A 130,578-nucleotide genomic window follows, 5' to 3' on the forward strand; every position below is an offset into this window, starting at 1 on the left:
AAGCAATAATATCCGGGCTGTGGTACCAATATAGATCCAATTTGACCATGATACTCCACCCGATTTGACCACTTCTTGCAGTACTTTGATATTGAAAATTGCTAAAATTAAATGCGCCGCGTCATGACAAAACCAACATAATGGGTTTGATCAGGATCAGGATCCATGCTGTTCGCTATCAGTTTCTCTACTTGTTAAAGGGTTTGTAAGCGAACAGCATGGATCCTGATCAGATTGCGCGGATGCGCAGGCTGGTCTGGATCTATGCTGGTCGCAAACCCATTATGTTGGTTTTGTCATAGCGCAGCTGAAATATAATTAATAAGAAGACGTCCATTGTTATGATTCAGAGATGTGGGGCAGCAATTGACAAGAAAGGATAGTAGTTCACCTCCAATGGAAAAATAGATAAGCTGGAGGCCAAAGGATAGTTCTAAAAATTTACTTCTACGGCAGGTCATTTCGTGTACAAATTCAAGTACGTTGTAAAGTGTTTAAGACAAAAAGCTAACCGAATCCTTTGGAAAAAAGGACAAGCATGCATTTGGGTGAAACAAAAAGACTAGACATATGAAACAAGACAATGTTGACTAAGTCACTGAAAAACGGTCTTTATAAAAACAAAAAACAAAAGCATGTACATGTCATTGGTTTTTTGGACAAGGTTAGTGTTTAATTATAGCTCGCAATTTCTTCATTTGTCTACATCACTACGCATGTTTTGGAATTTTGAACAGTATTATTTCCGCCACGTGCAGCACGGGTTTCAGCATCCTTTAATTGTTCTCTAGTGGTATCTAATTCACCTTCTAAACTATGGATTCGTCGATCTTTTTCTTCCTGTTCACTTGCCATTCTAATCAGTTTCTCTTGCATGTCTTTAACGTTTTCATCACCCCCTTGTGTTTCCCTCAATACTTTTACTTCTGACTCTAGCTTCGTGATTGTCTCCCTTTGTTCTCCAGTGACCTTCCTTAGTGTTTCGACTTCCGCCACAAGAAGCACGTGACCTCCCTCCATTTCTTCGAATTTTTCTTTCATGTCGTCATGGTGTTTCTGAAGTCTCGCATTCTCTTCTGTGAGTTTCTACAAAATAAATGATGCTCAAGATACAACGAAAGTGTCAGGTATATGAGTAAATTAAATCTACCTATTAATAAGATGATCGCCCCAGATTCAGTAACCTCTTTTTTACCGTCTTATGTCTATTACAGATTACGTGTAGACCATAGATCATATTTCATTCGTAGGTATTTAGGTAAATGAATGGGACATAGCTATGGAAATATTCTACAAAAAATACTTTATGACGTAACAAAATATACTAAGATTTTAAGAAAAGTAAAAATGTTTCAAGATTCAAGTAAAAGTTTACATTTTATGCGCGATTAATGACTGGTTTTGCATTATTGATTACCGTATTTTTACTGCGTGACTAAAGCAGTAAGGACATAAGTTTGCAATATTACCTTTTGGAGGTAATTATAACGGTGGATTGAAGTGCTGGACTACTTCTTTGTTCACTTCACAAATTGTAGTACTTTTAAATAATTTTCAATTGGAAAAAATGGCAATTGCATAAAAAGATCATTTCAAAGTTATAATCCAATATATCAAATTTTCTCGCAAAGACATGCCTTCGAAATGCTGGAAGATTTATCTTAATAATGCAAATTCATTAACGGTTCAATCTACACCTTATTTACCGTCTTTCCATAATACTCCGCGATAACTGAATAGCGCATTCACGGAAGGTGTGCGGGTTAAGCTATGAGGGTATGGAAATACGACAAAATTCTAATCGCAAACGTGTGTTGGTTACAAATGAAGATTTAACAATACAAATTGCACAATTGTGAAATCCATAAATAAGGAAAATTGCTTCAGATTTAGCTACCTCTATTTTTTACCGTCTGCAAATACCCGGATACTGATTAGTGATTACGTAGAACACATTTGACTTAAGTACATGAACATAAAAATAGGTTAACGAACCGGAACTTGGTATCGATATAGGCTAAATGATATCTTTGAGAGTTCTCATATTTATAAACTTGAGATAGGTGCAACTGAAATATAAACTCTATGCACCATGAACATGAAAGACATATTCACGAAATATAATGATACCCCTGTGTCACACACGGTCTCACATTTCATGATTCTTTATATGGATCTATATTCGTCAATGACAAAAAGGGATGAAACTGTCCTGATTTCGGGTAATACCGGTAGATCCTTCTTGTATGCGGATGAATTTGTGGGGAAAAAATAATCAGCTCATGTTGCGGTTATGCGGTTTTGATTGTCTTCTGAGAAATAAACAACTCTGTCTCACCTGGTAGGCGGTTCTTTCCGCTTCCTGGTTGCTTAGTGTAGATTCTAATTTCAGTGAGAGGTCCTCGTTCTCTTGGATTTTAGAATTCAGCTCTTCTTTGTCTATCGGGTCACCTGAAACGTGTTATAGTTTTTATAGCAAATTTATATACCTATATATGATTGATTAAAAAATGTTATTGTTAATGATAAAGACGATAGTGTGAATGATAATGATATAAATTGTAACATTGGAGAAAAGTTTAGTGATAAATATGAAGATTGTGATGATCCTGATAATCCATTGTTCTATGCAGTTATTGTCTATTTTCAGTTTATATCTTGGTTGAATATCTTTTTCAATCATAACATTATTGGTAATAAATGTATATAGTGTTAAACACTCACGTTTCAGTTTGGTTAACCTCATTTTAAAACTATTATATTTCCCTTGTATAGAAGAAATCAACTTAGAAGTTAATAAATTTATTTATGTTTACTTTATAAGTCCGTGTTAGTACATGTTTTATATCTTATTTACATTTAAATCGTATAAATTGTAAAACAATTAACTGGTGTGTGGCTTAATTACACGGTGGAGTAAAGCCAATAATTTTTATTGTGTATAAATCTACCTTAATGAGTCCTTCAAAGGTCAAAGTTCAACCCTTGAACTGTCGAGAATACGGCTCAGTCTAACCTTAACCTACTGAAACCGTTGTTTTTGATGTTTTAACTTTGTTGTTATTATTATTACTATTATTATTATTATTATTATTATTATTATTATTATTATCATCATCATCATCATCATCATCATCATCATCATCATCATTATAATTATTATTATTATTATTATTATTATTATTATTATTATTATTATAATTATTAAGTGGGTTTTACGTCGCACGAAACATGGTATTGATCATATTGGGACTATCCAGCTTTACTGGTGGAAGAAGACCTCAGGTGCCGCTTTGTACAGTATATCAGGCGCAAGTGGCACCTGAGTAGAACCACCGACGTTACGTAACTTAGCTGGATAGTTTTCTCACACGAAGAATCCGAAGACGCTAGTGCGACTCGAATTTACAGAGGTGAAGGTTTTATTTTTTATTTTTATTTTTTTTTATTTAGATATATTTTTTTTTTTTTTGCAGTATGATAATTTTTTATAAACTGATCCAATTCAAAATTGCACACATTCTGCTGGTGAAGGAATGACTTTCTGCGTAAATATACTCGTATATGTCAGCATTTAAATCTAAGCGCTTAAAAGAATCAATTTCAATCAAAGAGATGTTGGTAAAAATACACACACATACACACACGCAGAAAGAATGTCTTATTCTTGGAGGAAAATGTTAAAATATTCCCGAAGGAGAGTCCTAGGAAAAGGTTTCTTTTTTTGAATGTTGGTACATGTACGTTTTTCGTTTCTTTTACTGAACTATTAAAGTACAATTCAAATTAAATTTTCTAAAACTGATACATAAATATGGTAACGTTAGTCTAGTTTAGTGAGTTAGTATTGATCAAACAATCCTAGTTATATAGAAACTAACCTGATTCAACTGGGGCTTTATCATTATCGTTCTTTTCGCTTTCGGCTGTAACAGTTTCTGTTTTTTCGTCCTCTGCTTTGGCTTCATTAGCCTCGTTTTCGGGTTCCTTCTCTGACGAAGCCTGTTCTTGAGATTCGCTATTTTGATTTGTCGGTTCAGCATCAGCCTCGTTCTGAGCTGTGCCGACATCTTCTTGCTCTGCCTTTGCGTCGTCTGGTTGGTCAACTGGCTGCGCATCTTCCGTGGGCTCTTCTGTTTTTGTTTCAGGTTCGGACATTTCTGTATTTTGTTCAGTTTCTGTATTTATTGGCACTGCTTCAGCATTCTCTGAAAATAAATGAAATAACATTTATCTATACTAGATTCTAATACCCGCTCGTTCCTGAAACAATACACGGAGGAGTGGCTGAAGTCATCCTCCACCAGTATGAAAAGTCGCCATATTACTTAAAACCCAACAGAAAAAGTCTGCAATATTTTATTTGAATATGAAAAAAGCAATATAATTCCAATCACTGTATCCAATGACATATGCTCTTTACTTGTGACAGATTCTCTAAGACGCTTCTAATCATCAAAATCTTAAAAGTCGAATTACCTATTTTTTTTGCAAGTCAACTTGACGTCCAGTCTACGAGTAATGCCATATAATTTAAAGGTATCGCAGTTGTGGTTACGTATCTAAGATACATAGACATGTACATGTATACTAGTGTTTGTTTATAACGATTACGTTTTGTTATATTCATTAAATGGCATTAATCTATGTGCTTTAAACTCTCATTTATTACTGTTTATAACAGACCATTGTATTTCAAACCGGGCAATACTGAACTTTATATGTCTATATACACTGTACTATTATAAACAAAACAATTAAAGGTCGAAAATCGGGGGTCTTTTTAAAGTACGAAGCTGTTCGAATTTTCAAATAAGATGAGATTTTAGACTGATGGTCGGTCTAGTTGGAATAAGTTTTAAAAAAAACTTAGAAATAACATATAATAAAACTAGACATAAGAAACAAAGGGTAAACTTTCATGGATAAGCCTTGTTAACCGTCGGATCGCTTTTGTACATTCAAAAGAAGTCAGTACTAATTTTTAAAATCTGAAACAAATATCTTTTTTTACAAGATTGATCCGGTACTTGTAACCTTAAGCCAACTGGCGGCGGCCATTCAACCAGTACTGGTGACCAGTGAAAGTAGCTAGCCAAGTGAAAGTTTCCCTAAAAATTATGACTGTTTCCATAGATTGAAATATGTAAATATTTTGATTTTTTCCCCTAAAATGACGAATGATTTCATCTAGATTGAAAAATTGACGAGTCCATTTTATATATTTAGGGTGGTAAGGGTCAATAAATAGTACAATCGTGATTCAGCGTCTTCCTAGAATAGTGCATTGATTTTCATATTTATTTAACTTAATATGGCTTTATATCTTGATTCTTAACTATATTTTTCTTATAATTAAGATTTTTCTTCCTTAATCATAGTCATTTATTTCCTGCAAATTTATTTTTTAACTTTAATGGGCATGAAATATTAAGATATTACTTGTTTTATGACAATTGTTAAAGTCATGCGCTTTCATACATATGAGTAACATAATACTTCAGTTAATCAAACATCGGAAAAAAATGATAGAGGATATTCAAGTGTTTTCTATAAATACAGTATTTATTTTTATCGAGTGGTATGAAAATTAATATTAAATGACTGGCTTTTTGACACTAAAATTTGAAATTTCCCTTAAATTTTGTATATTGGCTGAATTTAGAAGAAAGCAGTCCGGCAGGAAACCAGTGAAAATACGGGAAATATGTTTCACTGCAGTGAAAAATATTTTTGCGGTTAAATACAAAAAAAATGAAAATACGCAATGTTATTTCATTAATATTTCTCAATATTTTATTTCAAAACATACAATAATGTAATAATAATCTTGGTAACTAGTAATTTATTCACGTGACATTTTAAATATATTTAGGTTTGATCTGGCTGATTTAAAGGTCCATTATGCTTCAAAAATGAACATTTTTATTTCTTAAAAACATTTTTATTTTAGTTATCCTGTTACAGTTTCAAAAAAACTCATTTTTGCCATAAATGTACATAAACTATCTTTTGCTGATAGTGTTATGTTGGCGTTCGGTATAATTATAGTGAATTAGGATTTTGTATGGAAGTCAAAATACTACTTAGTTTACATTGTGTTGCCTTTAAAAACAAATTACTGCATGTTCAGTGTTATTTCTTCGTTTGTTAAACATCCAGCATGGTCTGAATCCATTATCAAAACATTACATAAGCATGACCTTTCTAATGAAATAAAAAATATGGATTTCTGAGGCATAATGTGTCTTTAACTACATGTATTGAATTGCAATAGTTCTATCCCGTTACTAACGGAATACCGGCTATTTTTGTATATTTCACACATTATATGTAATTTTTAGTAAAAATTTGTAGACTGACAATACCTTAAGAATTCTAGCATGAATATTTGAGCGTACCGCTTTAAGATTTCAAAATAGTGTATGAAAATACAAAACAAGATTTATCAGAAGGACAGCGTGTTTATTTGTGACGTATAACTGTGTTTAGATTTATCAATAGTATGAATGGGTTGTTTATTGAACAAACAAAATTCCACATAAAATAAATTCAACTACTTGTCAATATGTCAACACAAGGTTTGATCACATACTTTAAGAAACCATGAATGGACTTTAAATTAATTTGTTTATTTATTAATTCTTTTTTAATTTCATTTTTAATCAGATTAACTTAGTAAAGTACATGTACATGTATAGATATTTCTCATAAAGAATCGGTTTCAATTAAAATATCACACTTACACGTTTGTGGTTATTCGTGAAATTAAGATGGCCCAGTAACCCATTTAAAAAGATCACTTTGACAATCAATTGATTTGTCTTGTACAACATATCTATATCATTATATCAAAGCATGCGAACCCGGAAGCGGTGATCGTTGATAAAAAATCTTTAACAAATTTTGTAAGCTGAAAAAAGAATCAGGTGTATATATGTCTAGTTTATACGCTACAAATTTGGTATTTTCTGTCAAAAAAATGACGGTATTTAAGCAAAATATATACAAAAATCAATAGAACACAGAATGTTTTAAAGTTTTATAAAGTATTTATTTAACATACATCAAAGGAAGTGTCTATAACCCCTTCATGCCCGTTATAAATTATGTTTGTGCTCGACTTCAAAGCAAATACAGGTTACAAATTATTCATAAACGAAAGAAATATACATGTATAATGAAACGTGGAGTATATACATATACAACAGGTAAAAATTTGTCTAGGAATATACCTTGTAATTCCTGAACTCTATGTCCACCTTTTTCCTGCGACATTTTATCCAAACTATCGTATTCACATGCAGCGGTCAAAGTTTAATTTTTATAGCTTTAATGAATTTATCAACCCAGCCCTTCATTGGTCATTCATGAAAATTCATGAGAGATTAATTGAGAAAATGCTTAAAGTAATTCCATTATCACTAATATATCACCATTGCAAACACTAGAGCAACATCGGTAAATATGACCGACACAATTAAAATAACGACTCTTCTGCTTGTCAAATTTAATGGCATTAATAAAAATCGCTTTAACAATTCTGGTTTAAATCGGAACAACCAATTATCAGGTAAGAAAGAATGTACATGGCAGTGATACACCGATAGTACATTGTACATATATACATGTATATCCGATATTTTCCATTGATCGAAATCAATGGGAAACTTTAGAAACTCGTATAGTAGATACCACCGTAAAAGGGATTGTCATAATTAGCAACAAAATTATTGAAGATTTCTGAACGTGTTCTTTCGAAGTCCGAATATGATCTATGTAACGAGTATCAGCATTTATTAAATTTTCAAACTATTTCATTCAAACATTAGAAATATCTTTAGATTTGGTACAAAATATATGGTAGTGGTAGTGGTGGTGGTGGTGGTGGTTTTAGTGTTTGTTTTTCTTGTTAAAAAACGTAAATTATTGTTTAAGAGGCGTAAATACATATATTATTGGACTTTATTTAGAACCTGTTGTTCACAGGTTGTTATTTGACCCATTCTAAACGATTGAACGATTATATAACCACAGCCGTTATCCAGTGGTAATATATTGAATAACCGTTTGCGCATGGCCATATAACCCGCCATTTTAAAAGTCTTTACAACCAATTTAAAAACATTGTACTGTTCAATTATTTACTTTGATTTAAAATAGATAATATTTGTAAAACAATGCAGGAGAATAATATGATCGTCACAATCACCAAATGAAAATTGATTTTGCAAATGTGCTGTATTTTAAACACATATATGTAATAGCTCTCACTTTCGAATTCACGAAGAACAGCTTTCTTTAAGGTGACTGAGATTTGCATAGAAATAATCGGTTAAAGTTATAGTATTCCTTGATCCTTCATAAAACTTACTTAATGTTACGTATGTATATTTAAATGAGCCATTCAAAATTGCCAGACGATTAACTTTAAAACATGGGAATGTTATGAAGTATTAATTGTATAAAGCGCCGGTCACACAGAATGGTTCGCAAAAAATAAATGTAACCTCAGTTAATCCTAAACACTAAAAGGATTTAACAAATCTTATATAAAAACAAGTGTTATTACACTGCTTAAGTATCAACAAAAGTTCAATTGTTCGGTTATTGATATTGTCCGAATACGTGTAACATATTGCGGTTACGTTTCTTTAACCGTATCAGGGAAACGACATATTGAGGAACAATTTCTTTAAGAATTGCCAATGCGACAGATGTACGCTCTGTGTTCAATAGATCCGAGAGCTTTCAAAAAAGGCGAGCGTTTCTTTTTAGTCCAAATGTTTATCTAAAAAAAGAAACAAACAAATGCGTGAGTGAGCGATCGAGCAACGATTAATCGAATGAACGGACGGACGGACGAACGAACAATAGACGTCAACAAGAGCTGTAACAGGTGCTGCCCGCTTCACTTAGCAGAAAACAGAACAGCTTCTACATAAAAAGCAGGTCACATTGACCTTTGACTGTTTGACCTGAGAATGGTTGTAACAGGTAAAAATCATCAATTCCTATATAGGTTAAACCACTTTGACTTAATGGGCATCTTCTCGGCTCTTTTCGTCAAACTTCGGATAAATTATGGTGAATAAAAGCCGAGATGTTCCAAATGGGCCAGTTTTATGTTTGTTTACCTATGTTCTTGACTTTTGGCATTTTTTACCTAAATATAACTTATCAAGGTACATCTACATACAAAGTTTGAAGTTTCTATGTTGGTGCACTCTTATTCAATGGCCGGTTTTATGTTTTGTTATAACAGGCTTTAGTGCATGACCTTGACCTTCTGGTTTGAAAATAGGTGTGACAGATATATACCGCTACAGTCAGAATCTGAAATTCCAAGATCAATATTGTGTGATTTTATGTAAAAAATTATTACATGCCCAAGTAATATTGATCTTTGATCTGATAATGGGAGACGCAGGTGGGACTCATCAAGGTACAAATACATATAAAAGTTGAAGTTCTTAACTCGATGAACTTTTGCTGAAATGGCCAGTTTCATCTTTTATTATTACATTTCCATAATTAAATGACCTTGACATTTGACCTGAAAAACGAAAATGTTTAAAACACTCAAACAATTTCCAAGAAACGTGAATATTTCCTTCTTTCTAAAGAAAACGTAACATTGAATATATAAATATATATTCTCTTATTGGTATATTTTCTTTTGATGCAGAAAAAACGTATATGAATCGACTGTCTTATATTTTTTCAGCAGATCCTTCTTATATTTTAATAATGCATGGATTAAGTCTAAAAACTAAGAAAAATGTCATTCTTCAAACTCACCTTCATCTTTTGAGTCAGTTCCAAGTTTTTCATCGTCGGTCTTCACTTCCACATCTTCCTTCCCGCCAGACTCCTCTGTGTTTTTCTCTGCACATTTTTCCTCGTCCGTCTTCGCTACTTCAGCATCTGCATCAGGCTCGAAATCATCCAAGTCGTATTTGGTTTCGCCGTTTTCCTCTGGACTGGCCTCTGATTTAGCGTCGTCGGTTTTCGGTTCTTCTGTATTGGGTACTTCGTTTTCATTGTCAGCCATTGCTTGAGTTTATTCTTTATTAGCGTGTTTAATAACCTTGTTATGTATCTTAAAATAGATCTCTTTACCCAATTACTTTCTCATTAACATTGATATTTTCTATAACCATACGCACGTATGTCCTTCAAATTGAACACACTTTCATAATTTTGTTTTCTTTGTATCTATCCAAATAATTCTCTATATTTTTCTGTATTGCTTATAAAAGGTTCATTTTAAAAGTATGTATGATTGAATCATTAAAATTTAATATTGAAGTTTTAATTATCCCGGATATATGTATATAAAATTGAAATGTATATTTCCTAATTCAATTCAAATTTACTTATATCACTTGGTCAGCGGATTGATACTTAAATCAAATTGCCAGTGGTGAAAATATACAAACATAAGGCATACCTTTTCTACGTTTGTTAATATGACTTTTAGATATACTCTCTCTTGCTAGGCTGGATGGGGATTAATAAAGATTAATGTTACCCAAATATAAGCATATTAGAGGTTACCGGGAGTGAAGTAATAACAAGATTGTCAGATTTTAAATGAGTTGCGTCATGACAAAACCAACATAATGGGTTTGCGACCAGCATGGATCCAGACCAGCCTGCGCTTCCGCGCAGTCTGATCAGGATCCATGCTGTTCGCTTCCCAACCCTATTACAAGTAGAGTAACTGATAGCGAACAGCATGGATCCTGATCAGACTGCGCGGATGCGCAGGCTGGTCTGGATCCATGCTGGTCGCAGACCCATTATGTTGGTTTTGTCGTGACGAGGCTCAAATATTTTATTGTATTTCACATTAAACAATGAAAATATTATACAAATTGGTCAATATATATCTTAAACTATTAATCTGATTATGAAACTTTCTCGTGAATTGACCCTTTGAATGACTTAGAGTAGAGAAAATACATTATGCGCATGAATACATAACTCTGAAATTTATACGTTATTCGCACAGATTTAAAGGAATTCCATTAAGGTCCAAAATCTTAAAAACATAAAAATTGAATTTCTTACATAGATCAGCTGGGGCACTTAAAAAGATATGCAAACGATAATTAAGAAAAACACGCAGACATATATTGGAAATCGTACATGTATTTTTTTTTTCTATTCTTAGCCCGATCTAAGTGAAAAGCGTTGCAACGCTTTTGAATTTCGGGTCATTTTTATTAATTAGAATAATTATTTAGGGAAAACGGAGTGAGCGAATGATCTGAAATTGGTCTTGATCTACATGAAATGGAAAATTAATCTCGAAAAAAATAGTTTCAGTCCCGCCATGTCAAAAAAATTCAGTGGGGCCTTTAAAGATGTTTAGGTCCATTTGTGGTCAAATTTTGGACTGTTTTAAAAACAAAACTAATTGTATATGATTGTAAAACTCACTGATTAAAAAATGTGATATAGTCATAATTACCCCGAGAGTTACTTTCGTATACCCAAACTACGATATGGAAAATCATATTTTATGAGTCATTCAACATAAAATTTTGAAAAAGTCGGCGGTTTTGACTTCCTTCATAGCATGGTCGAAACAAAGAATCAAGTCCAACTTTGTCGTCCCTTCGTGTTTTCGCATTATGAGGCGAAGAAGCGAAAATACGACATGGCGAAAATCAGCCACCATAGAATCATGACACTAAAGTGCAAGCACTACGTCAAGTCTTTGTCAATTGATTTAGCATACAAGTTTTTCTTTCAGATTTGTGATGGTTAAGTTGTTGAACAATTGTTAAAATAAAGTTCAATCATCCACTTTGCGCATTGCTAAAGTATGCAAAACAACTCCTGCTTTTTTGAAAAAGACAAATGTCCCAGAAACTTGGTATAACGGTAAATTTTAGGTTAGGGTGTCTGGGGGGGAGGCTTCAGCCCTTTAAGCCCCCCCCCCCCCCCCCGTGGATCCGGGCTTGTAATAATAAACATTTGCCTTATAAAAATGCATGGTTGATATAAAATGATTGTTAAAAGAATAAAGAAACAGATTCAATTTTAGATTATCGGTATACCCAAACATTTCTTAAAAGCATCCATGAAGGAATGACAAAGATATGACCATGCATAACTCTCAATGTACTATTTTAACATCAAATAGGTCTATAACATTTATCTTCTATCTGTCGACCTGGTATTTCCACGTGTCAATGTCCGACAAAATTAATTATGCCTAGATATTTCAAAGTTCATCTATGAATGATATAATTAATGGCCGATCACGGTCGTCAATGCACTATAACAACGTTATGGACCTGACAAAATGTTAACAGATGGACAGACGGACAAATGGGCGGACAATAAAAAAACTGCCTTAGGGACATAACAATTTTCCCTTTTTTATTTCCAAGATTGAACAGCGGTGCGTTTTATAGAAGAAGAAGAAGAAGAAGAATCTTTATTTTGCAAATTAACTCTCAAAAGAGTCATGTACAAGCATTCATAATATATACAATAACATGTATGCATAAGTAAATAACTAATTACATAGCAAGATGACGTGACTGCAAGTATTTCTTTTCTTTCATTTTTATAATGGTTACCATTGATTATATATTTAATTTACAAGTTATTTACTTTTTGAGAGATTCTACATTCAAATATATAATAATAAGAAATACTTCGTGTATGTATTAGGCTTGCAATCACGGGAGAGACATTGTCAGCATCTATTACATAGTATACTTTTAATTCTCTTCCGTACACTGGTCTTTGTATTACATTTACTAATCTAAGCTATATGGTTTTGATTTATTGCAATAGTAATATGGCACAAAATATTGAAATTATACAAACAAAACAAAACAAATGTTACTTCTAAACTATACTTTGAACACATATAATGCTTCAAACTTGATACAAGTAAGACCAGTGTATGATTTGAAACTTACAAATTTATAGCCTTTATAATCATCGTGTTACTTAACCTATTATACATATAATACACAAAGAATTGCAATGTATCAATAATACATCTATATACAATTACATGACTGCTAATATTCGTACGTTACTCACATAGAAGTACAATACAATGTGTCAATAAACTTCTATGTACGTTTGCATGGGACTAGATATTCGGTTCTCATAAAACATATATATAGAACTTTAAATTAAACATTTTTCTACCTTTACACGAGAATTGTTTGTAACTGTTGTCTAATATGGAAGGCATGGTATATAAACATAGCTAAATTTCTAATATCATGTACATTATCGCTTGTAACCAACTGAACAAATTTAAACATGCTAGGAAACCTCCAGTAATATTTCTTTAAAAATCTTATTCGGAGTTCCTGATAAATAGGACATATAATGACAAAATGGAACTCGTCCTCTAATTGATTACATGCTACACAGACTCTATCAGTTAAAGGTACACTGTGGGGTTTTCTCCATCTACCAACCTCTATTTCTAGACGATGAGAAGACATTCTTAAACGTGACATGCTATTCTATACTTTTTATATCAACAATATCTAAATATCTACTAAAACTGAAATCATTGAAAGTGTGGTAAAATAGTGCTCTGGAAGAATAACTGATTCGGGCATTTAAATCCTGTTTCCATGTGTCTCTAACTCTCTGGTTAAAAACATTAAGAAAAATTTTAACATGTGGAACTCCTTGGTTTTGCCATACATTGTTAAAACCTAATCTAGACAATAATGATCGTACATTCGAAACCCAATTTATTTTCCTACTATTATTTTCACAATCTGCTTTTAATAGTAAATATGCATGTTTAGTATACTTGTTGTCTTCTAACATACACAATTTCAACCAATATTTGATGATTGAACATAATCTGTAAACTTCTAGATTAAATCTGCCCAGTTCACTATATACAAAATCATTTTGAGTAGGTATCTTAACACCAATTAACGTTTTACAGAAATGCAAAAATGTTCGTTCTACCTGTATACCTTTGAAAAAGCCCCAGACTTCTGAGGAATAACACAAAATTGGTAAAATCAACTTATCAAAAAGTTCTAAATGGTGTTTTACAGAAAGATCTGTAAATTTATATACATATTAATTCATTTTGTATATTGCTTTTAAATAATTGTAATATTGCAGCTTGTAATAATAAACATTTGCCTTATAAAAATGCATGGTTGATATAAAATGATTGTTAAAAGAATAAAGAAACAGATTCAATTTTAGATTATCGGTATACCCAAACATTTCTTAAAAGCATCCATGAAGGAATGACAAAGATATGACCATGCATAACTCTCAATGTACTATTTTAACATAAAATAGGTCTTAAGTATAACTTTTATCTTCTATCTGTACCTGTTTTTCCCAGTGTCAAGCCCGACAAAATTAAATTTACCCTTAAATTTTCAAAGTTCTTTTAGGGAATGATTAATTAAGGGCCGATCACGGTGTCAATGCACTAAAACAACGTTATGGACCTGACAAAATGTTAACAGATGGACAGACGGACAAATGGGCGGACAATAAAAAAAACTGCCTTAGGGACATAACAATTTTCCCTTTTTTGTTTCCAAGATTGAACAGCGGTGCGTTTTATATAACATCTCTAATATGCTCGTCCAACGATCATGTACCTTCGAGTTAAGACAAGGGCGTTTATCCTATTACGATTGTCTGCAGTTATGCCAATCTCCTACGCAGTGATCTCCCCTTAACAGTACAGAGATTCTGCCAAGGGAGGTAATCACTGTGAAGAGTTTGCAGTTATGCCTGCAAACTCCCAAACTCCTCACAGTGATTACCTCCCTTGGCAGAATTGTAATCACTGCCTTCAAAGACGTCACATGATGATGAAAGTCACATGACGTAACGTCGAAATTCAAATGTAAATATCGACCGTTACAAAGAAAATCTAACGTTATTTTTCTCTTTCTGTTTTATTTTTAATATTCATTATTATTTATTTATTTATTCATAAACATTGTTAAATAAATGAGAGAAAACTTATCTGATAAATAAAAGCAGTAGATAAAACAAATTTTGAAAAAATATAGTATATCAGAAATTCTGATATATCGGGACCTTGGTGGCAGAGATCTACGCCGAAGAATTAAGGGGAGATCACTGTGTGGAGATTGTTATGCCTGTACAAGTTTCTGCCCTTTGACTTTTATCATCATTTCGGCGTCTTTAAAAATAGTCATAATTTCATCTGCAACATAAATATACTCTGCAGAATACATTTAGTTATTATTTCATGTGCATAAAAGGCGTCATTTATGGAGGCTGATTTGTACCGTTCTTTATTTGTTATTTTATAAACGTCAGTTTTTATTCTGAAGAAGACAAAACGTTCGAAAGCTAAAGAAAAGCGTTTGTTTTAATAAATTGAACTGATTTGAGCTATATATGTGCATTTATAAATTATTTAAAATCTAGCTGTACATAATCAATACATGAATATATTAAAACACAGGTCGGAAAAAAGGGTCAAAAATGACGTCATTGCCGCGCGCCTTTCACGAATGAATTGCGTTCTTAGGGTGACGTCATTTTAGCGTTACGAATAATACTCTACGTTTCTTAAAAGTGCGTTATGAATTTTCTAAATAACATATATTCTTCATTCATGCAAGTAAATTAGCAAGGCTTGAAAGTTTCCAGGGTACAAATTCATATTTTAGCAGTCTACAACCTATAAATAAAAATATTACAAAAGTTACTTCTCCTGACGAACATAGCAAATCACGTGACAGCAATTATTTACATAAATTAAAAATGGAGGACAGAACGTGAGTCAACGTCAAAATTACTTCCATCCGTACTGGATTTTCTTGATTTTCGTACTGTTTCGAAAGATTCCTGCCACAATGTCCAAACCGGACGCTAGTTCGAATTCCGTTGAGGAGCTTCAAATAGAACTCGCTCGTTTGCAGCAGGAACTAACGGAGACAAACCAAGAAAAAATCCGAGCGGCAGAATACGGATTGGCCGTCCTTGAGGAAAAACATCAACTCGAGAGCCATATAGAGGAGCTAGAAGCTGAAAGAGATCAAATTAAAACTGAGTTAGAACATGCTAAAGAGGTATTTTTATTTAAGATAATATAGATAATAATTTTACGATTTTTTTTATTTTGAAACCTGCGTCTAAGGGGTCATCTCAAAACAATATGTGGTAATTTTTTTGACGTTTAGAATATACATGTGACATGTGTGTATTTTTTTAACCATAAAATTTCAACATATTTTTCTAAAAATTAAAGTCAAGAGGCTAAGGCCTCATCCATTTAAAGAGAGAAACCCTTGTCAACATTTTAGAAGTTCTAATTTCCCCATTTCTGGATGCTTAATAAGTTAATATGAATACAGTACTGGACACGCGAAACCCGCACAATTCGCGTATTCGCGGCGAACTCTCATGCTTTATAACGTGAGCGAAGTGGTGGCAACTTGAGACAATTGCCGCGAATTCAACTCGCGGCGATTATGCCGTGAACATTTGCCGTGATTCGCGGGGAATAATACATGTTCATTTGTATAATAAATGTAGATCTATTTATAATTGTACTCTGTGAACTTGAAACCAGATATACATGTACAAGTACGAAAATTGATTAGTAGATCTACATGAAGTTGTATCAAGAAAATCTTGTAATTTGCTTAAATGCCCTTTCTCTATTTATCTTTGATGCCAACAGCAAATATAAATAACCACGGCGAAATCAAAAGCACCGTTAAAAACTTTCCGTGAATGGCAGAATCATGACCACAATGTAATGCGACGCAGTACAAGTATGCGGCTCCATCGGCAGGTAAATAGTGTACATGTACACGTGTAAAAATATTTTTTAGGGGGGGGGATACATATTGAGTTTAAAGTACAGATATAAATATAATATACAGGGTTCTCGGGGACGCTTATTTCGGCGTCCCGGTACGCATGTTTATTACAGCTGGACGCAAATATTTCAGAGCAAGGATTCCACGTACGCTTAATTTTGCCTGGGGACGCATAAACATTACCGATTGTTTACAACCAGAAATACACAAATGCGTTAGCGCGTGTCAGTCTATAGGTAGGGGGTCCTATGCACATCGACCCATGAAGCGATTAGCCAATCAGCGATAACGCTTCCTATCATTATCACGCTATAGTGATCAGACTAATTAAATGTGTACACGCGCTGTACAGTTCATGTAATTCAGATATAACACAAGGTGATAGATCAACAGTTGATTGGAAATTAGCAAATTTTACCGACAAAAGGATAAAATTATCGACTATTTACGCCGCAAGTTTAAAGACTGTTTTCTCAATTACAAATGAGTGTAATTTGAATGATTGTCGAATATGTTCGCATAATAATGATTGTCGATTATTTTCGGCATTTTCTAGGCACAATTTTGCTTTAGTTTCATTCTTGCAAAATCGTTCTATAAGGGTATTAAGAATTTAAGATATTGTGCCGAAATGCCAGGTTCACATACGCTTTTCTTTGATATTTAGATTCTATCCGAAAATTGATCCAAACATCGGCGATTTCACGTTCGCCAGAAACCCTAAAATTTCGCAAAAATTCTCGGTTTCCACGCCAAACATGCGAATGAATTGTTCCTTTATTATTTAATAAACATTAAATCTTTAAAAATCAATCTTCAATTTGCCCCCTTTTGAAGATATTTGCTAAAATAATTGTCGATCGGATGAATCTCTTACACACTGTGTGAAGCTGTACACGATTTTCCTATTCATTCCGCTAAACGCTGCCTATATACATTTACGTTTTTCTTTTACAAATACAAACTTTTTGTCTTTAGAGTGGACTTATTTAACCAGAATAAAATTTGATTTGGTATAAAAGTGAAAAAAAAGACGATTTCCATGTGTTGATGCATTATAATGAAATAATTTCATAATAAATATTAACAACAAAACGATAATTATACTATGGAGTTTCTTTTGAATAACTATAAACTTTGGAAGTCTGTTGAAGATTCAAAATATCAGCAATGCTATTGTGAGCATTGAATGACTAATCTGTAAACATATTAATTGCGATGCGCTTTTGGACTCCAACTTTTTCAGGGTTGGGAGTCCATGGACTCCATGTTTTAAAGTCCTAGTGAGAACCCTGATATATGTGTAAAAAGATATTTAGTTACATAAAAAGATACATAATTGATACGACATTAACTTGTTCATTTCAAATGTATCCCCATATTCACGAATTCGAAAACCTGGCTAAACGCCGTTTTCCGGTACCTTCTGAAGTTCTGTACATAGCTCTGGGGAATTCATCTAGTGGAGTGTAATAGTGAACTCGATGTTTTCGGCCTTTTTTAAATTAAATTGAAATAAAACAATTATTTCTTTATAAGAAAATAATTAAATATCATTGTATGAATAATTCCATACAAAAAATAAAGTAAATACACAAGTTTACGCAGAAAATAACCTTATTTATTACGGAAGATTCCACTACGTCTGTTTAAATTTTATTGATTTTCATTATAAACAATTTATTTTTTGAAAAATTTGCAATAGATATTAAAAGAACATTGATCATTTTCAAATACATCAAGTTTTTCCACCTTAAACGGTAAAATAATGATAGAAAAACAAAAATTTATGTTAGAGTGTTATGTACTTCATTATGTGTAATTCCCCAGAGCTAAATCGGTAACGTACCGGAAAACAGAGTTTAGCTAGGTTTTCGAAAAGGTCAATTGAAAACGTTACATAAGACATAAATTCAAGCATGGTCAAATTACCGATGTGATAAACTAATCCTGCGTAAATATTCCCGTACGACCTGGAAGAGTTATAGTGGATCACCGGGACATTTCGTTCTCTCAGGTGATCATTACTCAATTTATTACACGTCTGTAAAAAATAACACACGCAAGATTTGTCTCCTATAATTTCTGAATGGCGGATATTTGCACCCCTGTTTTAAAAATGTTAAAATATTTAATTGTTAGTTACCGAAAATTATCGCCGATTGTTGAAATTCCATAGCACTAAAAGACACAAAAACACTTGCGCAAAAAGAAGCATCCATAAATAAAAGGAATATAATGTTTCCATTGTTAAATAATAAATACAAAATTTACACACGAAATGACCACTGACAAATGACTGGTCGGCTCTTCTGAAGAATCTGTGAATCTTTGATGTTTACACACCTGTAGTTGTTGCCGAATCATCAAAGAAATGCCAACACTCGATTGACTTCCACCTCTTTTTTATATATCAGAAAAAAACAGTCATTTCTTTTTGTCAAGGAATGATTACACATGTTTAATTATTGCTCAAGTAAAAAAAAATGTTGGATATTGATTGTGTCAATTATTGACATATTATTAATCGTAAGTGCATTTTGATTGTGATATTTTATTTACATTTTTATGATCTTGAAGATATTGTGCAATACTTGTGTCTGCTATCAAAACAATAATGCATATGAAAGGACCACAGCTTCCAAAAATTTATTTTTTCGGTCAATTTTATGACAGAATCCCCGCTGCTACCAGAAATGTTTTATTATTATTTATGTAAATACTTTAAATAGTAACACCCTAATTTTATGCACAGAATGCCCTCATGAATGATCACTCGTTACTTTACATATTAAATGTGTGATTTAACTCCGATTTTATTTTTGTTTTCGAGGGAATTTTTTGGGTCGAATGCCCTGGCTGATTTGGCGGAAATAAAAAAAAAATCTGATTTGCATCTTGCTACTCATCACCTACTCATGCACCTGGCATTTTTTACTCGTGAAATTGAAGGTAAAGAATGTCTCAATTTAAGTGATAAAACTTCTACAATTTTCAACAATCATAATTAGCGTATTAGACGTAATAATTAGTTACACCTGTGAATCGGTGCTAAATGTCGCTTTGCATTGTTCTAAAAATAGAATATGTGCGAAATCAACAATGGATTTTAATTACATTTGTATTATTATCAAAATAACAATTGGACAATTTGTTATCGTGCGTTCTTTGATGTAGTACCAATTACCTTTTGTAATTTCAATCTCGTTTTATTGTTAACTAATTTTCACCAGCACCTGATTGCTTTGTTTTAGTATACAAAATGTATACGCTGTACATGTTCAAATGCTAAATATTTATAAATATACATGACATTTACAAGATTTTTTTTAAAGTTTTCAAAATTAAAGACCACGGGAATGCCCAAGTAGTACTTTCTAATACAATTATTGTAAATTACGGCGATACATCGCAGCGATTTTTCGTGAACCGCCATGAAATTCGGCGAACTTGCACGCGGCGATGTTTTATCGCGTAGTGTCCCGTCGCTACATAGACTACACTCGCGGCATAACGCGACTTTTGCGGGTTTCGCGTGTCCAGTACTGTATTAATAGTTAAATATGAATGTTATATATATAATATATAGAGAGGGAACAAGACACTCCCCCTCTGACACTTCACGCCTCAAATTTTGAGATGTGTAGTCTAGATAATAGAATTTATTGATAATATATTGGCCTGTAAAGGCAATAATATTAATAATTTAAAAATGTGAATGTTTTTAACCCCAACAGTTTTACCAGGTCACGGATTACAGTCTGCAATTTTAGGATCATTCATAAATATTTTGAGTTTGTAAAAAAATATCAATTACAAACTTCATGACCACTGTATATTTTGTAAAAGTGGGTGCAGTACCCTTAATAAGTAACTTGCTTTAGTTTTGAAAAAAAAATCTGTTAAATTCCAATGTAGGTACATAAGTGCCAAATATGAAAAAAAATTACCATGACACATAAAGTGATAAACTGGATTCAATGTCAGTAGCATTCAACAATGTTTTATACATACATGTTCGGTAATTAAGGTTTTTATACTGATGTGGTTGATATTTTAGCTGATTGTGTTAGAACTTGAATGAAATAAGTATTCAGGATATGTCGAAGATCATATATTAAAAGAATGAAATGTATTTATTATTGTAAACAATATGTAATTTTGTAATTATTTAGACCCTAGAAAAATTCATTGAGGCCTGTGATGTACAAAGATAATATTCTTCATTGGAATTAAAAGCCTAAGTTTAATTTTTATCAAAGGCAAATATTTATATGTTCATAAATTGCATACTGTGATAGTTTTTTACATTGTGCAATTGTTGTTGATTTTCTAGACATTACCTGCTCTAATGTTGTTAAAATCAGCTGAAAAGAAATGTATATTACTATATTGCTGTTAATGTTGCAATTATTTACCTATTTTGCTAACTTGAAGACATTTTACATTTACAGACCCTCAGTACACATCAAGGGATTTTTAAAAAACAGAATGAAAGTGGAATCAATCTCGAGGACAGTATTATACGTGAGTCAGTGTCGCGTGAGCAGGGATTCCAGGAGAATATTCAGGGTCTTGAAACTGAGCTTAAAACCTGCAAACAGAATCATGAGAGACTCTCTTCTGAGCACACTGTCATGGCAAACCTGGTTTCTGAGCTACAGACCAAATGTGATCAGCTGGAGGACCAGAGAAGGCAGTTAAAGAGTGAACTGAAAGAGTATAAGATAAGAGAGAATAGGAACATTGTGGACTATTCTGAATTGGAGGAAGAAAACATATCTCTACAAAAGCAAGTGTCTGTGTTAAAACAAAGTCAGGTTGAATATGAAGGGTTAAAACACGAGAAGAAAAGATTGGAAGAAGAGCTAGATGATTTGAACATGCAGTTAGATGAAAGTGTTTCTTTGAAAAAGATTGTTGATAAAAATCTTGAAGAGGCATTGAATGCATTGCAAGTTGAAAGAGAGCAGAAGCATGCCTTAAAGAAAGAACTTGATGCTAGACTAACACAAGAATCTATGTTTAATTTGAGTAATTTAGCTCAGCTTGGTGGTCTCAGTGATGGTTTAAGATTAAACAATCATGAAGGTGATGTAGATGAGGAAGATGGACATCCTGCACTGAAAAGAGTTGAAGCAGACTATGAACACAAAGATGAAAATCAGCCTGCTAGAAAAGGCCCTGGTAAAGTCAATGATATTCTTAGTGAAATTCAACAAAATGAAGTGAAAAAATTGGAACAAATGCTTGAACAGAGTGAAGAAGAAAAAATTGAATTGCAAAGGGCATTGGATGAAGCAAAGAAATTAATTGAAGATACACAATCTGATCTTATTGAACAAAAAGATAGAGCAAATCAGTTGAAAACACAGATAAGTGCAGCTTTGGCAAATGGTAGTCTTGATTCCTCACCAGACAGTGATATGACAGATTATTTAGATGAACAGATTGAAAACGAATCTGATCAAGGAAAGAAAGCCTTGTTAGAGATGAAGAAAAATTTACTTATGAATGAAAAGAAATATTCCTCTGCACTAAAGCAAATCAATGATCTTCAGTCTGAAATAAGTAATTTGATGGATAAAAACAAACAAGGAAATCTAAAAGAAGGTGATCCTGCCATTACTGAAATTCTTAACCAGCTTCAAGCTAAGGTGAAACAATATGAGGATGTTGTTAAAGACATGAACAAAGACTTGAAATCAATGACCAAGATTGCTGGTGAATCACAAGGCTCTTTGAACATGACACAGGAGGAAATGTTGAAAGTAACTGAGGAACTTGCCCAACTTTATCATCTTGTGTGTGAAGTAAGTGGAGAAACACCAAGCCGTGTTATGCTTCAGCATGCTAAAGCTATTGACAAACTGTCCAAACAAGACTCAAGGGAAGGAGCTGAAGACCAAGGGGAAAAAGAAGAAGGTGGTACTGAAAAGGAAAGTGGTAAAAAGAAAAGGTCCAAATCTAAAAAGAGTAGATCTGAAAGTTACGAGGACTCTGTAAAAGCTGATGCTAACTCCTGTCAAAAATTAACAGAAACAATTCTTGACCAGACAAAACATCTGAAGAAGTCTGTTGAACATCTGATGGAAGTTTCTAGAAATAGAACTGATGATAATGAACAGTCAGATGCTCAAGAATTACAGGAACAGATCGTCAAGCTGAAGGCAATGTTGTCAACTAAGAGAGAGCAGATTGCAACATTAAGAAGTGTTCTTAAAGCCAATAAATCAACAGCTGAATTTGCTTTGGCAAACTTGAAACAAAAGTATGAAAATGAAAAAGTTATAGTAACAGAAACAATGTTGAAGCTAAGAAATGAACTCAAAGCATTAAAAGAAGATGCTGCCACTTTCGCTTCCTTAAGAGCTATGTTTGCCCAACGTTGTGATGAATATGTCACCCAGCTTGATGAATACCAACGTCAACTTGCTGCCGCAGAAGAAGAGAAGAAGACCCTGAATTCCCTCCTACGAATGGCTATCCAGCAGAAACTCGTGTTGACACAGAGACTAGAGGATTTGGAATTCGACCGAGAGAGACGGAACATGCGTAGACCGCAAGGAGGCGGCGGTAGAAACAAGTCTGGCGCTTCCAAAGTAAGTCACTACAATGATGAACAGTCATATAGTGGTCGCTATGGGGGAGGCAGACACCATAACTATCAAAATCATCATAGCCATTCAAATCCAAGACGCGACTATTAGAACTTGAATCCTCCATCCCTGCAACTACCAGTTTATTTTAGGGTAAGTCCTGCAGTCCGCTTTCCCAAAAACACTCATATCCTATAACGTATACATACTCTGTAGAGCGCTGAGGTTTTGTTTTTCTCTGTCGGTTATACTCACATCTTCTCTCATTGGTAAACGGCACATTCCTCCCACTTTGCTTGCTTGGGCATTAGGTTCACAACCCATTCTAAAAATAACCCAGACAATATCAATGAATTATAGAAATATAGATCTTTTAGTCAGGCAGTAGGTGCGTGAAAAGAAAAACTAAGTAATGTTAACAGAGGTGTCTTTTGGCTTGTAACTAAATTTACTGAGAATTTTTTTTTTAAGAATATAAGATATTTGAATGGCTTTATCAACTTAAGTTCCAACATATATATAGAGGTTTTAATAATTTTATAATAGACTACCAATTTATTCAATGTAATGGGATATTCACTACATGTCACAAAATGATTTTTTCGTCCAACAACAGTCAATTTCGTTTATAAATTACTATCTAGCAACTTTACAGTATGAAATTTTCCTAGGTATTTGGGAGCATGCTTGATAGACTTAACTCACAATAAAAACAGGTATGTATTCATTTTAAAGGCTTGTTATATAAGGGTGCTTGCATATCTTGACTCATATATCCACCTAACCAGCCACCCTTAGAAATTTCTTGCTTTGGAAGTGAAGAGCCAACAAAATATATATCTACCTGGCTTATTAATACGCAGATTGCTCTTGTGGCAGAAATACAGTCTTGCTAGTTTTATCCATACCTGCTTTAAACAGTCGAAAACACTACTGCCCAGAGGGATTGTTAAGTAAAACAAGTTGAATAAATCTATGATTTTAGTTACTTGAAGAAAGTCTCAAGATTGTCCCCAAAGAATAATTTTTCTAGTTTCTAAGTCTTTCCAATAGAAATTCATTACGTTTGAATTAATCAACTTCAAATTTTGCAGACTGATTAAACAGCATATTCTGTGTTAAAAGTTTTCAGGCGTGTTTGCTGGAAAAATTTTACAAGTTTGAGATGCCCCCCCAAGCAGCAACCAGCTTTTTTCGCCTTTTGACTGATAAGTTGGAAATATTTACTAGGGTATAATGAATTAATGGATAGAATACTTGAACATTACCATGCATACTCAATGAAACTTAGTCAACTTCTCTCTGATATATCGGGAGAACATTTGAAATTTATTATACACAGCAAAAGTTTTTGCCTGAATCGCCCTCTGGATTCAAAATCAAATGTACGTCACCCCAAAATAGAATATAAAAACCAAATCTCTATGGGTGGTATTAGACACAGTTAACACATAAAAGCTCCTTCATTGATCCACATCATACATATATTTGAGCCCCGCCATGACAAAACCAACATAGTGCGTTTGCGACCAGCATGGATCCAGACCAGTCTGCGCATCCGCGCAGTCTGATCAGGATCCATGCTGTTCGCTATCTGAATTTCTGTACTTGTAATAGAATTGGTAAGCGAACAGCATGGATCCTGATCAGACTGTGCAGATGCGCAGGCTAGTCTGGATCCATGCTGGTCGCAAACATGCAATGTTGGTTTTGTCATGTATTTATTAAGATATAAACAATCATATACATTGTTTTTTGTGTAAGTCAAGAGTAAGTGGTCATTTCTGATATAAATAAGATAGATTATACTTTCCTTAAAAAGGAATTTTTTTTTTTTTTAATTTCTTGCATGAATAATTGATACTAACAGAATACATTATAATTAACAATATTACTTTATTAACATCACATTTTAATTTCAATTTATGGTATTGGTCTAACACTTTTAGCACTGTTTCTTTCTGTTTTTAGCTCACCTGTCACAAAGTGACAGGGTGAGCTTTTGTGATCGCTTTTCGTCCGGCGTCCGTCCGTCCGTCGTCCGTCCGTCCGTAAACTTTTACTTTAAATGACATCTCCTCATAAACCACTAAGCCAATTTCATCCAAACTTCACAGGAATGATCCTTTGGTGGTCACCTTTAAAAATTGTTCAAAGAATTTAATTCCATGCATAACTCTGGTTGCCATGGCGACCGAAAGAAAAAACTTTAAATATCTTCTTTTAAAAAACCATAAGAGCTAGAGCTTAGATATTTGGCATGAAACATCTTCTAGTGAGTGTCTACCAAGTTTGTTCAAATAAAAGCCCTGGGGTCAAAATTGGCCCTGCCCCGGGGGGTCATTGATTTTCCCTATATGCATATAGTAAAAACTTAAAAAATCTTCTTTTAAAGAACCCAAAGAGCTAGAGCTAAGATATTTAGCATGAAACATGTTCTAATGGGTGTCTACCAAGTTTGTTCAAATAAAAGCCCTGGGGTCAAAATTGGCCCCGCCCCATGGGGGAGTCATTGATTTTCCCTATATGCATATAGTAAAAACTTAAAAATCTTCTTTTAAAGAACTCAAAGAGTTAGAGCTTAGATATTTGGCATGAAACATCTTCTAGTGAGTGTCTACCAAGTTTGTTCAAATAAAAGTCCTGGGGTCAAAATTGGCCCCGCCCCGGGGGGTCATTGATTTTCCATATATGCATATAGTAAAAACTTAAAAAATCTTCTTTTAAAGAACCCAAAGAGCTAGAGCTAAGATATTTATAATGAAACATGTTCTAATGGGTGTCTATCAAGTTTGTTCAAATAAAAGCCCTGGGGTCAAAATTGGCCCCGCCCCGGCGGGGTCATTGATTTTCCCTATATGCATATAGTAAAAACTTAAAAAATCTTCTTTTAAAGAACTCAAAGAGCTATGGCTAAGATATTGAGCATCAAACATGTTCTAATAGATGTCTACCAAGTTTGTTCAAATAAAAGCCCTGGGGTCAAAATTGGCACTGCCCCGGGGGTCATTGATTTTCCTTATATGTGTATAGCAAAAACCTTAAAAAATCTTCTTTGAAAAAACCCAAATAGCCAGAGTTAAGATATTAAGCATGAAACATCTTTTAGTGAGTGTCTACAAAGTTTGTTCAAATAAAACACCTGGGGTCAAAATTGGCCCCGCCCTGGGGGTCATTGATTTTCTTTATATGTGTTTAGCAAAAACTTTAAAAAAATCTTCTTTTAAAAAGCCCAATGAGCTAGAGCTTTAGATGTTTAGCATGAAACATCTTCTTATGGGTGTCTACCAAGTTTGTGCAAATAAAAGCCCTTGGGTTAAATTGGCCCTGCAACGTTGGGGGGGGGGGTGGGGGTTGGGGGGCCTATATACAGGTGAGGCGACCTCAGGGCCATCATGGCCCTCTTGTTTTAACATTTGACTGAAAAGTCGAAATTTTGGACAGACCGAAATAATTCTGACCTAAAGGCAAGATTTAGTGTTACATAATGTGTGCCTCATCCTATTTCATGTCAAATCGATTGGAAAATATGATTTACGGTTAGGTTACATCATTATGTACATAAGATAGTAAAGGGCAAAAAGAATGCAGAGCAAGTATTGGCATGTGTATTTACATGTATGACCAGAAGTGTATGTAGATATAAGCAACTTATTAATGAGATAAGAATTTAGGAGTGCTAAATAATTTATACTGGTAAACATTTTACCAGTACAGGCCAAGGGATTGTGCAAATACCATATTTACAACACAGTTTCATAATTATATATATATAAGATCAGCTTAAGGGGGGAAGGAAAGTTTGGCCTCTTATCAAGAAATACCATAAATACTTTTAAACACAGTTTTGATTAAGGTGTTAAATTTCTTTAAATTTCTTAACGTTTTGTTAAATTTTGTAAGTTACAGCTCTTGTTCATTCAATGAATTTTTATTGTATTTTAATTAGGTTCAATTACAGTGTACAATTAAGTTTTGAGTACCTCACAACCTGGCAAGTTGCCTCAAAAATTATTTTAATCACCAACATTTCACCCTCCACCAATGTGGGTATGACTGCTTTAAGTAATCTCATTTGTTGATGTCTTGATTTTGAATAATAAAACCCATTTGTTTTGATTTTGAATAGTAAAACCCCTTTGTCTTGATTTTGAATAATAAAACCCCTTTGTGCCCTCCACTCCCCACCTCCTAGTTAGACTATTAGCTCAGTAATCCACAGTAAAGAAAGGGGTGCTTTAAATCTTAATTCAAATCCCCCAAAAAAATGTTTGGGATAAAAATAAGTGTTTCAGGTAATATTCCAATCTTTAGAAACCAATGACTGAGGTCAAAGAACAGGAAAAAGCAGATTTTGAAATTACATGCCCTTTTGCTTTTAGTAGACAGTTTTATATATACATGGTAAAAGATTTAGTTTGGTACAGATATGAGCACAACTTATTACTAGTATTGTTCTACTTTTATTGAAATGTACATGTGACACTGTCAAGTACAACCTTTGTTGTTAGTGTAACTATTACTTGGTGGTAATAAACTCAATCAAACAAGCAACAAACTTCCTGAAGATGAGTCTAATAAAATATATACTTCTGTTTCATATATAGACAATTTGTAGGGTGTATCATAAAATGTCATGCAGGGAATCTTATCATCATATCAGCTGACTCATTCAACACAGCTTGATGCAAATAAGCTTCAACAACAACAACAACAGCAATTCAAGTTTTTCTTGATATTTCACAGTGTAGGTTTTTGTTCAGAGTTTTAGAAGCATGAAGAATAGGGTGATTTAAACGTTAATAAACCTCGTTTTTTAACAATTTATCACATTCAAATCTCAAATTACTGTCTCAAAATTGAGTTCACCTCAATACTGAATTTCGGGAGCTGGCAATTCATGGATGAATTATCAAAAATGTTGACTTAAAATTGATATTTTAAGTGATTAAATTTTTTTCCATATGTCCCAAATTTTAAAGATAATTTTGAATTAGAACAAATTTCTAACATAATTGGTATGGGACAAAATCAAATGTAATCAAAAAAAGCAACCAGAAAATATATTGAAATGTGTGAGGCATTTAGATAATTGACTTTGCCTACACAGTTGAAATGAATTTTAAATGCAAAATTCATCCTTTATTTGCATTAGATGTATATAAAATTTAAAAAATATTGCCACAATATACAAAATAACCCATTCAAGCTGTAAAAAGGGAAAAATAGAGAAAAAAGCAAAATGCAGAATTGATGAGGAAATAAAAGGTTTTTATTATGCTATACATATTTCAATGGATTTGTATTTCATGAATAGAAAGTTCCATCAGTTGATTGTACAATTATTGATTATCAGTAAATTCTTGAAAAAAAGGATAGTCCCTGTGCAGTTGCCGATCTCATCATCTCAATGTAGGACGCGATTGATTGATAAATTAAAGCTGTACTGTTTAAAAACTCCTCTATAAATGGTGATTGATTATGATTAGATTTATGGGAAAGTTCTCACTAAAAGTTCATTTCTTTAAAGGAAGGGTTTGCTGCCACAGAAAACCACAGTTACAAAGCTATATACATGTGTATAGACTATAGTGATACAAAACCATTACAAATTAACCACCTTTAAACTTGTCACCTGTGATGTTTTGACATGACAGTAAATCAGAGGTCATTGATCAAGCTCAAGTGAAAAAAAAAACCTACCATCTACATAAAGAATGACAAGCATAAATTAACAGAAGATGCATTAGCTATTAGGTAAATTTTAAGGTTTAATGAATGTACGTTATCCAACAATTCATCATTTGAAATTTAAACAAGAAACTGAAGTTTCAATCTTGTTAACCAATTATAATTCTTGTTGCATTTAGAAGTTGCCCACAGGTGCTTTTGTCATTGAACAACTTCCCTACTGGTGTTTGTGGCATTGAACAACTTCACCACAGGTGCTTGTGGCATTAAACAACTTCCCCACAGGTGCTAGTGGCAATTAAACAACTTCTCCACAGGTGCTTGTTGCAATTAAACAACTTCCCTACAGGTGCTTGTGGCATTGAACAACTTCACCACAGGTGCTTGTGGGAATTAAACAACTTGCTTCTAGGTCACTGAGGTAACACAGTATTTAGTACAGTCACAGTCAGGTCAGCCTCACCATAATTCAAGTTAACAATGAACTGTTCTGAAATTCAGCGCAGGAAGAGTCCATTTTACAAGTATGGCAGTTCAAGTGTAAAAATATTACTGCAGGTGTTTGTTTCTTCTACACAGAACATTTTTAGTACATGTATAATTTGAATATGTCTTGCGATGTACAAACTTGAAAATGCGTAGTAACATATTTTCTAGTCTATCATGCACATTTTACAGACAATTAAGTTTCCTCCGTTGCTCTCAGGAGGAGAATATTTACTTTCACAAGCTTACTATGTCATGCAGCATGAATATGCAGAAAATACAAGATACAGTCATCTGCCAAGAATGTTCGATTATTGGACAGATATCTCCTTTCTCTCTCTTTCCCTTCAACAGTATAATGTCTATTAGTAACTGTATCACAGGCACACAAACACACAATTCCCAACTAAATGTATTGACATTCTTCAATTCTACAGGTTTTTTTTAGAATTCTTTCACATTTTTTGTGATGAGAAATTTTTATTGGTAAAAAAACATGGACAGTGTTAATTTATAGATTAGTTGATATTTGACAAGGGTGGTCCTGGTATTTGAAGGTAGTTATTGATTTGTACATGTATGCAATTCAGTGCATATGTACTTAGAAATTCTAAATTTTTCTGGCTTACTTAATTCTGCAATGACATCATATGCTATTTTAACATCACATTCAAATATCTCAATTTCATTGTGAATAAGGTGGTTTTTAGTGTCTCTCTTAAGAGATGTATGGTATATATTTAACAAACCTAGAATGAAATAAATCATGTCAGTTATTTCATTGATAGATTCAACCCCAATTTAACACAATGATGCATTTAAAACTTATGCAAAGCTGTCTGGTAGGTATACCAATTAAAAGAGTTTATATCCAATTAAAATAGTTTCTCACACTGATCGTTGAATAAAGTGTGCTGATGATAAAATACCCCACCTGTTGATCCTTTTATGACAGTAAATCTTAGTTAGTTGGTTTAAACGAGGGTTATTAAGTTGTGTTTTCTGACAACGTAAAATGGAGGTGGATGGCCAGTGATTACTTTAAAAAAACAAAATTCTTTGACCTATGGCCTGTTTGCTGTTTGACAGCCGACTGGTATGGTAGTTTTGGTAGGGTGTCGTACATCTTGGAAGGGTGGGTAGAGGATTAGGACCGCAATCTTGGGTCACAGGTTGAGGGAGGGCGTCTTGCATATGAGTCAGCAAGGGTTGGACTCTTTAATTACAATTCATGCTTAAACTTTTACAGGATCATGCAAAGAGGAGCTTAAGTTTGTAGATATTATTGATCTTATTGGGCAAGGGTCCACGGACAGCTCTTTAAATTTGTTCACAAGTAAAGGGTACTGGTACTTTATTTAGAGAACTCTTTATTCTCTTCTTTGATTTTACTTTTCTTTTTCTTTCAACCTTTTTCAGGGCCGCTTCTGTCCAGTTTTGAGCAGTAAAAAGAGCGATATTCCTTAGTGGACACAAAAAAAAGCGACATTTACTTATATTCTTGTTGTGTTTTGAATTATGAATGTGCCTTGTAAAATTGAAAAGAATATCATTCAAATTGTGATATAACACTTTTTAAAAGTGTAAAAATGTTCAGACATTAAGTGTTCATCATTGCCTCATGTTAGATTTCTTCATGTGTCATCATATCACTTGTTAACCTCAAAGGTCACTGTCTAAAAAAATGATTGATTATTTGATGAAATTAGCATAACAGAAGAAATCTTTATCAAATAGTCAGAATTTATCCTTTTTTTTTCATACAAGTTAAGTTTGAAAAAGCTAATAGCATTTAACTATACATGTGACGGAATATAATATATCTATGTGATTGATAGAATAACTATGGTATATGCTGAAAAAAATCATGAAATTTTTTTTATGAGTAAAAATTCTGACTGAAAAATGGATTGGTCACAAATGATTTCCATTATTAATAAACTATTAATTTTCCATGGAATTTTTTTTTATTTCCAACAGAAGTCTCTTAATGTGATAATGAAAAACCTTTGATAAAAAATATTTTACACTAGAATTCACTTGCTATGAAATTTTGGTGCTTATTAGATAGGATATTTTCACTACTTCATACAGGCGCCAGATGTATAACATGTTACATGGTGCTTTAATTTTTGCTCCTGTTGTAAAGGAGGAAAAGGCAATAATTTCTATAAATATTGTTTTGTGTAAAATGAAAACTAAGCATGTAATTGTTGGGTATGAGGTGTCAATTTACTTTTAGGAACAATGCTTTTCATTCCCGGGAAGTTGCTCAAGTTCCAGAGCAAACAGTATGTATCCTGTACTTTTATAGCGTTTCTCCTGTACCTCTATAGTACTTTCCTGTACTTCTGTAGTACTTCTGTAGTACATGTGTATAGTTATATACTTCTTGTTGTTTTAATTCTTCACTCATCATACATTTTGTTTTACTTTTTGTTGTACATTTCTCTTGCAGTAAAGTTATCTATATGTAAGTTTATTTTAGCTTTTGATTTAATTTGGATATATTTTTAGTTTTCCTGTGTAGTTCATCTTTTATATTTCCCTCTTTTGTTTTACTTTTGTTGTACATTTCTCTTGCAGTAAAGTTATCTAAATGTTAGTTTATTTTAGCTTTTGATTTAATTTGGATATGTTTTTAGTTTTCATGTGTAGTTATGCTTTATCTTTCAAGCAATTTGTTTGTTTTTTTGGTGCTTTTCACATTTTTTTGCACAGTGACATTATCTGACGGGTGTTGTCATTTTATCTGAAAGTTGTATAAATTGCTTTTTAAATTCTTTTAGTTTTATCTGGAAATTGTGTGAAGCACTTTTTATGTGGTAGATTAAAAACTTGAAGAGTCTAAGAAAGTGTATTTAAGAAATGTATGTTTCAAGTTTTATAACAGTAATTCATGTGCCTTAGGTAAGAAATTCGTAATTTCCTTCTAATGTAGCAAATGTGACATTTTGATAATCTTGGTATTCTTTAGAATCCATGTAGACTAGTCAGTAAAACCATCAATACTTTTGAAAGTAATTTTGTAGACTGTACTGTCTGAATTATAATTTGATTTATTGTGTTCATCATATTGCCAGTCATTTACATTTGTATATTCATCATGTCTATCCCCATCATTGTTTTTTGGCCAAAACTTTAAAACACCTTGATCTCTTGCTTTAACAATTAACTTTTATAGGCTTAACTATACATGTATGTATTTAAGTATAATTAGGAAAACTTTGTATAGTGTGAAATAGAAAAATGTCATGGAGGGGGTGGGGTGGCAAACAAGAGAAAATGTGTTGGTTCTTGCAAAACTGAACAGTTTGTTCATAATACTGGCGGCCTGCCTAATTTATGAACATGAACTTGCCCAGAATTTGGAACAGTCAAGTTAAGTGATTTCAATGTCAATTGAAATACAAAAACTAAGGTACCAACAGTATAAGTCAGGCTACATGGTCATACAGGCTGGCCTGACAAAGGCTAATAATCAATTTTGGTTGCAGCAGACTTAAAAGTTTAAACATATTTAGTTAACACTTGTCTTGCATCAAACCACATAAGTGTGAATAATTTCCATTTTATGGTCATGTTATTTTATCCTGATGTAATGTTTTGGCTACTAACAGGATTAATTTACCTTGTTACTGCTAGAATAGATAAAACACATGTTGACTGCTTATTAGCATAATATACATATATACACTTCTTATTGCAGAAGAACATAATAATATATTCTACTAGGTTATTGTACATCTTATTCTCGTGGGATACAGATATCTATATTGTTTATCTGTTACATCATTTGATTGCTGTCTGGTATGCAATTTGTATTTGTTCTATTCAGAGCAGCTGAAGAATGCTTTGAAATTGTGTCATTTGAAAGTATACTTGTGTATTAATTAGCAGTTCGTACAGAGTAGTGTTTCACCTTGCTGAATTCTGTTCTGATCATGTTGTCCACTTTGATTATTGTAAAATACTGGTTCATTGTAATTAAGTTAAGTTAGACTTGTTTATTTTAGCGCTAATGTTTGGATATCACTCTGGGGGCATGGTCCTGCATTATTGTAGCTAAGTTGCTAGCATAGAGGTTGACTGCTTGTGTTCTTGGTTGATTTATTAAATTTACAGTATTCTGGTTTGTTGGATTGATTTGTCATTACAATACATTTGTAATGGATTTTTTATTTGCTTAGTTCATTTGGCTTTCAATGTTCTAATATTTTACTTTTACTGCTTACTGATTGAATAAATAGAATATAGAAAGATAATTGATTAACTGTTTACAAAATTCACTTATTTATATAAACTGTTAACAGATACAAATTTGTGGTCATGCTTTCAGTTCTTAAAGAAAATAATGATCATATTGTAAAATATCCTCATACATGTCATAATGAACATTGGCAGAAACGTATCTTATCTAGTGATAGAATCAACAATAATTATCTGATGTTAAAACTGAAGTGAAACATGTGCTCTAATGTAATTCTATTTATAAAAATGTCAATTGTGCCCTTAGGGATATACCAAAAAAATTTAATTAATTTAATCAAAAGTAACAAAAAACATGCATGTTTGTAACAATGTGCTACTGTAGGGGGTTGTCTCAAGATTACTCTATTTTGGTCCATATCAATAAATCAATTGCATAGAAGCTTGTTCAGTCAAGTTGAAGCATCTATATTATATCGATCAGGAAAGTCTGTTTTAACTCTTACATAAGCAAAAGAGATTTATTTTCAATATTATGTTTGAACATTCATTCATTGGCCTGTTCGATATCATAGATGCTAGAAGTTAGAACCAAATGATGTTCACGTCTAATTTGATGACTTGTGTCTGAATATCCACTGTTTGACAAAAGAAAGTTTACCGTAACATTTTGCATGATAAATGATTGTCAGGATATAATTATTAAATCTTTTTGAGTCAAGTGTTGAAAATTAGCAGTAGTCTGATAGCCTGTGACTACCTAAATTTCTCTTCGGGCTACCAATACAAATGTACTTTTCAGTTACAAGCCCGACTTTAAACAACTGTTTTGAACAAATGAATCGTGCTAGTGAAATATCTTTATGGCTACAGTAGTGAATATTGTAATCTGGTAGTGCGACCAGCCTACTGATTTAAATCCGAATTTTGTACACAATGTGAGCCTAAATTTTATATCTACTGATTTTACTCATTTATTTGATAAAGATATATACATATACAATGTATAATTATATGAAACTGTGACAGGTTTCTAAAAATATGATTGCATAATATTAAGATGATATTATATCTTAAATTGCTCAGACCATCTCACAAAAAGACGCCAAAAGTAAATGCATGTTTGTTGTTATAAAGTTATAATGTACGTTGTTTAGTTTCTTTTATTTCCTTTATAGCGTATAATCTAACCCTTGGTCTGCTAGAGCCACTAGTATAAAGCCAGGCCAGCCTGCACATCTGTGCCCTCTTGCCTGAGGCTGTAGTGTGACTTGAAATTTTCATCTTGATATCAACAGAATTGATAATGGGCAGTTCCAAAAAAGAAAGTTGGGCAAGTCCATTTAAGAAATACAACATTTCATGGGTTAAAATCTTTAATTTGTTTTGATTATGATAAACATTGGTAAAAAGTTTCTCTAATCGTATTCAGATTGCTGCTTTTTGTTTGTTAAAGTATTGGTTATGATATATAATAAGCTATGTAAATGATAGTGTAGTTTTTTTGGTGCTTTTATAGTTGTCTCCATACACATTATATCCATATAAAAAGTAGAATAGAAAAATTACTATTACAAGCATATCAATTAATAAAACATGGCCACAAGCTGTAATGGTATATATATATGATATCAAGTTTTGTTTTGTTTCTATTTTGAAAGTTTGATGTTGACTATGACTTTTACCATGCAATTATTTGTATAATGATACAAGTAAGAAAGTTGAATATTGTATTTCATGCAACAAGTGTCTGCATGTAGTCTCATCCATGTAAGATGGTTGAAGATCTTATATCATAGCATTTTTAGACAATAATTGTATCTAATTGTATCTAAGTCTCATGCAGCCATTTCTGTTTGCCTTTGGCAAATAATCTGTCAATGTAATACAAAATTATCTCATTTAGTTACTATGGTCAGTTCCCTTTTCCTCAGGTCCTAAATTTGATCCAGTCTCAGAAATGGTTCATTGATAATTCTGTCAATTTGGAGATGACTGACTGATTAGCTTGAAAGGGAAAGAAATAAGTCTGTACATCTCAGATCCTCAGTAAGTTCTGAGCTGGCAATTTGATTAAAGATAATATGTCATGTTTAGACATAAATCTATTTCAGGAGAAAATGGCAAAACTGGTAAATACACATACAAAAATGAAGCAAAAAAACCCCAAAAAACTTGCTTATAGTCTCTTTCAGGCAGATTAAGTTCAGTTTTAAAACTGGTACATTTCAAAACATACCAATTCTATTAACAAATATTTGTTTAGAAAAATAATCTCTTTAATTAAAACTGAATGATCTTTGATTTTAGATTGAAATCTATATGTAAACCAGTGATCATGTTACAATTATTGTCATATTGATGAAATCTGTTCTTTTTATGAATAAAATATCAACTTTGGTGACCCTGGTCTGATGAAAATGTCAAATTTTAGCAGAGGTTTGGATACCTAAATACTTAAGTGTTTGATAACTTTCAAAAGTTTTATCTGTTTTGATAATACAAACGCAAATTTTAAGGTATTGTAGATAAAATTTCAATCGATCATACATACATTTGTATTTGACAGTTTTAACAAAATATTTGTGAAATATTTGTAAAATGTTTTGACTATCGCAATTGATATTCAATCGTGGAATATTTAGAGTATGTCAATCATAGACAATACTTCCTAAACTCGTAAAAGTTATAAGTCGCCATATGGCATTTATTTTACTGACAATGTCATACTTCTTCCAGAGTTATGAAAATCTCCAAAATGTTATCTCACACTGAAATCCCAATATCTTCATAAAGAAAATCCATATGTGTGCAGAATCTTGTTCAAAGCATTTTGCTTGAAACAGTACAAATTAATACTGACAATGGGAACAGTTTTCTGTGAACTCGGTCTGATAAATGATACTTGTATGTTAGCTGTTCATATAGGCAAAAACAATGTCATACCTGTGAAATTTGCTTGTAATTTCTATGCTAACATCAGACTAACAGTTGTTGTAACGTCTTGTGAACAAACAAAAAATGGCTTTAACATGAAAAAACAAGGTGATAATGTAGTTCAGTAAGAGAAGAAAAAAGTGATTTCTCGTTCAGTAAATTAATTTACACCTGTTCTCTTTCTGCATGATATGTTGTCTGGCACTGGTGTAGCAGTACAACAAATAGCGTTTTGTGTGTCTGCATTTTTTACGTGCAGGAACATTTTTGTTGCTAATTTAGTTCTACCTGTTATTTTTTAGAAAGTTTTATGTACTTCAAAAAACCAGTTTTGATACTTATCCTTCATAAAATTAGTATAGTTGAAGTTTTTAGAAATAGTTGGCAGTCGGTATTGGTGTAAAATTTGAGTTGTTTGTTTTAGTCATTTTAAATGAGTTTTATTCATTATACATTTATTTGATGATTTCATCGGGTTTTCGTTGGTACTCCTGAATTTTATACAGCACTTTATATATTATTGGTTCAAACCAGGTTGTGGGTTTCGAAATACCGGCTTGGACTTCGGATTCTTTCATGTGAGGAAGTATCGCAGGTTGTACTCAGTTGTCTGAAATAATGCTTGTTAGGGCAAGGTCCTCCACAAGTAAAGCTGGAAAGTCATCATATGACCTTATACTGTGTTGGTGTGACATAGAACCGAACCAAAAAAAAAATACTGGTGCATTTAGATAGTTCATTTTCATGTCATTATAGCAAGTTGTATTTCTCTTGACCCCAATGAGGACAGGGTAATGATGTCCTTTGTAGAATTATTGACACCAGCTATAACCTCAGAATATTATTGTTTTCTTGAAGATGTTGATGCTTATGTGAGTAAGAAAAACACATCAAACTTCATTTGATTTCAAATTCTCAATGTATATTTCATTAGTTATCATCGTGTTTATAAATGGTATTAGAATTGTAAATCATACATCATAATTTATAATGCTCTGTTACAAAAACAAATGACCAGTCAATTTTATTTGAAATTATTTCAATTTTTTTTTTTTTTTTTTTTATATTTATTATATTATGTTTTCATTTTTGTCTAAAGTTAACTCTTTACTATTTGCTTTTGATGTTTGATGTTCTCTTTTATTAAAATTTTTATCTCAACACATTTTGAACAAGATATCATGAATTCATTTTAGATTGCTAAGGATTCACTATTTATATAAATATAAGCTTTAGTAAACATACACTGTAATTAATACTTACATTTATTTGATCTAGAAAATCAGATTATTAGATATTCGTATTGTAAATTTCAATGATATTATTAATCAATACATTACAAGAAAGCCTTGTAGTGATCAGTTTCTTCACTGTAAATGTTTATTATATAGTTTCACCAGGGTTAAAAAATTTTGCTATGTCCTATAAAATACTGTTCACTAATACAGCATGGTAATTTGACTTATTATCCAAAAAGGATCAATTAATTAACACTGTTTTATATCTCATGTAATGCTATTGTTTTTCTCTTTCCTTACTGCTTACTAAATCAGTAATGACCACAAGTATGGAATCAACTAACGGAACTTTGTAATGTAAGTCTATAATTTCATATGTATGAGTAATTTGTTGAACCAGGTTTTGCCTGAGTCAGACTTGTAACTGTGGAATAAACATGGATACATAACCAATGCCATTGATCAATATGGCCACGTTCTCCTTCAACCAACCAGTTTATGCCATTTTGATAAAATAATTTACCTATTAGTGGCCTTGGACTTTTTTTGTATGGTTAAATAAAAGGGGTCATGTGCCAGGAAGGGTCAAGACTAATTGTAAATGGTAGTGGTAAATAAAAATAATATGTCCTGTTAATTTAAATAAAAGAAATGGAAAATGGATATCGGCTTGAAAATTGTTTACAGTTTGAATTTAGAAGTTTCGGTCCTATAACAACCATGTAAAATTAAGCAAATAGGTGACTAGGTGGGCAGATACTGGACGAAAAGAGACATAATTATGTGGTTTCTTGTATTTAATGGCTAACCATAGGAAAAGGGTATATATTTTGAGGTAAAGAAAAAATATTTGGTACTTTTAATTCAAAGGAGATATTCAGAGACCTTTTATAGTTATAATTTTGTCTGGATGAAATTCAGGTACCAGTTAGTACTGGTCTTAACTGTATTATTAATTTTTAAGCAGCAGATTATTTTAAGTGCATTCCATGCATACCACAGAGTGTGACAGGTTGCAAGAGGATGTTTTGTTTTTTTTGTTTTCATATGAACAATATAATGTATAATATTGGTTGTCCTCTCCTCCTTATCCTGGGTTTAACGGCCACTTTGACGTATATAGCAATAAAAAGCAAGATTTACAGCATTTAATATCACTTGCAAATATATATACATTATATATACACGATTACTGCCATATTTTATCACCCCTAACACACTTATATATAATTATGATTTCAGAATTTATATTTAACCCTTAACCTGCTGGAAATATTAACATGAGTATAGCCCTTGCCACTAGTATAGAGCCAGGCCCGAGCCTGCATATCTGTACAGTCTGACCAGGCTCTACACTGTTGACTGGCAAACTTCAATGTATCATCTTGATATCTCCAAAATTGATAATGGACAGTTCCATAAATAGAAGCTGGACAAGTCCATTTTAAAAAATTCAGTGGGTTAAGGGTTGACATTTTAGTGATTAAATGAAAAGATTATGTTAAAAGTAATATAGCAATAGTTGTAAAATTTAAAACTTGAATTTGAGTGTTGTAATTTATTAAAATGTTTTGATAAATGAAATGTTTTAGATAAATTTGAGCAGTGTCTAGCAATTTTCGTTGGTGTAGTGTACTATGAAATGATGTCATAGAAATGATGTTATCACAGTCATGACATCATTGTCCTTTGTTGTTTTGTTATGGCAGGTATTGTGTCAGTCCGTAACCTACTGGAACTCAAGTGATTAGGCTTAACCTTTGTCATCAGAATAGGTTGCCAGGCAGGCCTGCATTTCAGTGCAGTTTGACCAGGCTCTATACTCAGGGTAGCTGTGAATTTCTTTGCTTAAATCCTTTTAACCATGAATGGACTCTTCATACGGTAATTCAAAACAGGGCAAATCCATTACACAAATTCAGTAGGAAAAGGGGGGGGGGTAAACGAACTAGCTGTTCTCTGTGCTGTTATTTAAAATCACAAGATTACTATCGGTTGCTGGTTATTTTGTCAAACAAGAGGGTTTTGCTAAGAAAAGAAAAAACACGTTTTTATGAAAAATGAATTTTAAGACTACAATTGACCAAAATTGCTAGATGCTGCCTATTACTAGTATTAAGTTATACTTGAAACAGCTTTGTAATTAGGTTTTTCATAAAGATCTGCTTGGTTGTTTTTAAACAAGATTAAACGTAATTTTGATATGAGATATATAGATATACATGTTTTATATATTTGCATACAAAATTTATATGTGTAGCATATTTATATTTATAAAGTTATTTTTTATTATTTTCAGTGCTGAACAGACAGATATATTGCATTTTAAGTTTCGTCCAGAAATTCGTGCTGATGTGACAGGGTTAACCAAAGAATTTGATTGGCTCTCGAGTATTCTCATTGTCTCACATTGTATCCAAAGATTTCATCCGCCATAATGATATTAATTAGACTGCAAACTCTTTATTACTTGTGGTCAGGACATTTCATTGTTGCTACCTTTATTACAGTGAACTTGTGCTTCAAATGTTGATCACACTTTCCCATAAGTTAGGGAAGCCGTCCCGCAGAGCGAGAAAGCAATGTGAAGGGAGAAGTTATTTCGAGGGATATAATTTGATGAACTCTGACCTTAAGATATGAAAGATAAAGGTCATGGAACTAAAGGTGAAGGTTACAGTTGTCATGGAAGCACAGTTCAGACTGGGGGTAGCAACAGAACAGAGCCAGTGCATTTTGTAGTCATGTCACCATGTTTTATTTAAACAGCTGTTTCGGTATACCGAAAAAACTGTTTGATTTTATAAATATATATCATTAAACTGTTTTGTGTTGTGAAAGAGTAATCAGAAAATGTACCAACATTTTGGGGGTAATAGAGCTAATGGTAACCGAGTTAATATAAGTGCACCATTCAGAAAGTTTCCTTTTATTTCGTATTTTAACACTTATTCATTTTGTAAAGGGCTTATAAGTAAATTGCTTTTGAATATAGCATTTTCTGTAGAAATAACAGAATGGTGTAATGTTTAATATCATCTGAAAACTTGGATCTTGAGTCAAAGTTTATAGATAAAACGATAAAATGGTGTGTAAAAATTATATATAATATAAACTTTTGAGGAGGATGGATGATTAAAGTTGAACCTTTTATTTGAGATTACTTTAAAGTGTATGAGAATTGTCATTTCTTATTCCCATTGTTGTATATATAAACATTTTTAAAACATGTTATTTTATAGAACTGCAGGTCTGTGATGTAACTATATATATCTATAGCAAATGTTTTTAGTTAATGGAACCCTGAATTTTATGAAAATATTTAAAAGATAATGACATTTTTAACTAAAAGTTTAACACCTTTTATTTTAATTCTTATAGACATTGACAGAAATAATTTAAAGTTTAAAAGGGATTTGATTTTTTTTTAAAGGGAATTTTTAGAATAATCAGTAAGTTGTTATTATGTTTTTTGTTACAAATAAGCGGGTTTTTAATTAATTGGTGCAATTATATGAAAAATAAGGTTCAACCCTTAAAGTGTTAAGATTTTTGGTCAATTCTCTTATATTGCATATCTAAATTTTTAATTTCTTCCTTTTTCTTTTGTTTTGAAAATAAAATCATTAGATGATTTCATAAAGGTGCTTTTCATGTTTTAAGTTGCATGTATTTATCAAAGCTTTTATTTATCTACTCTGACATTTTGAAAATAAGATATTTGAATTATTTATTCTGTATTATGATAATAGCTTTTAAAACACACAATTCAAAACATATTTTACTATAAGCCAAAATAATGCATTATCAATGAAGTTAGGAAACCTTCAACTACTGGTATGAAATTTCATCTTGGCTTTTTAAAACTTGTTCTAATGGTAATATAATGATATATAAAAATATATAAAAGGAATTGTTAATGAATTTTTACTGTACTTTAATGGATGTTTTATGCAAAACCATGGCTTTTGGAATATTTTTTCTGTGATAAATATATTTAAAGTTCCACCAACCTTTACCTATTATAGTCTCATCATATGAGAAACCTTTTATCTTATTTATATTATAAAAAATACTGTGTAACAGTTGCTTTTTAACTACTGACAAATATGTCCTTAAAAAATCAACAACCAAAATTACACATTTATTATGACTTCAATTTCTTTTTTATTTCTATATTTTTTTTGTAAATTTTTTAAAATTACATTCGAATTTTTATGCTCTGATATTACAAAACTGGTGTTCAGTTGTATGTGTTCTTGAAATCTTTATCTGCTGGTATCTTGCATCTGATTGGTTATTAGATTATTTTGCTGAATTCTGATTGGTCAAGTGATTTTGAATTGCTGAAATTTGATTGGTTATCTGAAATTTGAGTTCTGTAGCTTATTTCTGATTGGTTTAAATGATTTGAAAATATGATAATGAGTTAATGTTGCTATATAAGGCTACCTCAAGATGTATATATTGAATTTTGATGTCATAACACTAAATTTTTGAAAGAAGGAAAATTAAGACAAATACATTACAACAAACAGCTTAAAGGATGAATAGGATTTAATAAAGAATTATTTAGTTTACAATTAACAATTTTTGACTGTCAAAGAAACTTTCTGTAACAAAAGGAGTAAAAAAGACAACAAAAATTAAAGCCAAATCAGTTGACCATTGGATTATTTTTTGTACATTGACATGTGTTTTGAATTATTATTTTGACCTAATTTATTAAAGATTGAGGACTTGTACAAAGATGTCTGTTACTTATGCTACAATTGTATATCTATAGTTAAATATCTTAGAGTATAACATTTTATGGTGGAGAGTTGGAGCTTCGTTTATGGGAAATTATTAAATTATATGATAATTTTCCTAAAAAAAAAATTGTGCTGATTATATCTTTTATGCTTTAGTTTTGTTTAAGTTCTATATTTTATTTTCAGTTGAGGGTTTATGATTTTAAAAGTGGAAGAAAAAAATTCTTATGTTACTATTTTAATTGCAGTGGTAGCAAATGTAAATATATATATGCAATGTTTTTTTTATACATTATGAAATTTCTATTTTAGCATTTGTATGAAATTGATTTTCCTCTACTTTTTCTCTTAACTTTTTAAAAAGTCTTCAATGGAAATTGTTTATTTTAATTTTTATTCTAAAAAGTTATTTTCCTTTAGGCTTTGAATTGCAAAAATTGCATCAATTGTCAAAAGTAAAAATCCGATGGCATTGTTTAAGTGTATGTTGAATGTATGTAACTATGTAAGCCTGCATGTTGCTACTTATTATCATATTTCTATGCCGTGTCAAAGATTACAGAAAAATAGATGAAAATGAACTTTTTGTTTCGTTGTAATTTATTTATTCTACCTTTTGGATATGTAGGAACCCTGGCCTGTTTTAATGATGAAGGTCGAGGTTACAGCTTGACCGACTTCCAATATAAATTATGTTCTAAACATAAGAGCTGATTATATGATATGAACAAGGGCACCAAATGTTACAAAATGTGACTATCACAGAAGCTGTTGGTGATGATATGGGCATAAATGGTAAAATGTGGGAAGCAAGTTTGCCTATTCCTAGTGCTAGATACTGAAACAAACCTTTTTATGCCCCCAAAGGGAGGCATAATATAATCGCACCGTCTGTCCATCCGTCTGTGCGTTCCCACTTAATTTGTGTCCCGACTGTAACTTTGTCATACATAGAGGGATTTTGAAATTACTTGGCACAAATGTCTACCACATCAAGATGATGTGTCACGTTCAAGAACCACGTCCCTACCTCAAAGGTCAAGGTCACACTATCATTTTGAAGTTTCACATATTCGCAATTAGAGTAAATAGGTTCACACATTTGTACCCGGACTGTAACTTTGTTATGCATTGAATGATTTTAAAATAACTAGGCATAAATGTCTACCACATTAAGACGATGTGTGGTATCCAAGAATTACGTCCCTACCTCAAAGGTCAAGGTCACATTATCATTTTGAAGTTTCACATTATCACAATTAGAGAAAATAGGTACACACATTCGTGTCCGGACTGTAACTTTGTCATGCATTGAATGATTTTAAAATAATTTGGCATAAATGTCTACCACATCAAAACCATGTGTCGCGTCCAAGAATTACGTCTCTACCTCAAAGGTCAAGGGCACACTAACAATTTGAAAATAATAGGTACACACAATCGTGTCCGGACTGTAACTTTGTCATGCATGGAAGGATTTTAAAATAACTTTGCACAAATGTCTACCACATCAAGCTAAGGCTCATGTCTGTGTGTCCCCACTTACACAACAATCTTGTCCAGACTAACTTTGAATCCCTTTTACCAGCTTCATACAGGCAACTCTTATCGCAATGGAATAATTGTATCAAGTGATACTAAAACCATTTTAAGCATGTAGAGAATATACTTCAGACAAAACAGGTGTGTCCTAAATAGAAACTGTTTCAAATTGGAATTAAAGAAATATGTGTGGCATGTTATTTCAAGTCAATAATGCTGCGCATGATATATGGATTTTGATCACAAAGGAACGTTATCATTACTGGAACTGTACAATTCATGTTAGTCATTTGAATTCCCTTGTTGGCATTAACAAGTTTAAACTGTTTTCCATTACCATTTCCTTATATTATATAAACTTAGGTTATCAACTGGACTTTCACTTGTTAATTTTCACATACATTGTATATCTGCCATACATTCAACTACCAGAAGCTCCCAAATCGAGACTTGGCAATCTGAAGCATCCATTCTTACCCTTATTTTGCTTGCAACTAAACGATATTGATATATCCCTAACAAGAATTTGTACCAATGTCCACCGCCTAAAGAAGTTTTACACAAAGCACAAATTTTGTTTACACAAAGTACAAATTTTGTTCTATTTCAAAAGACTGAGGTACTATTTCAAAAGACTGAGGTATGGATTTGGACTTCAAGTGCAAAATTTTGATCAATGCTAGATCTGCACTGATCTAAATTCATAAAAGAAATAGAATGAAATAACTTATGTGTATGTGTTATCACCATTTCAAAACTATAAAATGTGACAATTATACAAATCAATAAAGGGTATGGTCACAGGGTATATTTCATGTCTGGTCCATAACCTTTTCATTGATTAAGGTATGTGGGCGATTTACCAATGACATTTTATTTGCTTGGGACTGACTTGGCATCATACTCTGTAACAGATCACGTTAGGCTTTGACCTCCTAGTGTGACCTTGACCTTAGAGATTTGGGTCTGGGTGTTGCGCATAACACATCATCTTATTCCATTGTGAACATTTGTGCCAAGTAGTTTTAAAATCCTTTTAGAATCTATGTAAAAGTTATGGACTGGAAACAAACTGTACCCTATAACAGACCATGTTAAGCTTTGACCTCCAAGTGTGACTTTGACCTTGGAGGTAAGGGTCACATTGTCTAATTGTGAACATTTGTGCCAAGGAATGTCAAAATCCCTTGATCTATGAAAGTTATGGAACAGACACAAAGCATACCCTATCACAGACCATGTTAAGCTTTGACCTTCAAGTGACCTTGAGGCAAAGGTCTGGGTGCTGTGCATGACACATTGTCTTATTATAACAAATATTTGTGCCAAGTTCTTTGATAAATGGCTTAGTTATGAACTGAACAGACAGACAGACGGAGATCATTTTTATAAAGCATATTTTCCAACATCTCGGCAACAGATTAAATATTGCTACAAAAATCACAGAAAAGCAAACACAATTTTCTTTTTATTAAAAAACTTTTATTTCTGAAGTCCTTGTAAAGTAGAAAAATGGAAATCAAAGTTAATTTTCAGTTTTGAAGCATATTTTTCCAAACTTCAAATATTTTCAGGATTTTTTATGAACAAATAATATAAAACTGCCCAAAACCCTCCTATAGTACAGAAAAAACATTTTCATTGATTTGAAAGGCAAATAATTATACCTATCTTGTATAATATAAATATGAATATAAATACATGTACATGTACTTTGTCTTGACAATCAAATGACAGTTTTGAAAAATGTATTATAGAACAAAATGCAATCATAAATATTTCAAGAAATTTTGATAATCTCAAGCTCCTGCTGAATACATAAAAAAAAATATTTCATTTTATGTTTTATACAAAGGCATTTACTAATCTGGCAATGTGAATCATCTGTTACAAATATTGCCTATTAATTTCTATCATATGAACATAGTTTAAAGTCACATAAGAAAAAAGATAAATTTTGCTGACAATATTGTTTAAATTAAGAAATAACATTTTACACTATAAACACTAGTAACATCAAGCATAGATCCAGGAACTTTTAACAGAAGAAGGATGTAAAAAAATGGGTAATGCACATTTCAAAGGGGGTTTGATATTTTACTGAGAGCGTGTCTTGCTGATTTTCGTTCAATTTTGTGTGATTTTCAATAAATAATCTTAAGTCGAGAACCAAATCTTTGTTTCCACAAACTAGCCAATATTTTTTGGCATATTTGTGATTTTTTTTTCAAAATCAAAGATATTTATAAAATTTAGCCCATTAATTTTAGAAATGTCAATGTTGCAATTCTCCAAGCACTGCAACATTTTGCAGTATAAAAGGTGCAATTTTCTATTAACATAAATATCTAAAATTTTAGTCACATTTCTTTGAAATAATGTTGATAGCAATGAATAATTGTCACAATTCTCCAAACACTGAAACATTTTGTTGCATCAGACAAAAATTTTTTTTCTTACAAAATTGTCTTAAAATTAAGTCATTTTCTTCAAGCCGATGTTTACAGTATATTTGTAATTAAAATCTGTCCTATCACAAGTTTACATGCTATCAGGAGACTGTCACTTTCTCTAGATTAGATGCTACAGTTGATATTTCAGCTTTCCTTGCTTGCTCCATAGCCATAGCACATGTCTCTTTCTCCTTTTCCTGAAATAAGATAATAATATTGCAAGCTATACGAGCCGTGTCAAAAACCAACATAGTGGGTTTGCGATCAGCATGGATCCAGACCAGTCTGCGCATCCGCGCAGTCTGATCAGAATCCATGCTGTTCGCTTACCAACTCTATTACAAGTGGAGAAACTGACAGCAAACAGCATAGATCCTGATCAGACTGCGCGTATGCGCAGGCTGGTCTGGATCCATGCTGGTCGCAAATGTGGTTTATGTTGGTTTTGTCATGACACGGCTCATTTATAATTCAATAAGCTACTCATTGTCTATTGATTAAGTTACACAGGATCCATTTTATAATATTTTAATTACATAATTAACAAATTTATTTACGAAAATTTATTTTGGAAACTTTCCAGCTTCATTATTTGATTAAAACCTGCTTATTATGGCAACTTAGGAGGAAAACAGCCTCATATGGCAACTTTTCAGGTTTACTGGTAGAGGAAGATCTGTAAGCCTGATGAAAAGCTTGCTTGAAAACTTCTGTTCATGAAGAATTCAGAGAAATTTAATGGCAAATAGCAAGGAAGGCTCAGTAAGTGAGCTAAGCCCTCAGCGATTTAGGCACTCATTTTATTCCTGACTGAAAAATTGAATCTGGAACAGGCATTTCAATGTTTTAGTATTTAGTATTATTTCAAGGTTTTCAGTATTTAAAGTGACATGCCCATCCAAAGGTATATAGTGAGTGAACATGTGAATGTATAAATAAGTTTTCATTTTGCAATAATTCTTTTTGATTTAATTTTAAATTGACTTTGCAAAAACAATAAATAAAGCACGGATCCTAAGGAATTTTCTGTCAATATCCATTAAAATTTAAGTGTACCGTTCAGTTTATAAAAAGAGTGGGACAGTCTTTTTATATTAAAGGCAGATTTATAATTTTATCCTAAACATTTTCAAATATCACATGTTGGTCAAATACCATTTTAACAGTCAATCTTTTGAAATAATTATAAAGTCAATTCAGCTCAACTTGACTATGAAAATATGAGCATAATGTCACTTTAAATACAACGAATGATCTACCGACTGTACGCAGCCAGGTCAGAATGCTAGGATTTGCAGACTGGCCTTGCTTTATACTGGTGGCAAAGGCATGTCACTTTCAGTTCCAGGTTAAGGATTTAATAAAAACACACAAATTCTTACGAAACAAAAGCTCTGAGCAATAGAAATACGTGTAATGTAAAGCTTTAAATTAACTCGGAGGTTTTGCATATCCTACAAATATGTTATGGTGTCTTAATGTTTTGTAAACTTTAAACAAAACATAATTTCCAGCATATTTCCTGAGTTTTGTATTAGAATAAGTTTCTGAAATTCATTAAGATTACTGTGGACTATATTCCAAGCTCTTTTTCATCACTTAATGTCTAAGAGCTTTGGAGCTGGAGCCATCATTATAGCACAGTGATTCCTTAAATCAGACTTTTTAAAACAGTTAAGGTGCAGGACCACTGATCATTATATTCAGTATCTACCATATAGTTCTCAGACTAAGGGAGACAACTCTCAATTTTCTTTTCTTGCATAATATATTATAGTTACCTATTTATCTAAGCAGGTTTAACCATCAATCTGAACAATACAAAACTTTTTCTCAGAGTTAATATGAATTAAAAGTATTCACCATGTGACTTCAGAAAAAAACTGAGGGTGTTATCTTTGTATAAAGAGTAACAACCAATGTATTTATTGACATCACATGAAAAATTAAAGTAATAATTCATTTTGGTAAAATTAAGATTGAAAAATATGTCTATCAGATACAATTTAAGAACGCCAATTGATGCACACTTGTAACAAAATCTGAAATACAGTCAACAGGTTAATATCTGTACTTCCTTTTTCTACATACATAATTATATGTATAACCACGATGTACAATTTACTTTTATATCTATACATTTTCTTAGTTTAGGTGGACTTTTACATGATATAATGGAATAATCTAAGTCAACCAATCCAAGCATCTAAAACAATATTTTTTACATGTTTATTTAGCGTAGGTTAGACTGAAACTCTGTATTCATTTTGTGTATTCATACAACTCTCATTGAGTTTGAGGTCCTTCAACAAAGACTGATGGAAAAGAGCCAAAAAGTTGAGAATGTTTAAACCACAACAGCCAACTGAACTAATATCTGGGACAGAAAGATACACATATTCAGTCCTAGCCAATAAGAATAATCTTATGAAAAAGCTCAAAATTTTGAAAATGTATTTAAAAGTAAAATATTGTGAGGTGAACAAAGAAAGTAATTTACACATCAAAAATGGCACTTAAAATCCATGTAAATTACCAAAATGAGTCAAAATATGCAAAAAAATGGCCCATACTGCATTAGTCATGCAGAACTAATAGGGTGATGAATACTGGGTCATAAATTGCAAATAACATGTAAATTATTACTTGATTCATAAATCTTTTACCCCTCTTGAAATCTTTTTACAATTTCTCAAGTCTTATTTTCTTGAAATATCTCACGGCATGCAGCTTTAAGGATCAAACTTAAATATATTTAAATAGTTTGAAAACAAATATACTGCTACATAAAACACTTGGTATTGTTATTTACTTCAAAACAAAACTTACAGTAACTTTAAATTCTGCTAGATCTCTTCTCATGGCATAGGCATCTTCACCATCTGCGTAATACTTCGGCTCAATTTCACTTATTCTGTACACAAATAGAAAGAGATTTTAAGAATTTCACTGACATTTTAGTAAAACAATTTAAACTTTCAGTGGCAAAAAAACTAGCGTGCAAAAGATTAAGTCAATTAACTTAATATTTACATTGGTAAGTTTGTTTTATTGAATAAAGTACAAAAAATTTACATGATGTGCAAATTGGAACTTCGCTTTCAAGTGTTTCTAAATTCTTTACCTTTCTAAATTCTTTACCGTTACTTTCTTACTTTCTGAATGTAACATGAATCAGTAGAGCAGGATGAAATCATAATGTGCTTGTTTTATCAGAGACAACAATACTGTTCTTTGTCCAAGAACTGAAATCACGAGATCAGAAGACCAAGCAATATCCCTACTTAACTAACAAGACAGGATACCTTGTGTTTGTTTGTTTGAACAAATGTTTTTGGGTCATATTTCGGTGGCAGATCAACCTCATCAGCTTTCCTGGATAACTAACCAGTAATTACCTCTTCCTACACAAGAAACCGAATACTTATCCCACAAAATCTCAGATTCAGCTGTTGTGTACAAATGACCATCTCAATGTCCGAAATCAATTACGCCTAGCCTAAGGGTCTAACAAGCCACCCCTGGATTACTTATCAAATGCTCTTCTTATTGAGCTAAGCAGGAGAGTATTTAGAAACAACTTTGTATTTGAAACCGACTAATGAACCATGACAGTATATCATCACATTAAGTAAAGGACATGTTTCACCTTCTTGCCTTAATCGAAATGCCTACAGAGGTTTAAACATTGCTCTACTGTTCAACATTTATCAATCAGAATACTTAAAATGTTACCACAATGCGGATTTGAATTGTAGTAGTCATTAAAGTTTTTAAACATTTCACTGGAATTAATAACGATCAGGTAAAGTTCAAGATAGGCGATGTAAACTTCAGACTAGTTTGACTGGGTAAGTGATTTAAAAGTTTATGTCTAACATGTCAGTGGACCAAATGTTTTACATACAATACATACTGAAATCTCAATGTTTCTGTATATAGATGTAACGCTGCTCTGTTACTTTTCCGCACGTGCAATGAGACATATCTCGCATCAAAACATTCCACCATGGCTCGAGACGCCTGATCCATCAACTTTTTAGCTAAACCAAGCCTTCTGTATGACCTTTTCACAGCCTATTAATGGAAAATATATATTTTTAGATGCACAAGTCTCACCCTGGTCTAAATACAAAATAAATTATTTTAGTGAAAACATAATTATCAAGTTCAGGTTTTGATGCAATTATTTTAAATAATTGCATCAAAACCTAAAATTTATATTTTTCACTAAAAGGGCCACAACTCTGTCAAAATGAAAGGCAGAGTTGTCAAATTTGGTGGAAAAAAAAACAAACATATTGAAGTCATGCATGAGTCAACAGCTTGAGATATGAGAGTGCATCTTTAACAAAACCCAAGACTTTATATCAATTTTGACAAATTGCAAATCAGAGTTAGGAACATGTATGATATTTCTCAAATATGAATGCAAAAGCTTTTGTAAAGCATAATGCAAGTTTCTTACATGTTTTTTTTTTTGTTTTGTATTTTTTCAGAAATAGACAAATAAGTGAAACAGACATACTTTTACATGAAAGAATTGTGTTACCTGCACATTAGGGGAATAATAAATAAAACTTAAAAAACACACGAAAAGTTATGAATTGCTATTTACCAAATATCCAAGCTCATGGTATTGCAGTTTTACAAAAGAAGACTTAAATATATTTTCCTATATAATTCAGTGACCCAAGGGGCTGGGCCATCTTGACTCCAGTCGCATGGTGTATATAATTTTTGTAGAGGACTAAAAGGTGAGGCTACATGTACATGCCAAATATTTAAGCTCTGAGCATTATAGTTACAGAGCAGAAGACTAAAGATTTCAATTTTAAAGTCTACAATGTTTTTTTTAGCTCCTGTGACCTACTTATGCATTGATCAGACAAAGAAAGACAAAATGACCAACACAAATAGGTGTAGTCTTGCATTTTTAACAGTTTTAACAACAAAATACTCAGAATACCAGCGAGGTTATGTGGCCATGTGGAACAGAATCTTCTGGATCTTCCTCCCTATAATGAAAAACAAAAATATTCATTAACACTAAAGTTATGTTAATACCATGGTGTGATCAAATATCTAACTTGTAAAGTTGACTCTTTTATAGCTTAAAAATATTTAGATTTTAACTTGAGCTTTTATTAACCACTCATAAAACAGCTTTCTGAAACCAACTACTACTAGTGCTATGAGGAACCATGGTCATAACAAAAAGACTCTAACCCACAAGCACTTGAATGACAGGCAGACACCTTAACCACACGGCCATGTCTACCCTTCCTCATTTCAAAAATATCTAAATTATTTGGATTGTATCGCATGTTGGTATTATCTTAAGTATTTTAAAATAGGTTTAGATTTAAGAATATAAATGCAGCAACCAACAATATACAACATGGTCAGACCATGTCAATGTGCAGACAGGCCTGACTCTATACAGATGATTTAGACATGTATTTAGCATACATGTGTATGGCAAGCATTCAAATGGTTAATGAATATTTCATACACATAACTTACATTTTAGCTAATACATATCCAACAATTTTCCCACACTCGTCCTCAGCAACATATGAAAGCTAGAAAAAAAGATTTACTTTGTTTAAAAATAATTCTAAAGAATTACTATTTCAAACAACTATCCCACACATACAGACATGGCTGAAATAACTTATTTGAAAGAAAATGTCAGCAAAAGGTACTTTACAGGAGATTTTCATGAATAAGATGATTAATATAAATCTTGCTCCAGACATTTCAGGTTATTAGATTTGGCACTTAATGACTTATAATGTATTTTAAGTCATGCTAAAATTTAAACTGTTGCAATAGTATGTTAGTGTGTGGGTAAGTAGATTTTATAGATGTTGAGTTAAATCAAAGTTGTTATGTACAACAATTAAATACTTTACTTCACATGAAACTAACAAACAAAATATAAACAACATCCATATAGCTTTTTTAATACTTATATGTGAAATAAGGATCGTGTAACACTAATTAATAGAATAATCACAACTTTCAGGAAATCAAATTATTAATTAATGTTCTATTTTATTATAACTTTAAATTAAATTATATTTTGTGTAGTTTACCTGTGGCCAGGATAAGCCATGATAGAAGTAGTATTTCATCTGATAATTTTCAGGTAGACACAGTAAATTACAATGCTGCATATTCATCAGATCTTCGGGCTAAAAAAAGTATTAACAGTTTATTATTTTACAAGTAATATTTACATTCTTCAACAGTTACAGTTCATATGACAATCTTTCACCTCTAAAACAGTTAAACAATTACAAAAAACAGTAGGATAATTAAGTCTTACATACAATTACAACGGTCCTACTAAACACTGCTAAAGACTGCTAAGGACCGCTAAGGACTGCTAAGGAGCCACAAAGGAGCCACAAAGGACTACTAAAGCGGCACAAAGGACCTTAAAATAGCTCCTAGGCCATTCTTATATTACATGGTATTATTTTTAGTGAAAAAAAAATTATAATTTTAAGAAAAAATATGATTTTGGTGAAAATTTTATGAGTTGTCGGACCGCTAAGGACTGCTCAGATACACAAAAGACTGCTAGGGAGGCACAAAGGACCTTAAAATACCTCCTAGGGCATTCTTATAATACAAGGTAGTATGTTTAGTGACAAAAAATGTATAATTTTAAGGAAAAATATCATTTTAGTGATAAAATTTATGTTTTTGAAGAGTTGTCGGACCGCTAAGGACTGCTCAGGTGCACTAACAACTGCTAGGGAGGCACAAAGGACCTTCAAATCCCTCCTAGAACATTCTTATAATATATGGTAGTAAGTTAATAGACAAAAATGTATTATTGTAAGAAAAAAATATAATTTTGGTGATAGAATTTATGCTTTCGATGAGTTGCCGGACCGCTAAGGACTGCTCAGGTGCGAAAAGGACTGCTAGGGACCTTAAAATATTTCCTAAGGAGGCACAAAGGACCTTAAAATACCTGTAAGGGCATTCTTATAATACATGGTAGTATGTTTAGTGATAAAAAATGTATAATTTTAAGGAAAAATATCATTATAGTGATAAAATTCATGTTTTTGAAGAGTTGTCGGACAGCTAAGGACTGCTCAGGTGCACTAACAACTGCTAGGGAGGCACAAAGGACCTTCAAATCCCTCCTAGAACATTATTATAATATATGATAGTAAGTTAATAGACAAAAAGAAAAAAATATAATTTTGGTGATAGAATTTATGTTTTTGATGAGTTGCAGGACTGCTAGGGAAGTACAAAGAATCTTAAAATACCTCCTAGGGGCACAAAGGACTGCTAGGGAGGCACAAAGGACATTTAAATACCTCCTAGGGCATTCTTATAATATATGGTAGTATGTTTAGTGAGAAAAAATGTATAATTTTAAAAAAAATATAATTTTGGTGATAGAATTTATGCTTTCAATGAGTTGCCGGACCGCTAAGGACTGCTCAGGTGCACTAACAACTGCTAGGGAGGCACAAAGGACCTTAAATTACTTCCTAGGGCATTTTTATATTATATTGTAGTAAGTTAATAGATAAAAAATGTATTTTTTAAAGAAAAAATATAATTTTAGTGATAGAATTTATGTTTTCGATGAATTGGAGGACCGCTAAGGACTGCTAGGGAGGTACAAAGAATCTCAAAATACCTCCTAGGGGCACAAAGGACTGCTCAAATGGTGTCTCAAATGGTGAAAAATGCATTATTTAGGCCCTTAACACTTGTTTTTGTTTGAGAAATGTTGTTAAAAAAAGTGACCACTTTTTCGGCGCAGCCCCCAACCAAAAGATACATCAGGGGGTTGCCAGAAGGGGGATGTGCCCCCTTCTGTTTGGGGGGGTTTGAAGGGGGGCGGAGTCCCCCTCATCGCCAAGAAAATTTTGGACTTGTGAGAGGCTATAAATGACCCCAGATTGATCATAAGGTAACGTGTAACCAACGCTGAAAAGCATTTGACTCTATCTCAATCCATTGAGAAGTTGCAGCACTTTGAAATCAATTATGATGGAAAAAATCAACGCAAAATAGTGATTTTTGGCAATTTTGAGATGCCCCCTCGTTGCCATGGTAACAGAAAATTAAAGCCTGAGCATGTTGTTGCAAGGGCAATGGTCCAGTCAACATTTGTGCCAAGTTTGATTAGTGTTGAAGCAGTTTTTATAGTATTATAGCAATTTGAACTTGTAACGGGAGACTTTTCAATGAAAACAGCCATTTTTCACAAAATGCTCATGAAGTAATGGGTTAATGAAAAAAATAAAAAAATCTACAAAACAACAATTTTTCTTCAAATTTATATGACAGGCCATGTTTAAACATGGAAAAACGCAATTTAGAGTAATTTCAAGTATTTTCATCATTTTCTGTTAACCCATTACTTCATATACACGCCTTTTAACGCCTTTTTCACCCCCCCCTTTTTGTTGTCTCAAATGGTGAAAAATGCATTATTTAGGCCCTTAACACTTGTTTTTGTTTGAGAAATGTTGTTAAAAAAAAGTGACCACTTTTTCGGCGCGGCCCCCCAACCAAAAGATACATCAGGGGGTTGCCAGAAGGGGGATGTGCCCCCTTCTGTTTGGGGGGTTTGAAGGGGGGCGGAGTCCCCCTCATCGCCAAGAAAATTTTGGACTTGTGAGAGGCTATAAATGACCCCAGATTGATCATAAGGTAACGTGTAACCAACGCTGAAAAGCATTTGACACTATCTCAATCCATTGAGAAGTTGCAGCACTTTGAAATCAATTATGATGGAAAAAATCAACGCAAAATAGTGATTTTGGGCAATTTTGAGATGCCCCCTCGTTGCCATGGTAACAGAAAATTAAAGCCTGAGCATGTTGTTGCAAGGGCAATGGTCCAGTCAACATTTGTGCCAAGTTTGATTAGTGTTCAAGCAGTTTTTATAGTATTATAGCAATTTGAACTTGTAACGGGAGACTTTTCAATGAAAACAGCCATTTTTCACAAAATGCTCATGAAGTAATGGGTTAAATATCTCCTAGGGCATTCTTATAATATATGGTAGTATGTTTAGTGAGAAAAAATGTATAATTTTAAGAAAAAATATAATTTTGGTGATAGAATTTATGTTTTCGATGAGTTGCCAGACCGCTAAGGACTGCTCAGGTACACAAAAGACTATAAGCGAGGCCCAAAGGACCTTAAAATCACTCCTAGAACATTCTTATAATATATGGTAGTATGCTTAGTGACAAAAAATGTATTATTTTAAGAAAAAATATAATTTTCGTGATAGAATTTATGTTTTTGATGAGTTGCTGGACTGCTAAGGAGAGCTCAGGTGCGCAAAGGACTGCTAGGGAGGCACAAAGGACCTTAACTTACTTCCTAGGGCATTTTTATATTATATTGTAGTAAGTTAATAGATAAAAAAATGTATTATTTTAAGGAAAAATATAATTTTGGTGATAGAATTTATGTTTTCGATGAATTGCAGGACCGCTAAGGACTGCTAGGGAGGTACAAAGAATCTTAAAATACCTCCTAGGGGCACAAAGGACTGCTAGGGAGACACAAAGGACCTTAAATTACTTCCTAGGGCATTCTTATATTATATGGTAGTATGTTTAGTGAGAAAAAAGGTATAATTTTAAGAAAAAATATAATTGTGGTGATAGAATTTATGTTTTCGATGAGTTGCCAGACCGCTAAGGACTGCTCATGTGCGCAAAGAACTGCTAGGGAGGCACAAAGGACCTTAAATTACTTCCTAGGGCATTCTTATAATATATGGTAGTATGTTTAGTGAGAAAAAAGGTATAATTTTAAGAAAAAAAATAATTGTGGTGATAGATTTTATGTTTTCGATGAGTTGCCAGACCGCTAAGGACTGCTCATGTGCGCAAAGAACTGCTGGGGAGGCACAAAGGACCTTAAATTACTTCCTAGGGCATTCTTATAATATATGGTAGTATGTTTAGTGAGAAAAAATGTATAATTTGAAGAAAAAATATAATTGTGGTGATAGATTTTATGTTTTCGATGAGTTGCCAGACCGCTAAGGTCACTGCTCATGTGCGCAAAGAACTGCTAGGGAGGCACAAAGGACCTTAAATTACTTCCTAGGGCATTTTTATAATATATGGTAGTATGTTTAGTGAGAAAAAATGTATAATGTTAAGAAAAAATATAATTGTGGTGATAGAATTTATGTTTTCGATGAGTTGCTGGACCGCTAAGGACTGCTCAGGTGCGCAAAGAACTGCTAGGGAGGCACAAAGGACCTTAAATTACTTCCTAGGGCATTCTTATAATATATGGTAGTATGTTTAGTGAGAAAAAAGGTATAATTTTAAGAAAAAAAATAATTGTGGTGATAGATTTTATGTTTTCGATGAGTTGCCAGACCGCTAAGGACTGCTCATGTGCGCAAAGAACTGCTGGGGAGGCACAAAGGACCTTAAATTACTTCCTAGGGCATTCTTATAATATATGGTAGTATGTTTAGTGAGAAAAAAGGTATAATTTTAAGAAAAAATATAATTGTGGTGATAGAATTTATGTTTTCGATGAGTTGCCAGACCGCTAAGGACTGCTCATGTGCGCAAAGAACTGCTAGGGAGGCACATTAAGGACCTTTAGTTACTTCCTAGGGCATTATTATAATATATTGTAGTAGGTTTATAGATAAAAAATGTAATATTTTAAGATAAAAAATAATTTTGGTGATAGAATTTATGTTTTCGATGAATTGGAAGACCGCTAAGGGGCACAAAAGACCTTAAATTAACAAGCATTTGATAGTATTGCGGGCAATACAGTAGTCCCCTACCGGTCCCTCAAAAAGTTCTTTAATTGTCATACACTCCTGTGTTTTGCCATTTATAATGAATTTGAGGATGAAGTCTGTATTTGAAAATATCGACCACAAAACATAATAAAATAAGTTTGTCTATATCACAGTAATGTGTTAAGTTTCCATGCTTAGTAAGGAAATTATGTTTATACAACCTTGTCATATTATTACGATGTGGGATTTTAAAGTAAATCCTATAAGGAATGAAGAAGTTGGAGTGAAAATACCAGTTTCTCGAAAAAAATCAAAAAAAAAATCAAAAAAAGTTCAAGGGGGACATAATTCTGGAAATAGTCTTGCTAGAGTATTTAACCTTCTCAAAAATGTCGAGTGATAATAAGAAACATATATATGAAGTTTGAAGTAGATACATTAGGAAATAAAGAAGTTACTTAAAAAAGACAACATTTTTTCCCCTGAAAAATCTAAGTTCAAGGGAGGTAATACTGATATTTTTGTGCTAGAGTTATAAACCTTGTCACATATGATGTGGTTGATGACCAGAAACTTGTATTTAAAGTTTGAAGTAAACACCTTAAGAAATAAAGAACATATAGTGAAAAAGCTGAAAAATTTAAATCAGAAATCTTGAAATTCAGGCTATTTGTTGCCATAGCAACCAGAATTTTCAACATAGGAAGAAAAGAAAAAGATGTGCATAATCTCCAGACTGCCATCTACCCATATTTCAAGTTTCATAAAAATATTTTCAGTACTTTTTGAGTTATCACTGGATCCAGTTTATGTGTTAAATTTGCCATATTTTCAGACTATTTGTTGCCATAGCAACCAGAATTTTCAACATAGGAAGAAAAAAAAAAGACATGCATAATCTCCATACTGCCATCTATCCATATATCAAGTTTCATAAAAATATTTTCAGTACTTTTTGCGTTATCGCGGGATCCAGTTTTGTGGACGGACGGACTGACAGACAGACGGACAGACGGACGGAGGGTAAACCTAAAGTCCCCTCCGGTTAAACCAGTAGGGGACTAATAATTATTAGAGTATAGTAATTCTATTTAATTTTGTTTAGTGATCTTTCTATTTTTATGTATTTTGGTGTTGATTATTATGTTTTGGATGAGTAACAGGACTGCATAGGATGTGAAAATTGACTAGGTCTTTAAGTAAATGCTCTTATGTTAAGTGGTAGGATACATATATAGAGGATATTGAATGAGTGTAGTTTAATACTAAATTTATTGAAAGAGTTGAATAAAATCATATTATGCGAGCTGTGGCGAGCATAATACTGTTTTATTCAATGAGTTCAATATTAATTTAGAATTGAATCTACACAAATATAATATTCTATTTATCACATATACAAAATAAGAACAGTGAACTGTTAAAATGAGTAATTCTACAATGACGCGCCCATAGTGTAATGCTATGTTTATATATATAGCGCAAATGACGTCCTGTCAAAGTTTCTTACACTAGTGTAATATCGTTTTTATTTGTTTGGGTCGTCAGACCAAACAAATAATGGTAGCGAAATTTCAGAGTCTAATGTTGTTAATTGCAAATGCCGAAAGTAGTCCACTTTTTTGAAGCGGTTACTTCCCTTTTGTATGTATACTAAAGCCGAAAAATTCAGGGGAGATCACTGCGTAAAGATGGTCAAAGACAGGCGCATCAATTTTCAAGCAAAGTAATTCCCGAATGGTCGAAGATTTCTAATATTGTTTTATTGTATTTTCTGATCGAAAATAACTAAATACAAAGCGGACATTCAATCTCTGACACAGAAGTTTACGACAAACCTAACAACAAGTAGTTCTCAAAACAGCTTAAAACTAGCGATTTAAAAGAAAGAAATATTTTATTTTGTTACAAGTATCCATCAAATTACAACGCATTCAAAGTTAAACAATAGCGTTGGCTTATAGAATTGTCAATAAATGCACAATCACAAATTACCCGGATGAATATGTTTTTATCAATGAAAATAGAATTTATTACCGAATACTACACAAACCGGGTAGTGGAATATATAGATTCTACATGTCGGACTGTTTGGGCGAGAGGATTTTCGCTAAAATATTTACTTCAATTTTAAACAACAGGTTTACCCTGAACAAAATCCTCGAAATTAATAAGGATTACAAACCCGAAATGCAATGGAAGTTCTAAATTTAGAATCACTTGATATTATTCAGATTTCATGTGTATAACTTCTCCGTGGTACAGTGGTAACGCGCTCGCTTAGTGAGTGAGAGGTCTCGAGTTCGAATCCCAGTCGAGGAAACTTTTTTTTTTTGTTAAATTCTTTTTTAAGTGTTTTTGTTAAGGAAGTAGCCATGATATACAAGGATAAAGTGTGACTGTCGTAAAAAATGAACATAAATGATTTTTTGATGCAACTCTAGTTATGCAGAATTCCGTATGTATCAAACTCTGGTGCCTTGCAAAATGAATTATAATACATAAAAATAAACCTATACAGGAAAATGCATACAGATATACAGTACGATTTAGATTGCAAAGATCAGAAAATACCACAGAACTTGCAGCCCTTTGATTCTTTATAAATATAAATGCTTATAGTAAGCTCCAGGATTATTTACATCTGTGTTAAACAACAGTTAAAGTCGTTACAAGCCCTAATTTAGAATAATATGGTTTTCTTCAGCCCGTTCACATATAAATTCACCGTGGCTGAAGGGTTTTCGGGCTCGCTTAGGAAGTGAGAGGTCTGGAGTTCAAATCCCAGTAAAGGTAACTCATTTTTTTTCAAATTGTTAAAGTCAAATAAACATTGGATTGAATATCAGTGTTGCAATTAGTCTTATAGCCAATTTACTACAATTAAAACGCTGGAAAGCATTGGTGGCACTATACATATAATCTCACAACCTGCACCTTTCTTACATTTCTGAGACCCAAACAAATTCAGCGCCTTCTGTGCTTTGATTATTAAATGGCTTTATTACTCTCCTGCGCCGGGGTTTATGTGATAAAAATATATATATATAAATATTTTTTTTTTAAGGAACTGAAGTGGACAGATGTAACAGAAATGAGCAAATGATTCTTTTTACAATAACACTAAACTTATCTTGTTCTTATGTTGTATGATATGGAAGTAGTTAGCTTTGCAACTGTACATAGAAATATTTCACACTAAAATTAAATAGAATAATCATAACAGAATGATAAATCTTATCAGGCTATATATTCACAGAAAACTATTAAAGTAGGATATATAGAATGTTGAAGTGACATTGTGGTTAAAATTAATCAATGGTTAAAAACATAGATTCTTTAAGATCATTCTTTTTACTTCAATAAAAAACAAAACATCTATCCCAGCCCCTCATAAAACAGTGGGATAAGGATCCTAACTATATACATACATGTACAGATGGGGCTGGCACATTATTGGAAGTTAACAAGCTGTATATTGGGAGCTGTGTATTGTATATTGGGATGTGTGATATATTACAAACCAGTGGGGGTGCCAATATAGGGTGGTATACTTCAAAACAGTGGGAGGGACTTTCTGTTAGAGAATGCCTATTAAGTAGGCTGTAGATCAATTTAGTCTAAGGATCTATTGAACATCATTTTTTTATTGGCCAAATATATAGTCAATGAAAAAAAAACCCCAAAAAACAAATATATTTCACCACCCTGAATAAAGTATTTGTCTCCATATTCCAGCACATTGTCATATCACTTGACCAATATAATTATTATAAGAAATGGAAGAAGATCATAAGAAAAAGGATTTTAATATATGGTTATGACCCCAGTAATGAAAAAGTGATAATAATTAAAATTTGTTTGTAAACAAAGTCCTAAACAAATATTTTGACTATAAATTTTAATGAATGATCAGCTGTCCATTTATACTGAAACATTAACATAGAGAACTATCAATACTGGGAAATAATGAACTTATAACACTGAATCATAATAACATCTTCATATAATAATGTTACTGACATTTCACATAAATAAAAATAAAATTTCATCAATTGGTAGTAATAAATTACAACAATTTAAAAGCAGATCTGTAAATTTTTTAATGAAAATTTTTATTTGTTGGTATTTACTATTTTAGTAAATAGAAATTCAAGCTTATGACAACTTATAATTTACTTCAGCCTGTATAATATCTATTAAAAACATAAATCTGATTATATCACTGTATATTGTTTTGTAAATATATATAGAAAGTTACTGTCTGTATGATAATTTTCTTTAACACAATGGTAATACATTATCTGGAAATAAAGAATCTTCCTTTCATTATCAATGTTCTTATTTAATTCAGAACAGTTCATTCAAATGTCTATGAAATACAAAAAGAAAGGAACTCGTTGATCAAGGAGCTTGATTTTATGTATTTTTGCTGAAATTTGTTCTATTTGTTTACATTAATTGAACATTATGTACTATTTAAAGCAAATAAAGCTATTATCATTAATATAAAATCCCAGGGACTATGAGATTTGAACATCTAGTGTAACATTTCCCCCAAAAATGTAACAAACGCCTCCCTGCGGCGTGTAATTTCTGGGTTTTCGAACAAAAAAGGATTAGAAAGTCATATAATTTTTGATGTTTTTTTTTAAGGAAATGTGTTTGCATATTTGATTTAAGAATGATTTGGTGTTTGTATCTTGTTTTAAGATTGACAATTTGCAGAATATTCATCCAAATAGTTATCCTTTCTGTGATATTTAAATAACTTTATTATTTGACATAGATAGTCCATGTGCAGAAGGGACAATTTGTTCAGCCAATATACACATTTTCAACATACATGTATATGAAAAAATGCGATCGATTCATAATGATATGTGTTTGTATATATATTCTTTTTATATGTGCTTGTACATTTATATGTAAAGTCAAGATCTGTGTTCATGTATATAGATGTTTTGATATGTGTTTAAGACTGGATTTATTATTGATATGTGCTTAAACATTAATATGTGTACCTGCATTATTGTCAGGGTATGTCTTTGTATATAGTAGTTATGGTATTTTAAGGTCCTTTGTGCCTCCTTAGGAAATATTTTAAGGTCTTTAGCAGTCCTTTCGCACCTGAGCAGTCCTTAGCGGTCCTGCAACTCATCGAAAGCATAAATTCTATCACCAAAATTATATTTTTTTCTTACAATAATACATTTTTGTCTATTAACTTACTACCATATATTATAAGAATGTTTTAGGAGGGATTTGAAGGTCCTTTGTGCCTCCCTAGCAGTTGTTAGTGCACCTGAGCAGTCCTTAGTGGTCCGACAACTCTTCAAAAACATGAATTTTATCACTATAATGATATTTTTCCTTAAAATTATACATTTTTTATCACTAAACATACTACCTTGTATTATAAGAATGCCCTTACAGGTATTTTAAGGTCCTTTGTGCCTCCTTAGGAAATATTATAAGGTCCCTAGCAATCCTTTTCGCACCTGAGCAGTCCTTAGCGGTCCGGCAACTCATCGAAAGCATAAATTCTATCACCAAAATTATATTTTTTTCTTACAATAATACATTTTTGTCTATTAACTTACTACCATATATTATAAGAATGTTCTAGGAGGGATTTGAAGGTCCTTTGTGCCTCCCTAACAGTTGTTAGTGCACCTGAGCAGTCCTTAGCTGTCCGACAACTCTTCAAAAACATGAATTTTATCACTATAATGATATTTTTCCTTAAAATTATACATTTTTTATCACTAAACATACTACCTTGTATTATAAGAATGCCCTTACAGGTATTTTAAGGTCCTTTGTGCCTCCTTAGGAAATATTTTAAGGTCCCTAGCAGTCCTTTTCGCACCTGAGCAGTCCTTAGCAGTCCTGCAACTCATCGAAAGCATAAATTCTATCACCAATATTATATTTTTTTCTAAAAATAATACATTTTTATCTATTAACTTACTACCATATATTATAAGAATGTTCTAGGAGGGATTTGAAGGTCCTTTGTGCCTCCCTAGCAGTTGTTAGTGCACCTGAGCAGTCCTTAGCGGTCCGACAACTCTTCAAAAACATAAATTTTATCACTAAAATGATATTTTTCCTTAAAATTATACATTTTTTGTCACTAAACATACTACCTTGTATTATAAGAATGCCCTAGGAGGTATTTTAAGGTCCTTTGTGTCTCCCTAGCAATCTTTTGTGTATCTGAGCAGTGCTTAGCGGTCCGACAACTCATAAAATTTTCACCAAAATCATATTTTTTCTTAAAATTATAATTTTTTTTTCACTAAAAATAATACCATGTAATATAAGAATGGCCTAGGAGCTATTTTAAGGTCCTTTGTGCCTCTTTAGTAGTCCTTTGTGGCTCCTTAGCAGTCCTTAGAGGTCCTTAGCAGTCCTTAGCAGTGTTTAGTAGGACCCCAATTACAACATTAGCTACATCTGAGTATTTCTCATAAGCATCCGAATTAATAATTATCCGAATAAAGTTTAGTTTGCAATCAATCATACTCTACTTTTGCCAAAATACGTATAATTTGTCATTTATGGACTGAGAAAAACTGTTACCTTTCCATTACGAATATTCATTCTTGTAATTGGTAGCGAGGGATGCTGTAAAGCTGGGAAAACTTGTTTTTGTTTTTCACGTTTTCTCGCAACAAGTCTGAACTTCAATAGCCTAATTATGCTAAGTAGCATGGGACTCCGTATTATCGGCGTACTTAAGTTTTCCTATATGCCTGCATTGAATTTCATTCATGAATTTAATAATCAATATTCTGTGTAAAGCAGTACAAATTCAACTAATCATTACATTTTTTATTGAATGAGGTCAAAGATTTTTAATTTCAATGTATACATGACCGCACATGACAAAATACTGAGAGTACGTCGATAATAGAGTTGCGCCGATAATACCGAGTCAGAGTACAGGTAACAGGTCAGGAAAGTGAGATTTCTTGCTCTGATATCATTTTTAAAAGCAATTACTCAAAAGTTCAGCAAGCAACATCTCATATGATGTCCATTTTATGTTTGAAAGTTATCCTGAAATAAAATTTGCTGAAATTATACCCACAAATTTGATTTCTTGCTTTTGATGATAAATTCATTTTCTTCCAGTTATGCCCCTATTAAGAAAAAATGACCGAACATGACAAAATACTGAGAGTGCGCCGATAATACAGAGTTTGAGTATATTGAAGCATAGTAAAATGTTAGTAGTAAATATTTTGTTTTAAACTTTACATGGATGAAAATGACTAATACTTTAATTATATGGTCAAGGCTTCATTTAAATGAGTTACCTGTTCTTGAACATTATAGTGATTATAGTATACATAAAAATTAAAAATAAAATGAAAATTTAAAAATACTTGAAATCACTACTGCAGTAGGGCCTTTAAAATAGAAAGATCCTGTTTTTCACGTGCAGATAACTTATAACATAAGAAAATAAGATGGTGACCCAATATTTCATGTAATGATGCAAATTTTAAAAATATTTAAATTTCCGCTCTGTTCAAAATTTTCCATTTATCTAAAGTCGGCAATAAAAGTAATTATTCTGGTGGTAAACGATTCAGTCACGTTCCTGTAGATCTATTGATATTTTGGGCTTATTTTATGTTTTGCTATTTAAACATTCAATGCAAATTGAATTGATCCTCACATTTGATGCAAGCATCATTTCATCGTGCTGCACGTGTACAAGTTGTTATATATACTTTGGCCATGCATGACTGAAAATGTTTTCCGATGTATTGAGCATGATAGAAATTACGCACATATGTATAACAATATACATATATATGAGAAAATACAAGTTGATAAATCTCAATGCCTATTAATCTTCTTAAAGAGACATTTTGAACAACGTTTGCAAAAACGTCCGTTCGTCACGTGAAATAATGGTATTTTTTCATAGTAAAATATAATATTGAACATGTAATTATGGCAAAATATCACGTTAAGATTTTTAATTACCTGTTTACAGTGTACGTGTCAATTATATTTATAATGAAATTTGAAATACTTTTATATTTTGCAAAATAACGGAAAAAAGTAAGTCTAAGCATCGATCTTTCTTTTTTCTCTTTCGTTTCACAGTCTGGAGAGATTGCTCAGTGGTCTGAATGCGGGTCCTTTCCGTATTTCAAATACGGAATTTAGAGAAGCTTGGCTCAAAAGTAACGTCCTTGGCTAAATATTTTAAGATATGTCAGGCGCTGCAAGGAGAGTGGTAATTTATTACTAAAGCATCTAACAACATTTTAAAAACACTTCCGTTTATGCCCATATACGATTTTGAAATAAATTACAATTTGAATTGTTTACTAATAAAGTAACTTGCATAGTACTCGGACGTCAAAGAATGTACTTGTTTCGGACAAAAAATAACAAAACAATTTCTTAGCCATGATAATATATTAATTGCTCAAAATAAATATTTATCATTATAATCTAAAACTATATGGATATGGACAAGACAAAGGATGCGTGAAGGGTTTGAAAGCATTGTACGTCTTTGTAGACTAAATTTTATAAAACTTTTACTAAAAGATCTGAGATACATGTACATTATCTTATATTGTTAATGACACAGAAAAACCTGTATTAGTACTCACCTGAAGCACAGTTTTTTTCATCGCTTAATTTCCAAAAATGTTGTTTTGCATATGCATTGGATTGCATCAAATGAAGTTCAAATTAATAATATAAATTTAATTATAGAGTGGGTGGACCAACGCTTGGCGTAAAAATACTATATTTGATTTGATAAATTCAAATCAACGTCAACAAACCTCAATGTTATATGTCCATTTTCAAGACCGATGATATTGTTTTAAATAGCCATTGTGTAAAATTCGCTAATCACATAATGATGTGCATGGCTGGAGCTATACATACTATAAACATAGTCCGGATAAACAAGAGTGGTTTGCGTGAAAGTGTACCATAGTTCGTCGTACAGTACTACATGATGCAGGATTGTTTTTCGAATAAAATCTCTTTTATCTTATGAAGAAATCATATTGAATAAATTGTAACAACCAAATTTGGTTCATACATTTACAAGTACTCAACTTTTAGTTTAAATTTTACAGCCCCAGAACTCTAGTGTTAAAAATTTTTAATAATTTATAATTATGTTGCGGATTACATGCGGTTGTTCATCTGCTATTAGCATTGTCATGTGACTTTACCAGCAGTGAACCACACCAGGGTAAAATGGTGAAAGATGTAAATAAAAGCACAGGTGACCTAAATCGGAGATAACTGAGACATTTTCAGATATTCTAAAAAATATTTTTTACGCCGAGCATTGGTATGCGCAGAGCATTGGTCCAACCACTCTAGCAATAATTGAATAAATGAAGATGGCCACGAGAAAAAATATGTAGATTTTGTGTTCAAATTTCACTTGTGATATCAAAGTTCAAACGTAGCCTCAAAGTAATAATAACTTGATTTTGATTGGTCAGTGTACATTCTACACCATTTTCCGACCAGTCAAATACCTGAGCTTAGAAAAATTCTTTATTATCTAGGACGCTTGAGTTTAGAAATTAATGTGTAAAATAACCTAGTGGATAAGTTTTCCTAGTGGACAAGTTTACCAAATTTGCTCAAAATATGCTTATTATTTAAAATAACAAGTATATCAAGTTTATATAACTTTATATTTTTCAGACTGGCCTGACGGGTCTGAAGGTTGTTGAGGAGCCACATAAGGTATGTTTTTGTTGTAATGGATTTGCCAAGAAAGACGAAATTTATTATAACCAAAATAAAAAAAATTGTTCCCTTGTCCTCAGTCAGCTTTTACTTATTCAGATACATTGTATATAAATATTTGAATTAAAACGTTAAAGACAGTTTACTGAATATATTCAATTACTTTTTTATGATATCGTTTTAATCATATATTCTCTGAACCAATCAACTTTTCTTGTTGGGGAATTTTTAATAGCAGTATTGAGTAAATTTTTCTTCTGTAACATATTTTGAGATTTAATAATAAAGGAATCGATGTCTGTTGAATTAATATTAACAGAATGTGTTAATGTAAAATAATAGTACTACATGTAATAACTTACAGATACAAGTCAGAAGTAAAAGATTGCTATTGAAAATCATATAATTACCATTGAATCATTTGTTATTTTGTTCAATTTCTCAATATATGCAAAATTTACCATATATTTTCTGTTTTTATAGAAACTTGTAAATCTGTATGAAAGGACATTACGAGTACTTGGCAAGATGCCAGCGGATGCTAGTTACAGAGTGAACACTCAGGCTATCATCAAACAACGGTTACAGCTTGTACAGTCAGTAAGTTACATTGTTGTTCATTAAAGCCTCCAAGAGGAGGAGAAATGTCATAGTGGTAAACTTAACAGTAAAACTTAGGATGTCTGCCACTTACCAGGGATTGAGGATTCCAACCTTGCTTGGATCATAACCATGTTTTCCTCAAATGTCACCAGTATTGGTTACCTCTAGGGTGTAGACGTAAAGTAGTTCAAATAATCTTCTGACTTTCATTGCAATCAAACTAAATTAAACTAAGCCTTGCAAAGTGCTTATGGTGATAACAGAAGTACTGTCAAAATATTTCACCATGATAAGGATATGCCTATATGCATAATTGCATTTCCATGCAGCCTGACAAGGGTCTATACTGCTTGCTGCTACATATTGGCATTTTTATACTGAAAGACATTAAACAACAAATGCCTAAAATGGATTATTCCCAATTCAAATGCATGCTTTTTGAACAGACTGTATACTGTTTGATGCTTAATTTTAGTATTTCTTGATACTTGAAAGTTACCATCTAACAATTTTATTGTACCTAAATGCAAAAAGATTGACAAGTTGATTCAAGTTATTTAGCATGGTAAGTGACATGAGTATATTTCTTTTGTTTCAGGAGAGTGATATAGCCACCCTAGAGAGAAAAATCAACAATGGCAGGATTGAAGAAATAATACGACAGGCAGAAAGAGAACTTCATTTAGCAAGAAATTTTGTACAGTATAAACCTTGGGAGCCATTGATTGCAGAGGCTCCAAAAGGACAATTCCAGTGGCCACCTTGTTAATGGATTGTTACATTTTAGTACATAGTAATTTGTTTTGAATTTGTGTAACACAGTGAATAAGGTAGATTTGGAAATAATACTGTATTGTAATGATAAGACAAGTAAGAAGAATTTATTGGTTATGAACAAGTGAAATAAGGGAGAGAAAAAACATTTTTCATTTGTTGTAAATGTATTAAAATATGCTAAAATTTGTTTACAAATAAATGATGAAATAAAATTTTGGTTGTTTTACATAATAGATTATTAGCCTTTGTTCAATGTTGAAGTACTTTCAAAATTTTGGGAGAATTAACTTCTGCTTCCAACAGATTTAGCTAGAAGCGAGGGACAAAAAGTAAAATCTTGCCTATTTACCCTATCAATTACATACAGTATTAAAGATTGACTAGATCTACATATTTTCTATGAGAATATATTTTCTATGAGTACAGATATCATGTACAGATACATATATTTTATAAAAGATGCATATTGAAGTATGAGAATTCAGTAAAAGGCAATTATTCCATCATGTCAAAAAAAACCTCAGTGGAGTCCCTTTAAGCTACATGTATAATGATCAAAAAAGTCATCATGAATATTTAATAATCTAAGTGTAATGTCAACAAAGGTGATTATAATCCAAGTATTAATGCCTTTGTCTTTTTCACCAGTAATGAATAATAAAGTCATTTTAATAATGTATCTTTTTTATTCATAATATATAAAAAGTCATACAAAAACACTTCAAAACATTTATGTTGTAAAACATTTTGTGCAAAAAATCCTTCAAGAATATATATACATAAAATGTGATCCCAACATCAAAGGGGGTCATCTACTCAGGCCAGACCCAATACACCTATGAAGTTTTAGGGTAATAGGCCCAGGCAATCTTAATTTATTGATTTTAAATAATGTGGGATTGACCAACAGACTGACCAACATCATGCTGCAAAACAATATATGGAAGGAAATATCCCCCAGTTCATGAATCATGCTATTCATTATTCAACATTACAATTTAATTGACTACTTTTTTTTAATCATTTTATTTTCCTTATATACATGTAAATAAGCATTCTGTTATATTATTGTGTTAATTGAAACACCACTTGTAGTTTAAAAACAGTTCTTAATGTTTTTATATTATAAATCAATTATGTAACTATACATGCAATCATCTTTGTTAGTGTTGAATATTTATTCTGCCTTATTTCTCAATAACATTGAAATGTTTAAATTACATTTCAGTAAAAATACCAGAAGGGGGACATAATGACAAAGATTTCTGGTGTATTCAAAATAAATTTCTACTGTGCAGAGATAACACAATGTATATTTTGCATTTTTTTTTTTTGTACACTACAACATGCAAAAATGTTGGAGAGTCAACCTTGGTGCCGTTAAAAACTTAAAATAATGAGTTTGGACCCCTGTGATACAGTTAAAACCTGGAAAATTAGGGTATTGAGCACAATGCAATACAGCCAATACCACTAACCTAGGACTGCTTCAACCCAAAATAAATGTTTCTATAGGCAAGCACTCATATTCACAAGCTTGCTTGTATAACATCCCCTGATCCCAGTGATAGAAATAGCTTGTAAGAACTAATTACACTGTTTCTAGTAATGAGCATAATGACTTGATCATTTATTCATTTAAATTAATGGTATGCACAAGTAAATAATTGTTTGAAATTTTTTTATGTCTTGTAGGATTGCATTATTTCAAATGAATTGTAACATATTTACTTTGGTAAATCTGCAAACTGTTAATCAGTCTAGTAAATCGACTATTTATAAAAATAATTTTAAACACTAAGCTGGTTAAAATTTATTAGTACATGTTTACAAAATTATATTGGTTGCACGGTTACACCTCATCTGACCAATTTAATTTTGTAAATACATACTAATAAACTTTAACCTATACTAAAAATTTGTTCAAAATTAGACTTCCCACTCTAGCTAAATAAGAATAGATATAAAACTCAAACTTGTTTAATGTTCCCTTGCTATTTCTCTTTCTTTTTGCTATCAGCGTGTAAAGCAGTACTTACAGTAAAGCAAAACATATTCACAAAATGCACCTGTCCGATATCACACAGTTTTGAAATCAAATGACCGGAAATGTATTTAAAAATTTCATGATATTTTACAAGCTCAAGATCAAGTAACTTTAACACTACAAATCCTGCACAGCTGAGCAAAGCACCAATGAAGGAGTTTCTACATTTAGCCTGTGGAACTTTCTTCCAAGCAAGGACAGCCCCGCCAATTGCAAAACATATGTGTACACCAAGGCTGATTTCAAATCCGTGTTTATCGTACAGAGATAGAAAATAACTTCCAATCGAAGCAGCTATAAATGTTACGTTCCAAACTGTGCTCCATCTGCTAACTGTATTCATCCCCCATAGGAATACCAGCATGAAGAATGGCAGAGTATACCACTGGTCAAGAATGGCAAATCCCTTCAGCTGGGTCACAATTCTTAATGTCTGAATGGGTCCATAGCAACAAGCTGCGACATTGAAGATATAGAATAAAAGAGCGTCAGATTTACGTATTGTGTTTTCTGTCAGTGCAATGGTAGTGGCTGCGCACCAAGCCGCTCCGACAAACACATAGCCTAAATTAACTACGGAATTAAACGGCATCTTAATCCACCTGGGTAAGAATCCTTTCATTGAAATATGGACTCTCTCAGCATAATGCTGAACTCCTATCTCTGCTGTAGCACCATCAAGACATCCTATGTATACAACGTAACTCATAAGCCCTGTGACTGACAAAACCAGCAGCAATGACTTCACCATAATCCCTGGCAGCATTTTGTTTAATTATTGATATCCACACTGCAAATAAAGTAAATTATTTTGTCAATACAATTCTTTTTTAAAGAAATGACAAATAAATGGAAAAAAGACATTAAAAGTTTACAGTCCAATACAGTCACAGGAACTTGAAATTTTATGACAGAATATTTTTTATACAGCACAAGGGCTATTTTGGATATCTTTATCAGCTTATAAATTATAAGTTTGTGTCATAGAAATCAACTACATTAAGGACGTTTTCGGGAGTTTTTATATAGACTTATTGGCAAAATTAAAACTGTTTGATAACAGAAACATTTTCAGCGAAAGAAAAATTGGGGTCACAATTCTCATTTTCGAGTTATCTGCCCTTAAATGCAAAATTTCAAGAACAAATTTAGAGTGGATAGTTTTTTTTCCTACATCTTCTCTTAACTTGTGCATTTTTTTCTTAAAAATTGGCCTATTTTTTCATGAATTTAAAGTTCCTTCATTTTCATTGAAAATAATTAACGGAACTGCATGTAATTATGTATATTTATTCAACAAGAAAAAGAAAAACATTATCCAGAAGTACAGCACATCTACCCAATGAGATCTATCTACCTCCAACGTTTCATGTTGATATCTATTATACTTTCAGAACTATGTCCTGGACAATGTTCAAAGTGTAAAAATGGACAAAGGGCAATTACTCCAAAATAAGGCGAGGCAGAGTGATGCTTATTTTGCACTGCACTTCATCCCAATGAGATCTATCTTCCTACAAAGTTTCATGTTCATATCTATTATACTTTCAGAACTATGTCCTGGACAATGTTCAAAGTGTAAAAATGGACAAAGGGCAATAACTCCAAAATTAGGCAAGGCAGAGTTATGGTTCTTTTGCACTGCACTTCTACCCAATGAGATCTATCTACCTACAAAGTTTTATGTTGATATCTCTTCTTGTTTCAGAGTTATGTCCCGGACAAAGTTCAAAGTGTTAAAATGAACAAAGGGCAATAACTCCAAAACTAAGCAAGGCAGAGTTATGGTTCTTCTGCAGTGCACTTTTACCCAAAGTGTAAAAATGGAGAAAGGGCAATAACTCCAAAATTAGGCAAGGCAGAGTTATGCTTATTTTGCACTGCACTTCTACCCAATGAGATCTATCTACCTACAAAGTTTCAAGTTGATATCTCTTGTAGTTTCAGAGTTATGTTCCAGACAAAGTTCAAAGGGTAAAAATGAACAAAGGGCAATACATTTGTAACTCCAAAACAAAGTTTAATGTTGAAATCTCTTATAGTTTCAGAGTTATGTTCCAGACAAAGTTCCAAGTGTAAAAATGAACAAAGGACAATAACTCCAAAATAAGACAAGGCAGAGTTACGGCCCTGTGCACTGTACATCTACCCAATGAGATCTAGTTTCATTTTGATACCTCTTGTTGTTACAGAGTTATGTCCTGGACAAGAAAAGCAGAAGGAAAGATATCAGGAAAGACTGAGGGACAAAGCGTAACTTTATGTTCACCCTTCAGAAACCATTAAAAGTAAAATTCATATGCAAATTAAGTTTAATAACTAAAAATGTTTCCAAACTCCACAGAACATGAATCGATGAATGCCCAAACATTCCTCCGTTTTGTCAGCCTATGGACAGGATGACGGACAGACCAGGGCAAATCTGCCCTAATAAGTGGGGCATCTTTGACATTGAAAGGTTCTTAAGCGTTACATTTACTTAAAGAAAAGGTTCATATAAATAAAATTATGCCTATCCGAATACTTTCATGTCCGAACATATAATACTGGCATAAATCTGGACAGAGAACTATTTTTTAGATGGCACATCGTGATAACAGTTGAAAGAATTGAAAAAATGCTTACAACATAAAACATACAGTTTGTCTAATGTTATTCAAAAGTAATAACTGGAAAAACAGTGATTTTTTTCCGGTAGGGAGGTTCCTATGTTTTGGTACGCCTGAATGAAATTTACGAATATATTCTACTATATCTCTGGTTCTATTGTTAATCGAATCAGTTCTATTTCGTTAAAAAATTTATAAGACGAATTTAAGATATAGAGATTTGTTTTGTATGGGTCTGTTATGTGCTTTCAGAAAAATGACAATAGTTGGCATGGAGTTTAATATAAGTTTATATATCTGTGTAGTTGGTGAAGACTAATTTTAAATATTGTAAGCATCAATTTTATTGTTAAGCCAAATTTGGGACTTCCGATAACATTATTTAAAGTAAATTCCACAGAAAACACGATTTTTGAATTTTAAGTTTTCCACAGACTAAAAGAGTCATTCAAAATATTATGTTGAGCTTAATCTATTGAAAAGCCAATCATTCTATTACTTTAAAAAATATGCTTCCCACGCGTTTTTGTCTAATATTTCATTACGATGAAAAAACTTGTCCCTTAATTGTAATGATGTTATGCTACATTGCATGACAGAGGGCCATACTTTCAGAAAAAGGTCCTTCTGTCCAATTTATCTGGGACAGGGTCTTTCAAATAGAATGGTCTGGAGCCGGAAGAATTTGACGAAAAAAAGATGTCTCGGTTGAATCATGTGATTAGGTTTTCTACTGACCGTGACCTGGCATAGTACATCACCCTTCAAAAGTCAAATTATAAGATAATAGTTTGTTAAATCGATCAAAAAATTACTGAAAACTAATCCTGGCTATATTACATGAGTATTTTTTACTTTAAAAAGTAACAATTTTATAGATTTCCAATGAAATTAGGAATTTTTCATTCCCGGTGTCAAGGTAAAAATTTACTGCTCATATTTGAAAATAGGTCCAAGTTTCATAAGCTTTTTTTCAATTTATGCATTGTTCAATGGGAAAACAGAAACTGATTTTACAGAGGAAAAATGTTATTTAATCGTATCATGTAAAAAGTTTATAATATTTTACGATATTATTGATAAATATCTGATGCTTAATTTGGTGCATTTTCAAAATGGCGCCATTTATCGTCAAATTTTCAGAACAAGCAATCTATCTTTTTCAACAGATATGGAAAACATTATTTCCTGAAATATTTTATCCTTTTTTACAAGTTTAAAGATTTTCAAAGAACATCATGTTGTTAGAATTTTCATTTTTGCTCTTTTTTATTTTTGCTTTAATTTTCACCCTTTTCTTGATTTGCGTATAGCAAACTATACCGAGTTCTGCCGAGACATGTTTAATTGTAGCGAGAAAGGTTTACATAGCGCGTTTCCGGACCATTCCATTTGAAAGACCCTGTCTTGGACTACCCTTTTTAAGTCCCAGATTATGTATGTAATGTTTTTTGTTTGGTGAGAATAACTAGTTAACCATATTGTCTCGTCAGGAATCGAGCTAACTTGCAGTTACCCTTTATTTATTTTTCTGTTTCAAGAGCGTTGTATGAATTCTAAAAAAAGAAAGAAGAAAAACAGACGACATTTAAGCAGACGAACATCTTCCCAGCATGCAAAGGGTTCGTTTTATTTTAATAGTTACTCTCCAGAATGAATAAAGTTATTAGGATATTTAAAGTGCGTGTATAGAAATGTATCATAATTTTATAAAACGAAAATAAAGGGACGTTTAATAAATAAAAATACTAATAATTATACTTATATAAGTCTACAGTATACAATCAATTTATTTAATTACTGCCTCGCTTCAGTTTAAAGGGCCGACTTGTCAAAGTATCAATATAATTTTCACCTAGTTTTGATAATTTTATTTTCTTATCTTTGTTTATTTCACATTCTTTCTTTAATATTATTTAATATCAGATAGCTTAAATGTAAACTATGAAATTATTGCCATTTTATGTTTTTGTATTTTCTCCGGACATGCGTATATAACGGACGATTCGACTATAGACGGTTTTTATCACCGACCTTGACCTATGATTAGCAGTCATGTGATTGGTGTTTTCAGCCATTGTACTACGGAAGTGAAAACACAAAAAGCAAGATGTTGTCATTCTTTCAGCGCATTTTAGATTGGTTTAAGAGTCTGTTTTGGAAGGAGGAAATGGAATTGACTCTTGTTGGTCTACAGTACTCAGGGAAAACTACATTTGTTAACGTTATTGCTGTAAGAGTATTCCTGAAATTATTACAATTGTTACCCCACCCACATTTTCCGACAGCTGTCAATTTGGGTCCATATTACATTTTACTGTAAAGATCTTTTTTAATTGGTGTGTTAGTCTGGATCCAGACATTGAATAAGAGGTATTGAGGTTTTTTATAAGAAATAAATCATGCATTAATTTAGATCAATTTAATCTAGTGTGAAAATACTAAACAGTGGAAAAAAAAGAATTATGGTGGTTTCGGCGAAGGAAGTGGCTAGCCGTACGGCTAGCCAGGACTCACTGTATTGTCAAGCCCTACGGCACTTTTCAAGATTATATGGAAGTCAAACATGCATATGTTATTTTATGACTTTAAGCCAAGAAACAGCAATTGTCTTCGTATGTTTAAATTTTTAGGTTTGAATTTTCAATATCTTGTCTTTAATTGCATGAAAATGTGTGATAAACCACGATAATTGGCGTGCTCATTATACAACAGATATTGTTTGCACTATATAAATTAAGTTCGCCGAAACCACTACCTGTTTTATTGTATATAAGATCAGTTCGCCTAACCGGTAGTTCGATGAAACCACTCTCACCCGAAAAAATAGGTATAATGAGTAAATGCAAGCAGGATGTTTCGACACCAAGCAAAATCGGCCCCTGTGCAAAAATCAGCCCCAAGAAGTTTCAGCCCTTTTCCATGAGACGTTTCGACTATTTGATGACATTAAAAAGGAAATTTTATTCTTGACTAACTATATGTTAGTTTACACCTTGTAAAAATAGTAAAAAATGTGAAAGTTTCACATTCATTTCATTCAGAGAGTGATTGATTCTCTATTTCAGTCTGGCCAGTTTAGTGAAGACATGATACCAACAGTCGGGTTCAACATGAGAAAGATAAGCAAAGGAAATGTCACAATTAAAGTAAGCATATCATCTTTAGTACCAACATTATAGATTATCTCGTTCTGGTAAATTATCTTGCTCCAGTAGATTGTTTCATTATGGTACATTATCTCATTGCGGTAGATTATCTCATTCCGGTAGATTATCTCATTGTGGTAGAATGTTTCATTGCAGTAGATTATCTTGTTAAGAACAAGGTAGATTATCTCATTAAGGTAGATTATCTCATTAAGGTAGATTATCTCATTATGGTATCTCATTAAGTACACGGGTATAACAAAGTTTTGCTGTCAAAGTTACTACGAGAATAGAAGACTCTGAGAGAATACAGATTAATTTTTATATAATGTGATTAGTAATTAATATGTAACTTGTAACATGTTTAAATATAATTCCCCTATAATAATTCAGTAGCTGACGCAATAAAAACAAGAGATGTTGCATCTTTCATTGTCTTTCATGGACAAAGTGCAGACAATCAAGCAGTCTGTGATTTACACTTTATTATCTTGAAGTAGTCTTCCTTCCTGTCATAGGATCTGTTCATTCACATAGATACATGTACATGTATATTTGTTTTGTTGGTACATCAAGTCCCGCTGGGCCAGATGATTTATATTCTAACATATATTTTAGTTATGGGATATTGGGGGCCAGCCAAGGTTCAGAAGCATGTGGGAGAGGTACTGCCGAGGGGTAAATGCTATAGTGTAAGTCTTACATACATAGTGCTTTCTATAAAGTCTGATTATGATGTATAAATTTTTAAGTAGGAAGACATAAAATACTTTGAATTGTTGTATTGAATACATCCATTAAATATTGTAAGTTGTAAGTATTGTTGATTGTATGATTTTGTATCTGCACCGAATAGGTCTTATAACAAGTGTTGTTTATATTGAAATGGGTATTAATTATACTGAAACAGATATTGTTTACATTGAAACAGATATTTATTATAGTGAAACAAGTTTTGAAATAGACATTATTTATATGGAAACAAGTGTTGTTTATATTGACACAGATACTGTTGTATTGAACCAGGTGTTGTTTATATTGAAACAGGTGTTGTTTGTATTGAAACAGGTGTTGTATATTGAAACAGGTATATGGTTGATGCTGCCGATCATGACAAAATTGAAGCATCGAGAAATGAACTACACAATTTATTAGACAAACCACAGTTACAAGGTATTCCGGTGTTAGTTCTAGGTAATAAACGGGACCTGCCAGGTGCATTAGATGAAAAACAGCTCATTGATCAAATGTAAGTACATGTATTTCTTGCATATCAGACAGGAATATTTATTGTTTACACTGGTACTAGAAAAACCTGTCTTACACCTTCCATGTTAGACAAGTCACATGCTTTAAATGACGTCAATCCCTTGAGAATTTTATGAATGAATTGCGTTCTTAGAATGACATCATTTTGCCGTTAGGAAGTTGAAAGTCCATATGCTACTTGAAGATATAAGTGCTTAATGAAAATATTACTTTTACTGTATTTTCTTTCCTAATAATGATTAATATGCCATATGCAAGGAAAAGAATCGAACACCGGCTGTCGTCACAGACACAAATATCTCGCTCTTGGGTAACTGTTTAGCTCATTAGATTTAATACGCTAGTTCAAACTCTTAAATATACATGTTCACTAATGGTTTGTATTTATTGAGAGAATGACATTTGTATTTTCTTTCAGTTTATTTTCTGTCACATTTTGTATGTCTATTTCTGTGGCACCCCTTTTAAGTTATTTTGATAGAGGAAAAAAACACCAATAGATTTTATATGTTTTGTTTGTGGGTATATACACAAGCATAACTATTTAATAAGTGCAATTTTATATCTTGTAAGTTGCAGCGTTTTCTGGAGGGGGGAGAATGTTGTATTTTCAGCTTGATTAAATTACATCATCAGATGTTATAAAGAAACTGTTTAGCCTCGAACATTAATACTATACCCAGACAGGCTGATTCTTTATTGCGCAGTATTTAATACAGTAGATTAAGATTAATTTCCACAGAAATGTCATGCTACAGAAATCTATAACATACTGTTGTAATTTGTAATAGTGAACAATAAATCAATATTTTATATATCAGCAATATTAAAAGAGCATTTGATTGATTTCAAAGGTGAAAGCTTTATTAATAGATTTAAACTACAATTATATGGCTTATACTAGGTTATGCATGACTTCTCCCTAGATTTGACAAATTCTCCCTATTTATTTTGTAGGGAGTAGTCATTACTCTTTTAAATGACAATATCAATTTAGTCAATGGAACTTTGTTAGTCTTGTTAGTTGAATTGTTTTACAAATAATTGACTTGAAACATATGAAAATATTGTTTTTAAATAATTTTTATTTGCAATTGCTTGATTTCATTATGAAATTATGGAAAATATTCCAACAAACAAGAGATTTGATTTCATTGAAAAAGTATTGAAATTTATCCAAGAATAACATTTTCAGAAATACATATGAATTTTACTTTATCTTACCAGTAAGACTCTCATAAGCTACGGCCGAAAAAGTCCCCTTGTGTCTGTTTTTAAATAATAACTGCAAAAAGTGCTAAATTAAGGATTTTCATTTTTTCCCATGTACGTCTTTATATAATGTTTAAACATTGGTATAGAATGTCATAGACAAGTTTTCTTAGACATATGTTTAAAGTGTCACAGACTAATTTTCTCAGGGCATGATTGACTTGATAAATTAGCATTTAATTCCCATAGTAGCTATTGGACATTCACTGGAATCTCAGAAATCCTTGATTAAAATAATACCAGCAATATTCTGGTCAATATTTAGATTCCTGTGTCAACATTGGTATCAAATATTGACAATTGCGACATGGGCGTGTTTGCTGGGACGAGGTAGTCATTGATTTATTCATTGTAAATGATCGAACAATATTATAAATACGGTGTGTAGTTTATAAAGACAATTGATTTCCTGATTTGATCATTTCCTGTATGGGTTCTTTAACAATGGATTTTATCAACGTCTTGAATGGATCCTGGTCATGAATTTTGTTAAATTAAAAAAAAAGAAGAAACATAGTCAAAGCCAAATTATGAATTTTTGGAAGTGTTTTGGAATTTTTATACTCAAATTTGAGGGAAAATGAATATTTTGTTGTGTTTGATTCATTTTCTGTTATGAATTCAACATTAAACAAACACACCCATATGATTTCCTAGACTTTGTTGTTCATTAAAGTAGTATCAAATGATTTATGTCTATAAAATTAGCATATTGTTGTTGTTGTTTTTTTAATTGGTTGTGCATTGTTTGTACACATTTTTTTGTATAACCTTTGTTTTCTCTTTTTTCTCCAGGAATTTATCTGCTATCCAAGATAGAGAAATTTGCTGCTATTCAATATCATGCAAAGAAAAAGAAAATATAGGTCAGTATAAAATATGGGAAGTGCCTGCTCAGATTTCCCCTCTAGAATCAACACAATATTAAATTATAAAGAAAAAGAGACGCTTCCTGCCACTCCTGATTTGTAAAATGGCCTTGCCCTGCTTTGAATTTGGAACTGTCCATTGTTATTTTAGGTGATTTTGGTATCAGAATGCTAAAACAAGTGCAGCCAGTAATGTTATAATTGAGCTGTGCCATCACAAAACCAACATAGATTGTTTGGGACCAGCATGGATCCAGATCAGCCTGCGCATCCACACAGTCTGATCAGGATCCATGCTGGTCGCAAACGCACTATGTTGGTTTGTCATGGCTCGTCTCAATTATTATGTCTGGTCACATTACACAGAATTGCAGACTGGCCAGGACATATACTGGTTGCATAGGTACATGTATATCATTAAGGTCAAAGTTGTTCAGACGGTTACCAACTACATGTATGGTTCAAGATATTAGATCTGAGAATTCAAAATAGCTCTGTGTATATTTGGATTCCAGTGTCATTTTGTAATCAAATATAAACAAATTGACAAGGGCATTTTTGCTATGACAAAGCAGCCATTGATTCAAATTATCCATTATAAATGATTGAACATAGTCTAATGTCTGTTTTTCAATACTTTCCCAGCTAGCCATTGTTTTAGATCAGTGTATTAAATTAGCCATATAAATAATAGTATGTATGTATGTCTCAGGTAAATAAAAGGTAAATTTTCTTCATTTATCCCTGAACTAAATTACTTGTTAAAACTGAAAGTATTCAGCATTTGCTACCAGTCAGGCTAGCCTACAAATCAGGCTCTATACTGTTGGTAGCTATATTTTGATAAATCAAATCAATTACTTAAATCAGTAGGTTAAAAGCTAATTACAGTTTAATTAGTGAAATTACTATTACAGTTCACTTAGTGAAATTACTATTACAGTTCACTAAGTCAATTTACTATAACAGTTCACTTAGTTAAATTACTCTTACAGCTCACTTTGTTAAATTACTCTTACAGTTCACTTAGTGAAATTACAATTTCAATTCACTTGGCGAAATTACAATTACAGTTCACTCTGTGAAATTACTATTACACTTCAGAATGTAATTGTTAAAATTTAATGTAATACAGTAACACTAATAAATATGACAAAGTACGACATTTGCTCTAGAACACTTGTTGAATATTTGTGAATGTAATAAACCTACTCAAAATATAATTCACTATTCCTCCATTTCAGACATCACATTACAGTGGTTGATACAGCATTCCAAAGGTCATTAAAGTTTGGGTACCAGTCATTTCTATACAGTCATTTCACAGCAATATTTCATCATCCATACTAAAAAAAGCTGGGATACAGTCTGCATGAAACACAAATTTGCCAAGTTAGCTCTTGAAATACTTCATTTGACAAAAACAGGGTTGAAAAGCCAACTAGAGGAAGTTTACAGAGCTGTATTACCTGATAATAAAGTTGTCTTAAAACTTGAGAAATCATTCTTGAATAGAAAATTTGCCAGAATTGTCATTTAAGAATTTTAAAAAAACACATTTTTATGATATAAAAAATCATCATTATACTAGTAATTGAATGGTGCACTTCGCTGCCATGTTTGATTTCATTGAAGACTAGTTTACTGTTGAACATTTTCCAAAGAATTAGTGTTAATTGAACGATAATTAGATTGTTTGTGTGAAGAAGTTTCCTGTATTTGTCATAAAAAGTAGATTTTTTATGATGATTTAACCTGAATGAGTTTTTTTCCAAGGTTATAATTATATGGTATAGATTTTTAGGGCCTATTCTGTAAGTTTGTGTTAGTAATTGTAAAATTACACTCTGTAATTGTTGAATTACTGTAATTGTTGAATAACATATTGTAAATGATGAATTACACTCTGTAATTTTTCCATTACACACTGTTTTCTGTCCCATGATGTTTAAACTAAGAATTACTTCATTTCCTAAGGGTCTGTGAACTTTTTAACCTTTATTTCATGGCAGATTGATAAACATCAGTATTTCTATAAAAGAAAATGTTACCATTTTTTTTTGTTATTAAAGCTTAAGAAGGTCCCTTATTAATGTGACTTCTAAACATTTTCATTTAATTCCTATTTTGCGTGGGTTCATAGAACAAAATATGTATAAATTATTGTAGATTATAATTATGAATAGATTATATTTACATATTTGGCACAATGTTAGTATGAGAGTGTTTATTGTATGAAAGAGGAGGAGTGTTATTTATTAATGAGTGAAAAAGAATGTATTATTAAAGATGAACCAATTTTTTTACTCTCTTTTTTTTCCCTTTCTTGATACAGTTATAAATTGAAATAATTTTTTTTTATCAAGATTTATTGGGTTAGTCTGTTCACTTGATGTAAATTGTTACAATGTAACAATGAATAGTGAGCGATGTATTAAAAGCAGTGTGGTTTTTGTTAAAATTTTTTTTAGTCACAAATCTTAGCCAAATAGTAATATGCCAACCAAAAGTGAGTGATTTGAATGGGACAATTTATTGGTAGAGCTCTACTTGTTAAATATTCACAAACGGAAAATGCTTCTTAATTGACTGTTATGTTCTTAAGTGGGTATTGACAAAGATTCTTACATAAAACAAGCACTCTTAATGTTAAAGGTACATTTATGTCACTGCAACATCAATTAATAACCATTTATTATTTAATGTAAATAATTTCTGGTGAAAAATGCATCCATAATGCCATAGATTTAATAATTATATGATTATTAGCCTAATACTCATTTTAATGTACGAAACATACCCAAATGTTAACAAAGCGTCAGGAACTGACTTATGAATGATACCAGTGTATTACAGAACATTTGGGATCGCTGGCTGATGAAATATGTAAACACAATCTGTATTTTGACATCTTTCTTATATACTTATTGGCTTTTTTCTGAAATTAATTTCAAGACTAAGAAGTTTTTGAAATGAGAAATAAGTAAATGAGTAAATCATTCCCTTCTTATGTTTTGTAATAAAAATATATGATGTCTTTGAGAATATATAGGACTAAAAGTACTGTACAAATACTAGTAAATACTAGTTGTTTTTTTTGTCCCTTTACCTTCCTCTTTTAAAGGTAATATATATTTGACAGATTTCATTTAAATTTAAGCTTAATTTTCAATTTTCTTCAATCTTTTTATTGCAAAAGTGCTGTTTATAATGCATTCCAGTTTTATGTTTATGCTTCATGTGTTAATGAAAGTTTTCAGTTATATCGTGGAAACTGTAGTTGGATGGAGTATCGCATTTCTATATGATTATAATGGTCAGTAATTTTTAGGCAAGTTTTCATGTAAAGATTAGTAGATATATGAATGAATATCGATTATTACGATAATTTAGAGGGTTATTCATAATAAATAGAAGTCTGATGATAATATCACATCTGTATAGCTGTTAGACTGGCCAGAACTTGTTTTGTCTTGCCCTTTTATGTTGAAATCCCACCTAGAAACATGGCACAGAGATTGCTAAATGATACCAAAGTGTCCATCTTGGCTTCACTTTCCTACACTTTTGCTACAATTGATGTCACGTTGGCTTCAGTTGATGTCACTTTGGCTTCACTTGATGTCATTTTGGTTTCACTTCTTCAATTGATGTCACATTGTTTTCAGTTGATGTCTCTATGACTTCAGTCAATGTCTATTTAGCTTCAGTTAATATTGCTTTGACTTCTGTTGATATCTCTTTGGTTTCAGTTACTGTCTGTTGTCACTTTGGTTTAACAGGCGTCACTTTGGCTCCAGTTGATGTCACTTTGGCTTCATTTGATTTATTGAAAAAAAAATTGGAATGATCTACTCTAGTTTGAGCCATTTAGTCCACATTAGATTATGCCTTCTTTAGCTATATTGGAACACATGGTGTAACCTAGAAAAAATATTTAACTAGTAAATGCCTTGAATTCCTCGCTTGCATATTTTGTTGCATTGTTGTTTATTGTCATTCGTAACTTGGTTACGTTTGATAATGATGAAATGACATTATTATAATACTCATTGCTTTTACCCTGTAGATCAACCAAATCATTTTGTATATGTTTGGGCTAGTTTGCAATCATTTCTTTATATCTAAAGTGCTAAGTTAGGAAATTATTTTTTTTAAAATCTAGTTCATGATCACTACTAAGTGGCCTAGTGGTTATAAGGTCACTGGCCTCTTTTTAACTTGTTCATCATCACTGTCAAGTTTGAATCCTGGATGGAACACATGTGATTAAAATCATCATTTGTTGCGTGTGAGATGAAATCAGGAGAATGATGGCTCTTTAAAATTGCCTGCATGTTACTAAGAATATTCGTAGATTAGCCTTGATTATAAAAATTCTAATATTAACAGGCGGGTAAACGTCATTGGCAATGACTTATTATTACTTAAAGCAAAGACCCAACCAACACTCATGAGATATGACTTGTACTTTTATATCAAGGCAAACCAAAATGTTAGCCCAATTATGTTGTAGAAATAGCATTTATTAAACGTTAAGCTAACCTGTCTGTTTGATAAGTTATGTTTGAAACCATTTTTAATTGTAAGAACAAATTTGTAGCTCAGATTTTTCATGTTTTCATATTTATAAGTAACGTTTTAAGGGGACTTATAAATGTGCATATTTTCATGTGTGGGATCAGAAACTGTTTTTTATCAATTTGAATATAAGTTAAGTTATACTTAAAAACGTTATATATACATGTATGTTATAAAAGATGTAAATGAAGATCAATTTAGTGCCATAGGCCAGGAACTTGTGACTTTTTGTTAAAATCTTTTTTCTTTTTTTTTTAAACTTTGGTGCAGTTGAGTTTATATTTATTTATCTCTTGTTTCTTTTTATTAAGAGAAGTTATGAACTTCTTTGTACAGTGCAACAATGAAATATGCTTTGAAAAGAATATAGTGTTAGTAGCTTAAAATTTTGTATTATAATATTGAAATCCCTTGAACTTTGAATGGACTGTTCTAAATTCAAAACAGGGCAAATCTATTATACAATTTCAGTGGGATATGGGTTTTAACTTAACATTAAATGAAATTTAGAGTGGAAAAATTACTAATTAAGTATCACAGAATATAGATTTTTTTTATTGCTGTTTAGTGGAATTTATTTTGTGTGCATTTTTTTTTCACGTTTATTTAACAAAATTACCGTCAGTTTGTTTTGCTTAGATCATAATTTTGCACTCATTATCAGTGTAAATGTTGTACACTCATAGAACTATATAACCAATGAAATATTTTTATTCTCAAATCCAAAGTTTATCAAATAAATGCACATTTGTATTCTAGTTTAAAGCTCTATCAATGATTATTGATAATGATTGTAGCAGGAATGTAATAACCCTTACCTCACTAAATATCTTAAATGGACTTGTCCATCTTTCAATCTGGACAAAACCATTCATCATCTTAGGGAAAATTTCAAAATACTGATAGAATAGCGGACAGTGCCTGGGGATCTTGGTTTGCAAAGGTTACATGAGTAAAATCTGTTGGCTAAGGGTAAAAAATATTAATACGGGGTAGTCAAAGGCCGGGTGACTGTGAAGCGGGTCCTGGCTTTGGCTTGCTCGGCTATAAAAACAAACAATATTAAGAATTCTATACCTATCAATAAAATTTTCAGTGTCAGTTCTAGTTTTAAATAACTTCACCGTTCATAGGGTTTGCCTTATTTCATATTTGAAATAAAGCATATTACAAAATTAGGTATTAGGTAGACATTAGTTTGTTTTGTTTTTTGCAACAGATAAATGCAAGGGAAGGAAGCAATGGAATTAATGCATTATGTATGGTTGGAATTGTCTCCCTTATGTTAAATGCCTATTATTCTCCAGAGTTATTTCTCCTCTTTTTGAATTTTCTTTTGAGATAATGCCATGAACTAAGTTTTGTAATTTGCATATTAAGCTAAATTGTATATAGATTATGTATAATAAATTCAAATTTTCCTTCACTACCCAATTCTAAGCTTGATAGAAATGAATCGTTTATTGAAAAGAAATTGTTTTGTTTATGGGTTTAGCTGTTGTTTTAAATTTTTCATTTTTGATTTGATAGTAATTGTTGTACCATTATTATTTCTTGTAAAAGCTATGTCATATTTGTGATATTAAAATTATCAATTATTGCATATTTGCTGTTGTTTTGTTTATATAAATAACTGTTATTTGATTGGTTCTTTGTTAAGAAATGCTGCTTTCTGTAGTGTAAGTTTGAATGATAAGACCATATAAGAAGGCTTATTTATTAAGCTTTAGAAATGAATATGTCTTTCGGAAAGGGGTCATATTATGTTTTGAAAGGTTTTAAAACTTTTAATAGCGTTAATAAAGATTATAGAGCATAATGGAGGCTTATCATGTCAAAAAAAAGCAACGTTGAAGTTAAAATTATGTGTCAAAATAGGAGCAAAACTTTAATTATGCACATTATGCATAAAAAATCCATCTTTATTAAATTACTTAAAAATGTTGAACATGTTTTTTAATAATGTTCTAATAATGGATTTAGAGCATGTTAGATGTTTAATAACTGAAGAAAGCAGCGCTAAATGTGTCATAAAAGTGGCAAAATGTAAACAATGTAGTATGTTGACTTCCATACGAAATACTAATTCACTATAATTATACCAAATGCAAACAAAGCAAAGATAGTTCTTGGATATATGGCAAATTAGTATTTTTTTGGAAACTGTAACAAGATACAAAAAAAATTAAAATTTAAAGATTTTTTTTGCGAAATAAAATGATAGTATAGCATTTCTGGGGCATAATGGACCAATAAACAAAGTGGTATATTGTCTTCCATACAAATAAAATTCACAATAACTACTAATCATGTCTTATAAGCAAAAGATAGTTCAGCTATACATTGTATTACCAGTGTTTATTTTCCACCAAATCCTGACAGGACACCAAAAATAAAAAGCTTTCCGCCAAAACAAAGCCACCACATTGACCTCGCAACGACGTGTGTACAGCTGCTTGGCTCATCTCCCATGCTATGCCATTAACTACCCCCCCCCCCCCCCCCCCCCCAGGGTTGCAGGAGCGTGGTTACAATAGACTGTAGCATAAATGTCATTTTATTCAGATTTATTTTATTCTCATAACCATGCAGCGGAAAAACTGTGGAGTGTACAGTTATTTTTGTTAGTTAAATAACCTGATATCAATTGCTTTATATTAAGATAGTTTTAACAAGAAAACATAGGTCAAAGATGGTATATCGGTGTTATCTATAGATCACGCGTGGTAATGGCCAGGTTTTATCAAATATCATTGCATATTATTCCAGCTGTCGCATAGATATATCATTGTACATTGTATGGTTCATTTTCTTTGTTTTATTAACTGTGCTAGTGTGTGTGTGTGGGGGGGGGGTGTCCGTGGCTGAATGGTTGATGTTAAGGTCGCTGACTTGAAACCACTTGCCCATAACCGCAGTGGGTTCGAGTCCCGACAGAAACTTTTGATTCATTTATGTAATGAAGCTATCCAGCTAACTTATGGAACGTTGGTGTTTCTTCTGAGGTGCCCGTTTGTGCCTGAAATAATGCACAGACTGACAGAGGGACACCTGAGGTCTTCCTCCACCAATAAAGCTGGAAAGTCGCCATATAACATATACTGTGTGTCGGTGCGACGTAAAACCCAACCAAAAAATGTGTTAGAAATTAAGACAATAAACCAAAACCGATTGAACATAAGACTGACATACGGACGGACATGAGAAAAACGTGCTGTGAACTTCATTACAGGCAAAGCAATTATTCAAAAAAGTAAACAATATTATTCCTTAATACGGTGTTACCAGCTAATTAACGAGAGGAAATTAATTGATGAGATTATCAGCATTTGATCTATTGAATTAAATATTAAATCCTCTAATTGGAAATATCTCTAATTGGAAATATTGCTATAGCAACGCGCGAGCCTGATTGTATGTGGAATCTTCCGTACATCGTTTAGTGAGCTTTTTTCGCAGAAACCTTAAATAACTATAACAATTGACAGTTCCTATACTACAATCAGCGAAATTAGAATTAAAGATAAATATTCGACTTCATGAATATGATTTGCTGTGCGTGGTGAAACCGGACACGTTGGCCAAACATGATCTTTCGACTTCCTGAAACAGCCGGCTCACTTGATAATAAACATGTTGGCGATATCACATTATTTGAATTGTCAATGATTTGATAGTGGCCATTTCCTTATGAACATGTTACGTTCTGGTAAAATAAACATCATTTATGATTTTATGACACAAATAACTTTCCTTGAATAATGCACGCACTTTAATTGTGTGGAAACTAAATATAAATGTAATGATAGCTATCTGTCAATAAAATACATTATTTCCTCGAAAACGCCGGCTTTATACATGTATATAGACATTAAAATTTTAGGATTGGAAGCCTGGCGTCATAATTTCAATATTGACGAAAATGAGTCACCCTAATAATTACGGGGAAAAACCTAGCGTTTAAAAATTAATAAATTATTAACTTAACTTAAAAGACAGTTAAAAGAGATACGAAATCCCCAATGAACGCATGAAAATGTTGTAGGCTCGGTCTGATGAAAAGATATACAGTATGAAATTGAATTATAACATTGTAATATATAAATATTATATAGTTGTAATATATAAAGTTTTTACTGCAATCTCATTGAAAAAAAATTAAATGTAATAGCCCGCTCGATTAACCGCAACTAATTTTAAAATAACATGCTACCATTTCGAAATATACGGTTATAATAAACACCGTACTTTCAAAATAGTACTATATTTATTTTAAACTATCTAGACATGTACACGACTTATTTTGCAAGACGTATTAATCTCGTCTGATACCCTTGCTATCTACGTAAATAGCGGTGAAGGTATTTGATGACCAACATGCGTGACAATGAGTGTATTTAAAGTACTGTAAACCTTATATATTGACGACTTACACACACATTGATTACATTTATTGAGGCTTACTTCAGATAGGAACTAGTCCGAAGTGGTACTTGTTTACTGTTTTACTTCCAAAGCTACTGTTAACTGCTAAGTACTGTTGAAGAACAAATCATTTTTTCGGATCGATTTACTGCATTTTCAGGTGAGTGACTTTTTTTCGTTGTTAATCGTTTAATTATTATAAAAAAGTCCATTAGAATGTTTTTTTTCTGTCTATTTTATTTCTGTTGGTTTCTCTGTTTATCAGGTTTATAGTACATTTGACCAGTCACGAGATCATTTAACCAGTATACAAGCTTGAATATTTTTTGCATGCTAAACAATTGGCCGTTTTCATGTATGCATGGACTTTCATTTAGTTTACGATACACAGTTTACCTGAAAATAGTGGTTTACATTACTTTATAATTTTGAAATGTTTATCAATTTTCCATTTTTTCATACATGTATATACATGTTTATTTATCACAGGCAATGACCTTTAAAGGTTATGACTAAATATCCTCAGCTTTAAAATAGATAAAAATCAGGATCAAAAGGAAATAGCAAATTGCTTAGTGTATACAAATTTATACTTGAATAAATATGCAGTGATAAATTCAACATCCTTTACATATGCAACATGTATGCATTACTGTATATATAGAATAAAAACGTATTGTAGACGAGTATATTGTTTCACTAATTTTCATATAATTTACATTTTATGTTTTTTATTATTTGTATGACGCCATACTTATTATAATGTTTCTCGATTGTTTTACGATTCAGTCTGCTTGAATTTTATATGCAAAATAATCTTCACGCTCGATAATTTCAACATTGTATTCATTAGACCTTAACCTAGATACTAAGTTAAAATTATTATTATATACTTATAAAATAAATATTGAGAAATATTCATGAAATAAAATGCGTATTTTCATTTTCCGTATTTTCACTGCAGTGAATCATATTTTCTGTATTTTCACTGGTGTCTTGGCGGACTACTTTCTGCTTAATTCAGCCAATATACAAAATTTAAGGGAAAACCTTTCAAACTGGGATGTCAAAAAAGAGAAAAATGTATACAATAAACCGAAAATTCTAGTTTTTTTTTCTATAAATACAGGATTCATTTTCATCTTGTGCTATGAAAATTATCATATTTCACTCATGGCTACTTGAATATCCTTTAATTATTAATTGGTTTGTTTTGGCTTTTTATGTTATTTGACCTTTGTTATGGTCATATGGCGACTTTATACAGGGTGACTTCATATGCCCTCTTCTGTACATTAATGTAGACAGACGCAGGTGTCCGAATTAAACTACCGGTCTTTTGTAAAGGCGTTTGCCAAGAATGGTCAAGTTATCAAAAAATAATCTCCCCTTGATTATCACGAACAAAAGATATAGTAAACGGGTGCTGGATAGTCATTTTGTTCTTGAGGATCAAGGGGAGATTGTTCTATGATGACATGACTAAGACAAATGTGCCGAACGCCAGTGAGTACTAGAGACAAAAACCAGCCTTGGTATCAAGTAGCAGTAAGCCCTCTTTTTAAATCTATGTGCATCATACAGAATATACCTGCCATTAAAATTAGCTTTTAAAATGCCTTTTTATTTTCTTATCTATAGCCTTTAATGCATTTTGTAGTATTTTTATAGACATTATGTATGTCATTTTATAAAAATATATCTTTAAAGAGCCTGTTTATACCTTTATTATGCATTCAACGTCTTTATATGACATTTCATGTTTTCATAATTATGTCCTTGTATATCTTATATAGCCTTTTGTATCTTTTAATAGCCTTTGATGCATTTAAATATCATTTCATGTTGTCATAATTATATCATTGTATATTGTATATCTTTACGTAGCCTTTTATATCTTTTCATAGCCTTTAATGCATATAAATCATTTTTGTTTTCAAACACTCTAGTATATTTTATAGCCTTTTATATCTTTTCATTGCCTTTAGGGTCTTTATAATATATTATATCATTTTGTCTTAATGTTGTATAATTATCTTTATATAGCCTTTTATATCTTTTCATAGTCTTAAATGTATCAATATATCATTTTTGTATTCTTGTACGCTTGTGTATCTTTATATAGCCTTTTATATCGTTTCATAGCCTTTTATGGATTTATGTGACATTGTCTGCTTTCATGTACTCTTGTATATCGTTATATAGCCCTTATTGTCTTTATGTAGGCCTTCGCGACCCTATAAATATTTAAATAGGGTTTCATGTTCCTATATACCCTTGTATTTTTGTATTTTCTGATCGTAAGATCAGTAAATACATAGCTAACATCCACGGTCTAACACAAAATTTCCTCACAGTCCTAACAACGCAAAGTAGTTCTCACTCAAAATTGCTTAAAAACCAGCAATTTAAAAGAAAGAATAATTTTTAATGTAGGCATTTAACGAATTACAGTGCATTAAAAGTTTAGATTAGTCAACAGAAATATCAGGTTACAATCACAAATTTCGCGGATGAATATCTTTTTTACCCAATGAAAAATGTTCGGCTATTTCCGTAAAGCTTCGGATTATCATGAATATCATTTTAATCAATGAAAATGCTATTTTAAGCTATGTCGATTACCGAATACTCCAGAGCGTAGTACACTGTCAAGTAGTGTAATATATACATTTATCACACACCCGTGCCGATTTTGCGGCTCCGTAAAAATGGTATTGCACGGCCGTGCATATATTTTGACGTGACGTCATTAGCGTTATACAAACATAGTGTAAAGACGCGCTAAATGTTAGCGTTATACTATAGGCGCGTCAATGAAAAATGACTCTTATTTCACTTTAAACGGTATTTATTTTGGGTATGTGATAAATAGAATATTAAATTCGTGTAAGTTCATTACTGAATTTATTGCACTCGTTGAATAAAATAATATTATGCTCGCCAGAGGCTCGCATAATATAATTTTATTCAACTCGTGCAATAAATTCAGTATTGAACTTACACTCATTCAATATCCTCTATTTTGTACATGCCGGACTGTTTTGGCGAGAAGATTTTCGCTAAATTATTTTCATCAGTGGTTAACAACAGGTTTATCGTGAACAAAATACCTCGAAATTAATAAGGATTACAAACACGAAATGGAAATTCTCAATTTAGAATATCATAATGTATTCGTTTTAATTCAAGGTACATATGTATTACTTCGCCATGGTGCAGAGGTAAGCGGTCTTGTTGAGGGTGTGAGAGGCCTATGGTTCAAATCCTAGTCGAGGCAATTCTATTTTTTTTTTCATGCAAAATTCCATATGTATCAATCTCAAACTGTTATAGAAGAAAATCAAAACGCTGTCGCTGCGTAAGATGAATTATAGTATATAAAAATAAACTTATACAGGAAAGTACATACAGATAGTCAGTATGATTTAGATTGCAAAAATCAGAAAATACCTTAGAGCTGCAGCCCTTTGATTTCTAAATGTTTTCGTTTCTTTTTATCAGAGAACGTTAGTGAAATGTTAACAGTAATGTTGACTTAACGATAGAGAACTACTTTTTATCTGTTATCATACATGTATGAATATCTGGGTTAACTGGAGCATAATAAAGATGAAGCTTTTTCTTCTGTTTATGACAACGCATAAATTGACGTATGTGTCAACCTACGCGAGAAACTAAAATACCGGAAGTCGACAAAGGAAGCACCAATGAGTAATGTACATGTAGGTAAAACTAGGTTGCTACAGTTTGCAATAGAAATTAAACTCGTGTCGATGAGTTATTACAGTTTTGTGAAAAACAGTTTGAACGTTGATCACAATTGGCTACTTTCATCCCCAAAACCGCGTTCAATTTATTACAGTTTGGTGCAATGTGCACCTTTTCTAGCATAAGTCCTTTATCATAAAATCCGCGTTACCTTTATTACATTTTTTTGCAATAATCATGCTATAAATGTACCCAGAACTTTAAAACACGCCATGGACACTTATGAACAGTACAAAAGTGAAGAAGAAAAACATATAATATCCTTTTTATCTCCTTTACTTAATTTTGGAAACTTCCGTGTTTAATTTAAATAGGAATCGCTGGTCACGTGATATAATCTGATATGATAGCCTGTGCGTTCCTTATTAGCAGCGCTTTCCTCGAATCCGGCTGAATTACATTCGTGGAATGTCATGTGAACCAGACCATTTTGAAATACAATAAAATTACATGTTCTGATTTTTTTAAGGAGGAAGTCATCTGAAGAAGAATAAGGAAAAGTAAAAATGGGTAATTATTTATTTTATTAATTATCATTTAAGAATCTATTGTATTTCAAATTTTTAACTGTTCAATTTATATGTTTAAAGTCACGTACCGTTTGTTCAAACTTTGAAATTTATGTTATATATATTTAGTATGAAAGAATTTGGAATTTTGCAAGAATCTATGGTATTTGAAATACCTTATCGATTATCCAAAGCTGTTAATCACGTGACTTATTGATTTACTCTCACGTTATCGGGCTATCATATTTATTTGAGCCGCGTCACGACAAAACCAACATAATGGGTTTGTAACCAGCATGGATCCAGACCAGCCTGCGTTCGCTGTCAGTTTCTCTATTTGTTATAGGGTTTGTAAGCGAACAGCATGAGTCCTGATCAGACTGCGCAGATGCGCTGGCTGGTCTGGATCCATGCTGGTCGCAAACGCGTTATGTTGGTTTTGTCGTGACGCAGCTCATTTTATTGTAGTTTGTTAATTTCCTGTCGAGGTCAGGTGAAATAACTGTTCAATAAATAGAATTGTGTCACGGTCACGTTTAAGAACAACAAAAAATGGAATGTTATAATCTTCGTATTGAAAACAGTTTTATATTGAAACTTGACAGTAGGGTTTTCATAGTAAATACATGTATATCGAAATTAGGACTCCAATGTTTTACAGGCTGCTGTATTCTTGTTTTGAAATAAAATATTTGATTACTGTATTTGATAGGTCAAGACTCTTGCGATATAAATGAAAAAAATCGTGCCATTTAGATAGAGTATGTCTCTGAAACTTCCTTTTTAGCTCGACTATTCAAAGATAGTTGTCCTTCCCTTCTCAACTGTGTGTCGTCGTTTGCGTCCGCTTAAAATTCACGTGCAACGTTTTTACGATTTTATTATCTCGTCAGCCAAGAAAATCGTTTCATGTATTTGAAATCATAATTGGAGGTGACTTTCCAAGATTCATAACTCCGGCATGTATTACTTTTTTTGAAAAATTTTGGTTAAAGTTTTGCATTTAACATATTATGACTTTTGTACCAATATTGGAGGGCACATGCAAGACATATTCAACATTAATCTTCAATGCTACTGAAGGTACCCATTTGAAACCTCATACATGTCTTCAGGATCATAATTGAAGGTCACTGTCCAAGGCCCATAACTCTTGACATGGATTTTAAATAATAATAAAAAAAATAACCCTTTGTGAGCTTACAAAATGTTTGCCCATTTTCTAAGACTCATAACTATAACATATCGTCACCTTAGTGCAGTAACGGAATAAGTTCTTCTAAATTTAATAGGAGTTAATCAGTTGTTGCGCTAAGGTGACTTGAAAGTTATATTCCTTTTTGTTAATTTCTGCTCTTGTTTTATTTTGTCATTAGATGTGTTCACTGAATGCCGCACTTCCTTGTTGATCTTTACAATTGGTTTCATATTTTTCTTTGAATCACTCGTAGTACTTAGTTACGGAATGCCGTTAGGGCCATTGCCTATGAATGTGTTGATCTGAAACGCGATAGTCGATAGTACGATGGTGAAAACGCGAAATCACGAAACTACGATGGTGAAAATGCGAAAGCACGATGATGAAAACGCGAAAGTACGATGATGAAAACGCGACAGTACGATACTACGATGATGAAAGCGCGATAAACTATCGTGTTTTCACCATCGTACTGTCGCGTTTTCACCATCGTAATTTCGTGATTTCGCGTTTTCATCATCGTACTGTCGTGTTTTCATCATCGTACTATCGCGTTTTCACCATCGTACTATCGCGTTTTCACCATCGTACTATCGCGTTTTCATCATCGTACTGTCGTGTTTTCATCATCGTACTATCGCGTTTTCACCATCGTACTGTCGTGATTTCATCATCGTACTATCGCGTTTTCATCATCGTACTATCGCGTTTTCACCATCGTAGTTTCGGGATTTCGTGTTTTCACCATCGTACTATCGACTATCGCGTTTCAGATTTACACATTCATAGGCGATGGCCCTAACGGCATTCCGGAATGCCGTTAGGGCCATCGCCTATGAATGGTTTGATCTGAAACGCGATACTCGACAGTACGATGATGAAAACGCGAAATCACGAAACTACGATGGTGAAAACGCGACAGTACGATGGTGAAAACACGATAGTTTATCGCGCTTTCATCATCGTAGTATCGTACTGTCGCGATTTCATCATCGTACTATCGCGTTTTCATCATCGTGCTTTCGCGTTTTCACCATCGTAGTTTCGTGATTTCGCGTTTTCACCATCGTACTATCGACTATCGCGTTTTAGATCAACACATTCATAGGCGATGGCCCTAACGGCATTCCGTACTTAGTCGACGGTCATGTTTATTCTCTAAGCTTGATGGTTGATTATTGTGTGTTCGCCTTTTCGCTTCTCGGAGCGAAAGTACGACAAAATGTTGACTGCGTCATATTTTCGTAATTTTTGCATTTTTGTCCAGCGCAGCGAAAGTACGAAAAAATGTTGGCCCTGTAGAGCAAAAAAAATCGTCAGGGCACAAATCAGTACCGTACTAAGGAAATATCCTATTAAAGTTAGTTATTTATTTCAAGGGTATATATCATATTATAAAGTATGTATATTGAGGAAGTAGAAAAGGGAATATTTTTTGTCTAAATAACTTTAATTTCAAATGCAAACAAAGTCGCTTCTTAAATTTCCTTCAAAACTTTATAAGTACTTCTTTGTCTGTTTTTTTTTTGTTAATTTTGCGTATTTGAAGCTATTTACCGCTATTTGAAAATGTAATGTCAAAGATTATATATAAAATTTCAATTCTTTTGAATAACAATGACTTGTATTTAAGTCCATGAAAAGTATGGCACATGACGTGCTTTTTCCAAATAGTTTTTGTCACATCCGTATTTAATTTTATATCAAAACACACCGTGAATAAATAAATACATGAAGTGAAAACAGTTAACAAAGACAAAGTCAGAAAGGTCTAATTAAGTGTTGCACTACTTAAAAAATGTGTAAGACCGACCCCTCCGCCCCCTTCCCCCAACAAGTCTCTCGATTATACCGTAATATGGCGGAATAGGCCGAAGATATGCCCGTTGATAAAGCGTGAGGAAAACAAAATGTTGGTTCTAGACAAGAAACTTTTTAGTCAGGTATGGTAGAAGACTCGTTAAAAATGTACTTCTATAGTGATACAGCCCAAACTTATTTTGTTTAAGAACATTTAGAGATGACATAAACAAATTAAGAAGTAAAATTTATATTGAAAATCAAATTCGTCGTACATGTATTAAACGTTTATTTATTACTATTTTTCTGCAGCTCTAAGAAAACAAAAGAAATATGACTGGAAAGATTCGAACCTGGCACTGTTCGGGTCGGACACTGAACGACAGGTCAAAAGTAAGTTACATTTTCAACTAACTTTGTATTTACGGAAGCAGACATGTCTTGACAATCTTTATTGGCCTATGAAGTTTTTTTATGAGTTTGATATAGCTTAATATGCTGTCCAGCTATTTCAAAGGTAATAAAACACGTTTACTATACAAAAGAATGATATTTTGTAAATTTTATATGGGTAGTTGGGGAAAATTTCTGTTTATAGTTTCATGCTATATTGTATGAATACTGATTATATAAAGATACTGATTTTCAAGAACATGTTTTACTGGTGATTGGTCATGAATTATTAACGTCTTTTTACAGTGTGGGTTGGGTAAAAATAAATAAATAAATCACAACTGGCCGATGATTTCATAATCACATTAGTTGTACCCTAGTTCGCATGGGTCATATATTCACTGTTTACAATGTCAGTCGAAATAAAAACCGACAAATGCTAGTGTCCTTTTAATTCAATGGTCAATAAATTTATCTATTTTGCTAATTTCTGGTGTAAACCTGTAACAAAAATATTTGGAAAAACTTTCATAAAGATTCTTTAAATACTGTCTTGAAAATAAATATTTTCCAGTAAGCCTATAAAATTATATATCTGCAACTGAATCTTATTAAGCATTATAATTATAACCATGACAGGGAAGTACTTAAATGCGTGTATGATAATCATGTCACTTATGATAATACACATTTTGTGAAAACATCGTGAAATTTAGACACTATTCGATAATTTCCGTGTCTTGTAGAGATCTTAGAACCATTTTTAATTTGTACGTACAACTTTTAATATGTTCAATTGGTAGCGTGATAGCATGGGGTGCACAAAGCGACCCCCACCCTCTCTTAAACGCGGAAGTTGACGAAATTTAACAACTTTTTCCCACCTGATATAAACTTAATAATAAATATTTTGTATAGATGATAAATGTACCTGATAAAGTACATTATAAAAATCGTCTTAAACACTAAACCTCGCTAAATATCTTAAATGAAGTTGTCCAAAACCATTGATCATTTTGTGTATGGCCTGACTGAATAGCGAGCAGTGCAGACGGCATATACGTGCCAGCTGGTATTGGTCTATACTGGTTGCATAGGTATATTCGGTTGCCGCCAGCAGTCAGAAGCTATTGTGACTCTGGTACATATACATGTAAAGGAAATAACTTAAATGGTCCAGTACAGATTCGATCAGCGGCAACAATGATTAAGAGGGGTGGGTATTTTCAAGCAGTCAGTCCATCTAGATTACGTTTTATTATTATTTTACAGAGGAATCAGCTCAAACCGAGCCTGCCTGGAAAAATGTGGGACAAAAATGTGGGCTTCAGATCTGGAGAATTGTGGTAGGTAGTATTTGTAAGCCAACAGTTTTTCTTAGGGACATGATTTATTTTCTTTCTGAACATGTACACTACTTTCGCTTCTCGTATTTTAGAAAAAAAATAGTTATGAGCCGTTTTTGCGTCCGTGTCAAATCAGGGAAAATATAATAATATTGCCTGTACGTAAACTGACGAAGCTGATCGAAATCAAACTCACTTTTGAAGATTGTTATATCTTTGCTGTAGAAATTGTTTTCTTTCTATTTATCTTGACGCAATAAATTCAAACGTCACTTCAGAAGCGGTTTGTATTTTATGGGAATTTGTTACCATAAATTACACATTGAAATAGAAACTTGTACAATAAATCAAAGAAATTTTGAAAAAAGGAACATTCATAAATTTCACTTTTTTTTCTTCTTCAGAAATTCAAGGTCACATCATGGCCGAAAGAGGACTATGGAAAATTCTATGACGGGGACTCGTATATTGTACTCAACGTAAGTTACTATGTTTGTTAGAAACGAAAAAATAAATTCAGCCCCAATTATTTTTAGGGCCCTTTTCTAGTTTCTCAAAAGCCACTTATGGTACTTATAGCTGAACAATCTTTGGCTTTTTTTACATTTTGACATTTAGTGCAGTTTTAGTGATTTATTATTTTGTACGGAAGCCTAAATACTATTTAGTTTAAAATTTTGTTACTTTTAAGACACGTTATTCACATTTAGTGCTACTTTCTTTTCTTTAATTATTCACATTTAATGTTACTTTCTTTACTTAAATTATTCACATTTAAAGCTACTTACTTTAAGTGTTAACAATTTAAAGTGCTGTAAACCCATTATTAAAAAAGTATAAAGTTTGATCTCTCTAAAGAAGATAATACATGTCTGAGGCTTGCTGTGCCTTTAATAAAAATATATTAATAAAACTGTCAAAAACTTAAACAATTTAAGAGTGTAGCACAATTATACATTATACTGAGAAGTATTTCTTTACTATATCAACCAAGGCAACACAATTGTCCGCCTGACATCGTTATGATTTAAAGTTCAAAATTATTCACTATGTTGCATATCACATATAAAATTATGATTTTATCATTTCATATTCATCTTCAGACATACAAAGAGGAGGGTACAGAAGTACTTCTATACGACGTCCATTTCTGGATCGGACAATACAGTACCCAGGACGAATACGGTACCGCAGCTTACAAGACCGTCGAACTCGACACATACCTTGACGATGTCCCAATACAACACCGTGAAGTCCAGAACCATGAGTCCGAGCTGTTCCGAAGTTACTTCAAAACTATCACGTGAGTCTGTCTTATTTACTCATTGGTCAGTTAAACTTTACCATTATTTTAACACTTTTGATGACCTTGGTCACCTTTATTAACTCAAAAATTTATTCTTATTTTCAAACACTTAAGAACTTTGTTTTACTTTCATAAAATAAATAAACAAAACATCAATGCAAATGACATCACATACCAATGTGATTTTTTTTCTATGGTAAGGCTAAACCATCAAAATGGCGATGGTTAACGTGTATACCTCTCCACCCAGGAATGGTGGGTACGACCCACACTTTGGTGTGTTTGGTCAACACCATATTTCCTCAGAAGACACCAGTAATTAAGCGATCTCTGGAGTTGTTAAAATTTGCTCCAACCTTTAACATTCAGCAAATAAAATGTTTAAACCAATAACAAAAAACGTTCAGAACCTCACGTCCACAATGGAAACAAAAACTTTTCGGTTTCATTAATATATAATTGTTGAAACGTTGTACTGTACACGTACTGCACTAAACTGAGTTGTAGCTGTTTTTTGCAATTGTTTAATTAGGATCTTGAAGGGTGGCGCAGACAGTGGATTTAGGCAAGTAAAACCAACAGAGTATGAACCCCGCCTTCTTCATTTCCATGGTGACCGCTATGGTGTGAAAGTATCTCAGATAGAGAGGAACAAGGGTAATTTGGACAACACAGATGTATATATACTGGACCTTGGCTTGAAACTCTATCAGTGGAATGGGTCAGGGGCAAATAAAGACGAAAAACATAAGGTAAGTAATTTTGATGCACGCTCAGCATTGTTAAATCAATCAACGTTGCTAAATAGATGTAGAACTGAAATACTTGCACTTTAATTGCTAGAAATACTGAGCTAATTTTAAAAGTGTCCATTGCTAAACAATCATGAGATGTATTTAACATTGCCAAAATATTTTGAGATGTATTCATACATGTACTATTAAATATTGCTGAAAATAACGTTGGCATCTAAGACGGTAAGACGATGCTACTTTTAGCATCGCTATAACCTTAAAATATATTTATTATTTCCAAATTACTCTCAGATATGCACAAAATTGCTGACCATATTTGATCTGCATTCAATAGAAAGTAGTACTTTGTAATTTTATCACGAATATATGTGTATAGGCATTTTTTTTAAAAATACTAAACTTAATTATACTTAAAAGCACGGATGTGATTGGTTAAGAAAACTTACATTCAACCTAAGTTTTATATTTTAGGCAATGCAGTACCTGTTAGCATTAAAAGACGAACGAGGCGGCAAATGTAAAACGGAAACATTGGATGAAGACCCTAATGACCTTGATGTAAGTATACCTATCAAAACAATACTTGTTGCAGTCTGCCATTACATTTTCCTCCCCCCCCCCTCGAATGGAACATAGACTTATTGCCCCCCCCTCCCCCAACTTGCTGTTCAAAGCGTTCAGTTTACTTCAGACCACGTTATTCTGTGACGCACTGACGTTGCAGTTGTGCACAACTTATAATTATATGACCATATATAACTTTTTGGAAAATCACTTGATTAACTTAAAGATATTGTACTGGAATGGTTTGAAATTTCTCCTTTCTTTTAAAACTCTGTTATATCACATAAAAACAACTTAAAATGTGTTATACGTTACTATTTTTAGAACGAGTTTTATGATGCTTTGACTGAAGATAAGGGTGATCTGGAGGAGGAATCCGGGCCTGCCGATAAAACCACAGAGCTTTACAGGTAAAAGAGCGCAGCGTTTTTGTGTATTTCATCTACAAATCGTATAAATTCAGGAAACATGATAATTTACCGCAGAATATATTGATTTTAACGCAGGCTATAAACTGATAGCATTGAATAATTTATAGGTGGACTAGTAACTCACTATTGTCCGATTTTATAAAGCTGGAATAACTATTGCCGATTTTATAAAGCTCGTCAGGTACATTATGATAATACGTTCATTGAACAGAATACATTAAACTTCGATAGGTCTTTGATAGTGTTGACAAAATTCGGCTATAAATAAGAAAAAATGTACATTTTCCTGCTAACTTTCAATCTCCTACGCAGTGATCTCCCCTTATCAGTACAATCTGCCAAGGGAGGTAATCACTGTGAGGAGTTAGGTGATCGTACTTAAATCTGTCCGCTGGTAATGATGTCTACTGAGAATTACTGGTGGCAGCTCTTGTTAAAGTACAGAATTGTGATCCAATGATTGTTCTTTTTTATTTAACAGATTGTCAGACGCTTCCGGAAAAATGAAAATGACCAAAGAAAAAAGTGGAAAAATTGAAAAGAAAGATTTTGACAGCAATGTATGTTGATCATTTTATAGAATTCTTTTTAGTTAGGTTTAACGTCACACCAACACAATAAAGTTCATGTGGCGACTTTCCAGCCTTACTGGTGTAGGAATCCTTCAGGTGCCCCTCCGTGCATTATTTCAGGCACAAACAGGCACCTGAATAGAACCACTGACGTTCTGTAAGGTAGCCGGATAGCTTTCTCACATGAAAGAATTAAAGTCCCTGGCGAGATTCGAACCCATAGTGGTGAGAGGCAAGTTGTTTGAAGTCAGCGACCTTAATCACTTAACCACGGATGCCTTATTCGTAGAATTAGATTGTAGGTTCGGATAACTAGCCAATTAGCCTTTGCCACTAGTATAAATACAGGCCAACCTACACAACCGCCCAGTAAACGCACGGTTAGTTTAATTGGTAGAGGAATGGACAGTGAATCATGCTTTTTACAATCATACAATCACTGTACCTCTACTCTGGCATGAACAGAAGTAATATCAGTTCCTTGCGAAAGTGAATGCAACTAGTACTGGTAAACTGCTTGACAGCCTGCCAAGGAACATGCCGTGGCTGAACTGTGATCTGGTTAATTCAATATGGCTTAATAGTGTTGACTGCTTCAAATTCAAAGCAGGGCAATTTAGTACAGTTCACAGCAGGGTTAAGGCAAAACAGTATTGTATACTTGCTTAGATGCCAGGTAGTCTTTTGACATAGGCCGATAAAAATGCCATTTTGATTTTAAATGTAACGTAAAACATGTATTTTATACTTTATTCTCATAGGAAAGAAATAACAAAAATTGGATAAGTATCAATAAAAATATTTAAAACGGAATTATATATTCAAAGTCACGACGACGTGACCGACGACGTGACCGTGTTCACGTTAAAATAGAATAAGATAATAGCAATTTATGAAATATATACAAGTATTTCGATCGTATGTGTGCTTTTATTATTTCATGCAAAGTTTTAAAACGTTGAGAAAAAATCAAATGTCATTCTTTTTCATAGGATGTATTTATTCTGGATACGAAGGAATCAGTTTTTGTTTGGATTGGACTTAAAACGTCAACAATGGAGAAAAGGAACGCCATGACATATGCACACGTAAGATTTCTTTTTTTTCAAAATACGAACGATTCTCAAAATAAGTGTACATGTATTCAATAAATATTTAGGTAAAATTATTGTAAAACCGTTTTGCAATAAAATGAGAGTAAGACTAACAACAATTGAGTTATTAGAGGTAATTGATAATGTTAGTGTTACTAAAAATACTCACTCCTTATAATCGAATGGACAATTTTTATTTTTGTTATTGACAATGTTAAAATCAAAAAGAATAAAAACCCAAAGAATACAAAAAGTAAAAAAAGAGCAAAAAATAGAAAGAAAGAAGTTAAAATATTGTTAAAATCAGCTGTCTCAAAATAAATATTTCAAAAGCAATTGTTTGTCTTTTCATGTGAGTGATTATAATAATAAGCTTAAACGTATACAAGTTGTTTCTGCTTTCGTCTCTGATCTGAATTCATTAACTGCCATATAAATATACATGTACGAAGTTTTAGGCACGAATGTTCTTATTCTACAGTTTCACTAAGAATGACACTATTTGTTTTTCAATTTCCAGAATTACCTGAAAGATACAGACCATCCTCTTGTTCCAGTTTGCTGCCTTGGAGAACAGAAAAGTTCCAGAGCATTTGACCTTGCCCTTGCTGCCTAAATACGCTAACAATTTCACTCATTTCCTTACTCAATATATTCTACACGGAAGTATGAAAGCTTGTATAAGTACGAGGAATGTTTTTGGCCATGCTTAATTAGTATTGTTGCCTAAAAACGCTGACAATTTCACTCATTTCCTCTTTTCCTTACTCAATATACTCTCTACCCGGAAGTATGAAAGCTTGTATAAGTTCGAGGAATATTTTTGGCCATGCTTGATTAGTATTGTTGTATGTTCTATGGAAGTGGCCAAAGAATGGACAAAATTGATGAAAGATGATATCTATTTTTGTTTATATGTTAAACTGCCAGAGTTTAAAGACTATTTTTTTTATTTGGAATTAATATTGTAAGTTTGTTAAAGCACTTCCTGTTGTGTAAACTCACTTCCGGAACTGCATATTATGTATAAATATCCTTTAACATGTTATTAAAATCTTTAAATACTAGATTGATTTTTGTTTTGAAGTAGTGTGACAATGCCCTTTACCCCACTGTGATTGACTTGTTTTATTTTGAAATAGGAACCGCCTCATGCTTTAAGTTATTTCAATGTCAAAATACCACCATAATCTGCAGAATTTGTGTGATGGATTTGTCCTGCTTTGTGGATCAAAGATTAAATGATCACAATACAAACATGTCACCTCTGTGACACCATACCTTTGTGCCACTGTACAGAGCTGTCGTATTTCCCTGGTCCTTGTCTTTTACTTGTTGGGGATTGAATGCTGCATAAAACGGTGCTGGCGAGCGTTAGAAATGTCGCACTTTTTCCTTATCTCTCATGAATCTACTCTCCTGCGCATCGGTCGAATGTTCCACTCTCGTCCACTTTCTGAAGTACCGCGAGTGTATTCAGTGAGCTGCGAAGGGAGCGTATCATGAACTAAACAATAAAAACAACAGAATAAGCATGTACGTCTGCATATATTCTTGAATAAAAACATTGACATCTAAGATCAATGAAAATGTCAATGTCACATAAAAGTCAAGGACATTGTTCTACTAATGTTGCACAATAACAACAGCAGCTTTTATATTGAGATCAATTAAATTGGGGGTAGAGATAAATTTTCTACAGATTTTCTGAGGTGGTCATTTTTCTGCAGAGAGAATCAGTATTTTAAATAAAGAAAAGGGTCATTATTTTGGGATATTATTCGATAGGGGTCACTTTATTTCGTTACACCGGTAATACGATGTGGCATCTATGTACGTAAAGAAAATCAGTATGGTACTCAACCAACAACCCTATCTTGCGATTACGGGCACCTGTTACTCCAGGGCACTGTACCTTTCTTGGGAGCATATATATGTCAACTTGAACCTTTTTTGCTATAGCAGGAAGTATAGTTGTTTATACACTGTGATAATGAGCACTTGTTTCACAACACTAATTAATTCGTAAGGACAAACATTGTAATCCAGAGGTCGCCGAATAAAAGACCAAGTAACACAAAATTTTAATGGTTTTGTATCATAAATATGATGCTCAAATGAAGATTTATCAATATTGTGTGTTTCAAAAAGCATTTTTGTAGATATAACCGAATTTAACATTTCATGTAAATAAAGGGAGGTAATTAGAAATTTATTAGCCAATAAAATTTTGAATGCATTAATTTTAACGTTTAATTATAATGTGTATAAAAATTTGCAGTACATATTTAACATATTCTTGGATGACATTTGTTTTAGAAGAATAATTATATACATATATAAAACATCTTTAATAACACATACAAAATCTTAGGCAGAATATCACGTGACAAATGAGCTCGGACATTGAGTCTGATTTCAGTAATTATAATCAAAGCGCTGAAAGCACTGGAGGGTCGAACTCTTTAGTTATCAAGTAAAGCTGGTTAGGTTGATCAACCGCCGAGATATGACTAAAACGTGAATTTAAATCAGCGAATAATTAGTAAATATTAAAGAAACAGTTAATTTAAGTACCATATGAATTTAATATGGAACAAATGGACTCGAAAAATGAAAACGAGGATAGATAGAGTACAATATAGATTTGGTATGGCTTTATTGGATCTGTAAAATAAAAATAAGTCTAAAATCAAATAATTTATATTGGAACATCACGTGGTACCAATGCTGGAAGTTCGTTAGTTACATTTTATGCGGCGTTAAGTATTTTCCTTTACCTGCAAAAGGAAATATTCGAAATATTTGACAATTCCCAAATGCTTTCAGAATAGATTCTGGATGCGCTTAAAATAGATTTAATTAGAAATACAATTAGACTATCCTTTGGAATTCGATCAAAACATACTGCAGTGAATGTCAATACTTAAATCGTTTGATGGTGAGCAGACGGCCAGAGGGGGTCTGTTTTTCTTGGGATAATGAATACGTTTGAAATAAGATATCACGACAAACTTTAGTAGAACATACTGGAAACGTTCTTGAAAACTTCGGATATTTCTAGTAGAATCGAACTGTAAGTAATTTTAATAATTGTTTTAAACTTACACATTGTACTTATAATATTCACTCGGCACTTTGTCGTGTTTTTTTTTTTTTTTCGAAGAAAAAAAAAGGAAAGCGCTGCGGCGGAAATGTTCGGCGGAGAGCCGGCTGATTTTTGGCCGTCTCGGTGCCCGGCAAATAAATCTTGATGTATCGGTGTAAGCGATTTTAAGAACAGCAGAGGCACTTTATACCATTATTATATGTGTCTGAGAATAGTATTATTTTATACATTCTTATACAATAAAAATAAATAAATAAATAAAATTTATATATATTTTTTAAATATTTTTATAAAAGTTATAATATAACTTTCATTTATATTTATTTTATAGAAATCCTTTGCAATCGACTTTGCAATGTTTGAAATCGACTTTAATATAACTCAAACCTCTGAATCACAGGTATTGTAACAAACTATTTTTAATGATCTATATAGGCTATATACTATAATACTAGTCTTATTATAGTATATAGCCTATATAGAATTTTAAAAATAGTTTGTTTCAAGTACATGTGCTCTGAATTTGAATACATGATTTGAAGTTATTCAAAATTAAAGAGTTTTTAATAACAATAATAACAAAAAAGGTGTGCTAGCAACAGTAAAGAGCCTGGTCGGACTGCTCGGGTATTTAGGCTCTATACTGGTGGCAAAGTCCAGTCGGTTCCAGCAGGTTGACGGTAAAAACAGGTGGAAAAATCAAAGTTTGTTTTGTCTTCTTTAATCCACAGCATACAAATAAAGAGTCCTTGTGAAAACAACAAACCAGTCACAGACATGGGTATGTTTATATTTTATATATGAGCCGCGTCACGGCAAAACAAACATAATGGGTTTGCGATAGCATGGATCCAGACCAGCCTGCGCATCCGCGCAGTCTGATCAGAATCCATGCTGTTCGCTTACATACCCTATATCAAGTAGAGAAACTGAAAGCGAACAGCATGGATCCTGATCAGACTGCGCGGACGCGCAGGCTGGTCTGGATCCATGCTGGTCGCAAACCCATTATGTTTGTTTTGTCGTCACGCGGCTCATATATTTGTTCAGTAAACTTAATAAAAAGGTAAACCTATTGGAATAAATACACGAATTTTGTAAAGAAATCATAGGCTAAAAATATAAGAATACATGTATGCATTTGTAACTCAAAAATAAATCGATTTTCATTCCTTCAAACTTTTTGTTTATTTATTTATTTATTTCTGAGGATAATCGAGCATTAACTGTCGATATTAAAGCGTGTGCATTTTGTACATTTATTTCAGTTTTTCGGAAACAGCAGCAGTATAGCTGGAAAGACTCGAACTTAGCACAGTTCGGATCGGACACTGAGAGACTGGTGAAAAGTATACTAACTTTCAGCTTAATTTATTGTTTGTTAAACAGGACTGATTTTGAGATTTTGGCTCCCTATAAGATGCTAGAGGCATTTTGTAGTACAAGTGGTGTCTTGGTGTATTCTACCTATTTAAGGTATGCTGAATCCGATAAAGGTGGACTACTAAGGCCGCCAAATTTCTTTATCATAAATGGATGATATATCAAATAAAACTTTTAAGGAAAGGAATAGGCTGAAATTTGTCACAAAGCATGTTTAGGTAAAAACAAATTAGACACCAAAACAGAATAAAAAAACCCAAAACAATCCAATATGGCCGAATAATCCAAGATGGCGGACATTTTCTATAGGCTAATATAATTGTAATATAGAAGTAATATTAAAGAAAGTACTGAAAATTTTAAGGCATTTATACATAAGAGACCTATATTTAGGGTTTACGCAGCGAACACTACACTCTTCCCTGCCCTATCTGCTAGATAGAGCTTTCATGTATTTTATCTGGCACTCTATGCAAGCATATAGAGTGGCTACTCACATTCGTACTTATATTTTCGCACAGCGTGCGTATGTGTGAGGTGGTGCATGCAAAATAAACATTAATTAAAGGCACCTTTCTCTGACTACTCTTGGGTGTTCGATTTTCTGTTATCGGTCGTCGGCTCTGTTCGCTTGTTGTCAGTTTTTATGTTATTGGTCGTGGTGTTCGTGCTTCTGTAATCGGTCTTGGTGTCAGTTCATTTGTTTTCACATGTTCCGATTTGTCGTCTCTGATTTCCTGTTATCGGGCGTCGTCTTTGTTCTTCTGTTATCGGTTCTCGTCTTCGTTCTTCTCCGTTCTTCTGTCATCGGTTCCCGTCTCTGTTATCGATCTTCGAACAATGTTATTCTGTTATCAATCCTTATCTCCTTTGTCTTGTTGTCAGTTCTTCTGTTATCGGTCCCAGTCTCTGTTCGCTGGTGGTCAGTTCTTCTGTTATCGGTCCCTGTCTCTGTTCTTTTGTATACGGTCCTCGTCTCTGTTCGCTTGTTGTCAGTTCTGCTTTTATCGGTCCCTTTCTCGTCTCTGTTCGCTTCTTGTCAGTTCTTGTCTCCATTCTTCCTTCTGTTATCGGTCGTTGTCTTCGATCTTGTACTCTCGGTACTTGTTTCCTGTTCCTTTAAGGTCTTCTCTTGTATCTATCGTTGCCGTCATTCTGTGTTGATGTCCTGGTTTTGTCAGTCTTGTAGTCATTTATTCGTTCAGTGGAGTAGCGGGGGATCGAACTCACGACCCCTTGATTTAAAGGCAGACAGTGTTACCACTGCACCATAGCGCCCGCTCTGAATAATAACCATTTTTGAAAGTCCTTTATACATTAAATACTATTTCAATGGCATTACAATTATATTTTAACACCTCTACTATGTAGCCAACCCACGTGACTTTTATATATGGTCAAAGAAAATATTACTCGATTTATTACAAGTAATATTTTTATAGATAACTTTGCTGTTACTTTAAGATATCCTGGAGATTTATTGGAGGGTACCCGGAATTCTAATGTATATCGAATGATGTGATAATCTTCTTGTAGAATTTTCTCAAAACCGTGACTGAATTTCAAAATTTTCGAGAGCTGCCATGGTATAGCAAGCACACGTAGCAATCTCCCGGTTTCAGACATTCCATGACTCGATGAAAATATGGTGTTGTTATTGTTATTTTTAACTTTAACTTTAAATTTCAAATCAAATAGTCACTTATCTTTAAACAAGATGGTATTTTGTAAGAATGTGATAAAGTATACACTTCTAAGTTTAAGATGACTTTTTAATATTATCGATTATATATAGCCGCAGTTAAGTGATTGGCTGATGTGTGAGAGGTCTATTGTTCTATTCCTACTGTTGCCTTTTTAAAGACCTACTGTTTTTTGTTGTTTTTGTTGTTGTTTTTGTTTTTTTGTTGTTGTTTTTTTGTTGGTGTTTTTTTTTTTGGAGGTGGGGGGGGGGGTGCAGTATATATTATAAAACACTTTTTGTCTCGGTTTGTGTTGTGTTAATGGCATTGAAATGACATTTTTTGACATTTCAAAAATAATTTTTAAATATTTATTTTAAACCATAAATACCATAATAAGTGCAAAATATATGAAAACAAAATGAACAACTTAAAAAAATCATAGCTACAAATAATGTTGAAAATTACGGAACACCTGAAGTGACATTTTCCACACTTTCTCCCGGAATTGAATTCGTTTTTACGAGATAATAATTCCCAATAAGAAATATTATTTCGATTTTTTACGAAATATAAAATCTTAATTAATAAATTCAGTATGAAATATTGATTCGTTATTACGAAATATTTATTCTGTGGTTATATTTATAAAGAAGGGTTTGAAACTAAGTTTATTGTTAAATATAAGTCAAGTAAACAAAACATAAAAAGTGATTTTTTCAATCTTAGTCTTATACCTTAACGCGCTAGTAAAACAGTACTGTACCTTTTGAAGGTCAAGGTCAATTTTATTTTCTTGGTATCCACCCTCATCGTCTTCAGCATACCCGTATTAGGTTAAAACACTCAAGATATTACTTGTACTATAAAATGCCTCTAGCATTCATATTTTCCTAAAACCAGTCCTGTCTATGTGACCTTTTAGCGAAATTAGTAGATACGAGTAAAGTTTTGTCAATTTTGTTCATTATTTGACTTTTAAAAAACAATATAATAATTGCTATAAATAAGCAATTTCTATTGCCGGTTGATTGAGGTCACTGGCATTAATACCCATCTCTTAGGTTCAAACCAGCCAATGATGCTTCATTCTGGCATGTGAGATATTGCGAAAGGTCAGTTAGTTCTTCTGTTATTGAAAGTTTTGACAGCGGTCCGCCTTGCGTCTTTTTATAAGTCTGAAAAATGTCCAAATCTCCGGATTTATCACTAGAAACATTGGAAATGATTATGCCATTGCTTGCCAGTCTGTATTCATAAAACGGAGAAACAGTCGATTTATGTGATTGATATTTTAATGGGATGGTAAGGCCTGTTCTTGACAGTCGGCATAATGCAAGTTAAAGAAAAGCCAGTTATATTTTGAGAAAATAGTGGTTGAAAGTATATTTTGTCCAATGAGAGATTTACATTTTTCAAATTCTTTGGTACATTTAATTTATTTAAACCATACTAAATTGTCATTAAATGCTATTCCGTTCAATCAGCGTATAATACTCGCAAGATGTTAAGATTCAAAACATAATTTTAACCACTAATTAAGTAGAGTTATGTATGTTAATTCAACATTTATTCCATAAAATCTCATTCAATTCATAAATGCTGAACAGCAAACACTAACTTATACTTGGTAATGCTAGAATTTTACTCTTTTTTTCCTGGTAAATAACAATTTAAGGAATATTATTTATAAGTATGAGGTAAATAGTTGCATATATTTTTCAGAGGATGCAGCAAAATTTGAACCTGCTTGGAGTACGGCAGGACAAACATGCGGCTTGCAAATCTGGAGAATTGTGGTAAACTCTGATTAGTTTTTGGTATAATTTTATGATTATATTTAACGATTTATTAACTGTTTATTTTTTTATGCGACAGAACTCAGCCGGTCGATGATTCTAACCAGGTGCGGAACGTCTCTATTACTGAAAATAATTTTCAGTTTGATGGAAAGCGACGAAAAGAATCATTGCTTGAAAATCGACAAATAACCTTAACGGTTTGAATGTCAAATTGATATAAAAGATTAAATTACTCAATGCCAAATTAACCTTTTAACTGAAGATGATAATTTGATTAAGTTTTCATACATGTATTGCAATTGACTGAGGCTTGAAATCTTTTTGTTTTTCTTTCAATGTTTAGAACTGGAAAGTGACAACATGGCCAAGAGAAGATTACGGGAAATTTTACGATGGAGATTCTTATATCATTCTTAATGTAGGTTTAAAAGCAGATTATGCATCAGAAACAAATATTTTTATCGGACAAAAGTGACTTTTGTACTGGGTAAATTATGGTTTTAGAGCACACCTGAAAAAAGTAGAGCTGAATGTGAAATTATTTGTCATAAAAGTAGCGAAATGTAAAGAAAGTAATATTTTGACCTCCATACAAAAACATAGATCACTCTAGCTGTGCTTATTGCCAACAATCGACAGAGGCAAAATATGTTCCAGGTAATTGGCCAATGAGTATTATTTTGGAAACGATAGCGGGACACCAAAAATAAAAAGCTTTTGAAAAATAAAAATAAAAGCTTTTCTAGAGAATATTTGGCCTTTAAAAGCAAAACATAAGAGGGATACACACCAACAAAAACAGTGTTTATAATAAGAGTCGAGACAGTTTATTAGTTTTGCATGTACAGGTATTCACTTTTTAACCGAATTTTGTAGTGTTATAACTGGACATTGGCTTCAGAATGCATGAGTGTAAGTTAGATATTTTAAAATGAAAATGACCAGTCTTTCATTTCAAAATAGTTTGCAATATTTTTATTATTCATAATTTTGCATACCACGTTATTATCACCGTTGTAAAGCATTTCATTTCATAATCAACTGATCTGAAAAAAAAGTACTTTATCCCCAGACCTACAAGAAGAGGAGATCAATGGAGTTGCTATATGACGTTCATTTCTGGATCGGTATGTACAGTACCCCGGATGAGTACGGCACGGCCGCCTATAAGACCGTCGAGCTGGATATGTACCTTGATGACATTCCAATACAACACCGAGAAGTCCAGGGTCACGAGTCCGAGCTTTTCAAAAGTTACTTCGAAAGTATCACGTGAGTGATTTTTGTCTTCAGCGACACAGTTGTTTGAATAAAACACAAAATGTTGCTTTTATTTTTGAAGTGTGTCTTAGATGTGACAATATCAGTTGAGACTTTAAGCGTGTCACAAGATTCATGCTATTTTTCATGAAAATTTTGAAAATTTATTTGAATATGTAATATTGTGAAAGTAACTAAAAGAAAGCAATTTACACATTATCAATGGCACTTACAAACCACGTAAATCACCAAAAAGTGGTCAAAATATGCATAAATAGCCTTTACTGCGTTAGTAACGCAATAGAAATATGTTGTAAATATTGAAAAATCAGTCATTAATCGTACATAGTATGTAAAATAGTACTTGAATCTTGAAACTTTTTACTTTTTCTTACATCTTAGTACAAGTTTGATTTTATTGAAATATTTAGACGTAGCTTTAACGATTGTCTCAATATAATATAGACCTCCTAATAAGCTACGAACAAGTTCAGAAACCATGAAATAAGAAGTAAAATAACAAAGTCTACTTATTTGCATCATTTATGTATTAAAGTTGATTGTCATTTTCTACAGGATTTTGAAAGGCGGAGCTGACAGTGGTTTCAGACACGTGCAGCCGGATGAATACACGCCACGCCTTCTTCATTTCCATGGCGACCGTAAAGGAGTGGTAGTAAAAGAGGTTCCAAGGTGTAAGACTCTGTTAGACAATACAGATGTCTACATACTTGACTTGGGTCTGAAACTTATCCAGTGGAATGGCTCTGGTAGCAACAAGGAGGAGAGAATAAAGGTCAACTTTATTTAATTTAAACTAGCTTGTAAAGAAACTTAGACAGCTTATAGTTTGTTTTATCCATTCTCGAGTTCTTTGCCTGGAACTTACCAGTTTTTATGTCATACAAGGGAAGTGGCCATTAACCCAGCAAAGATTGAGTCAATGATCTTTGGGTTGAGAAGCAGATACTTTCAGGTAGTCTTACTGTAATGCTTTCCCGCCAAAAAAATCGACCAATATCGTAATATTAAATCGGTCATTTCCGGAACTTTATTGTTCTCATTAATTTTTAATAGTCCATAACCAGAATTTAGAACATAGCGATAAAGGATGGGTGATTGTAAAAAATCCAATGCCCAAGATTTTGAAAAAAATAACGTTCCGGAAATAACCGATTTGCTACGATATTGGCCGATGTTAGAACTTTTTGGCGGGAAAGGGTACTGTAAGACTACCTTAAGTACTAAGTTCCCTTTATATTTTCATTTAACGGATACATTTTGTTTATTAAACAAATCGTCTTCACTCTGGATTTTTTTTATACATTTCCAGTAAATAGAGAGGCACTAACGAAATTTTGCCTTGGACGAACGGGAACCTTGGTAGAAATTGAATATTCAACTTGCATTAGATGGCGTCCTATATACATGTACATGTACGTTAAAGAGTACTTGTCTGTTTTTGTTTCATTCTTCATATGCTCAGTTTTATATATACATTTTGTCTTTTAAAAATTCTTCAGCTCCTTTCTTTCAACCAAAAACTATTTTCTGAGGAATGTCCGTTCGAATTGCCAAACACTAGTTTCAGCAAGTTTAGTTTCCTATGTCATTTCCTATTACAGGGATTGCGGTATCTTAAGAATCTACAAGATGAACGCGGAGGTAAATGCCGGACTGAAACATTAGACGAGAATCCACGAGACACTCGTGTAAGATTACAGAATATATTTAAACGTTAACTTGCTGAATTTTTGTAATTAGTATGTCTTCCTTTGATTTTAGAAGAAGTCCAGTCAAAGCTCAAGGGTCACCTTGGGTCAAAAACTAGGTCACACCGCCCAAATATGGAAAAACCTTATTAAGACTCTAGTTGTCACATTTTTTTACTTAATCATCATCAAACTTGGTCAGGATGCTTGTCTAGGTAATTGCTCGGATTGGTCAGTTGAGCAATCTAGGGCCAACATGGCCCGCTTCATTCACCTAATTTCCGCCAAAAGAAATATTTTTAACTAGTGATAATAGATTAAATAGACTGGTCACAAACCACCATTTATCTTTAACAACAAGTATTGGTTTCAGCTTACTTATTGTCAATATTAGAACTGCGATTCTATTTAACGGAACATGTTTTTTTCTGATATGTTGTTTTACCGCCTGTCCTTTTACTACTCCTTTTAACATGACACACTACTCAAATACAGGACACTACGCACACACACATGTAGAACACTACGCACACAATGACACAGACATGTAGAACACTACGCACACACTGACACAGACATGAAGAACACTACGAACACACTGACACAGACATGAAGGACACTACGAACACTGAAGGACACTACGCACACACTACGCACACACTGACACAGTGACACAGACATGAATGACACTACGCACACACTGAGACAGACATGTAGTACACTACGCACACACTGACACAGACATGAAGGACACTACGCACACTCTGACATAGACAGGTAGAACACTTCGCACATATACTGACACAGACATGTAGGACACTACTGACACAATGACACAGACATGAAGGACACTACGCACACACTGAGACAGACATGTAGTACACTACTGACACACTGACATAGACAGGAAGGACACTTCGCACATACTGACACAGACATGCAGGACACTACGCACACACTGGCACAGACATGTAGGACACTACGCACGCACTGACACAGACATGTAGGACACTACGCACACTCTGACATAGACAGGTAGAAACACTTCGCACATATACTGACACAGACATGTAGGACACTACTGACACATTGACACAGACATGAAGGACACTACGCACACACTGAGACAGACATGTAGGACACTACGCACACACTGACATAGACAGGAAGGACACTTCGCACATACTGACACAGACATGCAGGACACTACGCACACACTGGCACAGACATGTAGGACACTACGCACGCACTGACACAGACATGTAGGACACTACGCACACTCTGACATAGACAGGAAGGACACTTCGCCACATACTGACACAGACTTGCAGGACACTACGCACACACTGGCACAGACATGTAGGACACTACGCACACTCTGACATAGACAGGTAGAACACTTCGCACATATACTGACACAGACATGTAGGACACTACTGACACATTGACACAGACATGAAGGACACTACGCACACACTGAGACAGACATGTAGGACACTACGCACACACTGACATAGACAGGAAGGACACTTCGCACATACTGAGACAGACATGTAGGACACTACGCACACTCTGACATAGACAGGTAGAACACTTCGCACATATACTGACACAGACATGTAGGACACTACTGACACATTGACACAGACATGAAGGACACTACGCACACACTGAGACAGACATGTAGGACACTACGCACACACTGACATAGACAGGAAGGACACTACGCACATACTGACACAGACATGCAGGACACTACGCACACACTGGCACAGACATGTAGGACACTACGCACGCACTGACACAGACATGTAGGACACTACGCACACTCTGACATAGACAGGTAGAACACTTCGCACATATACTGACACAGACATGTAGGACACTACTGACACATTGACACAGACATGAAGGACACTACGCACACACTGAGACAGACATGTAGGACACTACGCACACACTGACATAGACAGGAAGGACACTTCGCACATACTGACACAGACATGCAGGACACTACGCACACACTGGCACAGACATGTAGGACACTACGCACGCACTGACACAGACAGGTAGAACACTTCGCACATATACTGACATGTAGGACAATACACCTAGACAGACAGGTAGAACACTTCGCACATACTGACACAGACATGTAGGACACTACGCACACACTGACATAGACAGGAAGGACACTTCGCACATACTGACACAGACATGCAGGACACTACGCACACACTGACATAGACAGGTAGAACACTTCGCACATACTGACACAGACATGTAGGACACTACGCACACACTGACATAGACAGGAAGGACACTTCGCACATACTGACACAGACATGTAGGACACTACGCACACACTGACATAGACAGGAAGGACACTTCGCACATACTGACACAGACATGCAGGACACTACGCACACACTGACACAGACAGGTAGAACACTTCGCACATATACTGACATGTAGGACAATACACCTAGACAGACAGGTAGAACACTTCGCACATACTGACACAGACATGTAGGACACAACGCACACACTGACATAGACAGGAAGACACTTCGCACATACTGACACAGACATGCAGGACACTACGCACACACTGACATAGACAGGAAGGACACTTCGCACACACTGAGACAGACATGTAGGACACTACGCACACACTGACATAGACAGGAAGGACACTTCGCACACACTGAGACAGACATGTAGGACACTACGCACACACTGACATAGACAGGAAGAACACTTCGCACATACTGAGACAGACATGTAGGACACTACGCACACACTGACATAGACAGGTAGAACACTTCGCACATACTGAGACAGACATGTAGGACACTACGCACACACTGACATAGACAGGAAGGACACTACGCACACACTGACATAGACAGGAAGGACACTTCGCACATACTGAGACAGACATGCAGGACACTACGCACACACTGACATAGACAGGAAGGACACTTCGCACACACTGAGACAGACATGTAGGACACTACGCACACACTGACATAGACAGGTAGAACACTTCGCACATACTGACACAGACATGCAGGACACTACGCACACACTGGCACAGACATGTAGGACACTACGCACGCATTGACACAGACAGGTAGAACACTTCGCACATATACTGACATGTAGGACAATACACCTAGACAGACAGGTAGAACACTTCGCACACACTGGCACAGACATGTAGGACACAACGCACACACCGACACACACATGAAGGACACTACGCACACACTGACATAGACAGGCAGGACACTTCGCACATACTGACCCAGACATGTAGGACACTACGCACACACTGACACAGACATGTATGACACTACGCACACACTGACACAGACATGAAGGACACTACGCACACACTGAGACAGACATGCAGGACACTACGCACACACTGATATAGACAGGTAGGACACTTCGCACATATACTGATGTAGGACAATACACTGACAGAGACATGTAGAAAACTACCGACACACTAACACAGACATGTAGGACACTACGTACATACTAGCACAGACATGTAGGACACTACGAACACTGAAGGACACTACGCACACATTGACACAGACATGTAGGACACTAGACACACATTGACACAGACATGTAGGACACTACGAACACTGAAGGACACTACGCACCCACTGACAAAGACATGTAGGACACTTCGCACATATACTGACATGTAGGACACTACTGACACATTGACACAGACATGTAGGACACTACAGACACATTGACACAGACAAGTAGGACACTTCGAACACTGAAGGACACTACGCACACACCGAGACAGACATGTAGGACACTAGACACACATTGACACAGACATGTAGGACACTACGAACACTGAAGGACACTACGCACACACTGACACAGACATGTAGGACACTAGACACACATTGACACAGACATGTAGGACACTAGACACACATTGACACAGACATGTAGGACACTACGAACACTGAAGGACACTACGCACACACTGACACAGACATGTAGGACACTAGACACACATTGACACAGACATGTAGGACACTACTGACACATTGACACAGACATGTAGGACACTACAGACACATTGACACAGACATGTAGGACACTACTGACACATTAACACAGACATGTAGGACACTTGACACAGACATGTAGGACACTTGACACAGACATGTAGGACACTAGACACACATTGACATAGACATGTAGGACACTACTGACACATTGACACAGACATGTAGAAAACTACAGACACATTGACACAGACATGTAGGACACTACTGACACATTAACACAGACATGTAGGACACTTGACACAGACATGTAGGACACTTGACACAGACATGTAGGACACTACCCACACACTGACACAGATAAACACTACACTGACACAGACATGTAGGACACTACAGACATATTTACACAGACATGTAGGACACAACTGACACATTAACACAGACATGTAGGACACTTGACACAGACATGTAGGACACTAGACACACATTGACATAGACATGTAGGACACTACTGACACATTAACACAGACATGTAGGACACTTGACACAGACATGTAGGACACTTGACACAGACATGTAGGACACTACCCACACACTGACACAGATATACACTACACTGACACAGACATGTAGGACACTACTGACACATTAACACAGACATGTAGGACACTTGACACAGACATGTAGGACACTTGACACAGACATGTAGGACACTAGACACACATTGACATAGAACATGTAGGACACTACTGACACATTGACACAGACATGTAGAAAACTACAGACACATTGACACAGACATGTAGGACACTACTGACACATTAACACAGACATGTAGGACACTTGACACAGACATGTAGGACACTAGACACACATTGACATAGACATGTAGGACACTACTGACACATTGACACAGACATGTAGGACACTACAGACACATTAACACAGACATGTAGGATACTTGACACAGACATGTAGGACACTAGACACACATTGACACAGACATGTAGGACACTTGACACAGACATGTAGGACACTACCCACACACTGACACAGATATACACTACACTGACACAGACATGTAGGACACTACCCACACAGCAAATATGACTCACAGGGAACTACCAATAGACCTTACAAAGTGGACATTATGTACACAGCGAACACAGAACACTATGCTAAGAGGGCGCCACTCACATGCTGGACATGACAAACATAGTGTCATCATCATTCTAAATATTGATAAAAAGAAGTTAAAAATATTTTTCTGCTTTTTGCGATGTGATTTTGAAACAAAGATAAATAATCTAATAATGAAAGTTATTTAATGGTACTAGTAATTCGAACTTAGCATGTTTATACGATGGATGACTTTTATCAAATGGTATCACCCCGTCTCCCTTCGTCGACCAGGTGACGTAGTTGGTTGGAAAAGTACTTTTTGTTTTGAGGGGTAAACATTCAAAGTTCGAATTACAAACTGGGGATTCGCGCGAACTACCAACTAGGTCCCCTCCTTTAATGTATGATATGTTCCAACATTGTATGCTGGTGATTGAATTACCAAGTACCAGCTGTGAAATAGTTGGGAATTACGAATAACCAACTGTCAGCTAACTAGCTAGTCGGTAGTTGATTATTCGAATATCCAACTACCAACTACACTCATTTCTTTTCGAGATGTTTAAATATACAGAAATCTGCGAAACTGTGTTCTAGATTATCTTATGGCAGGCTAGACCCTCAAGTTTCTATTTCAATCATGTCCCTTGCAAAAAAACAACAAAAAAAACACGCACACATACACACAAAAACACACACAAAAACACTGATGTCAGTACTCGGCCCTCTATTTATAGAAGGCCGACTTCCTCTACTTTGAAGACCTACCAGAATTGTTAGATGATGTGTTTATTTTTTCATATAATTATGAAATAAAGGCATGTGAATATATAAATATCTTGAGTTGAAATAACACGTTGGAGCTATATTGATATTCTTAATGTTTGTATATGTAAAAAAATTATTATTTTTAAAGAACGAGTTTTATGCCGCTCTAACTGAGGACGGCGATGCAGACGACAACACTGTAACTGTTGACAAGACTAAAGAACTGTACAGGTGAGGGCATTAATTACATTCCTTGCTTAAAAATCAGGTAATGTTTAGTGACTCTTGAAAGTAAAAATATCTTTAAACTTTTAATCCTGTTTTTTTATTTGACTGGCAACGTTTCGAGACAGTAAACTTCATAGTTGATATTATTATTTTATTTCCTAATTAGAATGAAAATACTCATCATTTTGACTACCATAGTTCTTTTTATACAATCCTATCTAAATTGGACAAACTCGTATCAGGGTATTTAGTTTCTTATCTTTAAATTTGGTAAACTGTTGAGTGGGCTTCCAGCATTTAGCCTTATTTAGTAATGTTATTATACAAATACAAAACAAAGGTACGTTTTTGTGCCCATGAATAAATAATATTATTCTTTTATCATAGATTGTCAGATGCTTCTGGAAGTATGGAAATGACGCTGGAAAAATCAGGAAAGATCGACATGGAAGACTTTGATAGTGAGGTGAGGATAGTTTCTTCACGCCCATATTCCCGCCATTTTCGCGCGTTGGTTGTTTCCATTTTCTTGCTATTTTTACGAATTGATACGCAGATATTGAAATGAAATTGAACTTTATCATTTAATTATCATACCCTATTTGAATGTAATTATTTCAGGATGTATTTATTTTTGACACGAAAGAGTCGGTGTTCGTCTGGATCGGGGAGCAGACGACACGCCAGGAAAAGCGCAATGCAATGTCGTATGCCCATGTAAGACACTTACTTATAATATTGTTTCATAATTTAAATGTAAGACAGACAATGGTACATTTAACGACTGTTTCAATTTCAAGAAAGTGAGACAAAAACGTATTAGTTTTGCAAATTTATAGAACGCCTGAGGTCATAAGTACACATTTCAATGAACCTATATATATCCCTATGAAACTACATGATGTTGGGAATACGAGTATTTTCTTACTTATGTTTACACATTTGTAAATTATTTCAACAAATATCAATTAAATTATGCAGACAAAAATAAAGTTTTACATGTACATGTATATATATATATATATTCTGCTTTTAAGTTAAATTTCAAAATTGAATTTCAGGATTATCTGATGAAGACAGACCATCCATTTGTTCCAATTTGTTGTCTCTCCGAAAACAAGTGTTCCGAGGCGTTCAATATGGCGATTGCAGCCTGATGCGACACTTTTCATGTCTGTTCAGTAACTTGATGTAGACTGGAAACATTCTTTACAAAGCTTCTTGAATTTGTTTCATCCGGCCTGTAGTGTTCACATAAGAAGCACTTGTACCAAATGCAACCCTTTTCCACTTTTTGCGCATAGTTTAGGAATTAAAAGAAAGACCATTTTTTTCAATTTTACCAAAACTGTTGACTCCTATTGCACGATTATCAAGAATTTTATGTATAAACTTGATGCACAAATTAAATTACAAATTGACGTTTGTATTCATAAGTATTCTTTTACATTTATCTCGTATTTCTTGGCATTTTTGTGATAGTTTTGTTTCTGTCAATACGGTATTGTCTAGCAACTTTGAGTTTTTAAAATAAAACACTTGCACTTGTAAAAGGTATATTCTTGAATTCGAGTCTCATTTTTTATGATAAAGAGGAAATCTCTCTGATTTTTGCTTCAGACAAAAAAGAGTTAATTCTGTCGAAAAATATTCGTCAATGCAAATTATTTACTAACTGCCATGGAAGATATCTTTTTGGACTGGCTAGGGTATAATTTTGCCATGGTCTTGCCATTGCAAGAAAGAAAATGAAAAAAAAGGCCCACGCGTTAAACACTTGGCCACTGCCACGCAAAATAAAATATGGCAAATAAGCTCACCTGACAAGTACGATTACCTATGTAAAAATAATGCACACACACTGCACAAGACACGTTCTCAGTGATCTCAAAATGGATATGAAATTACACCATAACACATCTATTTCCCATAAATAATTTATTTTTTTCTTTATTCTATTTCTCTCAATCTAACAACAGACAAGTAAAGCATGAACAAAAATATCTGAGAAGAACACTTGAGGAATTGTGAAATTTAAGACACTGTACATAAACAACTCTGGCACGTTGGGGACAATAAACAAAGTTAAGACAAAACTAAATGGTTATAGTGGAGAAAACTTAACACATCCGTAGTATTTTTCAGTTAAAAGGTAAACAAATAAAAGAAATCAAACAACCTAACAATTGGTGTGAATATAATTATCCATTATGTAAATAAATCTATATAAGAAATCTTAATATATGTAACAGAATCTTCAAGTCAGAATATCCCTAAAACACAAATTGTCAATTGTTGATTAATTATTTGTCAAAAAATTTAATTTACAGCCCAAGCTTAACTTTATAAGTTACACAAAAATCGCTATGTTCATATATGGCCAGAACTTGAGTTTATAATCACACCTAAATCGCTATGGTCATATATGGCCAGAACTTGAGTTTATATATCACAGCCAAATCACTATGGACATATATGGTCAGATCTTGAGTTTATAATCACACATTTTGATAAAAATAACTTGTAAAGAAATCTTCGCAATTTAAGTCAATTTTAAGCATTTAAATGTTTTACAAGTATCAAGATATTGTTATGTATGCCGAGAAAAATAATATGCTATACAACAATAACAACATGAAATAAATAAAGTAATATCACAGTCTATCTATGACACAATGCTAAAGATACCAAGAAGAAAAAATATTCCTTTCAAAGGTAGAAAGAAAAATACATAAAAACATGCTCCAATGTAAGCCATGCCCATGAGGTAACCTTGACCTTTGACCCCATGACCTAAAAGTGGGTCTTGCAAGTGGAGATCTTCAAGGTGACAGGCAGGAAAAGAATAGAATCCGACTGAATATATTACCTTTTTTCTTTTTACAAAATAGGATACTTTTTCATCTATTTTTTTTTTACATATTTTTACTGAAATATTCTGTTTCCAGTCAACATCAAGATTATAGTATGACAAAGAACACTTTATTCACAAGTGAAACTTTTTTGCATTACCATTTTGAAGAAGGTTTTTTTAGCAAGGTTTATGAAACAGTAATCCTGAAATTTTAAATTTAGCATTCAAAAATAAAGGTCATACAAGTTGTAAAACAAATATATGGTACCACTGACACAGGTTGCCTGACAAAGTTAACCATGTGGCTTTGATGTGGGAAAAATAATAAAATCTATTTTTAGCTTCAATGACCTTGAACAAGATCAAACTGATCTGACACCTTACCAAAAGGAGATGTGGTCCAATGACCTGGTACCAACACATTTTGTTATAAGCTAATATATCAGTCAAGTCATGATGCTATGAAAAATGGTAAGCAACTCTACGGTAACGGAAAGACAGAAACGCAAACAGACAACTAACTATATGCTCCATCGTAATACATCAGGTGCCATAAAAATATCGTATCACCTGACATGTTTGTTTTCTATCTTATGTAACCATTATGTATTTCTTCATATGACACATATGTAAAGTATAGCATTGATTTGACATCATTTTTGCCTATATGTTTCATAAGAAAGACGGCTAACAATAGGGAGCTGCATAAAACATCGAAAGAAGTTTATTTTCATTAATTTCAGTACGTTTAGTCACATGATGAAAAGAATCTCACATTATCACTATCATATGATATAAAAATTTTATTAAACTTGTCCCAGAAAATGTTTTACTTGCCAGAGGCTCTCTTTGTGACAATGTTGTGACTTGTTTAATAAAATTCTATATTATATGTCCACTCATAGATAATATTTAAACTAAAACCATCACCTACATGTCAAAATGCAATGTACAAGAAATGCCACAAAATATATTAGGCAATGATGACATGCTGATAAACATTTGAGACTCTCGAAATAAAAACCAACAGCCTTTAAAAATTAATTTAGAACTTATTCAATCAATCAAAATTTCATAGAAATTTGCAACTTTCATCATTTTATACATATGGAGTATAGAAAAAAACAAGTGTGAATATGACATTGAGTGACAGAAAACAAATTTCCACTTATCATTTTTCCAAATATGCATATATCTAAATTAAAGGATGAAAATGACAAATATGGGCCAAATTCATACATTTATTACCAGGGTAATGATAAATGGCATTATTGCAATTTGCTTCTGGAAAGAAATGATGAAATTAAGATCTAAATTCTCCTACCTCTCTCCCCTGATTTTGGTCAATGGACTTGCCCGGTTTTGAATTTGGAACCTGCTTATTGTCAGTCTGAAGGGATTTTAATATCAAACAAACAAAATTAACCAGCCATTTTGATAGGGATTAAGGACCAGACTATTATCAGGAGTTTTGATTACACATACATGTATGTATCTGAAAGATAATAAGTAATTTCTTAACATTCCTTCCGGAACATTATTTTTCAAAATCTTGGGCATTAGATTATTTACAATCACTCATCCTTTATCGCTATGTACTAAATTCCGGTGGCCGATGTTAGAAATGTTTTGGCGGGAAAGCATTACGGTATGACTCTCTTAATGTAAAGGAACATTACCAGTAGCTGTTTGACTCGTAACATGTTGCGGGCGATTTTACCCGGCTACTTGTCAATATGAAACCCCTGTATATTTTTGTTGCTTCCCAGTCTTTTTTCTGACAGCATAAACAAATTATTAACATTCTTACCGAGTCTAAAATTTTGCAAATATTTTATCACTCATTACATGTCCTATATGTTTCTTTTTATTTAAACAATTATTTGTTCAAAATAAAAACAACTTACAAGCCACACACAAAACATTTGTACAAATTGTAAACAACTAACGGCCCCATACAAAACATTTGTACAAATTCACAGAAACCGACTGTCTATAAAAAATATAATGTATCTTTCGCATTATCACGCAACACACAATCAAAACTTCATAAATATATAATTAATGATTCTTAAATAATTAATTTCCATGCATTTAGCCTTATTTAGTAATGTTATTATACAAATACAAAACAAAGGTACGTTTTTGTCCCCATCAATAAATCATATTATTCTTTTATCATAGATTGTCAGATGCTTCTGGAACTATGGAAATGACGCTGGAAAAATCAGGAAAGATCGACATGGAAGACTTTGATAGTGAGGTGAGGATACGCGACAGTTGGCGTTTCTTCACGCCCATATTCCCGCCATTTTCGCGCGTTGGTTGTTTCCATTTTCTTGCTATTTTTACGAATTGATACGCAGATATTGAAATGAAATTGAACTTTATCATTTAATAATCATACCCTATTTAAATGCAATTATTTCAGGATGTATTTATTTTTGACACGAAAGAGTCGGTGTTCGTCTGGATCGGGGAGCAGACGACACGCCAGGAAAAGCGCAATGCAATGTCGTATGCCCATGTAAGACACTTATTTATAATATTGTTTGATACTTTAAATGTAAGACAGACAATGGTACATTTAACGACTGTTTCAATTTCAAGAAAGTGAGACAAAAACGTACCGTATAAGTGGTTTTTTCTGCGATGACTTTATTTCTGCGTTTTCTGCGGTCAGTTTCGGCACCGCAGAAATTAAAACCGCAGAATATTTCTCTAACCTGCTACGATATGTATCCTACATTGTGACCTGTTTCGTCTAAAGTTATAACGACAAACAGATAATAACGGTTAGCGGGTTTTTCAAGTTGTATAAAATTGCAGACGGCTAAGTATGTAATGTGTGTTTGTAAGGATGTACTTATTGTTAATTATGCCAATTGAAGAATAAAGATATTTCAAACCATTCCAACTTATACTGCTAAATAATCGTTGTTTACTTATAATGTCATCTAATACGATAGGTAAACTTGTATCAATTTTATTAAATTAAAGATCATACTACAGGGGTATATTTTTCACCTGTTACTTCACGCTGATCAAAGATGTATACCTTTCTATTGTTGCGCATTATATTTGTCTGCAAGCAAACAATATAATTGTTTGTAGTTACTATACAGTTTTGCGGTGACGACGATAAACAAATGCGAACGTATATATGTAAACATAATAGATAGGGTAATGTGACTTATACTTTGATAAGACGAGTCGCAGAATTTAAATCATGTTTTGTCCAAAGAATGTGCCGCAGAAATAAAGTCCGCAGAAATAAAAACATGCCAAAATTTGGAAAAACCGCAGAATTTGGAGCCCGCAGAAAAAACCACTTATACGATATTAGTTTTGCAAATTTATAGAACGCCTGAGGTCATAAGTACACATTTCAATGAACCTATATATATCCCTATGAAACTACATGATGTTGGGAATACGAGTATTTTCTTACTTATGTTTACACATTTGTAAATTATTTCAACAAATATCATTTAAATTATGCAGACAAAAATAAAGTTTTACATGTACATGTATATATATATTCTGCTTTTAGGTTAAATTTCAAAATTGAATTTCAGGATTATCTGATGAAGACGGACCATCCATTTGTTCCAATTTGTTGTCTCTCCGAAAACAAGTGTTCCGAGGCGTTCAATATGGCGATTGCAGCCTGATGCGACACTTTTCATGTCTGTTCAGTAACTTGATGGAGACTGGAAACATTCTTTACAAAGCTTCTTGAATTTGTTTCATCCGGCCTGTAGTGTTCACATAAGAAGCACTTGTACCAAATGCAACCCTTTTCCACTTTTTGCGCATAGTTTAGGAATTAAAAGAAAGACCATTTTTTTCAATTTTACCAAAACTGTTGACTCCTATTGCACGATTATCAAGAATTTTATGTATAAACTTGATGCACAAATTAAATTACAAATTGACGTTTGTATTCATAAGTATTCTTTTACATTTATCTCGTATTTCTTGGCATTTTTGTGATAGTTTTGTTTCTGTCAATACGGTATTGTCTAGCAACTTTGAGTTTTTAAAATAAAACACTTGCACTTGTAAAAGGTATATTCTTGAATTCGAGTCTCGTTTTTTTATGATAAAGAGGAAATCTCTCAGACAAAAAAGAGTTAATTCTGTCGAAAAATATTCCGTCAATGCAAATTATTTACTAACTGCCATGGAAGATATCTGTTTGGACTGGCTAGGGTATAATTTTGCCATGGTCTTGCCATTGCAAGAAAGAAAATTAAAAAAAGGCCCACGCGTTAAACACTTGGCCACTGCCACGCAAAATAAAATATGGCAAATAAGCTCACCTGACAAGTACGATTACCTATGTAAAATAATGCACACATACTGCACAAGACACGTTCTCAGTGATCTCAAAATTGATATGAAATTACACCATAACACATTTATTTCCCATAAATAATTTATTTTTTTCTTTATTCTATTTCTCTCAATCTAACAACAGACAAGTAAAGCATGAACAAAAATATCTGAGAAGAACACTTGAGGAATTGTGAAATTTAAGACACTGTACATAAACAACTCTGGCACGTTGGGGACAATAAACAAAGTTAAGACAAAACTAAATGGTTATAGTGGAGAAAACTTAACAGTATTTTTCGGTTAAAAAGTAAATATATAAAAGAAATCAAACAACCTAACAATTGGTGTGAATATAATTATCCATTATGTAAATAAATCTATATAAGAAATCTTAATATATGTAACAGAATCTTCAAGTCAGAATATCCCTTAAACACAGATTGTCAATTGTTGATTAATTATTTGCAAAAAAATTTAATTTCCAGCCCAAGCTTAACTTTATAAGTTACACAAAACTCCCTATCTTCATATATGGCCAGAACTTGAGTTTATAATCACTCCTAAATCGCTATGGTCATATATGGCCAGAACTTGAGTTTATATATCACAGCCAAATCACTATGGACATAAATGGTCAGATCTTGAGTTTATAATCACACATTTTGATAAAAATAACTTGTAAAGAAATCTTTGCAATTTAAGTCAATTTTAAGCATTTAAATGTTTTACAACTATCAAGACATTATTATGTATGCCAAGAAAATTAATATACTATACAATAACAACATAAAATAAAGTAATATCACAGTCTATCTATGACACAATGCTAAAGATATCAAGAAGAAAATACTCCTTTCAAAAGTAGAAAGAAAAATACAAAAACATGGTCACATGAAAGTCTTGCTCATGAGGCAACCTTGACCTTTGACCCCATGACCTCAAAGTGGGTCTTGCAAGTGGAGATCTTCAAGGTGACAGGCAGGAAAAGAATAGAATCCGAATGGATATATTACCTTATTTTTACAAAATAGGATACTTTTTCATTTATCTTTTTTTACTTATTTTTACTGAAATATTCTGTTTCCAGTCAACATCAAGATTATACTATGACAAAGAACACTTTATTCACAAGTGAAACATTTTTGCATTATCATTTTGAAGAAGGTCTTTTTTGCAAGGTTTATGAAACAGTAATCCTGAAATTTTAAATTTAGCATTCAAAAATAAAGGTCATACAAGTTGTAAAACAAATATAGGGTACCACTGACACAGGTTGCCTGACAAAGTTAACCATGTGGCTTTGATGTGGGAAAAATAATAAAATCTATTTTTAGCTTCAATGACCTTGAACATGATCAAACTGATCTGACACCTTACCAAAAGAGGATGTTGTCCATTGACCTGGTACCAACACATTTTGTTATAAACTAATATATCAGTCAATTTATGATGCTATGAAAAATGGTAAGCAACTCTACGGTAACAGAAAGACAGAAACGCAAACAGACAACTAACTATATGCTCCATCGTAATACATCAGATGCCATAAAAATATTGTATCACCTGACATGTTTGTTTTCTATCTTATGTAACCATTATGTATTTCTTCATATGACACATATGTAAAGTATAGCATTGATTTGACATCATTTTTGCCTATATGTTTCATAAGAAAGACGGCTAACAATAGGGAGCTGCATAAAACATCGAAAGAAGTTTATTTTCATTAATTTCAGTACGTTTAGTCACATGATGAAAAGAATCTCACATTATCACTATCATACGATATAAAAATTTTATCAAACTTGTCCCAGAAAATGTTTTACTTGCCAGAGGCTCGCTTTGTGACAATGTTGTGACTTGTTTAATAAAATTCTATATTATATGTCCACTCATAGATAATATTTAAACTAAAACCATCACCTACATGTCAAAATGCAATGTACAAGAAATGCCACAAAATATATATGGCAATGATGACATGCTGATAAACATTTAAGACTCTCGAAATAAAAACCAACAGCCTTTAAAAATTAATTTAGAACTTATTCAATCAATCAAAATTTCATAGAAATTTGCAACTTTCATCATTTTATACATATGGAGTATAGAAAAAAACAAGTGTGAATATGACATTGAGTGACAGAAAACAAATTTCCACTTATCATTTTTCCAAATATGCATATATCTAAATTAAAGGATGAAAATGACAAATATGGGCCAAATTGGTTAATTCATACATTTACATGTATTACCAGGGTAATGATAAATGGCATTATTGCAATTTGCTTCTGGAAAGAAATGATGAAATTAAGATCTAAATTCTCCTACCTCTCTCCCCTGATTTTGGTCAATGGACTTGCCCGGTTTTGAATTTGGAACCTGCTTATTGTCAGTCTGAAGGGATTTTAATATCAAACAAACAAAATTAACCAGCCATTTTGAAAGGGATTAAGGACCAGACTATTTTTCAGGAGTTTTGATTACACATACATGTATGTATCTGAAAGATAATAAGTAATTTCTTAACATTCCTTCCGGAACATTATTTTTCAAAATCTTGGGCATTAGATTATTTACAATCACTCATCCTTTATCGCTATGTACTAAATTCCGGTGGCCGATTTTAGAAATTTTTTGGCGGGAAAGCATTACGGTATGACTATCTTAATGTAAAGGAACATTACCAGTAGCTGTTTGACTCGTAACATGTTGCGGGCGATTTTACCCGGCTACTTGTCAATATGAAACCCCTGTATATTTTTTTTTTGCTTCCCAGTCTTTTTTCTGACAGCATAAACAAATTATTAACATTCTTACCGAGTCTAAAATTTTGCAAATATTTTATCACTCATTACATGTCCTATTTGTTTCTTTTTATTTAAACAATTATTTGTTCAAAATAAAAACAACTTACAAGCCACACACAAAACATTTGTACAAATTGTAAACAACTAACGGCCCCATACAAAACATTTGTACAAATTCACAGAAACCGACTGTCTATAAAAAATATAATGTATCTTTCGCATTATCACGCAACACACAATCAAAACTTCATAAATATATAATTAATGATTCTTAAATAACAAATGTTCATACAATGTATATCTATTCCATCATGATTATGTAACATCTATGAAAAATATAAAACAACTTTAAATTTTTTTATCACAGTGACTTTTCTGCAGCAAATATGCATACATGTATATATTTCCTTTAAAAATCTTAAAAACTATTCTTTCAATAGACTATATACTGGCTAATGCCCCCACCCCCCACCTCCAAATGAAAAGTGTCCCGGAAATTAGTCTAAAAGTTATAGAATGAATATTTTATGATAACTCCTCAAAACCATGTAACTTCTCCCAATCAATTAAAACTTTCAAGTGTAATACACCCAGGAATGTTACAAAGCCTGCCACAGATTCCCTATAAAACTTTTCCCTAGACTTATCAATATAAAATGACCACACATAAAGATCCTATACATGCATGTATTGTTAAATTCAATAATCATGACCTTTTCGACAAATTAAGTGACATCATGTAAAACAGGCTAGAGTTAAGTATTTGTTCACTGAAACTAAGTTTAAACTTTGTTAAAAATGTCCAGTGCCAATCGTCTTAATT

General features: G+C 32.9%; 7 protein-coding genes across 22 annotated transcripts; 5 read left to right on the plus strand and 2 right to left on the minus strand.

The window, feature by feature from the left end:
- The first annotated feature begins 15,745 nt into the window (after positions 1 to 15,745).
- Positions 15,746 to 43,342, plus strand: LOC132742761 (protein bicaudal D homolog 2-like). Of its 13 annotated transcripts, none has more exons than XR_009627479.1 (6): positions 15,746 to 16,085; positions 21,296 to 23,443; positions 24,112 to 24,156; positions 31,860 to 31,908; positions 38,317 to 38,358; positions 40,301 to 43,342. XR_009627479.1 is itself a non-coding variant. In XM_060731228.1 (5 exons), the coding sequence occupies exons 1-3, from the start codon at positions 15,870 to 15,872 to the stop codon at positions 24,148 to 24,150; spliced, it is 2,403 nt and encodes an 800-aa protein (XP_060587211.1). In that variant the 5' UTR covers positions 15,746 to 15,869; the 3' UTR covers positions 24,151 to 24,156; positions 38,317 to 38,358; positions 40,301 to 43,342. The 13 variants fall into 13 exon arrangements, 7 of the variants coding, with proteins under 7 accessions (XP_060587211.1, XP_060587207.1, XP_060587210.1 ...); XR_009627476.1 differs by having other exon boundaries at positions 15,747 to 16,085; positions 21,296 to 23,593; XM_060731228.1 differs by lacking the exon at positions 31,860 to 31,908.
- A 3,055-nt stretch (positions 43,343 to 46,397) lies between these two features.
- On the minus strand, positions 46,398 to 64,279 carry LOC132742762 (N-alpha-acetyltransferase 11-like). Its single transcript, XM_060731231.1, has 7 exons — positions 64,122 to 64,279; positions 52,852 to 52,950; positions 52,277 to 52,335; positions 51,720 to 51,768; positions 50,667 to 50,827; positions 49,580 to 49,664; positions 46,398 to 46,947 (listed from the first exon to the last, which is right to left on the minus strand). The coding sequence occupies exons 1-7, from the start codon at positions 64,251 to 64,253 to the stop codon at positions 46,849 to 46,851; spliced, it is 684 nt and encodes a 227-aa protein (XP_060587214.1). The 5' UTR covers positions 64,254 to 64,279; the 3' UTR covers positions 46,398 to 46,848.
- A 1,373-nt stretch (positions 64,280 to 65,652) lies between these two features.
- On the plus strand, positions 65,653 to 68,884 carry LOC132742763 (probable NADH dehydrogenase [ubiquinone] 1 alpha subcomplex subunit 5). Its single transcript, XM_060731232.1, has 4 exons — positions 65,653 to 65,796; positions 67,248 to 67,289; positions 67,776 to 67,892; positions 68,494 to 68,884. The coding sequence occupies exons 1-4, from the start codon at positions 65,773 to 65,775 to the stop codon at positions 68,662 to 68,664; spliced, it is 354 nt and encodes a 117-aa protein (XP_060587215.1). The 5' UTR covers positions 65,653 to 65,772; the 3' UTR covers positions 68,665 to 68,884.
- Positions 68,885 to 69,333: 449 nt separating this feature from the next.
- On the minus strand, positions 69,334 to 74,227 carry LOC132742764 (transmembrane protein 187-like). 3 transcript variants are annotated; one of them, XM_060731236.1, is made up of 2 exons: positions 74,144 to 74,227; positions 69,334 to 71,509 (listed from the first exon to the last, which is right to left on the minus strand). In XM_060731236.1, exon 2 carries the CDS (start codon positions 71,483 to 71,485, stop codon positions 70,667 to 70,669), a length of 819 nt encoding a protein of 272 aa, XP_060587219.1. In that variant the 5' UTR covers positions 71,486 to 71,509; positions 74,144 to 74,227; the 3' UTR covers positions 69,334 to 70,666. The 3 variants fall into 3 exon arrangements, with proteins under 3 accessions (XP_060587219.1, XP_060587217.1, XP_060587216.1); XM_060731234.1 differs by lacking the exon at positions 74,144 to 74,227 and adding an exon at positions 73,359 to 73,446 and having other exon boundaries at positions 69,335 to 71,509; XM_060731233.1 differs by lacking the exon at positions 74,144 to 74,227 and adding an exon at positions 73,345 to 73,469 and having other exon boundaries at positions 69,336 to 71,509.
- A 1,142-nt stretch (positions 74,228 to 75,369) lies between these two features.
- Positions 75,370 to 86,071, plus strand: LOC132742765 (ADP-ribosylation factor-like protein 8B). Its single transcript, XM_060731237.1, has 6 exons — positions 75,370 to 75,561; positions 76,397 to 76,477; positions 77,096 to 77,169; positions 77,565 to 77,726; positions 79,814 to 79,884; positions 81,132 to 86,071. Exons 1-6 carry the CDS (start codon positions 75,439 to 75,441, stop codon positions 81,173 to 81,175), a joined length of 555 nt encoding a protein of 184 aa, XP_060587220.1. The 5' UTR covers positions 75,370 to 75,438; the 3' UTR covers positions 81,176 to 86,071.
- Positions 86,072 to 88,839: 2,768 nt separating this feature from the next.
- LOC132742766 (gelsolin-like protein 2) lies at positions 88,840 to 103,699 on the plus strand. The gene is made up of 12 exons (XM_060731238.1): positions 88,840 to 89,053; positions 93,134 to 93,174; positions 96,484 to 96,564; positions 97,837 to 97,910; positions 98,315 to 98,389; positions 99,014 to 99,213; positions 99,749 to 99,968; positions 100,443 to 100,529; positions 100,860 to 100,945; positions 101,448 to 101,526; positions 102,531 to 102,626; positions 103,153 to 103,699. Exons 2-12 carry the CDS (start codon positions 93,171 to 93,173, stop codon positions 103,246 to 103,248), a joined length of 1,098 nt encoding a protein of 365 aa, XP_060587221.1. The 5' UTR covers positions 88,840 to 89,053; positions 93,134 to 93,170; the 3' UTR covers positions 103,249 to 103,699.
- Positions 103,700 to 106,300: 2,601 nt separating this feature from the next.
- On the plus strand, positions 106,301 to 126,519 carry LOC132742757 (gelsolin-like protein 2). 2 transcript variants are annotated; one of them, XM_060731218.1, is made up of 11 exons: positions 106,301 to 106,522; positions 107,010 to 107,090; positions 110,532 to 110,605; positions 110,952 to 111,026; positions 111,681 to 111,880; positions 112,445 to 112,664; positions 113,494 to 113,580; positions 119,671 to 119,753; positions 120,138 to 120,216; positions 120,372 to 120,467; positions 120,812 to 121,205. In XM_060731218.1, exons 1-11 carry the CDS (start codon positions 106,519 to 106,521, stop codon positions 120,905 to 120,907), a joined length of 1,095 nt encoding a protein of 364 aa, XP_060587201.1. In that variant the 5' UTR covers positions 106,301 to 106,518; the 3' UTR covers positions 120,908 to 121,205. The 2 variants fall into 2 exon arrangements, with proteins under 2 accessions (XP_060587201.1, XP_060587202.1); XM_060731219.1 differs by lacking the exons at positions 120,138 to 120,216; positions 120,372 to 120,467; positions 120,812 to 121,205 and adding exons at positions 124,789 to 124,867; positions 125,036 to 125,131; positions 126,183 to 126,519 and having other exon boundaries at positions 106,303 to 106,522.
- Positions 126,520 to 130,578: the final 4,059 nt, after the last annotated feature.

Source organism: Ruditapes philippinarum, unplaced genomic scaffold (genome assembly GCF_026571515.1).
Source record: "Ruditapes philippinarum isolate M1 unplaced genomic scaffold, ASM2657151v2 ctg166_1_1_1_1, whole genome shotgun sequence".
In the NCBI taxonomy this organism is placed as follows: domain Eukaryota; kingdom Metazoa; phylum Mollusca; class Bivalvia; order Venerida; family Veneridae; genus Ruditapes; species Ruditapes philippinarum.

Excerpts from the sequence above, each read along its gene's own strand:
- LOC132742765 (XM_060731237.1), top strand. The coding sequence starts at position 75,439 with ATGTTGTCATTCTTTCAGCGCATTTTAGATTGGTTTAAGAGTCTGTTT. Across the intron at positions 75,562-76,396 it reads CATTTGTTAACGTTATTGCT|TCTGGCCAGTTTAGTGAAGA; the intron begins GTAAGAGTATTC and ends TCTCTATTTCAG. Across the intron at positions 79,885-81,131 it reads CAAAGAAAAAGAAAATATAG|ACATCACATTACAGTGGTTG; the intron begins GTCAGTATAAAA and ends CCTCCATTTCAG.
- LOC132742764 (XM_060731236.1), bottom strand. The coding sequence starts at position 71,485 with ATGCTGCCAGGGATTATGGTGAAGTCATTGCTGCTGGTTTTGTCAGTC.
- LOC132742763 (XM_060731232.1), top strand. The coding sequence starts at position 65,773 with ATGTCAGGCGCTGCAAGGAGAGTG. Across the intron at positions 67,290-67,775 it reads TTGTTGAGGAGCCACATAAG|AAACTTGTAAATCTGTATGA; the intron begins GTATGTTTTTGT and ends CTGTTTTTATAG. Across the intron at positions 67,893-68,493 it reads GGTTACAGCTTGTACAGTCA|GAGAGTGATATAGCCACCCT; the intron begins GTAAGTTACATT and ends CTTTTGTTTCAG.
- LOC132742766 (XM_060731238.1), top strand. Across the intron at positions 98,390-99,013 it reads ACTCGTATATTGTACTCAAC|ACATACAAAGAGGAGGGTAC; the intron begins GTAAGTTACTAT and ends ATTCATCTTCAG. Across the intron at positions 101,527-102,530 it reads AGAAAGATTTTGACAGCAAT|GATGTATTTATTCTGGATAC; the intron begins GTATGTTGATCA and ends TCTTTTTCATAG.
- LOC132742762 (XM_060731231.1), bottom strand. The coding sequence starts at position 64,253 with ATGCTACTTAGCATAATTAGGCTATTGAAGTTCAGACTTGTTGCGAGA. Across the intron at positions 49,665-50,666 it reads ACAGAAACATTGAGATTTCA|AATAAGTGAAATTGAGCCGA; the intron begins GTATGTATTGTA and ends ATTTGTGTACAG. Across the intron at positions 46,948-49,579 it reads TAGCAGAATTTAAAGTTACT|GAAAAGGAGAAAGAGACATG; the intron begins GTAAGTTTTGTT and ends ATCTTATTTCAG.
- LOC132742757 (XM_060731218.1), top strand. Across the intron at positions 111,881-112,444 it reads AGTTACTTCGAAAGTATCAC|GATTTTGAAAGGCGGAGCTG; the intron begins GTGAGTGATTTT and ends CATTTTCTACAG. Across the intron at positions 120,217-120,371 it reads TGGAAGACTTTGATAGTGAG|GATGTATTTATTTTTGACAC; the intron begins GTGAGGATAGTT and ends TAATTATTTCAG.
- LOC132742761 (XM_060731223.1), top strand. The coding sequence starts at position 15,870 with ATGTCCAAACCGGACGCTAGTTCGAATTCCGTTGAGGAGCTTCAAATA. Across the intron at positions 16,086-21,295 it reads AGTTAGAACATGCTAAAGAG|ACCCTCAGTACACATCAAGG; the intron begins GTATTTTTATTT and ends TTACATTTACAG.